This window comes from Nilaparvata lugens, chromosome 10, assembly GCF_014356525.2.
Source record: "Nilaparvata lugens isolate BPH chromosome 10, ASM1435652v1, whole genome shotgun sequence".
NCBI lineage: Eukaryota > Metazoa > Arthropoda > Insecta > Hemiptera > Delphacidae > Nilaparvata > Nilaparvata lugens.
Window position 1 is genome coordinate 38,864,699 of NC_052513.1, and position 144,179 is coordinate 39,008,877.

Genomic DNA, 144,179 nt, shown 5'->3' on the forward strand with positions numbered 1-144,179 from the left:
GGAACTGAATTCCGGGCGAAATCTTTCATCCTGTATAGCTCGCTAATGAAGCGTTTATGGATATATGTTTATAAGAACTTTTTTTCTTATTTTTAGCTCTACTATCACGTATTAAATTATTTTACCATAATTAAGAATCACCCTGTATTTCGAGAGCTGAGTTCGATTTAAGACATTTTAGGCTTAATGTTCATTTTTTGTTGCAACTTTCATGTGGAATCTATATAGGCCTATCCAAGCCATGGTCTTCGGCTATAGAAGCTATGATCTTCGGCTATCACACCTTTCGTGAAACACTCTCTATTTAGTTAGCCTGCGTTTCAAAAGATCCGTTTTGTCTGCGAACTATCTGTCGATGTGTGAAAACTGCCATAGCAATCAATGGTATTCTTTTTCAGCCCGCCTGGACACCCCTGAATGAGACTCTTTGAATTTGAAATTCAACCCAGAATTCATTGAAAACACCGCTTAATAGCACCCTTTGAAATTGAAATTCGTCCCAGAACAATGAGATGTGACGGTTGATTGGGTTTATTGATGCAATGCAAACATATATCAAGTGAGATGGGGTTTGCTCTGGTCTATAAAGATGTAGAGATACAAAGGAAATTATTGAAAACTTGAAGTGGTCGAAAATTGAAGTGAGTTCACTGAGAATCGGCTACTAATTTTTTCTTCTTTTTCTGCCGCCTCTTCATTCTTCTTCTTCATCTTCTTCTTCTTCTCTTCTTCTTCTTCTTCTTCTTCTTCTTCTTCTTCTTCTTCCTCCTCCATTTATGGAATCTGCTTCAGAAAATTCTTTGAACTTATAAGGCATCCTATTCCTTTGTTTATTTCTCTTTATTAGAATTGACACATGTCATAGAAGTTAATCATCTAATTGTTAGAGTATCTTAGAATTCTGTCGGATATCCAGAAAACTGTCACAGGTAATTTTAAAGCTATATTGAGGGCCAAGTCGTTATAGACTAATGGCCAAAAATTGAGTTCACTGAAATACATATATAGTGTGGTTCACGTTATAATATCCTTCCCAGTATATCTCCACCAAAGAGATTGATTGATTGATTGATTGAGTACTATATTTATGTAGATTACAATATATACTGGCTTATACACTTATATACAATAGCTTACAATACAGCAAAATTTACATAATATAGACTAAGAAAATAATTATTGAACTGTATATGATATGAAAAAGCAATTTGTAATATAATAACTATAGATAATAATCATATTGTTATGCATCTACATAAATTGGCGGAGCTTTGGACATATCAATGTCCATTCTTTGGGAAGAATATTAAAAATATCCTCCCCACTAACTCTCTACCAAACTAAAAAGAGAGAGAGAGAATTGAATTGACTACTTGCCTCTATTAAGGACTATAGGTCCTCTCTGTCACACAACTCTTTATACCGGGATTATATTATATTAGAGTTATTTAGTTAAGTATGTTGCAATATTCACTGGCTTATTCACGAATCTACATTGAATGACAGTATTGCTAATAAATTATTCAACGAATTTCACAAAGTATGCCAAATTAAGGAGAATAAAGATTGAATGCAATTTGAGTAGGCCCAACGATAGTATAATTGTATTGTGATGTAACTTCATACATCGACGGTGTTACAACAAATACCTAATTCGTCGATTCTCTGAAAAAGATCTAAAATAATATCTACTGATGATCCCGGGCTGACAAATAATTTTTGAATAGTAGCGCTCATCGAATTTCCATCTAGCTGTTTACCCAGTTGTCAATATTTGCAGTACAGTAGTAGAAGTCTTCGGGGTGATTTACAGTATTTAATTTGGATTTTCGTTTGATAATAATTATTATTAAAATAAAATTCTTCTCATCAACAAACGACCAGGAGAGAGAGTGAGAGAGACTGTAAGTGATTGATTGGTTACTTTATTTATGTAGAATACAATATATAGGCCTACTGGCTTATACATTTATATACAATAGCTTAGTTAATACATAGATGAATTTACATAATATAGACTAAAGCTGCGTTTACACCAAAGTTAATAACACAATGTTAATAATTTAATCCTTATAGATTCTATTAGATTGAACATATCTTATCATACACATGATGAACTTATGTGTATGATAAGTTATGTTCAATCAAATAGAATCTATAAGGATTAAGTTATTAACATTTTATTAATAACTTTGGTGTAAACCCAGCTTTAACTATTGAACTGTATATCCCATACTATTAAACAAGCAACTTCTGTTTTTATGTTTAGATGTTTATATGTTTGTATTTCACCGGATCTCGAAAACGGCTCTAACGATTCTCACGAAATTCAGAACATAGTAGGTTTATAATATAAAGATTCGATTGCACTAGGTCTCATCCCTGAGAAAACTCGCTGATGGGCATTGAAAGGATAATTATTATTCATCCTTGGAAAAACATCTGATAATAATATTATTTTGTCGTCTGTTGGAGATGGAAGTGAGTGAGCGAATTCATGCGTGTGTGGGACTGTGTCAAAATTATGACTCAGCTGTTGTAATCATTCAATCAGGTACTTAAAAGCCGGGTTATTTTCAATCCTGATTAATTCCAGTAGATCCATCTTTTTGAAATGGTCTTCTCTGATTTGATTTGGTTCACGTGAAGTTAATCAGGATTAAAATTTAACTGGCTTTTGTGCAATTGGGCCTTTGTGAATTTTTGCATTCCTCTGGGAATTAATCTCAATTTACTGTTATTAGATGGATGAATGTTATCATAATTTCTTCTTTCGTAATAAATTTCTTATGCTTTTGTACTCCAGAGCGAACGAAGCTCGGTCCCCGATATTGATATGAAAAAAGCGCAATTTGGAATAACTATAGATACTGTAATATCTATAGTGTGATATATTATAGACTGTTGTATAATGTAATATTTATATCTATACTGTGAGTGAGAGAGAGAAACTAAAAAAGATAAGAATAAATCAAGATAGGGTAAAAATAAGTGGACGAGAGTGTCTTACAAGAAATTTAGTTTATGCGTGAGACCCAACTCGGCTTCCAATAATAGAAGTCTTACAAAATATCAGATGAGTATATTGCGTGTGAAACTCACCTGAATAATAGCCAACAGACGATTGGCTTTCGGAAAAGTGCGTGAAAATCGCTGAGAAGTCAAGAAAATCGGTCGGATGGCGTCAGTTGGAGAGATCGCACGTGATTCTCGCATTGGGAAAACTAAAAATGGCGGCAGCTAGTTTTCTCGATTTTCCGGCACGTGAAATTTCCCAGGCGAGTGTGCGTGTTTTAGGAACTAGTGGAAAATTCATTCCTATCAGCTGTAACTGTTATTCTGTAGTGAGACTCACTTGAGACTGTCAGCATAGGTTTAATGGGAAATATTGATGTTATCTATAAGAAATGCTGACAGTTTAAAAAGAATCTGTGTTATCTCCAGTCGACAGTATCTTCCTGGTTTTATCAACAAAGCAGGTTGCAAAGAAAATGAGAACTATAGTCTGTACAAAATAAGTTGAGACGAATTAAAGTCTGTACAAAATAAGTTGAGACGAATTATGGTCTGTACAAAATAAGTTGATACGAATTATAGTCTGTAGAAAATAAGTTGAGACGAATTATAGTATGTACAAAATAAGTTGATACGAATTATAGGCTGTATAAAATAATTTGAGACGAATTAGGCCTTTAGTCTGCACAAGTTTGATTTTCGGGCCTTCAAAATTATTTCTTTAAAATGTGAATATTTATTATTTTAGTAATAATAATGTGAAATATATTCCTAAGTTTGATTTTAAAACATCTAAATTTAAAAATTTACATTGTGAAAATTTTGTGAAGTGAAGAACTACAAGACTTAACGTATTTTGGACCATGTGTAACCTTATATAAATTTGGGAGAGGAATAGCACAAGGCTACCTTATTTTTTCTCTCCCTATAATTTTTATGATGTACTTTTTGTATGAATTAATAAAGAATTAATAATTAATAAAATAGGTTGAGACGAATTATAGTCTGCACAAAATAATTTGAGACGACTGATAATTTGAGCCCTCCATCCGAGGAAATTACAGCGTTGCCAATTTGAGGTTGCCAATCTTTTGACATGATCGGGAACGTGTCACCCCCGAATTTACGAATCATTTCTTCAAAAATTCACGGTCATGACTAGTTGGCACCTTTATTGGTCCAGTAGGTGACAAGTAGTCGGGGTGACAACTTGACGGCAATGGTATATTTTTACGAGGGTACAAGTAGTCGTCTACGGTCACGACAACATACCACCTCAATTCCACACCACAAGAAATCACCATTCCGGCTGGCTCTTCATTTAGAAGTTGGAAAATGAAGCCAAAGGCATGAAGATTCCTAATTTTGTATTTTCAACACCATGTCTTTGTGAGTGAGACTTTTCAACTATGGTGCAATCAAGAATTAGTATACAAACAGTTTTCAACCTACTCGAAAAATTTGTCCTAAAAATAGCAAAGACGACGAATATCTACCGAACCGTGCATTTGACTGGAAAATGTTACTGGACCAAAAGTGCTTAGAACTCAATTCTACATCATACCCAGTAGTAAAAATTGCTTGATCCTCCTCCCCACGCCGCGGGGGTGTAAGTTGTGCCATCTGGTGCTCTGTAGGTGACAAGTAGTCCGGGTGACACCTTGACGCCAGCGTGCAAGGTGTCATGTTGACGTGAGCCATTCCCGTCTACTTGTCTCCTTTCCAAGGAGGTGACAACTAGTCGGGGACACACCCTGACGCGAGGGTGCGAGGTGTCAAGTTGTCGTTTACGGTCATGACTAGCTGGCACCTTCGGTCCAGTAGGTGTCAAGTAGTCGGGGGGACAACTTGACGGCAATGGTATATTTTTACGAGGGTACAAGTAGTCGCCTATGGCGATAATGACCAGGTGTCAGGTAGTCGGGGTGACACCTAGACGGCGACCCACTTGATGTTATGAATCTATAGATGTTCATGGATCAAGAAAGATATCAATTTTTGAGCAGTAGAAGGAAAGAGCAGAAGTAGTATAAGAATGGGGGAAGAAAGATACAGGTAAGTTTAAAATTAAAACAGAGTTATTAATCTCACATATTTATTTTTTTAAAACGCTTCATCTTTTTTATTAGTGTACAATATTTTTTTAATACAATGTTCCCAAGCAATTCCAATATTACTTTGAGTATTTAAAGTTGGCTTTCAATCAGTTCTCAAACAAATTCAACAGATTAGTATAGTGATATTCACTGGAATTGTCAGCATTGTGATACCTCAGCTCATAATTTCAACAATGCTGTCATATCAATTGTTCTCATCATATATCAACGGCCAATACATACAGAGTTGGTGTGAATTATGGAAATGACTTGATATTACCATAGAGAAAAGATAGCATAAAGGTAGGCGCACACAGATCATCATCGGACGGACGGCACGCATCGGACGGATCGGACGATTAGATTTGATGCATCGTATAGGTATGCGCACTCCAATTGAAAACAATGCATCAAATCTAATCGTCCGATGTGTGCCGTCCGTCCGATGACGATCTGTGTGCGCCTACCTTAAGAAGATATCCCATGGTATAGGTCGTTTATGCTCCGAACTTCAAGCCGATTTCTTGGTAACTCATGCAGATTACTGTCGATTATTACTGTGTTGTTGGGTTGAAAGTATAAGAACGGCACAGACTGAGAGACTACCAGCGTCACATAGCTTCTACTACTAGAACTATCGGCTTCAGTTGCTAGTGAAATTTGGAACAAAAACGCCCTATACCATGGTTATCTTCTTATGCTATCTTTTCTCTACGGTAGCACCATAAATGATACAGTATCAACACAATATGATACAGTTTCATCTCAACTCGATACACAGGACCAAAATTGGATACAAAACGTCCAAACTTTGAATGAATTCTAAAAACTATGGGATGTATTCTTATGCTATTTTTTCTCGATGACCATTACTGACAGTTTGCACTTTATGCTATCTTTTCTCTACGGTATCACCATAAATGATACAGTATCACCACAAAATGATACAGTTTCAACTCAATATGATACAGTATCATCTCAAATTGATATACAACACCAAAATTTGATACAAAACTTCCAAACTTTGAATGAATTCTAAAAACCATGGGATGTATTCTTATGCTATTTTTTCTCGATGACCATTACTGACAGTTTGCACTTTATGCTATCTTTTCTCTACGGTATCACCATAAATGATACAGAATCACCACAAAATGATACAGTTTCAACACAATATGATACAGTATCATCTCAAATTGATATACAACACCAAAATTTGATACAAAACTTCCAAACTTTGAATGAATTCTAAAAACCATGGGATGTATTCTTATGCTATTTTTTCTCGATGACCATTACTGACAGTTTGCACTTTATGCTATCTTTTCTCTACGGTATCACCATAAATGATACAGAATCACCACAAAATGATACAGTTTCAACACAATATGATACAGTATCATCTCAAATTGATATACAACACCAAAATTTGATACAAAACTTCCAAAATTTGAATAAATTCTACAAATCAAGGGATATATTCTTATATTTTCTCTATAATATTACTGACATTATGTACTTTGAGGGCCGTTCGCACAGTGACAGTTTAAACTAAATTTCATTTTAAACTGGATTAAAACCCTATCAAGTACCGTCCGTTATTATGTGATTCATTTTGAGTTTAAGCCAACAGCTGATTAATGTGATTAACAAATTAATGTGTATTTAACAAATAATTATGTGTATTTAACAATTAATGTGTATTTAACAAATACAGTTTAAACTTTGACTGTGCAAACGGCCCTAACAGTCATTCAATATATTGTTTGGAAGTGAATTCAGATTTTACAGTCATTCAATTTCCTATTTAGAAGTCTTGGTTTCAGACAACTTGTATAGGATCACAATCGGCCTGAGAGACATGAATTTTGACTTTGCCTTGGAGACGTTCGGTGAGCTCATCTTGGAAATACGTGAGAAATCCACGTTCGCTGTCAGAGTGCGTGGTCATGAGCACGGATGCGTGATTGTGCGTGGCTGCTAGCACATCGTGATGCTGCATTTCTCCCGTGACGTACAGGTCGGCTTTCACACCTGATAATGGTTTCGCTCCCGAGCCGGGAACCACCGCTATGCTGCTGATCTGAGTCTCTGAAACAATTCACAAAAACAATAATCAATAATTATTTCATCTATTTATTTGTATATTCGTTCATTTATTTGTCCCTTTATTCATTCATTAGTTCGTTCGTTTTTCAACCTGGCCTATAGTCAGGTTTACGTTATAATAGCAGTGGAGAAAGATAGGAGAACAACGTTGCCGATCCTCTGCCTTCTCTGGTAGCTGATACAGGTTGATTGAACCTATTATATTAAGCGAGCAATTTCTGTATATCTGTTTATATTTTTATATTCTTATATCTTTATATTTTTATATTTATATATCTGGTTATTTATGTTCAACGAATCTCGAAAACGGCTCTAAAGATTTTCAGGAAATCTGGAACATAGTAGGCTTATGATATAAAAATTCGATTGCACTAGGTCTCATCACTGGGAAGACTCGCTGAAGGACATGAAAAGGATAATTCATCCTTGGAAAAACAGATGATAATTTCGTCGTCTGTCGATAACAGAAGAAGCGTGTGCCTGTGTGGGAGATCAGCTGTGTAATCAATAAGCTTACTGTATTTCGCGAGAAATCTAGAAATGTTAATTGACTCGATCAAAATACTGATTTGTTGACATGAGATGGTATATCATATATCAAGTTAATCATTATTTTACAGTTCAAAGTGATTAGTGAGTGTTATTCAATTTGGTTTGTAAACTCAAATTAGAACGTTTATGTTTTCAAATATTTGGACTGAAAATTTGACCTGAATTCAAGTGTATGGACATAACCTACTTTTTGGAATATTTATAGTGTATAAATCAAAATTCGGGGAAGACAGTTTGGGCTGTGCCTGTTAGTCCTTCCCCAATCATTTTGAAGAATTATTGTGTTCTGTTTATCAATAAATAACGAGTGAAGCTCGGTGCCCCTATATTGTAATATTAACTGTTCATTCTCGTTACAATAATCAAATATATTTTATTAAGCAAGAAATTATATTTTCCAATAATTTCATAATGAATTATCATGATTAAGATGAAATATTTTGTTAATTATTATTTCTACATTGTTAAAAGACGATCTGGCAACAGAGCAAAGCGAGAAGAGATAGCGCTATACGCTTTGTTGAGTGATAGACAAGGATAGCAATACCATTGCTAATCAAACACTGCCATTATAACGTGGACCTCACTATAAATACATTCATAGAATGACGTTTCCACAGATATGTAGGCCTACATTGACGTTCTCATAAGTGGATCCCCATTTACATTGAATCAATATGAGGTCCACGTTATGATTTATAATGTCCTAAATTATTTATCTTGTATGGTGTCACAAAGTGAATTTTTGTGACGGATGGAGAGCCGTCGTCCAGCGTAATTTAGCGAATTTATTCTATTTTAGAATTAGAATAGGGTCGACTGCCGGATATATTTTGTTAGATTTGCAGTTGTGTACATGCACATCATCACCATCGCCGTCAACCCCTTTAAATCATCAGCAGCGGATTCATCTAACAGATATTTCCAGATCTTGTTTACCACTCTGAGCGGCTACCGAGTCGGGTTGGTATCGCTCTTCATGAAATTTCTGGAATAGAAATATTGTTTACCGGCCTGAATAGTGTAGCAATTACTATCATTGTCATCATTTGCTGCACCCTTAGCATCAGGAGCAGCTGAGTCAAAACCCCGTCACATGACCAGTGGCGTGATCGTCTTTTCAGACTCTCATTGGTCAGGAAGCTCTTTCCCCCGGCCTCCTAATTTTCAGCGACCCGGTGCAGCTTCAAGAAGACTGGGAGAAAGCAGTAGTTCGGTGAACGGGTTTGTGTACGGCTGCGTTCCGAGCGGCGCTCCTAATAGTGGTGTACTAGAGGGTTAATATTCTATTCTGTGTTTTAGTGAATGGAATATTGTATTTCGAATTGCCGACTGTATTTGAAGATAGAACTTCCTGGGGGATTTTCTTTCTTGTTGGTTATTTTTCCTAAATTCGTATCACTGGGGGTGAACGAATTCCTTGGTTTTGAAACCTGTAAGGGATCTCAAGTTGTGTTACAAATAGTTGAGTGGGGAATTTAGCTAGGCTCTTATAGCAGATTATTTTTGAGTACTTAATTTATAAGTCTCGACTCTGTCGCTTCACGACGTTTTTAATTATAATACGGGAAGTGAGGATCGGTTCGCTATTCTCCGTATCAGTATCCACGTCGATTCAGGTAATTGTATGTCAGGACTGGTAGTCCGTATATTTTTCCTTCTCTGTAGTAAGGTGGCCTTTAGTTTAAAGAGTAATTTTTCTCCATTGAGTTTTTATTCTTGTAGGGAAATCCCTGTCCTTTTTAAGAATAGTTTTACTCAATTAATTTTTATTCTTGTGGGAAAATCCCTGTTCCTTTTGAGAAAAGTTTTCTCGATTAATTTTTATCCTTGTAGAGAGATTATTATCATTTATGGTAAATTTTCCTTGCTTAGTTTTCATACTATAGAGTGGCCCTGTATTTTAAATTCGCTTAGCAGTTTCTGACTTGCTGCAATTCCAAGTAGGAAATTCCAATCATTTCCTAGAGAACTCAGGTACAGCTTGAGTTCGTCCTTGTCGAAGTTGGTAGACTGCGACGTCCTTTCTCTTTCTTTCTCTTCACTTTCCCTATTCTAAAATCCTTCTAGCTCTCAGGTACAGCTTGAGGACTTCCTCGCCGAAGTTTCTAGACTGCGGCATCCTTTCTCTTTCTTTCTCTTATTCTTCCTGTGTTAAAATCCTTCCTGATCTCAGTTCCAGATTCGAGATCGTCCTAGTCGCGGGTTTTCAGACCCGCGAATCCTTTCTAAAATTCTTAGAAACCTGTCTTCTTTAATAGCAAATATTATTTGCTGGTTTTACCTGTGGAAAATTCACGAATTTTCCCGTGATCTCAGTTGCAAATTAGAGATCGATCTTGTGGTAGTCCTTAGACTGGCAATTACTTGGAAAAGTCTATTGAAATCTTTTCCTGAATTAGGAGTCTCTGACTCGATATTTTCCTTGTGGAAAATCCTGGAAAAATCCTTTCCTACCCTGACAACGACAGACTGTTGTCTTCCCGATATTATTCTACAGACTGTGTCTGTGAAAAATCTTTTCTATCCTCTCATAATAGTCGACATACTGACTATTAATTTAAAAGCGTTTCGGACGATTGAGAGCGATTCCCATACCCTTAAGGGCAGTCACACCTGATAATGGTTTCGCTCCCGAGCCGGGAACCACCGCTATGCTGCTGATCTGAGTCTCTGAAACAATTCACAAAAACAATAATCAATAATTATTTTATCTATTTATTTGTCTATTCGTTCATTTATTTGTCCCTTTATTCATTCATTAGTTCGTTCGTTTTTCAACCTGGCCTATAGTCAGGTTTACGTTATAATAGCAGTGGAGAAAGATAGGAGAACAACGTTGCCGATCCTCTGCCTTCTCTGGTAGCTGATACAGGTTGATTGAACCTATTATATTAAGAGAGCAATTTCTGTATATCTGTTTATATTTTTATATTCTTATATCTTTATATTTTTATATTTATATATCTGGTTATTTATGTTCAACGAATCTCGAAAACGGCTCTAACGATTTTCAGGAAATCTGGAACATAGTAGGCTTATGATATAAAAATTCGATTGCACTAGGTCTCATCTCTGGGAAGACTCGCTGAAGGACATGAAAAGGATAATTCATCCTTGGAAAAACATATGATAATTTCGTCGTCTGTCGATAACAGAAGAAGCGTGTGCCTGTGTGGGAGATCAGCTGTGTAATCAATAAGCTTACCGTATCTCGCGAGAAATCTAGAAATGTTAATTGACTCGATCAAAATAATCTGATTTGTTGACATGAGATGGTATATCATAATATTCAAAGTTAATCATTATTTTACAGTTCAAAGTGATTAGTGAGTGTTATTTTGTTATTCAATTTGGTTTGTAAACAATCTAAATTAGAACGTTAATGTTTTCAAATATTTGGACTGAAAATTTGACCTGAATTCAAGTTTATGGGACATAACCTACTTTTTGGAATATTTATAGTGTATAAATCAGAATTCGGGGAAGAAGCAGTTTTGGGCTGTGCCTGTTAGTCCTTCCCCAATCATTTTGAAGAATTATTGTGTTCTGTTTATCAATAAATAACGAGCGAAGCTCGGTGCCCCTATATTGTAATATTAACTGTTACACTGTTAATGTTAACTGTTAACATTCTCGTTAAAAAAATCAAATATATTTTATTAAGCAAGAAATTATATTTTCCAATAATTTCATAATGAATTATCATGATTAAGATGAAATATTTTGTTAATTATTATTTCTACATTGTTAAAAGACGATCTGGCAACAGAGCAAAGCGAGAAAGAGATAGCGCTATCCGCTTTGTTGAGTGATAGACAAGGATAGCAATACCATTGCTGATCGAACACTGCCATTATAACGTGGACCTCACTATAAAATACATTCATAGAATGACGTTTCCACAGATATGTAGGCCTACATTGACGTTCTAATAAGTGGATCCCCATTTACATTGAAATCAATAGTAAGGTCCACTTTATGATATAATTATAATGTCTTAAATTGTATTTATCTTGTATATCTGACAGGATCAACTCATATCCTGCTGTATGGAGAACCGCATTGCATTGTATTCGCCGCATACAACTTGGGATTCTGTGCCTGATGGTATACATAATTGATATTAATACATAATTAATTTTAATTAATTAATTAAAATTACTTTACATACTATTTAATTTCTACATGATTAAGTAATATTAGATTTTTATTATTTACTTTGTTCTGATTCTTATATCTGAATAGTTTTTTTTAATACTAATATTTTATTCTCCTCCGCTTACTTAAACTTTTCGTGTAAGCCAACTTGTGCCAACTCGTGGCTGGAGCTCAAGGCTTCTTTTTACAGTCACGCCAAAAACTATTGTAATTTAATTATTATTTTATTTGTAGAAATAGACTATTTCTTATATTTGGCAATAAATTCATTATTAATTATTATTCGTTTATAATAACTTGCGTAAGCTAAATTATCTATTCTTATACTAATATTTCATTCACTTATTCTTACTGAAACTTTTCGTATACTGTATTTGTGCTTATATTTTTTATAACTTGAATAAGTTGCATGAAATGTATTGCTGTAGTGAATCTTCCATTTTACTTACATTGTCAATTTGAATGTGAATAGTAGTAGACTGATTTGGGCGTAATGCTTGCAGTATTCCTTGTTCTTGTTATAAATTAATAAATAAGTAGATAAATAAATAAATACATAAATAAATGAATCTATATATACATATATAAAATATGAATGTCTGTTTGTTTGTTTGTTTGTTCCCTATAGACTTGAAAACTACTTGACAGAACGGCATGAAACTTTGGGAATATGTTGTATGAATAAAGGGGATGGTTTCTGACCAGAAATTTTAATGGGGGGGCTAATAATAATTATTTATTGATCCATTTTACAGACCTATGTTTTCGAAACTTTCGGCCGAGCGGCTACCGAAGAACGGAAAGATGATCATGATTCAAGATCATATTGTGATAATATGATTTATCTTCTAAAGTTACCAGCTGTAATAAGCACGTCATGGAAAATGTTGGGAAAAATTATTCACCTCATGAAAGAGTGTTGTTCATATTGCATTCATTAATTACTGAAGAATGACAGAATAATTTACAATTTTTTGAATTTAGCTTAGCTTATATTCATCCTGAAATGGAAGATGGGAAGAATATGAAATTCTGTGTAATTCATCGTACATCGCATATTTCCTGGACCATCTATTCACAATCAACAACTATGAAAGCATTAAATTCATATCTGAAACACTGATTTAAGTTACCTATTTTTTTTAATTAACACTTTACTGATAGATATTACTACCAATTGATTGAGAAGAATATGTTTTCGGAATAATAAATGCTGCATGACTAAGCACATAGGAAGTCCGTATTGTGATGTACATGAAAATATTGATTGTCAGATAAAAATTTCAAGATTCACCAAATAAAGTCAAGTGTGACATGATAAACATTTAAGTTTTGGCGGTACGAAGTTCGCCGGGTAAGCTAGTAAATAAATAAATAAATAGATAGATTCACACAGATTATCTTCTTCATCTGTCCCAATATGTCTGCTTACATATGTTCAATTATTTTTCTCTGCTAACGTCAATGTGCTGCTGTGTGCCTACACCTTAAAATCATGGTTTATGAATAAAATTTATTCCATTTTCAATAATATTCACCTTTAGTAGCTCCCACAGCATAAGCTATCCTAGCATGCTTCACTTCAAGATGAGCTTTCATCATGTCGATGGCTGCCTCAATTGTGATTGGTTGTTTAAGTTCAACCAGCCTTCCCCCTCCCGTACCTGGCTCTGGTAACTGAAATCAATTAATCAATCAATCATCAACTGTATTCAACATAAACACACAATAAAAATTGAAATGTGCCAAACATTCAAGTTATTTAAAGTCATGAGATTTTTCATTTCATTTAATGGTCACAAATCATATCTATTTAATATAATTGGAAAAGGACAACAGGCAGAGACCTTCTCAAATTAATTCTATTATATTAAACAAGCAAATTCTGTATTTATATAAATATTTATTTATATGATTATATGATTACATGATTATATGGTTATTGTTGTCCAACGGATCTCGAAAACGGCTCAAACAATTTTCACGAAATTTGGAACATAGTAGGTTTATGATATAAAAATTCGATCGCACTAGGTCTCATCCCTGGGAAAACTCGCTGAAGGACATGAAAAGGATAATAATTATTCATCCTTGAAAAACAGATGATAATTTCGATGTCTGTCGATAACAGAAGATGCGAATGCATGTGTGGGAGAGAGACAGAATTATGTTCAGCTGTTGAATCAATCAGCTCATCTCACGAGAAATATTATATAGAAATTATAATCGACTTGATCAAAATAATCTGATTTGTTGACATGGCATGGTAAATCATTCCAAATTAGAGTATATCATATTCAAAGTTAATCATTATTTCACAATTTTAAGTGATTAGTGAGTGTTATTTTGATATTCAATTTGGTTTGTAAACCATCTAAATTAGAAATTTTCTGCTTTAAAATGTTTTGACTGAAAATTGGACCTGAATTCAAGTGTATGAAACATAACCTACTTTGTGGACTACCGTATTTATAGTGTATAAGTCGAAATTCGGGGAAGAAACAGTTTTGGTCTGTGCCTGTTGATCCTTCCCCAATCATTTTAAAGAATAGTGTTCTGTTTATCAATAAATAAATAACGAGCGAAGCTCGGTGCCCCGATATTAATAATGATGAATAAAAGTTTTTCAAATAATGAGCGCATAACATTCAAGTTTTTTTAAAGTAATGAAAATTACGGTATTTATTTCATTTAATAATGACAAATCATATTTTCCCCATATGATTGGGAAAGGACAACAGGCTGATAACTCTCTCGAATAATGAATAAAAGTACCCAAAAAATTAGGATACTTTCTACTTTTCTGAAATATGCAAATTATAGCAAGTTACTCATGCTCACTTACTTTACTCTAAATAATATAATAGAATTATGTTTTAATTATTATTAAATAATATAATAGAATTATGTTTTAATTATTATTAAATAATATAATAGAATTGATTTATAATATAATCGGAGGGACTTGGGCTTTCAGATGACTAAATATCAGCGTTGTCAAATTGGGCAGAATTGCGCTATTTACATGCCAGCACATGTTTTACAGACAATGTATTAATAGTATATTTCGCACCTAGGGCTGAAAATGAGACTTTTCCGGCTCGAAATCGGATTTCAAGTCCGAGGCCGTAGGCCGAGGACTAGAAAAGATTGAGAGCCGGAAAAACATTTTTGCCACACTATTTTTCGCCACACAGAAAAATAAACAATATATATATGAGAATAATTGTTCATTAAGCACTTCCGAAAGCAAAAGTGGAAGTTGATGGCTCTAGCAAATCTGAGGTAATCCGAATATCAGGAAATTGTCCAAGTATTTTTATATAACTTAAAAGATTATGTTCAATTATGTGGGAGGTTGAGTTTATTCTTTTTTTTCTTTCAAATGACAATAAGATGATATTATTATAAATGTTTTAATTATTGAATAATAAACACAAATAATGAAAAGTTTTTTGATCAGCTGTCTTAGCACACTTGAAATTTGGCCAATCTGAATGTCAACATCAACAATGCTTGTTGTCATCGACTTGGGAAGTTTAGGTTAGAAGTTCTATCCTACTCTAAAAATCGAATTTGAATAGTTTATAATATATATTTTATCTGCATTCATTCATCCAAATAAAATGATAGTATATTATTGCAGAATACTTCATTCAATTCTAGAAGCATAAACTGATTCCGTTTTATAAATTATTTGTAAAAACGTTCAGCATCATGGATATTGCCCAAGTAGTTCCAAAATTATTCACCATGTTTTGTGATAATCGAAGTACTTTGAGGTTTGAGGTTAGATTCTATTATACTTTGAAAATTGAATTTGAATAGTTTATAATATCTTATTTGTATTTCATTCATCCAAATAAAATGATAGTATCTTATTGCGAAATACTTTATTCAATTCTAGAAGCATAAACTGATTCCGTTTCATAAACTATTTTGTAAACACGTTCACATCAAATCAGAATCAGCTGACTTCAAGGTTATTTTACAGCCCTAGGGCCTTAAAAATTTTACCGGCCTGGTCAGAAAACAATCATTTTCGGCCTCCATATGACGCACGTAAACCAGCTCATTACATCCAAGTGGGGCGAAAAATTATTTACGTAAGTAATAAAATAATAAACCTTACTCTGGATCACTTTCTGACAGACTTATTTCCGGTTGCACAACAACCGGTCAAATTTTAACCGTGATTAATTCCACGAGAACCAATCAAAGAAGCCGTCTTTTCAAAAACGCCTTCTCTGATTGGTTCTCGTGAAACTAATCACGGTTGAAATTTGACCGGCTGTTGTGCAACCGAGCCTGAGATTTGTAGAAAAATCTACATGAATGACGTTTGGCATGACGTTATGGTTCACAAATGAAATGTTACTACAAAATTGTTAAATCTAAATTGTCTAAATTGTTACTACACAAAAATGTAGCCTAAACATTCAATAGTATTTTTTTCATGATATTATACGATATATTATAGGGTTTGATAAAATTTGGTAGGGTTTTACCGGCACTAAGTTGTAGACTTCACATGAACCATCATATAGAGTAGATGCGTAGCTACGAAGGTCCAACAAGGAGCTCTTGGCACATGTTCCTGAAAAGATCCTCATTGATCTGAAACTTAACAAGTGAGTGATTTATTATCTGAAAACTGTAAAAATGTATAAATTACATAGTTTAACAATTATAATACACTCTAAATTTCATGAACAATCTATAAAAAAGTGGGTTACAGAGTATCCCACGAAAGGTGTAGCAGCCGGAGATCATATATTCTACATTAAATTTGCAACGAATAATGTCCAATTTTCTTATATCGACCTTAGTTTTCAAGATGTATAGATTTTTCGATATTATTGAGAAACGTCGATAACTAGAAATTATCAGACGAAATCTAGTTCTAAGCATGTTGTTGGAAAGAGGAAGAAATTCCTAATAAGAGTCATGTAATTTGACCCTTTGTTTTTGAACTTTTTATGAGAGTTCGAACTGTTCGAAATTCGACTTTCAACTTGAAGAATGCACTTTTTCAACCTTTGAGCGCTCATAAAAGTTCAAAAAAGTCAAACAAAGGAACAAATTATTGGAAATTTCTCCCTCTTTCCAACCACATTCTTGTGGGAACCAGAGTTCCCACTTCTGAAAGACTTTCCAGTAGTTTGATAGTTTGATACTCACCCATCTGAATCGAAATTAGTGATTTTAAGCCCAATTTTTTGAAGACTATCGTCAATCTTGGATTCCTCTCCACAAGAAAAACCAGAACAAGAAACTCTCACAGAAAACTTGTGGTCTGCTGGTTTAGCGAAAGATGTATGAGGCTCCAGTACACTCACGGATTTGAATGATGATTTATCTGTAACAATCCACGATTGAAGTTTGGTTACAAACAGCCTCAACATTTTCTCATTTTATGAAAATTGTCATTTTTACGAATTTTACATTTTTCAACTATTTTACTAACTTATTTTTCTAAAGTAAAATAAAAGTATAGGGCCGGTTTCCGAGCTCGGGATTTACCTAAGTTCCAGACTTCAACAGCTGCAGTCAGAAAATTGGCATCCCGAAACGGAGCGTAGTCGTAGTTTTCATGATAATCTTTATTTTCTCATTGCTATAATTGGAAACTTTTTCCTTGACGGAATGAAACATTCCTAAATAATTCAAAATAGCTGAAACTTTAACTATTTTTTCTTCATTTCATTTTGTGTTCGTTTTTCAAAATTTAATTTAAACGTGGACTACGATCGTTTCGGAAAGCCAATTTTCTGATACCAGCTTTTTAAAGTCTAGAACTTAGCTAAATCCCGAGCTCGGAAACCGGCCCTTGGAGCCTTTTGTCAACCTTTTTGGCAGAAAACCGCATGTGAGTTTCTAAGAAATATAAGATTTATTTCTAATTATGCTTATTATTAAAATGATGGCCTCTGTGGCTGATATTAGTTTCAAACCCGCCATTTTTTATACATAACGAGTATCATAGAGTCACGAAATCAAACATCATAATAAATTATTTTCATAATTTGTGTTACACGACTCCGAAGCGGTCAATCGATGATGGTTGGAAATAAAATTGAAAAAAAAAATTAAGCAGGACAATAATTGATCGAAGAGATCTCAAATGAATAACTAGTAAAATCAAACAAACCTGAAGATACTATATTAACCATAGGTAATAGAATGTTCTCAGTAGAAATGATTATTATACATGGTGATAATAACCATCACTATGATCTTATATTCCATTAAAGTTTTTCAATGAAAATACTTTAAAATTATATTAATCTAATTGGAAATCTCTCCCTCTTTCCGAACATATCCTTAGAATTGGATTTGACTTATAGTTATCTAGTTATTGACGCAAAAATATAGAAGAATCTATTTATCTTGAAAACTTAGGTCGATGTAGAAAAATGTTTTCTACAACTGCGCGTAAAGAAAGAATTTACATAGTCTATTCTCCTCGTAAAACAGCTTATTTCTGAGGAGAATCTACTTTTTCGCTCGCTAACCATCCGCGCATGCGCAGTAGATTTTCTTTACGCTTGCTGATCATACGCGCATAAGCAGAAGAGTTTCTTTACGCTCGCTAATCAGCTGATGATAAGCAGCTCGCCAAAAGACAAACGACTCTCGGTCAGATCTTAACCTAAAAAGTCGGTATGTGGTTAAAGTCAATATTGGGTGGGTGTCCAAATATTCACTTCCAAAGGATATTCAAGCTTCAAAAAAGAGCAATCCGCTACCTGGCTGGTCTTGGGTTTAATGATTCGTGTAGGGAGGCTTTTGTGGACTTGAATATACTTACGCTACCGATTCTACAGCCATGATGGATATCAGTGTAGACGAATTATTATAAACTCCACCAGATAAAAGTGATTTAACAGGTTTGTGCAGTTGTAGAAAAAATGTTGTATGTAATTCGCGCGTAATGCTTCTTTATAGCTCTTGCAAAACTATCACGCTCCGCTTCGCGTCGCGTGATAACTGTTTTGCGTGAGCGATAAAGTCGCGCATTACGCTCTTTATTCATAAATAGCTATTACTGGTCATTCTTTGTTGAAAATCTAAAGTATAATCTATGATCTTTGGGTGTTACACCTGTCTTGGGACATCCTGTATATTTTTTTCGTGAGAAACCTTATCTATGTCTTAGTATATCTTGCCCTCCTAGACAATTTAAGACAAGAAAGAGAAGAAATTTTGAAAAAAGAGAATGAAAATATTTCATTTTGGGTTTTATATTTTCATATTTTTTAATGATGATTTGGATTTTAAAATGATGATTACCTCCAAAAGCGCTAGCCAACCAGTCAGTTACTCCATCAGGCACAGAATCCCAAGTGGTATGCGGCGAATACAATGCAATGCGGTTCTCCATACAGCAGGATATGAGTTGATCCTGTCAGATATACAAGATAAATACAATTTAAGACATTAAAGAACAATATATATTATACTACCCGTCAGGCTCGCTTCGCTCGCCATATCCGTCTAGCCAGGGGGCTCCGCCCCCTGGACCCCCGACTGGATCGTCCAAGGATGAGATCAGCAGGCTCGCTTCGCTCGCCTGCATTTTTCATTTGATCATTTTTATCATTATGTTAGGACGATCCAATCGGGGGTCCAGACTAAACGTCTGGCTAAACGGATATGGCGAGCGAAGCGAGCCTGACGACTAGTAGTATAATATTCCCAGGAATAGCTCTGATTGAAGTAGCAGTGCCCAATCAATTTTTCCGCAATAAATGCATTTCAATCTTTAACTTGGTGCCAACCTAACAAAGTCAACTCAACTTAATGCCAACCTGACAAAATTATTAATTTATTTACCAGTTGACAACTGTTTCGAAGAGGTACTCTCTCTAGATTATATTTCTATATTAACATAATTATGGTATGGACATTTTTCAATTATAATTAAGAGAATAAGAAGAATATACATGCTAAAAGACGAACTTTAAACCCTTAAAAATCACCCTTGGAGTTAAAATATTGCGAAAAGATTTCTTAGTGCGCCTCTAAAGAGCCAACTGAACATACCTACCAAATTTGAACGTTTTTGGTCCGGTAGATTTTTACTTTTTAGTTATGCGATTGAGTGAGTCAGTGAGTGAGTGAGTGAGTGAGTGAGTGCCATTTCGGTTTTATATATATAGACTAGTAGGTAACCCGTACTCCGGAAGGGTTCAAATAAAAGCTGAAAACTATCACCTAATAGAAGGCAGTGGCAAGGCTGAGAATCAGCAACGTTTCACTGCCATAATAACGTGGACTTCACTATTGATTTCAATGCAAATAAGGATCAACTTGTGAGAACGTCAATGTAGACCTACAGTGTTAGTGTTATCGATTCTCTGCCTTGCCACTGCCTTCTATAGAGGATAGCTGATACCGGTATATCTGATGTAATATTAACTGTTCGTTCTAGTTAAAATATCAATTATATTTCATTCGTCAAGAAAACACATTTTTCACTTATTTAATAATTAATTTTCATAATAAAGTTCAAAATTGTAGTTAAACATTGTTAAAAACGATCTGGCAACGTTGCAGAGCTATAAAAGGGTAGCGCTATCTGCTTTGTAGAATGATAAACAAGTATAGCAACACCAAAGTTAATCAAATACTGCCATTATAACGTGGACCTCACTATAGCAAGATGATATAAAGTTGATACGTAGATGATAGACAAGGATAGCAACACAAATCTTAATCAAATACTACCATTATAACGTGGACCTCACTATAGGAAGATGATACAAAGTTGATACGTAGATGATACAAGGATGATAGACAAGGATAGCAACACAAATGTTAATCAAATACTGTCATTTCAACGTGGAACTCACTATAGTGTAGTACATGTATATTTTCTGGCTGAAATCATTGAAACACTGAATCATACCTGCCAATTCTTGTTAGTGATTCGTTTCTTGCCGCTGAATATCGGCGGATGGTAGGCGATGATCATGTCTATTTTCTTGTAGAGGCACTCCTGCATGACGGGCCGTGTGAGGTCGTTGGTTAGCAAGATGGCGGACACGGGTCGGGCCGTGTATGGCTCCAGCAGAAGGCCGACATTGTCCCAGGGCTCAGCAAGCGACAGAGGCGCGAAAGCGGTCAGCTGATCGACCACCTGCTGTAGTGGCACACCTGTCGGCTGCTGGGTTTCACACTTTTCGCCGCTCATGTTGGCTGACCTGCGACAAAAAATATTAAAAGATGATTATTTAAAGATGATAATATTAATATCGAGTGACCTGGCTGGCTCAGGTCTGGTGTCAGAGTTTTCAGGTCGCAACTGATCAATTTCAGGGCCTCTGACATGACCTAACGACTGCTTTTTCGGCAGCCGGGACCGACAAAGGTGTCCTTATCTTTATTTAAAGATCAAATCAAATCAAATTTATTGCCTTACAAAAAATGTTCACAAATATATACAGATTACAAAATGTAATATTTTAGATTAAGAAGTATAATTTTTAACATAATAATATACTAATTTGGCGAAACCAGCTAAACCACTGTTTGAGTGCCGGTGACGAGTACCAAAACAGAAAACGATACTATTACTTCCAATAGAAAAACTTTGATTCAACAAGGTAAGCTAAACTATAATAATTATAACTATACAATTCAATCAAGGTGAAAGTGGTTCGCTTCGCTCGCCATATCCGTCTAGCCAGGAGGCTCCGCCCCCTGAACCCCCGACTGGATCGTCCAAGAATGAGATCAGCAGGTTCGCTTCGCTCGCCTGCATTCTTATCATATGTTAGGACGATCCAGTCGGGGGTCCAGACTAAACGTCTGGCTAAACGGATATGGCGAGCGAAGCGAGCCTGACGGCTAGTAATATAATATTCCCAGGAATAGCTCTGATTGAAGTAGCTGTGCCCAATCAATTTTTCCGCGATAAATGTATTTCAATCTTCAACTTGGTGCCAACCTAACAAAGTCAACTCAACTTAATGCCAACCTGACAAAATTATTAATTTATTTACCAGTTAACAACTGTTTCAAAGAGGTACTCTCTCTAGATTATAGTTCTATATTAACATATGGTATGGACATTTTTCAATAAATTATAATTAAGAGAATAAGAAGAATATACATGCTAAAAGACGAACTTTAAACCCTTAAAAACCACCCTTAGAAAACCACCCTTGGCTCTAAAGGGCCAACTGAACATACCTACCAAATTTTAACGTTTTTGATCCGGTAGAATTTTAGTTCTGCGAGTGAGTGAGTGAGTGAGTCAGTCAGTCAGTGAATGAGTGCCATTTCGCACTCATATATATATATATATATATATATATATATATATATATAATATATATATATATATTATATATATATATATATAAGTTTATGGCAATACTAGAGAAAAAAATCAAATTTTGATAATAATAAAGATGAATATTGAAATATGATTATTCATTTTTGACTAAAGATTATTATTTATCTATTACAAACTGTATCTTGAACTAGCAGGTAACCTGTGCTTTGCACTGGGGAAATTTTGTGTTGTAAAATGCAATCCCCTCATGTCCAGGAAACATGAAAAATAGTATAATTATTACTTACGACATATAAAATCCCAGAGGCTACAATGGATTGGGCACCTAGATATTATTTATCTATATTTAGCTGATCTGCCTGTAATAATACGTAGTTTGATTTGTTCTCTAATATTTTCAATTAAATTAATTTTACTTACGTTCGAAGTTGTTAAGTGCTGTTTTACGAAAAATATGAAATAGGGTTTTCCTAGGGAAAACTGAAACAGTTTCGGTTGCCGTATGATTTTCTTTTCGTGAACGATTTGTTAACTTGTCTAGATTTTAACCTCACTCTTTGTGCCGGATGAACATTATTGCATTAACGGTATAGTGACGTGAATTTTGTTACAATCTTGTGCATGTTTGATGAACAACGTCTACATCTGAGCGTGTTGTGATCATATTGCCGGCAAGCAGTCAAGATTCAACAATAAACTTGGTGCGATAAGATAAAAATTAAAGTTTAGCCTCCTATCGGCGCTAGAGCGTTTGATTATCACCTGTTGACATTATCGTTTGTTTACACCGGTATCCTAGCAACGATCTAAGCGCAATTTTTGAATTTCAAAATGAATGAACGCTTAGTGACCCAAATTAGACGCGAAAAAGTTAATAGTGACGAACAGAGATTGGAACTCAGTGATTTAAAAAACGAACTGTGCAACGACTTGGTGATTGATTTCGCTATAAATATAAGAAGTTCACTTGCGAGTATTGCAGATATATCAACGGAAAATGCTGTCGCCGACGTAATACCGCATATTATTGAAGTGCTAAATAAGTTGGACAATGTAATTTCAGACAATAGTGACCTAAGAAAAATGCTCACCGATATATCAGATGAAAATGAATCGATGGCTAGGATTCTGAAAGAAGAGAAGAATAAAAGAAAGGAAAATTTTGAGGACTCTTTAGTGTATGAGGGGTGGGCTGAGAAAGAGAGTAAAATGTTGAAAACTAGTATTGAGGTTCTTGAAATAGAAATTTTGAAAGAGGATCTATTAAACAAAACTGCGATAATTGACGAAATAAATAATCAAAATAATTTAATGGGATGACGAAATGATTTCAATAATCTTAGTATTAAACCATCCTCAAAACGACTTTATTAGGCCTAGAATTACGATCAAATCTAAACCCCTTCACAGAGAGTCGAATGCTATTCCAGTGAATAATAGATTTGCCCTGCTTTCTACGGAGGATTCGTCAGCGGAGGGTTTTTGAACATTGTTGTCATAAATATTTATAGACCACCTATAAATTCCAAACTCTCATTAAATAAATTTTTTGATCGTCTTAGTGGGCTGTTAGAGTTATGCTCCAGAAAATTTCCAAGACACAAACTAATAATATGTGGAGATTTAATATAGATACACTGAAAAACTCACTTTCCTGTTCAAGGCTAAGTGAAGTGCTAAGCTCTTATAATTTAACCCTACATTTTACACATGCAACTAGGATTGCAAAGGACTCTCTGACATGCATAGATAATAAAGCATCCGACTCAGCAATAAACAAACTAATGTGTAAAAATTCAATAATTGAAACTTGTTTGTCCGATCACACAGCACAGTTAGTTCAGTTTCCTTATAATACATTGACGTCTTTTAAATCATTTCAATTAAACTCAAAAAATTCAAAAAAAAATACAAAACTTATAAGAATATTTTCTAAACAGAACATCTCCAAATTCAAGCTTTTCTTGGACCAAGAAGACTGGACAGACCTATATAATATGCTCAATATAACGTCTAATTCTAATACTCTATACAAGTTGTTCATTCGAATAGTACTATCACACTTTGAGGAATCTTTTCCTAAAAGATGAACAAAAAAAAAAGTAGCGCACAAGAGATTAAAGGATGGGTCACACTAGGGATTCGTATATCATGTGCGAGGGCCAGAGAATTGCATAACCAGACTATAAATAATAACAATTTTGAATTTTTGCAATACTTCAAAAATTATAAGAGAGTCCTTAACAGATGTATCAGAGCTGCAAAAATAAAATATAATAGCAACAGAATAAAGAATGCATCTAACAAAACTAAAATGGCCTGGAAGATTGTTCGGGAGGAAACAAATATCAAACAAGATTATAGAGAGCTAACAAAGGTATTTCCCAATAAAAATAAAGATGATATTTTGAATTCTTTCAATGAACATTTTATCAACGTTTGTAGCACACTAAATCTTATTCCGGACATACACAAAGCTCTAAACTATTGTAGAAAATATCCAAAATCAAATAACTTGCTCATATCTTTAGAGCCAGTAGTTACAGAAAAAGAGATAATTGAATTAGTTAAAAAAATAAATTTATCTAAAACACCTGGCTGGGATGAATTTCCTCCATTCCTGCTCAGAATGTGTGTGTTATCATTAGCAAAGCCAATGATGTCTCTGATTAATTCTTCATTTAGAAGTGGAGTGTTTCCGGACTTTCTAAAATATTCAACCGTCATACCAATATTTAAAACGGGCGATGAAAGCGAATTCAGTAATTACAGACCAATTGCTATTTTATCAGCATTTTCTAAAATTTATGAAATGGCAGCTGCTTCCAGATTAATTAAATTTTTGTGACATGAACAACTTACTTCACATGGATCAGTACGGTTTTCGTAAGGGCAGGAATACAACTGGGGCCATTTATGAATTCATATCAAGTCTCTCATTGGCTGTTGATGGATCGCAGTTTGTTGCCGGCATCTTCTGCGATTTATCAAAGGCATTCGAATGTGTGAATCATACTATTTTGTTGGAAAAGCTTCGCTGTTATGGTGTAGTTGGGACAGCCTTCAATTGGTTTAGCTCTTACTTGAATAATAGACAACAATGTGTGAAAGATAAAGAATCACTTAGGTCTTCTTCCTTTTCAAAAATAACGAATGGAGTGCCTCAAGGATCAATACTTGGGCCTCTATTATTCATCATCTATGTAAACGATTTCCCTGAGTCAGTTTCCCAATCAAGACTTATAATGTTTGCTGATGACACGACCGCATTAATATCAGACAAAAATCACAAAACTCTAGCTGGTAACATAAAAAAAGACCTGGAAAACATAACTGATTGGCTCAAAGCAAATGGCCTCTCTCTCAACTACAGTAAAACTTATCAGATGGAATTTAGTTACAGAAGAACCAACTTGAGAAGTTTTCTCCCTCTTTATGATAATGGACTAAAAACAGCTAAATCTTTAAAATTCCTAGGAGTTACAATAGATGAGGGACTAAATTGGAAAGAACATATAAAAAATCTCACGACGAAGTTGAACCGTGCATATTATGTTATTCTCAAGCTATCTCATTCAGTTGATAGAAATACACTCATCACCGTATACTATGCCTATGTCTATTCCCACCTATGCTATGGAAATATTTTCTGGGGAAACCTGACTGACAGCTATAAAATATTTTTAATTCAAAAAAAATCATTAGGGTGGTTTTTGGTTTAAGAGCTAGAGATACATGCAAATCTATTTTTCGGGAATCGAAGATCCTCACTCTGCCTGCCATCTACATATTTCATTTGTTAATATTCATAAAGAGTAATATCCATAAATTTAATTTTTGCACAGACAGACATAACTATTCTACGCGTAATCAGAGCTTGATATTATACCCTATTCACAGACATGCCTCTTACGAAAGAAACCCTTCTTATTCAGGAATAAAATTGTATAATAAGTTACCCGAGGCCATCCGTAAAATTGATTCATTGCCGCTGTTCAAAAAAACTATCAAGTCAATGTTAACTGAGAGAGTCTACTACTCAGTGGCAGAGTTTATTGTTGATAGATTTTGAGGTGAAATTTATTCTATTATTGTGAATAGTTCTATAACTGTGACTTGAAATGTTATTGATTTTATTTTATGATTCTATCATATATGTTATTGTATATTCTTATGTAGCCTACCTATATATTATTATATCTGACAATTTACGTATCAAACGGGAATATTCCCGGACATGATGTTATGTAATGATGAGTAAAAAAAAAAAATTACAAACTGTATCTTGAACTAGCAGGTAACCCGTGCTTTGCACTGGGGAAAATTTTGTGTTGTAAAATGCAATCCCCTCATGTCCAGGAAATATGAAAAATAGCATAATTTATTATTACTTACAACATATAAAATCCCAGAGGCTACAATGGATTGGGCACCTAGATATTATTCATCTATTACAAACTGTATCTTGAACTAGCAGGTAACCCATGCTTTGCACTGGGGAAAATTTTGTGTTTTAAATGCAATCCCCTTATGTCCAGGAAACATAAAAAATAGTATAATTATTACTTATGACATATAAAATTCTAGAGGCTACAATGGATTGGACACCTAGAAAGAATGGTTGAACAGAGAATATCCAAAAATGTATAAGGGTAGATTGGAGGGAGAAGGCAAAGAGGCAGACCAAGGAACCGTTGAAGTGGAGGCAGATATTAGATTGATGAGGGTCAGAGGTTGGAAGCAGAAGTCAGGTGACCGTTCAATATGGAGGCAAATAGTTGAAGAGGCTAAAGTTCAGGCTGAGCTGTAATGCCGAAAGTAGAAGAAGATAATAGTATTACCATAGAGAAACAATAGCATAAGAAGATATCCCATGGTATATGGTGTTTATGTCGTAGCTTTTTGCGTTATCTCAAGCCGATAGTCCACGTATTTCTTTCTCATTAAGCTATGTGACGCTGGCAGTCTCTCATATTGTGCCGTTCATACAATCTCACCCCGCTAAAACAGTAAAATCTACAATAATCGACAGTAATCGGCTTGAGATAACAGTAAAAGTTGCGACATAAACGCCCTATACCATGGGATATCTACTTACGCTATTGTTTTTCTATGATATTACTTACTAGCAGATAACACGTGCTCCGCAAGGATCCAATTGAAAACTTGACGTAATGAAATCTTGAAGAATTGAAAATAAACCTATAACCATACTCGGTAAATTAAGAATCTACAAGCAAAGTTTCAAGTTAATTAGTCCAGTAGTTCAAACGTGATGTTAGTCATCCGTGAATTTCCTATCAAGTTTTCAAGCCAGTTCATAATACTGACTTGTAATCACTTATTCTAATGTGATTTGATTACTCACCGGATTGGAGCGTTTTCAAGTTTCAATTCATTGGAATTTATTGTTAACTGCTACGTTAATCCATCAATTTATATTATTTTTATAAGAAAACTTGAAAGGTTTTTATCAACACTATTTTTGATATTTCAATTGATTATAATGCCGCAACCACATGTTGGCCCAATCGCTCACCCAGCCTGATAACCAAACGTAGGCTAATGAAGACGAGCGCTGGCAAACCACCCATCCACACACTGTCGCTGGTCAACATTGGCCTTCATTGGGCCAAGATGTGGATGCGGCATAACATGGAATTACCATGCATTCTGTGACTTGCTTCTAAAAGAATGTCACTTTACCTGAAGATTATAATAATGAATTAATTGTTCAGATTGAGAAATGAGATGTAATGGAATGAAATCAGATTTAGATAGAGATGTATTGAGAAATATAGATTCGTTTGAAGATAGGGGAAAAGTTAGAACGATAAATTAAACAATAAGTACTTTATTGAATATTTTTATAGTAATATACAACATCTAACAGTCATATTTCAACATTTACAGTGCAGAATATTTCTTTTCCTGTGATCAATAAAACATCATTTACAATAGTGGAAGTTTGTAAGGAAAGAGAACCTAGTTTTGGATTAATAATAGAATTATTCATTTTCTTTCTAAATAAATCAGATTTTTTACAGTAGAAAAATTTGTATTTTATCATGAACTTAATAACAAAACAACTTCCCAACATCACCTACAATAGTGAAGTTTAAAACTTTAAAAATTATAAGCAAGAATATTTATTACACATCTGGAGGAATCTACATTCCATCTATTCATAATTTATTTATACAAAAATTCTAGTTTTCTGGTTGCTCTTACATTCAGCTTCTATGAAGGATCAATATTTGGACAATATTATTTATAACATTCAAATAGTTACTGAAAGTCCTGATAATAGCCTATCTCAGTAGTTCCACTGCTATTCGTTTGTTCCCTTTATTTTGTGTTACATATTCACAAAACTACATTACAACATTTAATTTCCTAACTATCAATTATGTATTACACATGAACACATTAACAGAAAAGCCTTGCGAAAATAAGAACAAAATTTCCATTCAACCAAAGCTAAGAATTAATTATGTTCAAACATCTAGAAGTGTTTCATGAGTGGATGAAACATGAACGTTCTCTTTGAAAGAGATTTATAAGTTTTTTTAAACAAAAATGACAGTTCCGTCCTTTAATTGCGATATATATTCAGTCTCAATAATAATATAAGAGCCACTATTACTTTATAAATAGACATAAAAATCTTAATACCCTTGTTTGAATAATTCTAAAAAGGGTACTGAGATTTTTTATTTCTATTTATATTACAAGTAGACCTAAACAGAAAAGAGACAACTACTACTTTTTATCTTGTAGTGGAATGAATTGGAATTTATAGGTACATTTGAAAAATCATACTTTCCCTTTAGAATGCCACTAATTCATTTTCAACAACTGGCTTGAATAAATTCTTACTTTTTAGGACAAAAAACCGTCAAGATTTGGAAGCAATGGTAATTTATATATCGAAACAATAATACTTCCTTCCTCAAACTACCACAAATATACATGATAACTACTACTTATCCTGACAAAAAACTGTCAAGATCTTCTAGAAATTGAAGTAACAGGCAGTATTTATAAAAATAAAATTCCTAATTCCAAGTGAAGTAGTCCCTTCTTTAACAGAAACAAAGAGATTGGATAACCACATCAATAACATTTGGAAGAAATTTACACTAAAATACAATTGTATATACTTTGATAGTTCAATGATACCCAATAACAACTGATTTTCAAGTCACGAAAAATGGTCAAGGCTTGAAAGAAATTGGCATTTAAAAAGTGATAGTTAACTGTTCAAAGTAAATGATAATTTCCTACTCATGTAGGAAATTAAATATAAATAATAAAAATTATTTCATATTATTTTTATTTATATTATTTAAATATAAATAATACAAATAACACAATACCCAATAGGCTACTAATTTTCATGACACGAAAAATCTTTAAAACTTGAAAGAAAATGGTATGAATACTTTTAAAAAATAATAGTTTCCTCCTTAAACTGCCACAAATTGACCCTAGAATCATCGCCGGCCGACACCAACAGCCCCGGCTGTTTAGGGTTCCAAGCCACCGAGTTGACATCCTGTGTGTGAGCCCTATGCACGGTGCACACCAGCTCAAACTCAGGTTCGTTCTTATCAGAGGCGGGTGTCTCTTTGAAGACCCTGATGGTGTCATCCCCACACGCCGTCGCCAACAACTCCGTCTCATGACACCAGGCGATGTCGTAGACTGCACGGGAGTGGTATCCACTCAGGGTACACACACACTTCCACGTGGGTTCTGAACCCTCGGTGACAACACCTTCAGGGTTGTTGGGGAGGTACTGTTGCCAGATTTTGACGGTTTTATCATCGCTGCAACTGGCCAACCGTGTGCCGGTTTTGTCGAACGCTATGCCCCAGACGGTGGACTCGTGGGAGGTGAGTGTGCCGCAGTTCACCCAGTCGTTGTCGGAGATATCCTCGCGGAACAGTTTGATGGTGTTGTCGTAGCTGCAGGAGGCGAGGATATCCTCGTGCGGATGCCAGATGACCTTCTTCACGTCCTGTGTGTGTGCGTTGATGACAGCGGCACACTCATATTCGTCATCTTCACTCATCTCCCACACCCACACCGATTTGTCTCGACTACAAGTTGCCAACAAGTTCCCCGACTTCGCCCAGCTCACACTCTTCACCTCGTTCTCATGTCCCTCGAGCGTCGCGTTACATTCAAACTCCCCGCTCTTCCGGTCCCAAATCGCGGTGGTGGCGTCGAAACTGGCCGACGCCAAGTAGTTTCCGCAAGGAGACCAGGCCACCTCGCGGATTGTCCGCTGATGACCGTCGGTCAGGACCGTTTTGTTCATCCAGGTGCGTTGGCCGGACGATTTTGTCCACAGTCGGACCGTTTTGTCCTCCCCGCAGGATGCGAATACAGTGCCGGTCGGGTTCCAGCTGACGTTCCAGACGCGTCCGCGGTGTCCGGTCAGACTGTCCACCAGGTCTAGACGTCCGGAGGCCGCCATTTTAACTGGACACACACAACACAACACTTGATCAGTCTTTTATATGAAATCCTCATCACTTAGGACTAAGTTATCACTCATCTTTAAACAGTTCAAAGTAGCATTACAACTGGTTTATTGTTTTTGAAGGGACGGATTCAAGAATCCACACGTCAACCGAAGCTTATTGTGTTCACAAGTAGTATGTTAGACAAACCAATACCTGTGTTCTTTACTAGAACCAGGAGTTTTTCCCTATGCTAACATCCCATTCATTACCTGGTTGCTGGTCACAATCCCGTGTGATATGCTTGGCAGTCTCTTCAGACTGATTAGTCCTCGTGACCTACATGAGTTCCACTCCTGGCCTTCTCTGAAGGTCCTTCCGCTGAGGAAGGAGTGGCCAAGTTGCCTCTAGGGCGCCTGGCCACCCTTGACCCACATTAATTTCTGGAGTTTCACCCATCTCTGATCTCTTGGGTTTTTCTTTTTGCCCCTCCAAAACTGTGCAGGGTCAAAAGCCTCACCTCTCCCAAGAAGTTTTGTCTGAATGGCCACCCTTCTTTGAGCAGTGGTGAGTTGTGGTCTCTCCACCCACAAACTTGTGACCTATGTGAGTTCCACTCCTGTCCTTTTTGTAGGTCCTTCCGCTGAGAGAGGGGCGCCCAGCCACCCTTGACTCAGGTTCTTCACCTACATTTGTGCCTAGAGTCTCACACATCTCTGGTCTCTTGGATTTTTTTTTTGCCCCTCCGAAACTGCCCTGGTGGGGCAGATACCGTGGGTTTTAAGGCAAGGCAACTTTTGGAATTGCCTTGGGGTCTCTTTTAGTCGCCTCCCATGACAAACAGGGATACTGTGGGTGAATTCTGGTTTTCAACACATTCTTGAGTACGATGTTCGACTCAAAGCTCCCCCAACCCGCAGGGACCACAACTGGACTTACACAACACTTATTGGTAATAGTATTATTATTAAACACTTCAATACCAACTCAATTGATCCATGTTCTTCAAAAGCCCCTTCTATTATCTGAACAAGAGAGAGCACTGCTGATAAAGCAGACCTGACCACTAGATTATCAAGACTAAAATATGTTACCTATTAAATTATCTTATATTCCTGCACATATAACAACGTCTTATTAGTAATTTGAGGAGAAGCTATAAAATAGCAGACTAAGTATCCAGAACATCTATATGCAAGATAAAGTGAGTTTAATCTGAAAATGCATGCAGCAACATACCGAGAGCTTAGCTTATCATGAAACACATAAGACGGAAAAATATAATTGCAACAAGTTTTAAAAGTAAAATTTGAATGATACCAATGAAGTGACAAATCATTGAATATTGAAAAATATAAGATAATTCTTACCTTGTAGAAAAAAATAGATAATTACTGGAATAACAATTCAAGTTCCTAATGGTTTTGAGGTTATATCTTGAAAATCTACAAAACGTTGCAACGGCAGCCATTCTGCAATCACAAGAAAAATCAGCTGTTAAGCACAATCCTTTGGAATAGGAATACTTTAATAAAATCAATGATATTGCAATTTGATAATTGCACAAAATCAATTATTTGAAACATACTCTTCATATTTATATTCAAGGATTTCGATAACAATAGTTCTCCAAATAAATACTTTGATACAGGAACTTCGGAATTTGTTGGTATGACTGTTTTAGGTCACATCCCTGTTCTGCTCTTTTCGCCAGCTTGAGTTTTTGTTTCGTAGCACGTTTCGAAGGTAATTATTATATTTTCATTTAAAATTCAATTGTAAATACTTATATTCCGACATCAGTACTATTCTAATTCATATTTTTTTTATTTTCAGCTTATTAATCGAAAGATGGAGAACGACGCTGGAGAATTTGTTGATCTTTACTGCCCAAGGAAATGGTGAGTTAACATAACCTATTTTAACGATCCATGTTTTTAAACTATTATTTAAGTTTTGTATTTCTATCAATTATGTAATGCTTTTGTTTTTATTAATAAATGGATATTTGAAATTCTATTTTTGCATAAACTTAGATTCTTCAAGACTTGTTGCTATAAACAATCACCGTACCTACTCTGTCACATGTTTACTGAATCAACTGCTTATAATGGGTTTTTTATTTGATTTATTACCCATTAAATAATTGCTTGATATAATACCTTCTGCTTCATCACTTAACAAACTTGTAGGATTGTGTGTTAAGAAAAGATAAGATAGCGTTGAAGTTCTATTTTAATACACGTAATTACATTCAACTATTCAGATGGCTGATCTAAGCAGTGACTAATTTCAATAAAAATATAAAATCATCACTCATAAATTTCGAAAACGGCTTCAATGCTAGGGAGCACTTCAGTTTATTCAATTTGAAACCCTTCACATATTTAAAAGCTAACTTTCTAATCTCCTATTATATTTAGTCGCCGGTCTCAGCCACCAGTGTCAAGTGTCCGAGCAAGTTGACAGTTAGGACGTTGGTTTATATAGCACTCATCACACTAGTCACTAGATTCTGACGACCAAACGCCATATTTTCTGGTGTTTTACTGGTGTCTCAGCGTTCTGTACACATTAACGCCAATGGTGGCTCTCTGGCGGCCCACTGGAGGCAGAGAATGGTGCTCCAATGTAGTGTAATCCCTAAGGCCATCTCTTTCTGCCGCACAGTGCATGGTCATGGTGGTGTTGCTATCTACGTTAATAAGGAACTGAATTTCAAAGAGTTAAATCTACAAGCTTTTTGTAGGGAGTTAGTAATTGAAATTACTGGCATAGTTCTGACCCACCATAGTACTATTGTTTTGGTTGTGTACCATACTGGAAATGAACTTGAAGAGTTCCTGAGTCGATTGGATGACTGTCTTGCTTATATAGCAAATTTTAGCATGAAGATTATTGTGGGTGGTGATTTTAATATTCATTTCAATCACAGTCTACCGGCGCAGTACAGACTTGAAAATTTGCTCCGGAGTTTCAACCTATATTTTTGCAATAGACTCCCAACTAGAGGTCCAAATTGCATCGACAATGTTGCAACTAATTTAAGCAGTGGTACTTTTGAAGTCAGTGTCTTAAACTGGGCTACTTTCCGAATTGTTTGAAGTTGGGTAAAACTGTACCTATATACAAAAAGGGAGATGAGAAGGACAAGAATAACTTCCGACCAATTACTGTTACCCCCTTACTCGGAAAAATCTTAGAGGTTGCCATGAAGGATCAGCTAATGGACCATCTTGAGAGGAATAGTTTGCTGTCTGATAGACAACATGGCTTTAGAAAGTCCAAGTCCACACAAACCGCCCTGCTGGCCCTGATCAACGAAGTCATTGATGCATTCGAGAGTGGAGATTCTGTGGCAGTGAGGCTGTGTGACCTATCACGTGCTTTTGACTGTGTGTCTCATGAGCTTCTCCTTGGAAAGTTGAGTCAGTATGGTATAACGGACATTGTTGCTGACACTTTCAAGTCCTATCTTTCTGACAGAAGGCAGATAGTGAATGTTCGGGGTGCATCATCTGGCGAACTGCATGTACGGCATGGGGTACCGCAGGGCTCTGTCCTGGGGCCAGTCCTGTTCATCCTGCATATGAACGATTTGAGAGTCGGCGGAAGTGAGCTGCTGTTTGCGGATGACACAACCCTTGTTGGGAGAGGATCCTCGCCTGCAGCTGCCACCCTTGAGTTGGAGGAGTCCTTTGCTGGTGCAGAACGCTGGTTTCAGGAGAACAAGCTGTTGCTCAACGTCGGCAAGACACAGAATATCATGTGCACTCTGAGAAACCACTTCAATCATTCATTGAATGAACCGGTGAAGCTTCTGGGATTTAACATCGATCCAAAGTTAACATGGAGTGCTCATGTGGATGCTGTATGCAGAAGACTGTCTCGTGTGATCTACCTGTTGAGAAGACTGAGGTGCTTGCTGACTGAGGAACATTTGATTATGGCCTATTATTCACTGTTCCATAGTCACATTATATATGGAATACTGCTGTGGGGACACTCTTCACACTGTGAGAGTATTCTTATGCTGCAGAAGAAGGCAGTTCGGATATTGTCATCCAGTGGTCATCTGGAGCACTGTAGGCCACTCTTCGCCAGACTTGGGATTCTCACAGTTTTTAGCCAGTTCATCTTTGCTTCCCTGGTTGGTATTAGGAATACCAATCTGACAGTGAATTTGAGGGGGTTGCAGAGTGCCTACTCACTTCGAAATGCTCTCGAAGTCAATGTTCCTCGATGTAGGCTAAGTAAGGCTCAGAACTGTTATCCCAATATCGCTATTAAAATGTTTAATATGCTACCTCCATCTGTGCGTCATTTGAGTGACAGTGAGTTTAAGAGGAGACTCAAGTCCTGGCTGCGTGCCAGACCATACTACTCCTTGAGTGAATTTTTTCAGGAGTCTACAGTTGACATTTAGTGGCCATCACCGTGTTTAGCCATCTATGCCATTATGTTTTATTTTTTGACGTGACAGTGTTGTCAAAAACTTTCTGTGTGATATTGTATTTTTGACGTGATGACCAACCCAGCTCATCTGGCTGGTTAATGGTCCTACAAATGAAGATTGAAGATTGAAGATTGAAGATTGAAGATTGAAGATTGAAGATTGAAGATTGAAGATTGAAGATTGAAGATTGAAGATTGAAGATTGAAGATTGAAGATTGAAGATTGAAGATTGAAGATTGAAGATTGAAGATTGAAGATTGAAGATTGAAGATTGAAGATTGAAGATTGAAGATTGAAGATTGAAGATTGAAGATTGAAGATTGAAGATTGAAGATTGAAGATTGAAGATTGAAGATTGAAGATTGAAGATTGAAGATTGAAGATTGAAGATTGAAGATTGAAGATTGAAGATTGAAGATTGAAGATTGAAGATTGAAGATTGAAGATTGAAGATTGAAGATTGAAGATTGAAGATTGAAGATTGAAGATTGAAGATTGAAGATTGAAGATTGAAGATACTAATAATTTTTTTATATTTCAGCTCGGCTAGCAACAGAATCATCCACGCCAAGGACCACGCTTCAATTCAGTTGCACATTGCCGAAGTAGACAAGGAGGGCAGGATGACCGAAAAGACAAAGATGTACGCCATCTGTGGAGCTATCAGGAGAATGGTTTGTACATTTTCAATTCTAAATAATAGTTCTGTCAACTCAGAGATTCATTACAAACATGGAAGATTTATTCGAAATTTCAGTTGACCAACTGAGGCTGTTCAGAGGGACTCTAAGGCTCAACTCTCACTTACGTGACTCAGGTCGAGAAGAGACTCGACTCTAGTCAAGAGAAAGTGTTTTCAAATGGTGACAGTCGCGGAAACTAGAATCAACTGGACTGAGTGTCACCCCATTTGGAAACACATGCTCTCGACTAGAGTCGAGTCTCTTCTCGACCTGAGTCACGTAAGTGTGAGTTGAGCCTTAGTGTTCAGAGTGGAAGGAGTGGCAACTGAGAGGTGCCGGGTTCGATTCCCGGTTTAACACACTTTTTTGGACAGTTCCTCTCAACGGATTTCCTTCTGCTATTTAGCTCTTTGGTCGATATTTGCAGTAGCATAAGTCCTTATTAATTTATATATTTATATTGCTTTCATTAGAGATTCGAATTGATTACTGTCGATATTTGCAGTAGCAGAATTCCTTATCAATTTATATTGCTTTCATTAGATATTCGAATTGATTATTATTGTTATTCATTAGCCTACAAACATGGAGCTATGTCATACTTGTAAAAGAATTCAATAAGTTGAAAGTAACCTAACAAGTTATTCGCAGAGTCAACTGAATATTCAGGTATAATATAAATATAATTCATTATCAAATTCAATGATGACAATGTGCAAGTATTTAGAGTATCTTAAGGTGCGTACAGATTTACGCGCCGCGAACATGAGCGATTCACTTTTAATCAGCTGATGCTAAGCTTTTTATATCTGTATCTTACCGTTTCTGTAAAATTACAGATATAATCAGCTGATTAAAAGTGAATTGCTCATGTTCGCGGCGCGTATATCTGTACGCACCTTTATACTGGGAATGATATTGTCAATCAAATGCAATTAAAATATTGTATTTACTTCTAATTATCATTTGATTATCAATTTATATTTTACTTTTCTTTCTCTCTGTTCTTGTGTCTGTTGAGTTCAGTCCTTTTATCTCTCTCCTCATTCCTTCATTACGTGAAGCGCGGAGGATGTTTCTTCCATTTTCATGTTTCTGGAAATTAAAATCAATGCAATCAATCAAATGCAATTAAAATATTGTATTTACTTTCGATTACCATTTGAGCTTATCAATTTACATTTTTCTTTTCTTTCTTCTTTTTCTCGTCTATTTGAGTTCAGTCCTTTTATTTGTCTCTCTCCTTATTCCTCCATTACGTGAAGCGAGGAAAATGTTTCTTCCATTTTCATGTTTCTGGAAATTGACATTTTTATTGCTTTTCCCCTCTCACTTATCACTTATGTATAAGATAAGATTCTTAATTTCGCATCCAATTTACAACAGGCCAATTTTATGTTGCATCTTCCTTTGATTCTTGTCTCGTTTAATTATCTTACTTGCATGTTTATTCGTACTAATGGTGTGATCACATTGGATGCATTGGTTTTGCATGGCAAAGCGTGCAGAGAAACAAAATCTGAACATCTGGAACGCGTGCGCGTTCAGTATGAGCAGCTACATGTTACAATGGCACTTTTAAATTTTGTTTTTTGGTCTTGTATCCTACCTTCGCCGTTCCAATATGTTCTGAATACATGCATATTTCAACAAGCACAGCCACCTCTTCTTATACACTCTACCTTCGCCACTCATCTGTGTTTTGATTTTGACCCATATTCACTGAAGTCCTGCTTTCCTATAAATTTCTGCTCCTCTGGGTATAAAGTAATAACAAGCATTAGTTCTTATGTGGGTGTTTATGCGTAAAACGTGTGAACACTCTCATAAGAACCATTGGAATTTTTCCCAGCCCTGTAGAGCAAATATCGATAAATAATAATAATAATATCGTGTGACCTGGCTGGCTCAGGTCTGGTGTCAGAGTTTTCAGGTCGCAACTGATCAATTTTCTGGGCCTCTGACATGACCTAACGACTGCTTTTTAGGCAACCGGGACCGACGGCTTAACGTGTCCATCCGAAACACGATAATGAAAGAAAGGGTCGACTAATAATGTGATTTATTCTTATCAGATAATATTCTATTTTGGTGCTTCTTTCATTCATTCCATTTTATTGTTTTTTTATTAATATTTGCTGTTTTTGTTTGTCTAGGGTGAATCAGATGACTGCATAAACAGGCTCGCCAAAAAGGACGGAATTATTGCTAAGTGAGTATTATTCTTAAACTTTGAAATTGAGTGGTAGAGAGAACTTGAAAGTCCTAACTCTTCCAGATAAAGAATTTTCTCATTTCATTCCATTAATCTAGCTATTTTTGGGATCCAAAGGATAAATTTAAACCTTTATTTTTGAAACATAAGTCCATTTCTAAGAATAATTATTAACATTAATTTGCCACCAGTGCTTTGAGAACTATTGTCCCAAGAATTGTTTGATATTAAGGTGCGTACAGATATACGCGCCTCCAACACGCTCCGCGCACGCTCTGCAATCGCTCCGATCATGAACGTTACGAGAGATGTCAGCTCTTCTCGCGTTCCACTCTTGCTCCCCGGTCGATCATCAATCGATCTGCTCGAGTGACGTTCGATTGCTGAGCAGAGCGAAAGTCTGTACGCACCTTTAAAATCACTTAGGCCCGGTTGCACAAAAGCCGTTTAAATTTTAAAACCGTGATTAATTCCACGAGAACCAATCGAGGAAGGCGTTTTTGAAAAGACTGCTTCTCTGATTGGTTTTCGTGGAATTAATTACGGTTAAAATTTAACCGGCTTTTGTGCAACCGGGCCTAGATTTTTGGGGGTTCCACGTTGTAATGGCAGTGGAGAAAGATAAGAGAACAACGTTACCGAACCTTTGTCTTGTCAATGCCTTCTATTGACGGTAGCTGATACAGGTTTATTTAATGTAATATTAACTGTTTATTCTCGTTTAAAATAATCAATTATATTTTATTAAGTGATAAATTATATTTTTCAATAATTTTATAATGAATTAAGATGAAATATTTTGTTAATTCTACATTGTTAAAAGACGATCTGGCAACAGAGCAAAACGAGAAAGAGATAGAGATATCCGCTTTGTTGACTAATAGACAAGGATAGCAATACCATTGCTAATCAAACACTGCCATTATAACGTGTACCTCAATATAGGGTCATTATGTGTTTGCTGCGTTGTTTTAGTGAAGATGATGAATGTTGAAGTATCCATGTGGAAATAAATAATTTGATTAAATAATTTTAAATTAATATTTAGTATGGAAATCACTAGTACCCTCTCTATACTCTTATATCAACACAACCAGTTTCGGCACTCATTCCATTTTCAAGTCAAAATTTTGAGTTTTACCTCTTATTTGAAAATGGCATAATTGTTGAAACTGGTTGTGTTCATATAAAAAGGTATAGAGTGGGTGCTAGTATAATTTCTATAATAATTGAACAGTTCAGGTATAGTAATTTCTATAATAATTGAACAGTTCAAGTAGCTATTTTTATTTAAAATACTTCATCAGAAATGGCTTGAATTCGATAACAGTTTACTGTTATCTGTTACTGTAATCCGATGATTTGAGTATCAACAATTCCAATCAACCAAATATTGTTTTACTTTTACATTTTGTCTGATGTTGTATTATCACTGAAAAAAGAGTTTAAACGCTTTGTTAATAACAGCAAGTTTACTACAAATATGTGGAGGTTTCATGTGAAGAGTGTCATTGTCATAACAGCTTACTTAATGATTATATAACTTGAGTATTATCAAAAATTTCAATTAATCAAATATTGGTTTACTTTTATGTTTTGTCTATGTTGAATTATCACTGAAAAAGACTCGAAACGCTTTGTATATAACAGCAAGTGTATTACAAACTTATGGTGGTTTCACATGAATATTGTCACTGTCATTACATCTATTGAGACTGACAGTGAATTATCTATCAAATTCTGAAATTATTGAGCAGAAACCATATTTTTATCATTGGAATTAATTAAATATTTAAATTGTATATTTTAATCAGGAGTGTCCACCTCTCCTAAACCCAAGGACGGCAACCCCTTCTTGAAATTGGAAACCCACAAAAATGTATTAGTCTTTAGTATTAGTCATTAGTCTAAATGTATTAGTCATTAGTCTAAATGTATTAGTCATTAGTCTAAATGTATTAGTCATTAGTCTAAATGTATTAGTCATTGGTCTTTCTAAACACTGGTGACCTTTTTATATTGACCAACCCCACGAAAGTATTTCAAAGACGAAGTCTGCGTCCAAGCCAAACCTTCGTGACTTGGCAATTTTTCATTCTTACAATTACTAAATTAGATTTTGTTGAATGCTATATTTTACATTTAAAGTAATAATTGTGTTTTTATTTGTTTCAGGAATTTTTAAGTCATGAATGGCGGGTGATTTTTATTAATTAAATAAAAAATTCTCCAATATTTTACGTGTCTTCATTGTGATTTCGTAGATCCCAATAAAAAAGTATAGATAAAAAGTAATCTATTCTATTCCATAGTTTATAGCGGGCCATTTACTATTCAATTTCTTGTTCCAACTTGAAGTCTAAAGCTGCGTACACATATTCGCGCTTCCAACCAGCACCGAGCACGCTCTTCCCTCGTACCGCCCTCGTACCACCATCGAACCACAGTCGCACCGCCCACGCACCCATCATGAACGTTACGGAAGATGTTAGATCTTCTCGCGTTCCCCGGTCGAACCACTGTTGCTCCCCGGTCGATCATCAATCGCTCTGCTGGAGTGACGTTCGGTTGCGGAGCAGAGCGAAAGTCTGTACGCACCTTAATATTCAATATTGGATTCAACCTCGGACCGTGAATTGGGTTTTTGGTGTTGGGTCGAATGTTGCCGTACGAGTTGATCCGACTAAAGACCCAACTTCCCAATGTCCAACCGCCTAGTCAGAGTCGAGATGGTACGTGGGGAGGGGGGATGTTGGACTAACTCGTGGACAACCAATCTGAGAGTGACTGGTGAAAGATGCAATTATTTGGTCCAGTTGCTCAAAAGCCTGTTCAATTTAAATCATAATTAAATGTTACGAGTACCAATCAAAGAAGGTTTTTTCAAGAAGGCTTCTCTGATTGTTTCTAGTGGCATTTAAGGACTCGCCACACCAAGCTCGCCAGTACCGCCGAGGTAGTACCGCTGGTGGTAGTTTTCTCGGCTGAGCACGCCACACCGAAAAACGTCCGCTAGCGGTAGTCTCCGAGTAGTGAGTCTAGTAGTGGGGAGTGAGACGTACTAGTGTGTTGTGTTGCAAGGAGGAGAGGTGCGCATGCGCTACCTCTTCGAATCGCCTGCCATGTATTCAGGTTGAGCGCGCCACACTGAGCTCGCTTTGTCCGCCGTACTACCTCTCAGCGAACTTTTGTTGAATCGCCTAGCAGGCGGTCGTAGGTGGTAGTGCGCCGTACTACCGCCGCGGTAGCGAAGTCGGTGTGGCGCGCTCAACCTGAATACATGGCTAGCGATTTTTAAAACTTCGCTACCGCCGCGGTAGCGAGCTTGGTGTGGCGTGTCCTTTAATCGGGATTAAATAATTAGTTAACGGGCTCTTGTGCAACCGGGTGTGGGTCTTTCTACCGGCCCAAAATGTGGTAGACATCTATAATCAACTAGACTTAGAATTTTCATAAACCTTTGATTCATGGGAAGTTAACTGAAAACTAGTTCCGGTTGTTGAACCCATTAAATTCAAGAATGTGGTTCAGACAATTATGAATAAATTATTACCTACTGTTTCAGTCATCCTAATTTAAGTGTTTGTGTTTTGCAATTGGTACAATAATATAAGACGGCTTCTCTGATTGAAAATTTTTAACCGTGATAAATTCCAGGAGAATCAATCAGAAAAAACGCCTTTTCTGATTGGTTCTCGTGAAACTAATCACGCTTAAAATTTAATAAAAAGCCAGTTAAATTTTAACTGTGATTAATTTCACAAGAACTAATCAGAAAAGACGGCTTCCCTGGATTGGTTCTCGTGGAATTAAAATTTAACCGGCTTTTGTGCAAAGGGGCCTTGGTCTATTATATTTAACAGTGATTAAATAATACAGTTAATTATGACTGAGCATAAGACTGTATCAATTAATGGTAAGTGTTATTGATGAATGTAAAAGAGTTTGGCCCGGTTGCACAAAAGCTGGTTAAATTTTTATCGTAATAAATTTCACGATAACCTATCAAAGAAGGGTTTTTTGAAAAGACGGCTTTTCTAATTGGTTCTCCTGGAATTAATCACGGTTGAAATTTAACGGGCATTTGTGCACAAAAGGCTTCCTCTGATTGGTTCTCGTAAAATGAATCACGATTAAAATTATTAACCGGCTTTTGGGCAACCGGGCCTTTGTCTTTCTTTCATTTCAAACTTCGCGCTTTGGTTTAGACGCTCATGAAATTCATCATTTTTATTGCGATATCAATTAACAATTTGAAGTAATAGAAAAACCTATATTTAATAGAAATATTCTATAAAATATGATTCAATTTCTTCAGGACATTAAAAATACTTTTTTATTCTTGAAGGATATTTTCATTTCCGGCTTCGCCCTAGATCAAGTCAACAGTTCATACAAAGCGGTGGCTTGGTCCTTGGTGTGTGTATGTGTGTGTTTGGTTAAAATTCTCAGTTAGCATTTTCTCAGGTAATATTATTATTTTGTTAAAAATTAACACGTAATTAGTCAATTTATTATTTTAACTCTAATATATTTGTTTGGTAATCTGTCTGAAGCTCATACTTCACTAAAATACGCCTAATTGATATCATTGCTTACCATTGAAACCGGCCCTATTTCGAATTGTGCTTTGTTATTTTTTAAGGCATTTTCTACAAATTAAACTAATTTAATGATCTTTTTACATATTTTTTAAAAGTTTTTAGTCATTGATTGACATTGTTTAATTAATATAATTATGTTTATCGTTCAGGCAAAGTTCAAGTGGTTTAGTCTGTTCCCTCTCCAACATGGCTATCGTTACGTCTAGATGTGAGGTTGTAAATCATTTCTAATGATTTGATTATTTATAACTACTTGAATTTAATTCATCCTTCTGATTAAATGTGATGCAAAATCAAGTTTTTGTACTTGTAATTGCTTATTGTGTCTAGCTAAGTTTTCTACTTGGTGTTTTTTACGGTGTCTAGTCAAGTTTTAAGTCTACTATTTGTTAATTTCACTCAATGTTTGCAATAGGATGGTAACTGAGATGGAGAGCGCCGAACCTCAAATAAAGGAAGAAGACGTTAAAATGGAGGTTAAAACAGAGACCAATGGTGAGGAGGAGAAAAAAGAAGAATCGCCTGAAAAGAAAAATGATAAAAAACCTAAAGTAAACCCGGAAGGGCAGGTTAATCTGTACCGTGTGAAAGTTAGTGGCCTTCCAAGATTCTACTCTACTGATGTAAGTATCCTTTGAAAATATCAACTTTGGTTGCATGTATGATAGTATACTCAAACTTGAAGTTTTTAATTTGGGTACAGTTTCGTATCTGGTTTGAACAAATAAAACAAATCTGTTCAAATAATTTGGGTACAGTTTCGTATCTGGTTTAAACAAATAAAACAAGTCTGTTCAGAGCCTGAAATTTTCTGTTTAAAATGTATTAAGGAAGATTATTGTTTTGCTTTTAAATGGCAATATTTTGTTATTTATTAGAAATACAGTAGGCTATAGAGTTGTTATTGTATAATGGTGCTGAATTAGATTTAAAATGAGCGCTGCTATCCATAGATTGTCAGTTTGGTGTAAGGGTAAGCATTCCTGACCGGCAATTAGGAGGTGTGTTACCATTACATCGGCGGTGTTTCAACAAATAACTGTCGATTCTCTGAAAAGGATATAACATAATATCTACAGATGATTCCCGGGCTGACAAATAATTTTTGAATAATAGCGCTCATTGAATTTCAATCTAGCTGTTTACTCTGTTGTCAATATTTGCAGTAGCAGAAGTCTTCGGGGTGAATTACAGCATTTAATTTAGATTTTTGTTCAATAATAATTAATTTTATTATCAATAATACGTACACCAGATCCGGAACTTTATCCCATGATGGGTTCATCCATTTTTTATAAAATAGAACTTACTCTACTTGCAAAATACTTCAATACAAGCTATAGACTAATGCTTTATGATTGATCATATATAAACCTTTTACTTATTTTCCGGTTAGTAATAATAAGCTGTCTGATAGTAAAGTATAGATAATAATAGTTAATAGATAATAATAATAAAGTAAAGTATAGATAATAATATTATCAAAGTGTAGATAATGAATGATTACTCTTTTAAGTAGTCTCATAATAACAAAATTGCTATTGGGCTCTTGAATGAAAAGTTTTTAATACCCCCATTCATTTTTCGTTTGACTAGGTTGGGGTTCATAACATTCTCAAGCTCAAATTTATCAACCAAAAAAAACTTGACTTGGACAGCTTATTTTTACTTGAAAGATCATTTTTGGTGAATTTAATGTGGTACCTCATTATAGTATCTTATATGTGTGCCTGCTTTTTTGACCGAGCGAAGTGAGGTCTAAGATTCAAGTCGACGGTTTGGCATTTCTCTTAATGTTTATATGTTGCGCATTTACGGCGTAACGCGGTAATAGATTTTCATTAAATTTGACAGGTATGTTCCTTTTTTAATTGCGCGTCAACGTATATACAAGGTTTTTGGAAATTTTGCATTTCAAGGATAATATAAAAGGAAAAAGGAGCCTCCTTCATACGCCAATATTAGAGTAAAAATCAGACTATAGAATTATTCATCATAAATCAGCTGACAAGTGATTACACAGATGTGTGGAGAAACCAGTCTATCGCTGTATTTCCATAAGGTCTATAGTTTCAATCAGGTACTTGTGGATGAGAATACTGCGTGAGGTCTACTGTTCACAGAACTACTAGTATATCTATTAGAACTAACTATTTTTTCTGGCTCCACTTACCAATCCACTTATTTTACCTGTTTCTTCTTCTAGATATTTAATCTGCTTCTACCAGTTATTTTATTGCTCATCTGTAATTGAAAGAATGAGATGTTGATGTTGTCAATACCACTATATTGACAACATCTTTCAATTATGTAGAAGTATCACAACATGTCCAATACAATCAAATTATTTATCTGTGTTTTCTGTTAGCTGTTTGTAATTGTTTCTTTCTATGTCTGCCTTTTTCCAGGATCCCTTATTGAGCGATTTCAAGAAAATGCTTCGCGAAGAACTAAAGCTTGAGTTTATGTACATTCGTTCGCCGAAGAAGGGAAACTCGTGGCTCTACATTACATTCCAAACGCTGGAGGCCCAGAAGAAGGCTCTCAGTGTACTGAGACGGTACACCTGGAAGAATAGGACTATTATTGGAACGGTAAGTTCATGCCAATAATTAGTTAATATTGCTTTATTCAAGTTATCGAAGAAAAGAGTCAAGATCAGCGAGTTAAGGTTTTCAGTGAGTTCTGGTTTTATTACTTATGCTTACTTTAAAACTTTTTTCTGTTCAATTGTGCTCCTGTAATGCGGACGTGACCTTGTTATCAAGATCATTTGCATACAGTGTTTTATCTCCTTCATTGTATTTTTCATTTCTATGATTATGTATGTATATTTCAATTTTTATTTTATTTATAATTGGAAATATTTTCTAGTGATTTTGTATTTTGGCGAAATAAAGTTTCTATCTTTTCAATTTGAATTCAATTGAAACAGAGCATCAATATAAAAAGCTTGACATTACATTTGGATGTTCTAACCTCTCATTTAGTAGAATGGGTTGAAACAGCTCATGTATTAAGAAACATTTTTATTAATAGACATGATATTAACTTTGAATTTTTGACTTTTGACAGCTGGTTGTTGCCGACCTACGAAAGAGGAAGACAGACGATCAAAGCAACGGAACTCTGGAAAAGAAGGCCAAATACGATATTCCCATTGAAGAACAAATGCTCATGTCGACAATACCTTATCACAGTGTGTCCTATGAAGAGCAGGTAAGCTAAAACACTGTATATACTCAGATGGATTAGTATTCGATTAAACGACTTCATATTATTTATTTAGTATTTATCCATTCCTCGTAAATTACAAAATACAGCATTATAATACACACTACACTAATGAAATTATTCTACAAAAAATCAGGAACTACTTTTCCAAAAGAGCAAGCTCAAGCTTGGGGAAGGAGATAGCCGAACTTCGGCAAGCTAATAGCAACTAAGAATCATTAAACATTATAAAGATTAAAGACATATAATCATGAACAAAATTACTAAGTATCAGATAATATATAAAAGCTAATAGCAACTAAGAATCAGTGAACATTATAAAGATGAAAAACATAATAATCATGAACAAAATTAATGAATATCAGATAATATATAAGATTTTCAATACATAGTAAGTTGAGTATAAGAACATAAATAATTATAAGAATAAGACAGAAAGAATGCAAAAAATCATTACCTACTTACTCCTTGGTGCTACAGCTCATTTAGAGCGTTGACCTCATTCGAAACGCCTCTCCATTCGTCTATCGGCAGCCTTACGTCTCCATCCCCTGACACCCAGCTTCCTAATGTGTCGTCCTCCACATCCTCCAGCCAACGCTTTCTCGGACGTCCCCTCAGCCTTCTCCCTCCTGGGTTGTTTCTGGAGACCTTTTTTACAACTCTTGAGTCACTCATCGTCTCAACGTGCCCCAGCCAACTGTAACACCTCACTTTTATCTCGTCGACAATTTTACATTTCTGGTACAGATCACGCAGCTCTTGATTTGTTCGTATTCACCATTAACTTGGCCAAATATCCTTCTCAAAACCTTTCGCTTACAAATATTTAATAGATCTTTATCCTTCTTTGTTAAAACCAATGTCTCTGCTCCATAAACACAACTGGCTTTATTATTGTTCCATATATTTGAATTTTTACACAATTACATATACTGAGCCAAATATCGTTCTCAAAACCTTTCGCTCCCAAATATTTAATAGATCTTTATCATTCTTTGTTGAAACCCATGTCTCTGCTCCATACAACACAACTGGCTTATGATTGTTCCATATATTTGTATTTTACTTTCCTGGACAGGGTTTTGGATCTCAGATATTGGGTCAGAACATAATAGCATCTGTTTGCGGCAGCTAGTTTTGCTTTTATGTCAGTCTCAACATTATTGTCGTCTGTTATGACAGAGCCCGAGGTATTTGAAATTGCTCAACCTTTCAAAACGATAATTGTCAAGTTCAGTGCTCTGCTGCTTTTCAAATTTTTAGTTTTGCCTTCGTTTATTGAGAGCCCGAGGTGTGCCGATCTTTCATTGAGTTGCCTGAATGCTTCCTCTAATGTGTGTCTATTCATTCCTTACATTCAGGACCGCGTCACCCGCATATGCCATATGTTTTAGCATTCTATTCATTTTCGAACCTCCTGGGTTCAGTGCTGGGTTCCTCCTGGAACAAATCTAATTTCCATTAAGAAAAAACTATTTTCTGTTCAATTGTGCTCCTGTAATGCGGACGTGACCTTGTTATCAAGATCATTTGCATACAGTGTTTTATCTCCTTCATTGTATTTTTCATTTCTATGATTATGTATGTATATTTCAATTTTTATTTTATTTATAATTGGAAATATTTTCTAGTGATTTTGTATTTTGGCGAAATAAAGTTTCTATCTTTTCAATTTGAATTCAATTGAAACAGAGCATCAATATAAAAAGCTTGACATTACATTTGGATGTTCTAACCTCTCATTTAGTAGAATGGGTTGAAACAGCTCATGTATTAAGAAACATTTTTATTAATAGACATGATATTAACTTTGAATTTTTGACTTTTGACAGCTGGTTGTTGCCGACCTACGAAAGAGGAAGACAGACGATCAAAGCAACGGAACTCTGGAAAAGAAGGCCAAATACGATATTCCCATTGAAGAACAAATGCTCATGTCGACAATACCTTATCACAGTGTGTCCTATGAAGAGCAGGTAAGCTAAAACACTGTATATACTCAGATGGATTAGTATTCGATTAAACGACTTCATATTATTTATTTAGTATTTATCCATTCCTCGTAAATTACAAAATACAGCATTATAATACACACTACACTAATGAAATTATTCTACAAAAAATCAGGAACTACTTTTCCAAAAGAGCAAGCTCAAGCTTGGGGAAGGAGATAGCCGAACTTCGGCAAGCTAATAGCAACTAAGAATCATTAAACATTATAAAGATTAAAGACATAATAATCATGAACAAAATTACTAAGTATCAGATAATATATAAAAGCTAATAGCAACTAAGAATCAGTGAACATTATAAAGATGAAAAACATAATAATCATGAACAAAATTAATGAATATCAGATAATATATAAGATTTTCAATACAATAGTAAGTTGAGTATAAGAACATAAATAATTATAAGAATAAGACAGAAAGAATGCAAAAAATCATTACCTACTTACTCCTTGGTGCTACAGCTCATTTAGAGCGTTGACCTCATTCGAAACGCCTCTCCATTCGTCTATCGGCAGCCTTACGTCTCCATCCCCTGACACCCAGCTTCCTAATGTGTCGTCCTCCACATCCTCCAGCCAACGCTTTCTCGGACGTCCCCTCAGCCTTCTCCCTCCTGGGTTGTTTCTGGAGACCTTTTTTACAACTCTTGAGTCACTCATCGTCTCAACGTGCCCCAGCCAACTGTAACACCTCACTTTTATCTCGTCGACAATTTTACATTTCTGGTACAGATCACGCAGCTCTTGATTTGTTCGTATTCACCATTAACTTGGCCAAATATCCTTCTCAAAACCTTTCGCTTACAAATATTTAATAGATCTTTATCCTTCTTTGTTAAAACCAATGTCTCTGCTCCATAAAACACAACTGGCTTTATTATTGTTCCATATATTTGAATTTTTACACAATTACATATACTGAGCCAAATATCGTTCTCAAAACCTTTCGCTCCCAAATATTTAATAGATCTTTATCATTCTTTGTTGAAACCCATGTCTCTGCTCCATACAACACAACTGGCTTATGATTGTTCCATATATTTGTATTTTACTTTCCTGGACAGGGTTTTGGATCTCAGATATTGGGTCAGAACATAATAGCATCTGTTTGCGGCAGCTAGTTTTGCTTTTATGTCAGTCTCAACATTATTGTCGTCTGTTATGACAGAGCCCGAGGTATTTGAAATTGCTCAACCTTTCAAAACGATAATTGTCAAGTTCAGTGCTCTGCTGCTTTTCAAATTTTTAGTTTTGCCTTCGTTTATTGAGAGCCCGAGGTGTGCCGATCTTTCATTGAGTTGCCTGAATGCTTCCTCTAATGTGTGTCTATTCATTCCTTACATTCAGGACCGCGTCACCCGCATATGCCATATGTTTTAGCATTCTATTCATTTTCGAACCTCCTGGGTTCAGTGCTGGGTTCCTCCTGGAACAAATCTAATTTCCATTAAGAAAAAACTATTTAATCTTGAAGAACGATATGAAACTCGTAATCTAAATTTGGGAGAGGAATATTAAGGCTGTGCAAAGGCTAAAAATAAACTTTCTACTGGTAATAATACTGGTGATATTTTTCAAAGTTTTTCTATTTGTATATCATCAAAAAGTTTTTATTATCAAATGAAAAAGTTTTCTCAGAAAAACACATTTTTCCCGATCATTACTTTTTGAGATAAGCGCCTAAAGTTTACATTTTTGGGACAGAACATTTCAAATTCGGTAAGAGATAAACCCATGAGATTCAGAGGATAAACTCTTCATGGTATTGTTGATTGAATAAAACAAAAACTTTCTGAAAATATCAATTTTTAAGATAGTTATTCAATTTACTAAAAATGAACAAAAATAACTTTCAGTTTGATTTATTTTTGGTCATTTATGATAAATTGAATGAATAACTTTCTCAAAAATGTATATTTTCAAAAAAATTGTTTTATTCAATCAACAATACCATGAAGAATTTATCCTCAAAATCTCAATGATTTATATCTCTTATAAAAAATGAGAAAAGTTTTTCATTTTGATAGCTTATAGCTTTGACAAATCGAAAAACTTGAAAAAATATCATTAGTTGAAAGTTTAAGTTTAGCCTTTGCACAGCCTTGAAGGGTTCGCCTGTTTTGCTCTCCCCAATATCATGATAAGTAATTGTGCACTAATGAATAAATAAAATGAATTTGATGGTAGGAAAACAAAGTATGATAGGAATGTGTGTTTGGGTTTCAGTTGTCGAAAAAGAACGAGGAGACAGTGAGTCTGCTGAAGTGGCTGACGACTCTGATCGAGAAGCGCAACCATCTGCTGTCGGGCTACTTTGACAAGGAGGCTGCGCAGAACAGCGACAAACTGCCGCTCAAGTTGGATCCAGTGAGGAAGTCACCTGTCGTCGACGGATATCGCAACAAATGCGAGTTCCGTATCGGTATGTTCACCCTATTCATTCAAATTGAGTAGAATTAGTATCCAAACTTAGTAGCCCGTTGTTAAAGGATATCTCAATGAGTGCGAGCTTATTTATTCATTTAATAATTCATAAATAACTGTATACTAATTTCAGAAAATTGTAACAGGTTCAAATCCAAATTGAATGTTCCGCATCGGTACGTCCATGCCTTAGACCAGATATAGAATAGACACGCTGGAAAGTCAAACCTCTGAAGCCAACATGTATGACTTCATACTGGGGCATTCCACGTTATAATAATGGCAGACGCTGCAGACGTGCAAAACGTTGCAGAGTCTCTTAAATTGACTCCATTTTGCCACTGAGTGTACACAGCTGTTACTCAATTCATCCCATTAAATTTAATCTAATATTAGTCTCCATTTCCTTGATAAGACAATGAATTCCATGTAATATTAATTAAATTCATCAACGAAATATATTTTTTCGTAATTTGATTCAAAACTTTGCTTTGGGATCAGATTTTTATGTTCATACATAGTATGTGAAATGGCGGCTAATTTAAAAGGCTGTAATACACCAATCTGAACTTCAAAACAACAGAAATAAAGTTGCTCGGTGGGTATTCTATTTCAAATTCTCTTGAAAATAATAGCAAAAAAGGAATCTTATTTATAATAAGATAATTTGAATGAAAGTAATTTTGATATAACCTTTCAATATATAATTTCTAGAAAGTCGCCTTTGTAAAATAATAAATAGTATCTATACAAAACAAACCACAATGTAAACAAACTCTCCAGAAAAGTTTTTCTATCCGATGCTGACGTCACGATGGGGCGATATGGCAGTAGAGATGTTGGCTTCATCGACTTTCAGTGTGAATATACAATGGGCCGTGTCTATTCTATATCTGGTCTAAGGTTCACGCTATTCATTCAAATTGATTAGAAGTGAACATAACATACTTTGGACATTTTTCTTGACTAAAGTGAGACCCACGTTATAATGGTAGTGGAGAAAGATGTCTTTCTCCATTGCCATTATAACGTGGACCTCACAGTAGATGTGAATCAAGTTGTCCGGTACATCTGATGTAATATTAATTTTTTATTCTTGTTAACTTCATCTCAAATATATTTTATTCGGCGAGAAAATATATATTCTCCCATGATTTAATAATGAATCCTCATAATGAGAAAACATTCTGGTTGGTAGATCATTATGTCTTTATAGTCATCAAACGATTTGGCCAAAGTGCGGAGGTAGAAAATAGATATATTAGATTAATGTCCGAACCTTGTTGTGATAAAATAATTTAAAAGGGTACTAAGATTTATATTTTATTTTTCTTAAAAGCAGCCCTAAAGAAAAAATAGATCTATTAGCTTTGTCCTATGACATACACAGATAGCAATCCAATGTCAATCAAGTACTAACTTATAACGTGAATTTCACTTATTATCATTTGTAAATTTCTAGTGAATTGGTGAAAAATAAATAAATTTGATTTGATAAATTTGATTTGATTTGTATAAAAAATATCCGTACGAAAACGTACTTATTATTACGGCTGTTTTGCGAACAGTTTACAATTGAGGAATTGAGTAGCAATGTAATTGAGTGGTGTGTTGGGAAAAGTGTTGATTTTATTTGAGAAAATGTGAATTTTTCAAATTACAATTTTCAAATTGCAAAAATGTACTATTTCATGTTTTTGACGTGAAATATACAGGCTGTTCTGAAAAAATCTTCCACTCTGTATAACTTGGTAATCAAGCATTTTCAGACCTATGTTAATTAGAACTTAAGGCCCGGAAGGGAGTAAAATTTTTAGTCTATCGCACGAACCAGTGTAGGGCTAAAAACAGTACAGTTTTCTGAGTGAGAAGTGAGAATATACAAAGCCATCAACCCTCCACACAAGTCTGCAGTTGACCGTAACCAATTGATTGTTGAAATGCCTGCCTATTGTCTGATGAATGACTGTCTGTCTAGTCTTCAGTGTGTTTGTGAAAAAATCTTTAGTAGCCTGGAGCTCCTAGAATTCTCATAGCGGCCAAAATTTAGTCTTCATTCTTGAAGCTTGTAAATGATTTTCACTAGAAATCATATTTCGACTATAAGCAACATTAAATAGTGTGAAAGTATAAACATATCCAGCTGAAACCTCAATACACTGATAATTCTAATCATTTCAGTTCAAACCTTATATTTGGATACAATACAATTAATGTATTTATTGAATATAAGACTTTCTGAACAGATTATTGCAAATTATATTATATTTATTTTCACACTTTTTACATTGTATATATGCAATGATAAATAAATAACTATTTTGATTGATTGAATAATGAACAAAGTTTGAAATTATATTTATTTTACGCAGTGTGGCAAATTCCTACATTGATTTGGAAACATTGACCAATAAGAAAAACAAAGGTTGACAATTGGTAAGGTTCTGAATAGTATATAACTATACCTTATCATGGAATATCATCGAATATATATTCGAACTTATGAAAATTCGTATGCAGAAAGATTTAATACATTTTCCCATGAGTTACATTTCCATGTAATACATGGTATTTCCATCAATTAATTTATTGGTGGAAATATATGCAATGGAAAAAGGTATTTATAGCCTGATATAATAACAAAGAATTATAATACTAGTGAACTATTGTATTACACCACTGTATGTGATAACATTGATTTGTTATTGAAGTGAATTAAAATGCTTATTGAAATCAATAAAAATCAGTGTAAGGTAATACATCTAATGAAAAGAGAATTTCAGAAGGAAAATAGATAATTTCTGTTCTATATTAAAAACTTTACAAATATTGATTTCACATAATTATTATAACATCAACCTATAATAAAGATTATGATGAGAAATAATGTTTATTCATATTATCAAAATGGAATTGGTAATAAAAATCATGGTTTTCATTTATGACCCCTATTTCCCCATTCTTTTCAACCCTCCAAAATGTTACTTTCTTATTTCTAATAGCATCGTCTGGTTCTCTCGCAGATGATGGACACTTTATTTCCACTGTAGCATCACTATTTATAAGACCGTCAGGACTCGCTCCAAGAAAACAATGCTCATTGTCAATGAAGAGACCACATTTTTCAATAGTGACCCCTAGATGAGTAGCCACTTCCTTTCTTGTTGCTCGTATTCGAAACACTAATGATTTCCTATTCCTAGTCGACAAGGCGACAGAAGACAGTCGAAGTCACTTGAAAGACAAAATTCCTCAACTAGCTTACAAAGTTTTGTGAATGAACAATAGTGTTTTTCTACTCCCTTGCTCACACACTCACACAAACTCACTCCCGCTCTCACTCACTCTCTCTCTCTCTCAGTAGGTCGTTTCTACTAATCAGTCTATTTTGGGTGAAAGTAGTGATGTAAAATGCCTGGGCATTTATAAGTCGGGGCAAATGCCTGATATAAATGCCCGGGCAAATGCCCAAAACCCATAAATGCCCAGGCATTTATCTCTTTTAAAGACAAATTAATAATGTTTTAGCCATTGTATGTACATAGATGCATTATATATATTTATATATAATAACACAAATGAAAACAGTAAAATATAAATTGAAAAACAATAAGAAACTTACATTTTGTGAGCTGGAAACAGCTTTCACAGTTTCATAGGATCACAGTTTTGGTTGACAAAAGCTTGCACAGTGGCCGAAATATTCCAGCTCACAAAATGTAAGTTTCTTAGTGTTTTTACACTATATTTTACTGTATTTATTTGTGTTATTATTGACTGATAGTGACTTTTGTGCTTTTTTATATATTTTTATATATGTACTTTTTTTAGTAGTTTATGCAACGGTTGTATAATGAGAGCCTTTAAACCACGAGTGAGATGTAAGTTAGAGCACGAGCAAGCGTAGCGCAGCGAGTGCTCTAAATATCTCACGAGTGGTTTAAAGGCCTAATACAACCGTTGCATACACTATTTTATCTACAAAAATACAATCAAAGATCCCAGCACAATGGCTGCTCAGACCCCCCCTCGACTATCAACCGCACTCAATACTCACTGTTCACACCATATGAAACTCCTACAGCAGTCTGCAGTCCTAACTCAATCCTTCAAATGTTTTATTCAAGCTAGATATACACCATTGCCATTAAGTGTTATTGACAATTGCACAGGATAATTAAATTATTATTAACAATACTTTGGTATTGTTTTTTTAACATTTTTTATCAAACATATTATAGGCCTACACATCAACAAATTAAGGCATATTCATAGAAATTAAAGTACCCTTTGCTTTTAGAATTATTTTATTTAAGCACTTAATTTTAAATGCCCTCAGAACAACTGCAAATTAAGGCATTTTTATTTCATCCAAAAAATGTACGTTTAATTAATAGTTTATATTATGTTTTAGAAGCTCTAGTAACAATAAAAAATAGTAAAAAGTAAAAAAAGACACTTTTCCATAAATGCCCACATTTTGGGCATTTAAAACTGCTTTGGGCAAATGCCCATTTATAAATGTCCTGCCCACTGGGCATTTGCCCAACCCACATCACTAGGTGAAAGGTATAGAAATACAAATTTGTTATCCTGCTACCAGCCCTTCTGAGTAGAAAAGGAAGGTGATATCCCTCCTCTCATACCCTCTCTCTTCTCTCTAGTGCTACCCTCCCTCGGAGAACGCCGGAACTACCATGCAGGCCGGCTAAATGCAGTTTTTGCAGGCATTTATAAATTTATTTTTTAACAATTTCCAAAAATAAAATCTTCGTGTTTCAAACATTGGAATCACAAAGAAAATGTTGAACTTCATTGAGCAATTTTCAATTTTATTATCCATTAAAAAACAACTTAGTAATCATCATTATTGTTTTCACCAAATGGACGATTTTCTTATGGGAATTTAACAGTTATTTTTCACAAATAAAAACTTGACCACTTATCATATTGAGTTGATTTTAACATCAAATGAAAGCCTCTATAAAACTGCGTGATTTGAATATAACCATTTCTCGAAAGCACTACTATGAGGCTTGTAATCGATTGATACGTTTTTCACCCTATGTTAAACTGGGCGCTCAGCGGCCGGCTGCCAGAATTATATCCTTCCTCCCCTTAAAATTGTCAAATAATGAATAACTTTGAAAATTATTATATACTCCAGTTTAGATTGTATCATGTCATGTCAACAAATCAGATTATTTTAATCAAGTCGCTTTGAAAATTTCTCGCTGATTGATTACACAGCTGAAAAATTTCTGTCTCTCTCCCACACACGCATCTTCTGTTTCAAAAGACGACAAAATTATCATCATCTGTTTTTCCAAGGATGAATAATTGTTATCCTTTTCATGTCTTTCAACGAGTTTTCCTAGGGATGAGACCTAGTGCAATCGTATCATAAACCTACTATATTACAAATTTCGTGAAAATCGTTTGAGCCGGTTTCGAGATCTGTTGAACGAACATAAATAACCATATAACCAGTTATAAAAATATAAACAGATATACAGAAATTGCTCGCTTAATATAATAGGATGTCTGGCATTTATGTCTGGTTAAACTCCTTGGTATAATGTTGGATTCCAAGCTAACTTGGACAAGTCACATTGCTTGGGTGTGTGGACGACTCAGCAGGTTGGTGTTTCTGTCAAGACGTCTGAAAAATCTTGTTCCTCATCAGTATTTGAAGATTTCATACTTTGGGTTTTTCCAGAGTGTAATGATGTACGGGTTTATTCTCTGGGGTGGGGCAGCTAATGTGGGAAGAATTCTATTACTCCAAAAAATTACTGAGAATAATGACTGGTTCAGACTACTATGCGCATTGTCGTCCTCTTTTTAAATCACAACATATTATGACAGTGTTCACTTTGTATGTTATGCTTCTTCTGATAAAAGTAAAAAATGAGTTGCATACTTTGAAGTGTAGATCAGAAATGCATAGGCACGACACTAAACAGAGTAATTATTTGGATGTTCCCTATGTAAGATTGAGAAAGTTGCAGTGTCAATCTGACGTTCTATCAATAAGAGCTTTCAATAGATTACCGTTGTGTTCCAGGAATCTGTGTATATCTGTTTTCAAAACAAAAGTGAAAAGGATGCTTTTAGAGAACCCACTGTACAGTGTTGGAGAGTTCTTTGATCTCCCTTGTGATATTGTAAATAATTTCTTCCAAGCTGACTGATATATTTATATAATTACGAGAATTGTTATGTTATAATTATTGATTGATGTTTATAGGTATGTTGTAACCTGTATTTTTTTATATTGAGATGTTTATATGTGACATGGCCCACTGTACTATTTTAAGTATTTATCGGCTAATAAATATATTTCTATTTCATTAAAGAATTTCTCTAGAATCCTGAAAGTTGACACAACCTAGAATTGAATTCAAGTCAAGTTGCTCGTTGTCGATGGATACATGTACGTGTTAATTTCAGGGGGTATATAATATCATTGTGATGTTTTTATTGCAGGCAAGAACAGTGAGACGGGAGCGTACACGGTGGGATATCGCGTGGATAACCAGGAGGACGGCACCCTAGGTGTTGCCCCGCCTGACTCCCTGCGACATCTGCCCAAGCCTATGATTGACATTGTCAAGGTAATTTCATTGCCAACAAATTCGTTATAATAAATCTATTCATAATATAAAATAATTGATAAAATATAAAATAATTGATAAAATATATAATAATTGAATTCTCCAGACTTTTGAACTTTTCTTGACTCTACCTGCATCTTACTCCCAAATCTAACATCTAATATTAGATTTCTGTCAAATTCCTGTTAGGAATCATTTCAGGGAGCTATAGTGAGGTCCACGTTATAATGACAGTATTTGATCAACTCTGGTTTTGCTATCCTTGTCTATCATTCGACAAAGCCGGCGGTACTATCCTTTTCTAGGTCCACAACGATGCCAGTTATGTTTTTGACAGTGTTGAAATATAATTAATTAATGAAGAGAATCGGCATCGCTATTCTTCTATCTTTATCCACTGCCATTATAACGTGGATCTCACTATAGGCATTATCACCGTTCCCTCTCTTTACATTTATGAGGGGACTATGTATTTCAGGAGAAATGAGGCTTTGGCTAGAAATGGTGATTCACACAGGTATCAAACCAGAAATGGAGGAGACTTCTTCCATGTACCATAGGACTGCTCTTTTTGAAAAGAAGCCAACACGAAAATGAGTCTTAATTTTTTTAGAAAGCTTCATGATGATATGAAAAACGAAGAATATTTCAATTTAATCGAAAGAAAGTTAAAAGAGTTATTGATGGAAGGGTCAAACTCCCGGCCCGGGCAAGATATTTATTTCGGGCCACTCCCGTGTTTCGGATGGACACGTTGAGCCGTCGGTCCCGGCTGCCTAAAAAAGCAGTCGTTAGGTCATGTCAGAGGCCCTGAAATTGATCAGTTGCGACCTGAAAACTCTGACACCAGACCTGAGACAGCCAGGTCACTCGATATTATTATTATGGAAGGTGTATTTTATAGGCTATCACACAGGAGTATATGCCATGTCAGAGGCCCTGAAATTGATCAGACGCGACCTGAAAACTGTGACACCAGACCTGAACCAGCCAAGTAACTCTATATTATTATTAACTAACATCTAATTTTTCCTCATAAAAATGTGAATGTGTTGCAGACATTCGAGCTGTTCGTCGACGAATGGGAGAAGCCGGCTCACAGCGCGAGCAACGTCCACGTGTCGCTGAAACTGCTGACTGTGCGAATCAACAAGACCGAGGAGATCATGCTGGTCATCACTGCCATGCTCAATGAGGCCGCAAAAATACGCAAAGAGGCCAAGAAGGAGGATGGAGCCGAAGGAGATAAGGTACAACAAAAATATACTAATCAAGATTTAACTGTTCATTCTTGTTTGAAATAATCAATTATATTTTAAACTAGCAATTATATTTCATACTTGATAAACTGGACCTACTGAGATTTTAAAAACCGGCCTATATAACAATCCTCAGTAAATTAAGAGTCTATTTATGCAAAATTTCAAGTTAATCAGTTGAGTAGTTCAGACGTGATGATGCGTCATTCGTGAATTTCCTATCCCGTACGTGTATAAGTCAGTTCCTTCAGAGTTCCATCAGTTCAATCAGAGTATGTATGTATATTTCTCGGTTTTATTTGTTCATTTTAATATTGGAAAATTAGATGTGAATAGGGACCATCATGTTCATGTCACAAGAAATGGGAATAGCTGCTGGCCGTCGCTGGTCTGACAAAAATCGGAGCGATAACCAATGAAGGCGAGCGCTGGCAAACCAGCCACCCACACTCAAAGTTGAAACAAGTACATTCGTCGAGTTCAAAGCCAAATTTCAAACGGTTTGAACGCTCATAAAAAGTTCAAAAACGTCAAACAAATGAACAAATTATATAGATCTTCTTGGAAATTCCTTCCACTTTCCAACCATATCTTTAGAATTAGATTTCGTCTGATAGCTTACTATTTATTGAGGTTTTTCAAAGATATCGAATTATCGATATTTCTCGAAAACTATTATGTTACTGGTAATTTTCTGTTCCAAATTTCATATGAAGGTGCGTACAGATATACGCGCCGCGAACCTGAGCAATTCACTTTTAATCAGCTGATGCCAAGCTTTTTATATCTGTATCTTACCGTTTCTGTAAAAATACAGATATAATCAGCTGATTAAAAGTGAATTGCTCAGGTTCGCGGCGCGTATATCTGTACGCACCTTCATATGAAATTTGGAACAGAAAATTACCAGTAACATAATAGTTTTCGAGAAATATCGATAATTCGATATCTTTGAAAAACCTCAATAAATAGTAAGCTATCAGTCGAAATCTAATTCTAAAGATATGGTTATAAACCATATCTAAAGATATGGTTATATACAGATAAAAAGCTTGGCATCAGCTGATTAAAAGTGAATTGAGTATCAGCGATACTTTTAATCAGCTGATTATATCTGTATTTTTACAGAAACGTTAAGATACAGATATAAAAAGCTTGGCATCAGCTGATTAAAAGTGAATTGCTCATGTTCGCAGCGCGTAAATCTGTACGCAACTTTAGAAATCTATAGTCTTTGGCTGTTACCTGTCGTGGGACACTCTGTATATTGACATGATTTTAAAATATCGTAAAATCCATGTATCTCGAAAACTAAGGTCGATATAATATCGAAAATATTACTGGTAATTTTCTGTTGCAAATTTCATATAAGAAATCTCTATAGTCTTCGGCTGCTACACCTTTTATGGAACTCTGTATATTATATTGACTGTACCAATGATGACACTGTCTATAATGCAAACTTAATCTTTTACAATAAAGAATATTCATTTATTTATTTCTTTAAGGAGGAGGATGTGTTTGAGGTGAAACCGGAGGCCCTGGAGAGTCTGAAGGTCATGAAGAAAGCGGTCATCGAGTTTTTCACCAAGGGACGCGGCGTCAATACTAAGGTGGTGTCGCTGTATCTCTTTCTCGAAAAGGATAAGTGAGTATTTTATTTAGTTATTATTCATTTAGTAAGAAAAAGACTCGACTCAAATCTGACATCTCCAGTCGCGGATATCACTGTTTCTGACCTTTCGATTTGACTTATACAGGGTGACTCAAATAGGACTTTACAACTTTGAAAATTCATATAAATCTTATTAAACAAGGTACAGAGCAAGGTTTTGGTGTTGTTTTAAAGGTGTTGTTTTTTTACCTTAAACTAAAGATTTTCTATGTGACTTCCGTTGGTTATCCTGCAGACATCCCATTGATAGTCGATTTCTTCCCAGACTCGCACTGGTATTTCAGGTGTAACTTGCTCAACAGCAGCGAAAATCCTTGCTCTAAGTTCAGGTAGAGTGGCTGGCAAAGGAGTTACATACACCATATCTTTTATGAAACCCCACAAGAAAAAAATCCAGCGGTGTTAGTCTGGGGAACGAGGAGGCCATGCAATAGGCGCATTACGGCCAATCCACTGATTTGGAAAGCGGTCATTAAGAAAATCCCAGACATCAGTCAGATAGTTTAGTGGTGACCATCTTGCATAACGAAAACATTTCGTTCTCGGTCATCCTTATCGATCTGTGGTATCAACAATTTTGCAACATATCATGGTACACTATGCCGATTTTCAAACCAAAACACACAGCTAGCACGCTCAGGCCAAGTGATGGCTGCCATCTTCGACGTAACTGCCGCTAGCGCTTGTGCGACGCTACCAGGCATTAGCGGACTACGCGAGTCAAAACTTGGAGTGTTTTCCTTTAAAACAACACAAAACCCAGCTCTGTACCTTGTTTAATAAGATTTTTATAAATTTTTAAAGTTGTTAACTCCTTTTTTAATAACCCGGTATTAAATTGTGCAATGGAATGGGAAATTTTACTACTTTTTTCGACAAGTTCGAAAAAATTCTCGTGTATATTCACTTCAAATCCTAAGTTCACGCAAATAAAACTTGATGCCGTGAAACTTGACGAGCTGAACGGCTCAACTTTTCTGTAAGTTGTGTGATTCTGAATGATTGAATGATTGAACTTCCCATTCATTCAAGTTTCTCAGGAAATGTTCAAAATAGACATTTGATGAACTGATAACTTGATGAACTTCTAGTAGTGTAGTTTGAGTTTAATATACTAAAATTCTCTTTAAACGGCTTTCTGTAGCTCCAAGCCTTTTCATATCGATCTTGAAGAAATACCAATAACATAGACTATTATACTCTTTTCTCTATTATACTATTTTCATTACGTTTTTACAGAAATACAAATAACTATCTTGAGGCGGACTCACTCATATCAGTATCCGAGTCAGTTACCGGTACAGTGAAAATATAATCTCGATGCATTCTAATGGGACTATTCCTATTCAGTTGGAGCGAGCAAGTATGAATCATCACATTAGAATTAATGGGGATAAATTTCTCACTGTATCGGCCACTGATACTGATATTGAGCGAGTGTGAATAGTCCCATTGGAACGTATGGGAATAAATTCCACAGTACCGAACAATGATTCTGCCTTGATTTACTTTCTGGGCCATCTCTATATAGTCGACCTTTGGCCGCACCAACAAAAATCCTCCAGGTGGATCAATCTTGAGCATTTCTTCTGTAGCTCCAATCCTTTCTATATCGATCTTAGAGAAATACTAATAACATTAGACTTACACAGACATTAGGCTCATGTGAAGATCATTTCTGAATAAAAGCACTGTTGGCTCACGACACTTCCCTGATGAATTCAATCCTGATGAGTTATGAATCACAATCATAATTAGATCTATAGTGAGATCCACGTTATTATGGCAGTGTTTGATTAGCAATGGTATTGCTATCCTTGTTTGTCATTCAACATAGCTGATAGCACTATCTCTTTCTCGCTTTGCTCTGTTGCCAGATCGTCTTTCAACAATGTAGAATTAATAATCAATTAACAAAATATTTTATCTTAATCATGTAAATTCATTATGAAATTATTAAAAAATAGAATAAATTTTTCTTGAAATTGTGTCCACACCTTTTGATTCACAGTACATATCTTTGGAAATTGACGTTTTTCATTTGAAAATAAGGTAGAATGTTCCATATAAAATGAATTCAATAGTTTAAATATAATATAAATAGTTTCAATACTGGAACCATTTTATTTTCTCATGAGTTATTTCATTTTTCTCTCTTACAGAATTTATTTTATATAGAACATTCTACTTTATTTTCAACTGAAAATCGTCAATTTCCATAGATATGTTCTGTAAAAAATATAAGTTAATTTATTGCTTAATAAAGTATAATTGATTATTTTAAATAAGAATGAACAGTTAATATTGCATCAATAAACCTGTATCTGCTACCGTCTTTAGAAGGCATTGACAAGACAGAGGTTCGGCAACGTTGCTGTCTTATCTTTCTCCACTGCCATTATAACGTGGACCTCACTATAGGATTAAGATTTTTCAAGGATCATTTTCTATTTGTTTTAATTTCAACTGTTATTTGCTTGAGTTTTTTATTATTCAAAAAGATTATTCCTATGTAAGAGTTTCTTGTAAGAATATGTAGAACTGACATATTGTAAATCATATTGTTTTTTATGAGGTTTAAAGAACTTTTTGAATTAATTATTATTCTCTACTATTTTCAGTTTATTTTAACAGAATTACAAATAACTATATCACATTGGTTTCAGTAATTTTTGCACTGATTTTGTCGTTTTTCTTGCAGGCAATCGGGTGGCGAACACAAGAAACTAGTGCCCTGTGAGGAGGACCACATCTGGGGTGCCAAGTTCCTGGAGGAGGAAGTGCTTGGGCTGAAGCTGGAGGTGACACCCGAGTTCTACTTCCAGTGCAACACACACAGCGCAGAGGTGCTGTACGAGGCGGTCGCCGAGCTGGCCAGTGTCAACCAGGACACCACGGTGCTCGACCTCTGCTGTGGGTCGGGTGGCATGGGCATGGTACTCGCCAAGGTGGGTGCACCACTGTCACCATTAACAAGGTCTACAAAATACAGGTCATGACACAATCCCATGATGCATTGCAAAATCGCCATTTTATGGGGCTCTAGTTCACCAATTCTTTAATTTATCAGCTGCTATCATTATAGATTGAACATCAAGATGTGTTATTTTGTTATATTGTTCAAGTGATATTGCTTGGCTTTGAATTGTAAAATAAATTCTTCCCACAGAATAATAATATTTTGATTCCAACTAGGAACTGAATTGTTGATTTTTAGATTGGGAACTTCTAACTCTTTTTGAGGTTTGCCTTTTATCCCAATGCCTTACGAATCATAACAAGTTACAAGAAATAAGAACAATTTTTAATAATAAAAAATGAATTATTGAACCATTTATTATTGAAATTTGATTAATAAAAAATGTAAAACCTGAATTTACATATTATCTGAACCAGAATATTGTTTTTAAAAAGCGTAATGCATGATTTTGGTATGAGCAGATTGGAATATTTCAAATGTACAGCCATAATGACCCCACATAATGACCGCTCCATAAGGGACACGTGTGTCATGGACCTGTATTTATAGACCTTGCCATTACTTGTCAATATAGTAATCTGGAGGAAACGGTAATTGTGAAGGCAATGTTTCAACTAATTTAACCAGTGTCTATTTTTTAGCGGCAAAGCTGCTAAGGCCAATACCTCCGTAAACAAAGTCGTAGTGCATTCGTGTGACGTCAGCACAGGTAGGGCTCCTACACCAATAAAAACAATAGCTGATATAGATCAGATGAAATCAACGAATTTTTAATGGTGTAAGAGCCCTCCGAATTTCAATACAGCCTTGACTCTTATAAAACGTCTTAAGCTATGATAGTATTATGCAACATTATTTTCATAAACGGAGGAACAAAAGACGTAGATATCAAGTTCACCCTATGGTCGCCCAAAGATCATCTCAAGGGTAATTCAGGGCCATACATCATTGCTTGGGGATGAAGGTGGATTCTTTAATTACTTTAAAATGTCCATCAGAAGTTTTAATGAGTTATCTGCAAAATTACAAGAAAACTTGAAAAGTTAAAATATATTTCGAGCTCCTGTATCACCATTGGGAAGACTTGTAGTCACTTTAAGCTACAGACCAAATAAATGTACTATAAAGATAATAATAATATTAGGCTAATATATTATTTTTCTAATACAAAAGTTAGAAATAATTGAAGAAATGTATAGAAAAATAATCTATCAATTGAATTCATTCATTTATGTTATTCAATTCAATATCAGCTGATTGTCGGGCAGAGGTGTCAGCGCAGTGGTTATGGTGCGATCGGGCTACTGAACAGTACAGCTCTGAAAGCTTCTATTTGCTTCAATAGAGCTTCAGTCGACCGATGTAACGGATGCGTACGAGCTCGACCGGTGGTCTTCGTACGCAATGTAAAACGCATGGTCCTGACCGTGCGCATGCGTGCCGTCAGTCCTGCTCTGTACGGATACATGGAATATCTATGGAAAAGACAAGCGCGACTGACGTACGCACTGACGGTCGGTCGAGCTCTGTAACCGGCCTAACTACGCGGCTCTAGTCCTCGTTAAGGAATTGTGCATTTAGACATTGAGTTGATGGAATGTGTCAAAGTACTGTTTTTAGCACCTGTTGCCTTGTACTGTTTCTAGCAAGCGAAGGAGGTGTTGGGCATTGAGCTGATGGACGCGAACGTAGAGGGCGCCAAGCGACTGTCGCTGAAGAACGGACTCGACAACTGTGAGTTTGTGCAGGGAAAGATAGACGACGTCTACCCGCAGCTCGAGGAGAAGTTGAAGGGCAAAAAGGTCGTCTCCATCTTGGATCCTCCCCGTGCTGGAATCAGTGAGTCACTGTTCATTTTTATTTCAACTTCCCATGTAGTTTGCCCATTGTCCGTTAGCTATTATCTCTTGGAAAGTAATTATCAAGTAATTAATCTTTCTGATGAAAAGTAGGGTTTGTCATTTTTACAAAAAAACTTATTAAATAGCATTTTTAAATGCTAACTGAAACTATTTATAAGTAAACGACTTGGAATTTTCATACCACTGATCTATTAGAACAATTTTGAGATACTAGTTTTGGTTGGTACACGATTATCAATCTCCAATAAACGGTGTTTTGATTTTGTTTACATAGCACTCCTTCGTTTCGCCTAACAGACTGTAGTTAGGCCCAATACGCACTGAAGTGACAAGGCGGTGACGAGGCGCTGACTTTAAACTCCCGTAATAAATAATTTGTTTCGCCATGTCACTTGGACCATATGTTTATATGGGAGTGGTGTGGAAGAGGCAAAAAGTCAGTGCCACACCACCGCCACGTCATCACCACGTCACTCTAGTGTGAATTTGGCCTTATTTTGATAAATTATGTTAAATGATTATGCATTTTTTCATAAATGACGACAGAATGAATTTAGATATTATATTAAATGCAAACATACATTTAGATAGTGAAAATCTGAAGATATTATATAGTCACTTAAAAACGGAAATTCCTTGAATTTTTCATTTTTGTAACTAGTTTCTGAAAAATTGTAACTCAGTGCTCATTAAATACAGAGAGCTCCGAATAATTTCATTCTAAATTTTGTCATGTAACAAAAAGGCGAGTATGGTTTTTGTTGTTTGATGACTTGATTTGGCAGAAATTGCATAAAATTGTAAAATGAACCGCCAACCGAGATTTTTGGGGCATTCTGTAAAAAGATCCAGGGTTAGATGGTCAGTTATTTGTATTCAAATCATCCGATACTCTAGAATCATAAAAATTGATACTGAACATAAAATAAAAAATAAGCTCGAAAAATTGAGCTTATTCAGAAGTTTCTCTTCCAAAAAGTACCTGGTGACTGGACTAATATGACAAATACAATGAATGAAATGAATGAATAATTTTATTTACCAAAAAAAGTACAAAAAGCTTTACAAAAAAATAAGTTGCCATTTTTGATTGTTTGTTTGATTGTTCAAGTGCTACTAAAACTTAATTTTAGAAGGTAATTTTAATTTATGTAATTAGAAATAATAACGAAATGATATCCTTATTCATGATATTATAAATAATAATTATTAATTGAAGATTTAATTTATGCTCACATGCATGAGTACAGTAGGTGAGGCAAAAACACCGGCAGAAGGAAGATTCCTTGTGCGCCAGTGTGAGTCGTAAAATCAGCTTAATCAGAGTAATATATAAACTTGAATTTAGCTTATATAGTGTTCAAACTTGTTATTTATAATATGAAATTGATTATTATATAAAAGGCAACTCTTGGAAATAATTCAAGTTCAGCCATGTCTCTATGGCTCTTTTCTGTGTTTATTATTTTAGAAATTATTAAGTGGAGATTCACTTTCTAGTATATTTATGAATTCACTGCTAATGTTGTAGAGTTGCCTTCTAAGAATAGTGGAGTTGATATTATATATTTCATATTTCATCGTCATATAGTTCCTTTCATCGTCTTGTAATGGTAACTGGTTTTGTACGTTTAGGCCAATCGATGATCGTGAACCTGCGCAAACTGACGGAGGCCGACCGACTGATCTACGTGTGCAGCAACCACAAACTGCCGCTGAAGAACATCCTGGACCTGGCCACCGTCGAACAAGAGCCGTTCAACAAGACTCAGCCGTTCGTGCCGACTCGGGTGATTCCGGTCGATGTGTCGCCGCACACTCTGCGATGCGAACTGGTGGTGCTGTGTGAGCGGCTGGACATGACCAAGCTGCCGAAGCCGACGCGCATCATCAAGAAGGCACAGCCGGCCGGACATAGCATGGGGGGTGCCGGCTATCGGTGAGTTGGAACTTATAGTCAATAATGAAGTAATCAGGAGTTCGTCAGAAGAGGTAGAGTCAGTTCAGAGTCATTAGAAGTTAGTCAGAGAGATTGGAGTCACTTTAGAGTCATTAGAGGTTAGTCAGAGAAGTTGGAGTCAGTTCAGACACAGAATAGGTACAGAATGGAAACTGTCAATAAAACGCCTATCTAACCAATGCTTTTTACATGGCGCAAATACTGCACATCACCTGACCTTGGGAAGTTCCAATCCTGGTCTTCTGATTGGCTCATGGCAGTGGACGTGATCAATTGATCCGGATCATTAAAGTGATCCGAACCTACCATCAATACTATTAAAATGCGGCGCTTCCTAACAAGATGGCGGATTTTTGCGACAGGGTACTAGCCAAGTTTCCATACTGTATGTATACTGTGGTTCAGAGTCATTAGGAGTTAGTCAGAGAGTTTAGTCAGTTCAGAGTCCTTGGAAGTTAGTCAGAGAAGTTGGAGTCAGTTCAGAGTCATTAGAAGTTAGTCAGAGAGATTAGAGTCAGTTCAGAGTCATTAGAAGTTAGTCAGAGAGTTTAGAGCCAGTTCATAGTCACTAGAAGTTAGTCATTAGAAGTCAGTCATCAATTAGTTTTTAATCAGAGAGGTTAGATTCAGTTTTGAGTCACTAGAAGTTAGTCAGAAAAATTAAAGTCATTAGAAGTCAGTCATCAATTAGTTTGGTAATAGCTACAGTAGGGTGTCAGTTCGTCAAGCTCTCAATTCATTAAGTATTCTATTTTGACCGGAACACACTCAAGATGAAGTTATAGGCTAGGCACATACCAGCACAGACAAGACAAGACAAATCATGATCAGACACGTTCAGTCACAATACTTCACATAGTTGCTTATGAAGACATGTCTAATTGCAATGACTAATCGGTGTGTGTTACTTCATAAGCAACTATGTGAAGTAATTTGACTAAACGTGTCTGATCATGTCTTGTCCTGTCTCGACTAACTGGTGTGTGCCTAGCCTAAGTCATCAATGAGTTTGGTAATAGCCATGGGTGGGTGTCAGGTCAGTTCGTCGAGTTCTCAGTTCATCAAGTATTCTATTTTTTGACCGGAACACACTTTAATTAAAGTATAAGAAGTGTGGTCACTAAAGGATATATGCATAATTAACATGTGTGTACTCACATCACAGCGAAAGGCTTCGAGCAAAATGTTTTGAGGTTAGGTTTTTGTATCCTAGATTTTTTATTGTTTATTTTTTCTTTGCTCCGGTTGTTTATTTTATGTTGGAAGCCTCTCGCTGATTACAAAACATGTGTTGTGTGTTCATGATAAACATGCATGTACACACATGCTCATCGTGCATATTTCAATATTCATGTATTTTATTTTGTTGCAGGATGCGAAAACGCCCGACCTACGGAGGAGGCGGTCCTCAATGGGGTCCCGGAGGCCGCGGAGCATTCAGGGGCAGCAGCTGGGGACCCAAGATGCGCGGTGGATTCGGGGGCCGTGGAGGCGGATTGCCCCTCGGGGTTCGCGGCAAAGGGGGTCCCATCGGCAGGGGAGGTCTCAGGGGCGGTCCCAAGGGGGGCATGAAGAAGATGGGTGGTCCACCGCCGCCCCTTATGGGTGGCTACTACCCGAAGCCCAAGTCCAACTTCGGAGGACCGCCCCCTGTGTCGGCTAGGGACTCTCTATACCCGCCTCCACTCAGGGATGCTCTGTACAGTTCGTCCCGCTACGGAAACGGGGGTGGCTTTGGAGGCGGCGGTGGTGGAGGTGGTATGGATTACATGCGTCGCAACCAGGAACCTGCCCTCTACAACCGTCGTATGGGAGGCGGTAATTACGGGGGCAACAGCAGGAGTGCCCCGCCAATGAACCATCATCACAACACCAACTATGCCAACGACAACTTCTTCGGGAGTAGTGCGTTCGAGCCCTATGACTACGAGACTCGCTACTCCAACTTCAGGCGCGACTTCGAGGATGCCATCAACTCGTACCCGCAGTGGGGGGGTGGCGACCGCAGGGGGGTCAACGGCCGCAATGTGTCCAACATGAGGAGTAGGAATTCGGGCGGCTGGGGCGGTGGTGGTAGCAGGGGGGGTACTTGGCGTTGAGGAGTGAAAGCGCTGAAGGGGAGGGGTTGTTGCGGAACACTTGTTTTGAGTTGCATCATTTGCTGCCTTTAATTTGAGTCCTGTAGGGGGGGGGATTGGTTGATTCAAAGTGAGTAAATTATGAAATTTCTGTTTCCTGTAACATTGGAAATAGAGAATGTATCTACAAATTCAATTTGTAATAATCCTATAGAAAAGATTGACAAATCTTTTGTCTTTATTACACAAAGATTGACAAGAAATTATGAAGATTGACAAATCTTTTCATAATTGATTGGGAATCGAAATATAAAATGGTTTTACAAATTCAACTTGTTATAATGTATCTTATGGCAAAGTTTGTCAAATCTGCTCTGATTTGATTGGGAATGAATCAACCAATGAGGGATGGTCAAGAGCTTCAAACTTATCGTACAATTTAAACTGGATCTAAATCGAGTGAAAATTGATATAGTTGAGGAATATGTGTGAATAATTGTGATTCCAGATTTCGATTATGGATCTAATATCTGGAATCAGTGAAAGAATTATTCCTTGTCTATCTCGATTTTCACAGAGTTTAGGTTTGGTTCATAAGTTGAATCGGACGATAAGCTTGAGCGATAAAAATTGAAACTAATTGGGAATGTTTAGTTACAGAAATTTTGAAACTATGGAGACTTTTCCCATCCTTGTGTTGAGATTTTTTGAGGAAGACCTATTTCCTGTTGCGTGTTAAACCGATCCTTAAACAATGTTTTAGCCAGGCAAACTAGTTTTATGTCTCAGATTTCTGATCAATATATGATTGTTTAACTGGCCTTTTAACAATGTTATTTATCCCGCAATTCAAACCAAATGTTCAGTAATAAGACCCTCCTCTTGGAATGGGGGTGTTTCTAGGTGTAAATCACCCCTATCAATAGAGCCTGTGAGTAAGGGTTGTTCTAGCCCTTCAAATAAACTCAATCATTCATACATCGTTTCAACTAGCTATACAAACTTCCTATCTAGCCTAAGATCGTTTTCAAAATGAACGGTGTTAGTTTTACAACATGTTAGGACCCTTTTTGCTGCTGAAATTCAGTTTAAAATCGAAAATTTAATGGTTTTGAAAATGTGTAAGTTGGAATTTAGAAGATTAGTGGAAAATGTGTAAATTGGTTTCATTGATATTTCCGGTGATTCTGACCCGACTTAGAATTAATTTGTTGTACTCTATTGCTGGTAACAAATATATTCATTGATATTTTACGAGATTGACTATGCAGGCATAGTTTATTAAATTTTAGCTGGTCTATTTTAAAATTTTAGAAGTTTGACATGCGGGTACTTGAAAATTCCCCCTTTTGAAATTTTAGGTGTGAAAATATTGTTTTAGTTGATAAATGTATGAAAATTTCATAAATTAGTTTGAAACTTATAGGACTATATTGATGTCATCAGTAACTATGTAGATTAGGATGTTTATGGTTTCAGTAATCATTTTGCAATTATTGACTGAACTTTGATAGTCTCTTATATTTTTTGCTTACATTGTGAATATTGGTTTTGATAGCCATTCTATATAGTCTCTAATATTGTTTGCTTACATTTTGAATATTGGTTTTGATAACCATTCTAAAGATGATTGACAAATGCGTTTCAAAATAGAAAGTTCTATTCAGTAGGAAACTTAATAACTTAGTGATTAACTATGATTTAATACTATCAACAGTTGTTGGTATAATAGATTGATGTTGCAAACTCCATAAAATGAGTTGTAGAAGAATTAATTGGGCTAGAAAATTGTCTTACCCTTCTAGTGGTCAATAATAATGAATTAAACCTCTGTAAGGCTTTGAATTTGAGTTAATCTAATCACCAATTGTTGAAAAGAATTGTCAGTGTATGCCTAAATACATGTTGTGTTATTCAATAATTTTTATAATTACATTCATGCAGATTCTAGAACCTCATGTAATCAGAAGTTACTTGAAAAAGATCATAGTTGGCAATCTGATAACAAATCATAATTATTTATAATAAAATTATTATGTAGTTGTTCATATTTATAATCAGTATACAGTATCACACAATACCTGTTATTATTAACAATTTATTCTTATGCTCAGTTGTTAATTGTTTGCATCCCAAATGATAATTATTCTATCATATTTGAAAAAATGATCTCAAATAAATTATGCCGCTTTGATATTATTAATATTATATCACAATAACCTTGATTGAAAACCCACTACATTATTACCATGTTTGTTCATTTTAATGATGAACTTATGATGTAAAATTATATTTTATTGATAATTTTATCCATCATGCATTAATCATCATATTTGAACAGAGTATGATATTAATCACATAATTAACATGGTTCATTGCATTTTTCAGTCAAAATTTGTTTGGAAAAACGTTCTATCTAATGTATCCTATTATTTACTTTTTAACTTATCGAATTTTATATTTCCATCAACTTTTGATTGATGAAAAAATTACTCATTTTAATTTTTGTTTCAATTTTCAAGAAATCACATTCTAATGAAGCAGCAAAAAGGTTGATAAAAGTTATCGATAAAATTGCCAATGACGAAGTAAGAACTATCAATTTATTAAAATAAGTACTTTATTTGTGAGTAAATTTATCATAGGAGAACTAGTGTGTAGAACCAGCTAAATTTGCTAATAATATTCTATCGTGATAAATAACGAATAAACTACTGTCATTTATAATATAATCATAATTTTTATTGGTGTATTTCATTGTGTATTTAGCTTGAAGGTTTTTAATTAATGATAAGTAATCTATTGTAAAAATATTGTAATTTTTTAATATAATCAAGAGTTAAGTATTTTCTTCTTTGTTTATTTAATGATAGTTTTGGGTTTTTATTTTTTCGCTAGTTCTAGGATAGTTTGGTTATTCTATTAGTTACACAAATCATGTCTACTGTTTCTAGATGTAGCATGGTTTGCTGTAGATGTTCTATCTAATCGTGCTTTGAAGCTGACGATGTGTGAACATCTATATTGGATTTAGTTTTTCACTCTTGATATTTTTCGTATAATTATGAACTTATAAATTAACACTTACATTGGTCTATCTTGTGCACTGTTATTACTACATATTATACAAGAACATGCTTGTGTTCAAAGTAATTGTGTTTAGAGCTATTAGGAGCTAGAGATTTGTAGCTACAAATGAGGCTCCTTACGTTTTTAAAATAATGATTGAAATTGTTCGGCTGCATGCTAGCAATAATATCATTCATGGCTTGATGTAATAGTGCAGGTGTTCTAATAAATTACTATTAAAATCACAACTGAATTGTTTACTATTGAAATTATCCGATGTTGAATTCATTCATCCTTTCAGTAGCTTTTGGCGCTCAAAAGGAGGATGTGCCAATTTCATTGATGAATTTTCGTCATGGGCATCAACCCATCAACATTCATCAATATTGATGACCTGATGGTTCAACTGCATCGGAGGTTTCATGCAGATTTGAAGGCTGCCTTAGTAGTAACCTTTTGTCAAGGGTGATACCCACGTGAGTCCTTGACTTGTGCGTGGGTAAAAGTATATAGTTGTTAAAATCTTTAAACCGTATTCAACTTTTATAGAACTCATTATTGTCTTGATTGGACATTCTGACCAACCTTTTGTCAAGGGTGATACCCACGTGAATCCTTGACTTGTGCGTGGGTAAAAGTATATAGTTGTTAAAATCTTTAAACCGTATTCAACTTTTATAGAACTTATTATTGTCTTGATTGGACATTCTGAACTCCTGTTCGGAAAATAATATTTTATCTATATGACATGTAATGAACTTTTAATTTATATGAAATTGACTTCAATAGACGTTGCGACTTCAAGTCCTTCCTACCATTCAATTTTGTACATAAAGTTAAAAGTTTGAGTAAAACTTACTTTCTCAAGATTTCTAAATTGGTATGAGAGTAATTGTATATAAAAAATCCAGGCTAGAAGATATCCTTTATTGCGTGTAGTTTTTTCAATATATATTATTTAACTGTGATGTCTAAGCCAACTGCATACAATAGAAAAATCTAATACGAAACACCACCTAATAATAATCAGTTTATTTCCGTATCAAGCAAGATTACAAGATTGAAACCGTCAGTTTTTCTTAATCTCTAACATTTTTTTAAAGAAACATATACACTACCTATACAGTACAAAGAAAAAGGGAGTTGAAATCTCTGTGGTAATTTGCTAACTTACTTTTGACAGGTTTTTACTGACAATTAGTTCAAAACTTAAACTATTTTTAAAAAATAAAGCGTGCTTTAAGATTTATTTTATTGTTTTATTAGTTCAAAAGTCAAGTATGCCTGGGAGCCTAGGTATTGTTTGAAAAATTGGTAGACTTCCAGCACTCGCAAATGAAAGTTAATAAAGTAAGAAGATAGTTTGAATTTTGCGCTGAAGCAGCATGTCCACTGGGGAATCAGTGAGAGAAATTATTTTTCCCACATATTGAGATGTTGGAAGCACTAGCTCAACTTTGGTTGCAAGGATTTCTGATCGAGGAAATTTCAATAGAGCTTTTGTTAATTAAATTTTAAATATTTTTCATTATTCTATTCACGACGAATAATTTATTTTTTCTATTTATTATTCACTTGAAAGTATATCGTCTGCCAAATCTGAAATCTTTCAGATGATATAACAGCTGTTTCTTCCTGCAAGGCTGCAAGCCCTTGGACTTGACTACAGACACAGACGCTGCAAGCTCCAGCTCTACATGCACATTGCGACTGTCATTATCCTATACAGTATTCAGTAAATCAATACTTCGCCCTTTAAATACAATATTTGGATTACCTGCTTTTAAAAATTATTTCAAAATTGAAATTGTGCAAAATTGAATCTGGTGGGATGCATGAAGACGAGAGGTAAGTTGCTTTTGCACCCAATTCGAGGTTCTTTCTGCAAAAATGGTTTGTTTATAGCTGCAGATTACTTTTGAATCTTTTAAAATCTGCAATATCTCAAATAGTACTGTTTTAAAATTTTTCCCAAGTTAATTGCCTGCACTATCTATTAGTATTGTTTGATCTAATATGAGGTACAGCACGGTTCATTTATCTTTACAAATCAAATATTCTTTAAATTGTAGTCAAATGAGTTCTGTAATTTTGTACCTTATGAAGACCTTTATTCTTGTTTTGTTTTATTCCTTCTGTTTTCAATTGATGAAATTAACTTCATACTTTGGTAGAAAATCTAAAACACCCACTACAAAACAAGAAAAATAGAGGTTAATTAACCCAATAGTTTAGCATTATATTTAATTTATATTTTTGAGAATATTGCAAAATATTTATGGAAAGTCTTCAGACTTATTTTCTAAAATTTCATGTTTTTTGTTGGTGTTTTAATGATTGTTGTGATATTTAGAATCCAGCCCATTTAGCATCTACCCACATTGATTCATAAGCCGAATATTTATGCATCTACCCAACCTACACAAACACATAACCTGCTAGATACAGGAATTCGGTTAGTGTTTTTCATGAAAAAATGTTGTTCATGAAACAACCAAGTAAATTCATGTTGTCTCATGGTGTTTTTAATAATTGTTGTGATATTTGGAATCCAGCCCCTTTAGCATCTACCCACATTGATTCATAAGCTGAATATGCATTTACCCAACCTACACAAACACATAATCTGCTAGATACGAAAATTTGTAGTTCGTGTACCGTATTTTTTTATAAAATTTGTATAGCCACTTTATATGAGGAATTTATTTTATTGATAAGTTAGTATAAGAACTACTTGATAATCCCTTTTTTTATTCACCTATCTATTTTTTCACTTTTTTTACAGGGTGGTTGAAGAGCTTGAAGCGCTCAAAGCTATACTCATGGACGAAATAATCATAAAAACTGATGACAGGTATAACACTTACAACATATTGTTCTGCATTGTAATATTTATATTTGGTATTTAATTAAATATTGCTTCAGTTACTTGAATGTTAAGAGAATAATATAACTCATTTGCTTGTTACTTTACTCTTTAGTAGACTTTCAAGGCTGTACAAATGATATTGTCTCAGAAATCTGCAAAAGCATCATTCAGAATGAGGCAGCCATTCCAAGAGAAATTACTACTGGATGAATCCATAGAGTAGCATAGAAATTCATTACCCATAATAAAGTTACAAAACAGCACGGGTAGTAACGTTTGTGCCTTTCTATATTCGACCCTTGTTTTTTAATTAGTATAATTCGCGTGTAATTGTATTTTAGAATTCCCCAAATTATTTTTCTTAGATATTCATTATTGGTACATTTCTTTATTGATCCAATTATTACTTTGTAACTTAGAACGAGAATATTTTTTTTCTCTCCCTTATGAGTGGGAAACCATTTGACATGTCGAATGTCGTACACCGTTGGAGCTATGCTCATTCAATGCGGTATAGTGCGAGAAATAATAACAAACAATTGATTAAAATGTAAAATACGTTTTGTTCAAATGATAATAGACTTATTATGTTGCATTATCTGCAGAGGCTACGCAGTCGGTCTGGGGAGACAGACGTGCTGCCGTACATTATTCAGTTTTTGACTTATTATGTTGTATCGTCTGCAGAGGCTACGCAGTCGGTCTGGGGAGACAGACGTGCTGCGGTAAATAATTAGTTTTTGACTTATGTTGTATTGCCGTACATTGTTCAATTTTCGACTTACTAGTAGTTCAATTGTGCACAATTCATGAAATGCAAATTATTCAGTTTTTGACTTATTATTCTGTATCGTCTGCAGAGGCTACGCAGTCGGTCTGGAGACAGACGTGCTGCCGTACACGGCACTGGACGTTGACCAGCAGTTTGTGCGCATCACTCTGGACATCATTCTGCCGACCGGATATCCGGACCGATCGCCCGCGGTCAGTCTGCGAAATCCGCGCGGTCTCGACGACTCTACGCTCGATGCGCTCAAACAGCAGATCACCGACAAGTGCAACGAGTACCTCGGCCAGCCTGTCATATTCGAGATTATCGAGGTGAGATGATTTTAAAAGAATTTGCTTCATTCATCTGCAATTTTTCAAATCTAATTCAATTTATCATTAGTGAGTCCCCGGGAAGGAGCACCAAGCCAAGCTAAATGTGTCGTTTTTCAGACGGGTCGACAGGATGCTTTCCGATTGAATTAACGTTCGGGAATCAGCTGATAATCCGCCTATCGGAGAGCTCCTGTCCCGCCGTCAGAAAAATTCCTCGTATGGCTTGGCCCTTGAATACATGCATTACATTCAACACACTCAAACTTGAAGTTTACACCTGATTTGTAATTTCTTATAATGCTGGATTACGGTAGTACTTCAATTTTTGTCCTATGTTATCTTGTTATCTTCAAAGAAGTTGGAGGAGTGAGTCAATTTGTTTGGCCTTCCAACTCAATTTGTATTATAATAGTTCACAGAATATGTGTTGGAAATGATAGTTATAGTCAAACATATGTCCACAAAAGCTTAGGGTGGTGACGAACCACAAAGTCTACGTAGGAACTCGCCACGTTCGGTGGGATTCAGTGATATTGACTTCATTGGTTGGATAGTCAATATTATTGAAGAAACTGTTTGTTGATTTTTTGATAGCAAATAAATGAATTTAAATTTATGTGAAGCATTTAAGGCATATTTTGGTGTTGTATATCAAGTTGAGATGATACTTTATCATATTGTGTTGATACTGTATCATTTTTTGGTGTTACCACAGAGTAAAGAGAGCATAAGACGATATCCCATGGTATATAGTAAGGTCCACGTTATAATGGCAGTGTTTAATTAGCAATGGTATTGCTATCCTTGTCTTCCATTCAAGCAGATACCGCTATCTCTTTCTCGATTTGTTCTGTTGCCAGACGTCTTTAAACAATGTAGAATTAATGATTAATTAACAAAATATTTCATGTAAATTATTAAAAAAAAATAATTTATTGCTTAATTGACCGAAGCGAAGCTGAGGTCTTAGTTTCGATTCGATCGGCTTTTGTCTGTTTGTACCGCAGTTACCTAAATTGCCTACTGCATATTCCATTTTTCTGTCAGTTGACCGATTTATTATAATTGATTGTTAGAAAATTTTTTGTAATATTGTAAATATGGGGACGATATTATGAAAGTACCTCCTTGAGCGACATTTATAAGTCCGGTGTCCCTGGAAACAATGTCTTTAGCACTTTCAAAGGAGAAAATAATAGATGTCATGGATAAATCTTCACAATATACTGTACTTTCTTGATGGCCCTTCTCATTAGTTTGAAAGTTGTAGGCTATTCATGAGCGAGGTCTACTGTTCGCAGAACTACTAGTAAAATATAATTGATTATTTTAAACGGGAATGAACAGTTAATATTACATCAATAAAACCTGTATCTGCTACAGTCTATAGAAGGCATTGACAAGACAGAGGTTCGGCAACGTTTTTCTCCTATCTTTCTCCACTGCCATTATAACGTGGACCTCACTATTGAACATTTATGTTCCAATTTTCACTGTCAACTCAAGCCGATAGTATACGTAGTTCTTTCTCGTGAAGCTGTTTGACGCTGGTAGTCTCTCGAATACTGTGCCGGTCTTAAGCCCGGTCCAGACGCTTAAGTTTAGCTTCAGTCTTTTGCTGAAGCAAAAGTCGGAGCATGTAAGTCGTTGCGTCTGGACGGTAAAACGGATGGGTCTTAGATTACGTCCTAAAGACTCCAGTCATGGAGTATAAGACAAGTCATGTTATTACATAATAATTCTAACACTAAGTAGTTCAACCTAGTTTAGGTTTGAAAGGAATTCTTGTACACTATAAAAAGCTCTATCAACTAAATATTTTTTAATTTGTTTTTTGAAAATCTTCAAATCATCATTACTTTTCAAGATTTGAGGTAGCTTGTTATAAAATTTCCTACCAATATAATCTGGTTTTTGTTCAAATAACCTACTATTGTGACCCATTATATGATAATCTGCTCTGTTTCGCGTATTATACTCATGAACATCTGAATTCTGGATCACACCACTCGTTTTCACATGCATTACAACTTCATATACATACAAAGATGGCACAGTTAATAGACCAAGCTTTTTAAATAAAGGCCTACAAGAGTCTAACCTATTCACTTTCTCTATACATCTGAGTGCCTTCTTTTGAATCTTAAACACCCTGTCCATATTTTGTTGAGATGAATTACCCCATACTAAAATAGCATACCTAATATGAGATAGTATAAGTCCATGGTAAGCAGTTAACAGTAGTTTTTTATCATTCAGCCTAGCAAGCTGCCGCAGGACAAATACCCCAGATGATATCTTATTACATATCCTCTCAATGTAAGGATGCCATGTTAATTTCCTGTCCAATAAAATTCCCAAGAATGCTACTTTTTCTTCTTGGTCTAATTCATTTTCCTCTACAAACACATTTATTTCTCTATCCTCTACTGAATTATATTTACTTTTGAATTGTAGGAATTGACATTTCTTACTATTTATTGTTAATTGCCTTTGCTTCAAGAATTGGACAATTGACTGTACTCCAGTAAAAGCATTTATTTCTAGACTATCTAATAAATAATTGTTAAAGATAAGCGATGTGTCATCAGCAAACAACAGAGCTCTGTGATCTTTTAACTCTTTTGGTAATTGGTTCACATACAACAGAAACAGTAAGGGACCCAGAATTGAGCCTTGAGGTACTCCAGCCTGGACCTCCAGTTTTTGAGATTTAATTTTTACTATTTCATTCCCATCCACCTTGGTAAGCTCAACACACTGGTTTCTACCTATGAGATATGATTCAAACCATTTTAGTTCTATACCATTCACACCTACAGTTTTTAGTATTTCCAATAATATTCTATGGTTCACACAATCAAAAGCTTTGGATAAATCAAGAAATATTGCGGCTGCCTTCTCACCTGAATCTATTATATCTATTAGTCTTTCAACAAGGGATACTATTGCAGTCTTAGTAGATTTCCCTTTCTGGAACCCATGCTGTTCATCACATATGAAATTAATTTCTTCCAGGTGCATCAATAGCCTATTTAAAACTACTCTTTCAAAAATTTTACTTATTACATTTAGAATACTAATGGGTCTATAATTTTCAACTCTTTCAGAATCACCACTCTTGAAAATTGGCAAAATTTTTCCTTGTTTCAGATCATCAGGGAAAATACCCTGCTCTAGTGAAGTATTAAGGAGATGCAATAAAGGGTCCAGTAATTCATTTTCACATTCTTTTAAAATTTTGCTTGAGACCCCATCCAATCCTACTGTTTTTTTGTTATTCAAATTTTTTATTATTCTTGACAACTCATCTCTTGATAATGGATGAAATTTAAATACCTTTTCAATTGGCTCAGCATTTAATGTAGTTGTATTACAAGTATTAGTGTTCAGTGACTTTTGGAGATTATATGCAACCTGTTGATAATACTTATTGAAAAAGTTACAAATGTCTATACTATCATCCATATAATTTCCATGTTCATCGATTATCCTAGGGACATTAGTAACTGTATCTTTTTGAGCTGCTCTCCTATTTCTATTAATTACCTCCCAAACAGCAGAGTTAAAATTGGTACTAGTTGTTAATATTTCAGCTGTTTTCTTACACTTAGCTTTCCTCACTTCTTTGCATAGTTTTTCTTTAGACATTTGTATTTGACTTCACTCGGAACATCCCTCACTAATTTAAATTCCTCATAGGCTTCCCTAACAATATTTCTTTGAGTAAGAATATCTTCAGTTATCCATTCATCTACTTTGTCCAATTTACTTTTTACTTTGACTTTTTTTATTGGACAGCATACACTAATGTGAAATCTTAGAGTATCAATGAATTGCTTATATTTGTAATTTAGGTTACAACTGTTATAAACACTACTCCAATTTTCTTGAAGCAGTTCCTGCTTCAAACAATTTATATTTCCTAGCTCATATTGCTGAATTTCTTTCACAAAAGTTTTTTTCTGCTTGGATTCTGGCCCTGCAACTTAACATCTAAAATTTGATAGTTATGATCTGATAGATCTGAGCTACCTAACCTGACATTACAACCTTCTATATTTGTGAGGATATTATCAATAATTGTCTGTGAAGTTCGAGTTACTCTTGTATATTCGTGGACCTTAATTTCTAAATTATTCATATTAATAATATCTCTAATATCCTCTGTCATTTTATCCTGCCTGGCAAAATCGGTATTGAAATCTCCTACTACTATAACATTTGTGAAACGAGCGGTTGTAATTTCCAAAAGTGTGTGGAGCAGCTCACAAAATTTTCGCCAGTCTCCATTTGGTGACCTATAGATACCTAACACTGCTACCTCAAATCGATCATCAATTTTTAACCTTAGTCCCGTCACCTCTAAATCCATCTCAACAGAAAATCTCTTAACAAAATCCAGTTCATAAGTTTGGGTATGTTTAGCATTGCTAGTGAATATACATACACCACCACTTCTATGAGCTATTCTACAAAATTCTGATCTCAGTGAATAGCCTGGAATCCTAACTTGATTTATTTCCTTTATTTTTAAGCCATGCTCTGTGAAAATAACAATGTCAGGATCCTCCTGTTTAAGAAATACTTCTAATCTGTCAATTTTGTTGCGAAGATACTGAATATTTTGATGATAAATACTAAAAACCTTACCATCTTGTGCTACTCTATCTCTAGCATTTGTAGCTATTTCCCTTTCCCTGTTTTGAGCCAATTTACTAAAAAATCGTTATTTGTTTTTTTGACTGTTTTTAAACCAGAGGATTGCAAACGGCTTTCAATCAGCTCTGCCAATCTATTACAAAATATTACTTTGCCAGATCGATTTAGATGCAACCCATGATTAGTGAAGTTATGTCTTTTCAGCCTTTCATTTAGAAAACAAATCCCCAGTTGTTTAGAATTCTTATTTTTTAGGCTGTTGATTGTATTATGGATTGATTTGTTTGTCGAATTGATTGCTTCATTTACTCTGGCCTATCAAACCTATTAGGAATAGTACTTATTATTAAGTTTGTTTTTTTGCTGAGTGGCACAATTTCCTTGATTTTTTCTGTTACTTGAGGAAGATGATTCAAGTTAGGTTCATTTATATTATTTGAGCCACCCAGTACGATTAGATAGTCATTTTCATCAAAGTCTTTAGTTTGTTCCCTAGCTGACTCTACAACTGCATTAATTGATGCACTTGGCTTGAAAAAACATTGGACATCAAATTTATTTTTCAATCTTTTATCAAGGAGATCACTGCAATCACGTCCATGACTGGACGTCAGTAGCAGAACTCTCCCTTTCCTATCTTTATTTCCCTCAGCTATATTTTTGGTTGCTGTCTTCAAAACCTCACTGTACGTTTTATTTCGACCATTTTCAGAGCATTTCCCATCATTTAGGTTAGATTCTATTTTTTTTACTGTTTAAGCTTAAGTCGTCAAACTTGAAATGTATCGGCCGGGAATCTTTTTCCATCAAACCGTCCGTCTTTTGTCTATCCAACAAAACCTAAATCGCGTAAAAATGGAGATAGAGAAATTGTGATTTCAGATTCGGATTAAGCGCCCTCAAATTAATAAATGCCTCGCGAGTACTTGAAAATAAGCAAGTTTTTTTATCTATTGTATATAACGCCATTTAACCATTTTTTTCTTTCTTGATTCTCATGATACTCTCAGAATTTGATGTTGATATTATGATTTACTATCATGATATATTTAACGCCATTTAACCCCTTTTTTTCTTTTTGATTCTCATGATACTCTCAAAATTTGATGTTGGTATTATAATATATTAAGATGTACTATATTGTTGATAAGAATACTATCTTCAATCCATTTACAATCACTGTGTCTCGAGGTATGACATGTAATCAAAGCCATTTAGCAATTAACAGTAATATTTTTGTCATTATGTTGTTAAACATAGCATTATCCAGTTTAATCAGTGAAAAAATACCATATAATTATTACTCATTTACCGGATATATGGTAGATGTTGATGACGAACTGAGCTTGTGAGCACAAAAATAGGAAAACGGACGACATAAAACGGATGCGTGTGGACGCAATTTTACATCCGTCTTTTGCTTGAACCAAACGATCCGTCTTTTGCTTGAGAAAAACACTGATGGTAAACTTGAGCGTCTAAACCCGGCTTTCAATTCAATTCAATTTATTTGCCATATATGCAAGATTTATACAATTACAAATTCACATAATAATTGGGTACATCATACAGAAATTCAGAATATACTCTATTCTAGAAATAATAAAAATAAATTAGATATAACATAACTGAAATCCCAGTTGTACTCATTTTACCGGCAATAATTACACTCTCACCCCAACAAAACAGTTATAATAGACAGTAATCAGCTTGAGTTAACAAGAAATCTGTTTGAAATCTGTAAAATAAGGGTCGATGTCAAACGAGGTAAACGACAGAAGAGTCCTGCGACAGTCGAGACCGGCGACATTCGAGGCCAGCGACGGTAGAGGACTCCTGAAAAAGTGGCCTCAAATGTCGCCTGCGTTAGGCGACAGTTGAGGCCACTCTAATTTTTGTACAGCCCCGACAGTCGAGACCTACGACGGGAGAGGACTCCTGAAAAAGTGGCCTCAAATGTCGCCTGCGTTAGGCGACAGTTGAGGCCACTCTAATTTTTGTACAGCCCCGACAGTCGAGACCTACGACGGGAGAGGACTCCTGAAAAAGTGGCCTCAAATGTCGCCTGCGTTAGGCGACAGTTGAGGCCACTCTAATTTTCGTACACTCCCGACAGTCGAGGCCTACGACCGTAGAGGACTGTTTTACAGTCCTCTACGGTCGTAGGCCTCGAATGTCGTCGGTCTCGACTGTCGCGCCCCCTAAAATAAAATCGATGGGATATCTACTTATGCTATCTTTTCTTCATGAACATACATTGTTGAATTCTTTTCTTAATTCGAATATCTACTTATGTTATCTTTCCTCTATGAGCATACATTGTTCAATTCTTTTTTTAATTCCTCCGAATATGAATTGTAATGTGGACAGGTTGCAAAGGAGAACCTAACAGCGAGCAACGTGCCGTGCTGCGAGTGCTGCATCTGCCTGTATGGCTTCAGAGATGGCGACCAGTTCACCAAGACCCAGTGCTATCACTACCTGCACACCTACTGTCTGCACAAGCACCTCGACGCCTCTCTCGCCGCCTTCCACGACCAGCAGGCGTCGCTGCCGCTCTGGCAACGCACTCAGCGATTTCAGGTCAGTCAGTCAATTATTAAGCCGGGTTCACACTGAACAAATGTCCAACAAACATGTTTTTGTTGAGGGCCTCAGGGACAACAATTTAAAAAGTTTGGACAATCATTGTTTGTCAAACAAATAATTACTGTTTTTCCAAACATTTTCTCCCCATTTACAAATCATTTGTTAAGGTGCGTACAGACTTTCGCTCTGCTCCGCAACCGAACGTCACTCCAGCAGAGCGATTGATGATCGACCGGGGAGCAACAATGGTTCGACCGGGGAACGCGAGAAGATCTAACATCTGGTTCATGATGGGTGCGTGGGCGGCGGGACTGTAGTTCGATGGAGGAACGAGGGCGGTACGAGGGAGGAGCGTGCTCGGTGCGGGTTGGAAGAGCGTATATGTGTACGTAGCTTTTGGTAACGCGTCCACACTGGCCATATGGGCAAACATTGTTTCTCAAACATAATAAAATTTGCCAAACTGTTCCGACAAACAATATCGGGGCACCGAGCTTCGCTCGTTATTTTTATTTATTGATAAACAGAACACAATTCTCTAAAATGATCGTGTTTATATTTTACAGCTGGCTGTACGTCAGCTTATGAATTTCGGGGATGCGATATTTTGATTTTTCACATACTCACTCGCTCACTCACTTTTTTACTATCCACAGCTGTTTCAACCAAGGATGAATTATCCTTTTAATGTCAGTTTTCCCAGGGATGAGACCTAGTGCAATCGAATTTTTATACCATAAAAACCTACTATGTTCCAAATTTCGTGTAAATCATTAGAGCCGTTTTCGAGATCCGTTGAACATAAATAACTAGATATTAAAATATATAGATATTGTTCGCTGAATATAATAGGATGTTTGCCGAACATTTACAGTATGGACCCGGCTTTACAGTCATTTTATCACTCATTCATTTAATTTAATGGGTTGACATGAAAATAAATTCATTATATGAGAGTGTTCATACAGGATACTAATGCTGTTGTAAGCATTAGATGTTGCCATCGCTCAAACTACTTAGTTTTGCTGGTAACGCCAATGATAATATTATAATCGATTTTTAAATGGAAAATATTTTAATTTTAAGTTTTTGTAATGTATTGTATATGAAAATTTTTATATTTTTCACATTTGTAAAGTTTGTTTAATGATTTTGGCAATAAATATTTCTTTCTTTCTTTAAAAAAAAGTTATGAGAGCGTTCATACAGGTAATTACATTGCAACATAAGGAAGCGTTCAAAAGAATTCCGTTGGAACTTATGGGAACGTTCATACAGGTAATTTCATTGCAACATAATTATATGTGCGTAATATTCATCGACAATACTAATCATGTGTTGTAAACAACCACTAACAAAAGTTAATTTCCTACAAGACAACCCGTCAACTGGTCAGCCCGATTTGAAAGCAGAGAGAGGTCGAGACAAAATACTATGTTACTTTCAGTTATTCATTGAATGCAATTGATGACAGTTGATTAGTAATCACTTGACCGTTGATCAATCATGAATAGTTCTACAGTCTGATTTTTACAGTAATATTGGTCTATGGAGGGAATTCTTTTTCTCTTTTATCATCATTTAAATGCAACATTTCAAAAATCCTTTTATATATGTCTACACGCAATTGAAAAAGGGACGCACCTGTCAAATGAAAAATTATTGCAGCGTGTCACCGTAAATGCGGAACCATATATTCTTGTTTTTTCATTGTATAAACATTAATGGCCGGTTTCCGAGCTCGGAATTTAGCTAAGTTCTAGACTTTGAACAGCTGGAGTCAGAAAATTTGCGGGGCGTAGTCGCAGTCAACGTTTAAATTGAATTTCGAAAAACTAGACAATTGAACACAAAATAAAATGAAGACAAAATAGTGTAAAGTTTAAGCTATTTGAATTATTTAATAATGTTTCATTAGTCACGGAAAAAAGTATCCAATTATAGAAAAGCGAAAATAAAGATTATCATAAAAACTGCGATTACGCCCAGTTATGGAAAGCCAATTTTCTGACTCCAGCTGTTTGAATTCTAGAACTTAGCTAAATCCCGAGCTCGGAAACCGGCCCTTCATGTTTATACGATAAAAAAATCGAGAATTTATATGTATTTATGCATGATATATGTTCCGCATTAATGGCGAAGTCTAGAACTTAGCTAAATCCCGAACTCGGAAACCGGCCTTAAACCTAGCTCCGCAGTGCAGGCTGGATGCTTGTCTGACTCGGACTAGACGCTGATACAGCAAATAATAGCAGCGTTGATGGGAATGCGAGCGGCCGCAGTAATATCTTTCACCCAGCAATGGTCGGCGTAGTTCCGCCTAGCGGACAGACGAAAGATCAATCCAGTCGGTTATTTGATCCCTCCAGCCAGGCTCAGCCAAGCAGCCGAGACAATAGAACAATGGAGTGGCGATCTTATTCGCGTTCATCAGCAGTTTTCATTCTCACAATTATTTTTATTTTTGTGTGTCAATAATAACTCCAGTCACCAGTAAAAAGTTTCCAGAAACGTGGTGTACTACCATATTAATGATTTTTCATGATGATTTTTAATTATCTAAAACATTGTTGACATTCTGAGCCTTCAGGCTAAACTTGGGGTCGCTGAGAACGAATCTGCAATCAGAATTTCTCTATCACGAAAAATAACGAAAAAAACCCAGCTGTTGATCTTCCGGCAACCGTTAACAGTCATCCTGCAATGCGGCCGAAACACTTCCAAGCCAGACACCCATCTCAAATGACAACAACGCCAAGCTGTGAGAAACCATCCTGCACTGCGACGCTAGGTCAAGAGAAATGTAAAACCCTTTACATCTTGGACCTCTCTCTCTCTCGGTCAGTTATTTTTGTTAAAAATTTTATTCGGTTCTCGTGATTGTATTCTATTATGTTGTGTTACAGGCAGTATGCCCAGTATGCAGAGCGCCGATAACCTATGCAGCGGGAGACCTGTCGGGGGCGGCTCCGCCCCAGGAGGTGGAGGAGGCACCGCGCAAGTTCGAGCCGACCGCCGAGTTGCGCCGCCTCCAGAAGGACATGGCCGCCCTCTACCTGCGACAGAAGCAGCAGGGGGGCATCATAGTCGAGCAGGACAACACCATCACTCTTGTCACTGTAAGTAATTGCATAGAATAAAATATGGCATAAGAAGATGATATAGATCTTGTATCTTCCAAGTTCCACTGTGACTGAAGCCGATTGCTGTGAAATTAAAATTATTTATTTTTGCCTGACATTTTACAATCGTCTTGAAATAATAAGTTGTCAATTATTGACCGAGCAAAGTGAGGTCTAAGATTCAAGTCGACGGTTTGGCATTTCTCTTAATGTTTAAATGTTTATATGTTGCGCATTTACGGCGAAACGCGGTAATAGATTTTCATGAAATTTGACAGGTATGTTCCTTTTTAAATTGCGCGTCGACGTATATACAAGGTTTTTGGAAATTTTGCATTATAAGGATAATATAAAAGGAAAAAGGAGCCTTCTTCATACGCCAATATTAGAGTAAAAACCAGACTATAAAATTATTCATCATAAATCAGCTGTCTAGTGGACTATAATACTACCTGTTCAAAAACATCGAACATTTTGAAAATGTATCTTTCCATCAACGTTAGTAGGACAGTTGACTATAATACTACCCGTTCAAAACATCGAACATCTTGAAAATGTATCTTTCCATCAACGTTGTAGACAGTTGCAGCCAGACTGATAACCACGCTCACACTCACATCCAGTACGATAGGACAGAAAGCACTATGTTAATTTAGGCTTTTCTAGACATTTTAAATTGATAGATTATTTATTAATTTTTGAGAAAACATAACAACAGGTCAATGTAACTTACTGAGCGCGAGGTCTACTGTTCACTGAACTACTAGTTAGGCCCGCCGCAAAGTAGACCCAAGCTAATCCACGCCGTGGGATGTTTTGTAAACCATTGGTATAGTAAACGCAAATTAGAGAGGCGGGTGATGGTGGCTCCATCTATGAGTGGAATTGTTTGGTTTACAAAACAGCCCACGGCCTGGTTGGAGTGGCGTGGATTGGCGTGGGTCCACTTTGCGGCGGGCCTTACTGTTTTGGTCAGGTGAGAGTGTAAGTACGGCACCACAGTATGATAGACTACCAGCGTCACATGACTCACCAAAATAACTACTAGAACTATCGACTTCATAAGTAAACAGTTACATTTGGAACATGAACGCTCTATACCATGGGAAATAATAGCAGCGTTGATGGGAATGCGAGCGGCCGCAGTAATATCTTTCACCCAGCAATGGTCGGCGTAGTTCCGCCTAGCGGACAGACGAAAGATCAATCCAGTCGGTTATTTGATCCCTCCAGCCAGGCTCAGCCAAGCAGCCGAGACAATAGAACAATGGAGTGGCGATCTTATTCGCGTTCATCAGCAGTTTTCATTCTCACAATTATTTTTATTTTGTGTGTCAATAATAACTCCAGTCACCAGTAAAAAGTTTCCAGAAACGTGGTGTACTACCATATTAATGATTTTTCATGATGATTTTTAATTATCTAAAACATTGTTGACATTCTGAGCCTTCAGGCTAAACTTGGGGTCGCTGAGAACGAATCTGCAATCAGAATTTCTCTATCACGAAAAATAACGAAAAAACCCAGCTGTTGATCTTCCGGCAACCGTTAACAGTCATCCTGCAATGCGGCCGAAACACTTCCAAGCCAGACACCCATCTCAAATGACAACAACGCCAAGCTGTGAGAAACCATCCTGCACTGCGACGCTAGGTCAAGAGAAATGTAAACCCTTTACATCTTGGACCTCTCTCTCTCTCGGTCAGTTATTTTTGTTAAAAATTTTATTCGTTCTCGTGATTGTATTCTATTATGTTGTGTTACAGGCAGTATGCCCAGTATGCAGAGCGCCGATAACCTATGCAGCGGGAGACCTGTCGGGGGCGGCTCCGCCCCAGGAGGTGGAGGAGGCACCGCGCAAGTTCGAGCCGACCGCCGAGTTGCGCCGCCTCCAGAAGACATGGCCGCCCTCTACCTGCGACAGAAGCAGCAGGGGGGCATCATAGTCGAGCAGGACAACACCATCACTCTTGTCACTGTAAGTAATTGCATAGAATAAAATATGGCATAAGAAGATGATATAGATCTTGTATCTTCCAAGTTCCACTGTGACTGAAGCCGATTGCTGTGAAATTAAAATTATTTATTTTTGCCTGACATTTACAATCGTCTTGAAATAATAGTTGTCAATTATTGACCGAGCAAAGTGAGGTCTAAGATTCAAGTCGACGGTTTGGCATTTCTCTTAATGTTTAAATGTTTATATGTTGCGCATTTACGGCGAAACGCGGTAATAGATTTTCATGAAATTTGACAGGTATGTTCCTTTTTAAATTGCGCGTCGACGTATATACAAGGTTTTTGGAAATTTTGCATTATAAGGATAATATAAAAGGAAAAAGGAGCCTTCTTCATACGCCAATATTAGAGTAAAAACCAGACTATAAAATTATTCATCATAAATCAGCTGTCTAGTGGACTATAATACTACCTGTTCAAAAACATCGAACATTTTGAAAATGTATCTTTCCATCAACGTTAGTAAACAGTTGACTATAATACTACCCGTTCAACCACATCGAACATCTTGAAAATGTAACTTTCCATCAACGTTGTAGACAGTTGCAGCCAGACCTAATAACCGCGCTCACACTCACATTCCGGGACTACTCGTCACGGTACGATAGGACAGAAAGCACTATGTTTATTTAGGATTTTTTCTAGACATTTTAAATTGATAAATTATTTATTATTTTTTGAGAAAACATAACAACAGGTCAATGTAACTTACTGAGCGTGAGGTCTACTGTTCACTGAACTACTAGTTAGGCCCGCCGCAAAGTAGACCCAAGCTAATCCACGCCGTGGGATGTTTTGTAAACCATTGGTATAGTAAACGCAAATTAGAGAGGCGGGTGATGGTGGAATTCCTTCCTCTTAGTCTGCCTCTTCTCTTAGTCTGCCTCTCCTCAAAGCCCTATCCAATGCTTCCTCTCTCCTCCAACCACTCTCCCGCAAGTCAGCCGCTATTCTATCTCCCCACCTCATCCTAGGTCTACCTCGTCATCTCACACCATCCAAAATCAAATCCTGCACTCTTCGTCCAACATAATCCTCCTTCCGTCGCTGTACATGCCCAAACCACCTCATCCTTGTCTCCTGCATTTTCTTCCCCAGTGGTCCAACTTTTACAGTGCCTCTGATCAATTTCTTATTTTATCTCTTCTTGTAACCCCACACATCCATCTTAACATTCTCATCTGTCACTTAAATCTTTCGTTCCTGTTTCTTTGAAATGGGTCATGTTTCTGTTCCATACAGCATAGCTGGCCTCACAACTGATCTATACACTTTTCCCTTCATTTGACAATTCACTCTCTTATCACAAAGAACACCACTCATTTTTCTCCAGTTCATCCATCCACAATTTATTCTATGAAAAGAGAATTATTTCTACATCAAGCCCTCCATCTCTCTGTACACTTGAATCCAGTTACTTAAAACTTGCAACTGGTTGGAGTTGGTTTCCTTCAAGCTGTAAGGGTAGCCCATCATCTCAACTTGATATACAACAGCAAAATTTAATACTTAACTTCCAATCTTTGAATGAATTCTACAAGCCATGGGATATTTTCTTATGCTATCTTTTCTCTATGGTAGTAGGGTCTCAGTTGGTCAAGATCTCAGTTCAAGTGCCAATTTTTGAACGAGTATTAATAGTGATTATTAAGTAGTTGTCAGTTTTCATGCTCGACGATTACTTCTGATTGATTCCATCAATCAACTTCAAATTTTCAACACATATTATTTGAAAAACTATCAACTAAAACTTTACAACACATATTCTCTCAACCACTTGTACAGGTCGAGTTCATTGGCCAACAAATTTGACTCACTCCTTTGTCCTTTTTAAGGATGTAATAGGATAACATTGAAAGTGTAAAAGATAAAAATCGTAGTGATTTATCATCCGCCTGATTTCTCTTTTTATTTTGTGTTTTGAGAGTCATCACATAGACTGTCTGTTCTTTAAGCTGAATTTCCACACACCAGTGACAGTAAAAGCCACCAGTACAGTGAGGGTATTATTCCTATAAGTTCAAATGGGACTATTCATGACTTTTCAGGCTGTGCTGAGTGGGAACAATCCAATCAGAACTATATAGTGAGGTCCATGTTATAATGGCAGTGTACGATTGACAATACTGTTGCTGTCCTTTTCTATCATACAACAAAACAGATAGCGCTATCTCTCTCTAGCTTTGCAATGTTGTCAGTTTGCCAGAATATTTTATTTTTACTTTTGACAGCGACTGTACAAAAGTAAACAATTCAATATCAGTCGCCATTCTTTTCTTCATTCTATCAAAATACTTGAGTTCACAAGTCCTATAATTGATTTAAAATGTATTTTTGAAACAATGAAATAATTTTTAGACATTACCTTATGAGAAACACAAATTAAAATACCTGAAATGACATTTTAAAAGTTGATAACTAACCATCCTAGACTTCATCCATGCTTCAGTTAGCCTACACGTATAGGTGAGACCTACTCGTACCGGTATAAATAATATTGAAAAGTTATTTCAGAACTATTTTCATTGAAATTACTTATTTTAAATAGGATTTATATTTTTAAAAGAAATTGGAATACAATACCTACCAATAACTCATTTCTGTTGTTTTGAATTCAGATTGTTGTATCACAGTTTTTTAAATTATCCGCCATTTCAGGTTTGAATAAAAATAAAAATCTAATCTCAGTTATGAAAGCAAATTTTCTGACTCCAGCTGTTTGAATTCTAGAACTTAGCTAAATCCCGAGCTCGGAAACCGGCCTTAAGAGAAATGTAAAACCGTTTACATCTTTGACCTCTCTTCTCTCGGTCAGCTATTTTTGTTAACAAAAAATAGCTCTCTTGATTCTCTTGATTGTATTCTATTATGTTGTGTTACAGGCAGTATGCCCAGTATGCAGAGCGCCGATAACCTATGCAGCGGGAGACCTGTCGGGGGCGGCTCCGCCCCAGGAGGTGGAGGAGGCACCGCGCAAGTTCGAGCCGACCGCCGAGTTGCGCCGCCTCCAGAAGGACATGGCCGCCCTCTACCTGCGACAGAAGCAGCAGGGGGGCATCATAGTCGAGCAGGACAACACCATCACTCTTGTCACTGTAAGTAATTGCATAGAATAAATATGGCATAAGAAGATGATATAGATCTTGTTTCTTCCAAATTCCACTGTAACTGAAGCCGATTGCTGTGAAATTAAAATTATTTATTTTTGCCTGACATTTTACAATCGTCTTGAAATAATAAGTTGTCAATTATTGACCGAGCGAAGTGAGGTCTAAGATTCAAGTCGACGGTTTGGCATTTCTCTTAATGTTTAAATGTTTATATGTTGCGCATTTACGGCGAAACGCGGTAATAGATTTTCATGAAATTTGACAGGTATGTTCCTTTTTAAATTGCGCGTCGACGTATATACAAAGTTTTTGGAAATTTTGCATTTCAAGGATAATATAAAAGGAAAAATGAGCCTTCTTCATACGCCAATATTAGAGTAAAAATCAGACTATAGAATTATTCATCATAAGATTGTTGTATCACAGTTTTTTAAATTAGCCGCCATTTCAGGTTTGAATAAAAATAAAAATCTAATCTCAGTTATGAAAGCAAATTTTCGAATCAAATTATGGAAAAAATTTTTCTTGATTAAATTGATTATTTAATCAAGGAAATTATAATTATTATTAGATCAAATTTAATGGGATGAATTGAGTAACAGCTGTGTACACTCAGTGGCAAAATGGAGAGACTTGGCAACGTTTTTCTCCTATCTTTTTTCACTTCCATTATAACGTGGACCTCACTATAGGAAATTATATTTTTCACTGTGCCGACCACTTTCACTGTCACTGATATATATGGGAATCCAGCATCATGATTCCCGTTTAACCGATGCTCACTGTTCAAAGTGAATATCTCTATAGAATTCTCTACTCTGTACTTTCCTAAAGATATCATTATTCCTATCGTGATATTTAGATGAAACTAATATACATTCCTAATATACCTAATATACCGGGTGTAATATTAATATTCACCCTAATATTCCTAATATACCGGGTGTTTCAAAAAGAATGACCCAATTTTAAACAGTTATGTTTATTTTAAAAAATGGTGTACACAAAAGAATTTTACTTTAGATTACTGACAAAAGTATCAAGTTTATGATGATGTATTATAAGTGTTGTATGTTCCCTCCCTTTGAGGCTCGGACAACATTATTTAAACAGTAGCCAAATTCATCCCAGACTGTTCGCAAGATATCTGTCTTCTCGGACTGTAGCTACTGCATCAGTTATCCTGATTTTTGGCTCCTCAATATCAAGTGCTAAGGAAGGAACAACGTTGAAGATCGTGTTTATGTTCCTCTTTTAGCACTTGATATTGAAGAGCTAAAAACTAGGATAACTGATGCAGTAGCTACAGTCCGAGAAGACATCTTGCGAACAGTCTGAAATGAATTTGGCTACGATCTAGATGTCGTCCAAGCCTCAAAATACGGGCACATAAAACATCATCATAAACTTGATACTTTTGTGAGTAATTGATGTAAAATTGGTTTGTGTACACCATTTTTTTAAATAAATATAACTGTTTAAAATTGGGTCATTCTTTTTTAAAAACCCGGTGCCTATTATGAAGCATTCCTAAAATATTATACAATAATGGCGACTGTTAGCATCATGAATTGTTGAAGACGTTTTCTGAATGTTTTGTGCAGTTTTTGCACACATGAGCACTTTTAATGTTAGCCTGATATTGATATATCCTCAAAAAGACTAAGGAGTGAGACAGTGAGACAATTTACTCGTGGCTGGAGCTCAAGGCTTCTTTTTCCAGTTACGCCAAAAACTATTTTATATTTGACCAAGCGAAGTGAGGTCTAAGATTCAAGTCGACGGTTTTGAATTTCTCTTTATGTTTATATGTTTGTTTATATTTATGTTGCGCATTCACAGCGAAACGCAGCAATAGATTTTCATGAAATTTGACAGGTATGTTCCTTTTTGAATTTCGCGTCGACGTATACATACGGTTTTTTGAAATTTTGCATTTTAAGGATAATACAAAAGGAAAAGGAGTCTCCTTTGAACGCCAATATTACCGTAAAAATCAGACTTGAGAATTATTCATCATAAATCAGATGTCTAGTGGACTATAATACTACCCGTTCAAAAACATCGAACATCTTGAAAATGTATCTTTCCATCAACGTTAGTAGACAGTTGTCTACTAACTTTGTCTTTCCATAAGCTGAGGCCATGATTCTCGTTTGGAGCTTGGAGTTATTAATAGAAAAAAATTTTCTACATTTTTCTTTTTCAATCTGATGATTAAAATTGCAAAAAATATTATTGAAAAGAAATTGATTTCTAAAATCATGAAAAGTGAGAAATGAAGTTTGTAGAAAATCAGCATTATGGTAGTTTATTTTGTTAATTTCAACACACCTATTTTTCGCCAACACGACGACACAGTATGTTCTCTGATGGGTTGATTGGATTGGTGTATCTACGGCAGCCAGACCTGATAACAGCGCTCACACATTCCGCGACGACACGTCACTGTACGATAGGACAGGTTTTTTCTAGACATTTTAAATTGATAAATTATTTATTAATTTTTGAGAAAACATAACAGGTCAATGTAAATTACTGAGCGCGAGGTCTACTGTTCACAGAACTACTAGTAATGATTATTTTTTATTTGACATTATTTCGTTGGCTAACGAACTTAATCTGTGTAATGGTTCAAAGAGTATGCATTGAAAATTTGATGATAGCATTCTAAAGTTATCGTCGAACAAACCCACAAACGGATGTCTCGAGGCTCTAATCATCATTAAGGGCGAGACCATATGAGACGTTTTCCATGCGTCAACCCAATCAGCCAATCGGAGATCTTCCTACCCTGCAGACTTTGAAAACGCCTGGAAAACGACTAACTATGGTTAATGTGTAACCTTATCTAAATTTGGGAGAGGAATAGCACAAGGTTACCTTATTATTTCTTTCCTCATCGTTTTGATGATGTACTTATTGTATGAATCAATATGGTCTAGCTCTAAGAATCCCCTACGCTCGTTCAGTTAACAATCTCATTTTAATAGAAAACTAAAAAAAATTGAGAGTAGAAAACTAAAAAAATTGACCAAATATTTTATTATTTTCAGGATTCCAGCCAAAACGCAGCAGCTAACAGATGACACAAATCCGGCACAAGCCTCATGTTACCAAACGAAACCAACATCACATGATGCACAAGATGCAGTTTCTATGCAACTCCTGGTTGCATTTTCGGTGCAGTTTCAAAGCATTGCACTTCTACGTGTTGCAATTATCGTTATAAATGTCGTCAAGATCCAACTAATATTCCTAATCAGTGTGCTTACAACCTCTATCCCAAACCCTGTGCTTACAATGAAAATCCTCAACCATGTGCTTACAATTTCTATGTAAATCCTAAACCCTGTGCAGATGTATCAACTATTCCTAAACCCTGTGCTCACAAATATTCATATGTAAATCCTAAACCCTGTGCAGTTCTATCAACTACTCCTAAACCCTGTGCTTACAATTTGTATGTGAATCCCAAACCCTGTGCTTATAAATATGTCTATGTAAATCTTAAACCCTGTGCAGATCTATCAACTATTCATAAACTCGGTACTTACAATTTCTATTGTGAGATTCCTTTCATACTGTCAGAGTCGAATGAATGGAAATCATCTATGTTACCTTCAAGGAATCCTGACAGTATGAAGCAAATCTCTTTATATGAGGGCCATAGATTCTTTCCTAATATTATATTCTACAGTAATTATTATTGCCATATTATATCAATATGTTTTTCGTTAATTTACTTTCATCAGGTATTAAACAAAAATGAGCAATTCAAGAACTCTGTCACACTATTCAAATTATTGTCACCAATTTCGAACTTATTATCGTACATTTTTATGATTTTTGTATTTACTATAATAATTGATGTAAAAAGTGTTATTTTTAGGTGTCGTCGCTTCGAAACTATTCCAATGATAAATGTTGTACTAAATGTTGCCATGTCAAATTACAAATATGTTCTCTAGCAGGATACCGTGGTTTTTATTGAGTAGCAAGCCATTTAACTATTCTTAGTGCCGGTCGCACAAAAGCCGGTTAAATTCTAATCGTGATTAATTCCACGAGAACCAATCAGAGAAGCCTTCTTTTTGAAAGAGACTTCTCTTGTGGAATAAATCACGATTAACATTTAACTGGCTTTTGTGCAATCTAGCCTTAGTTTTTGAAGCTTTTTGAACCTAAACGAACAATGTCGGAGCCAAATTATTCGTCTCTTGCTATTTTTTAACTTCCTGTTACACTTTTATAAAATACAAATGAGCTCAGTAGTCACATAAATCATGAGAAATTTGAATTTCCCGCTCAAATAGTATAAATAATAAGAAATTTGTATTTCCCGCTCAAATAGTATAAATCATGAGAAATTTGAATTTCCCGCTAATCATGAGAAATTTGAATTTCCCGCTAATCATGAGAAATTTGAATTTCCCGCTAATCATGAGAAATTTGAATTTCCCGCTCAAATAGTAGCTCATTTGCATATTAGAAATGACCAGATTTCTACCAGGGCAACAGAAACATGCAAGAGGTACACAAACTAGTAGTGTTGCGGGTTGCCTATGCTTGCATTGGAAGGCGTTGAAAAAACCCTGCTACCTCTTCAAGTGTTCTGACTCCCTGGTACAGAATTAAAACCAACTGTTATACTACCAGGGCAACAGAAACATGCGAGAGGTACCGACTGATTTGAGCGGGAAATTCAAATTTCTCAGGATTTTTGTGACTACTGAGCTCATTTTGTATTGGATGAGAATTAGAACAGCACAGCAGAAAAAAGCAACAGGTAACACTATACAGAGTGAGTTATGCAGCTCCAAAAAAAATTGAAAATTTTCAACTGGCCCTATCTCCTGAACGGTAGCCTAAGGAATTTATCAAATCCGATTCCAGATTCGTGTTTCTCGCATCAAGAATAAGTATGTAGAGTTTCAGCGATTTCAATTTTTCACAAAAATATGAGAATGTCCATGGTCTAAAAGTAAAATCTGCAAATTTTCAACTGGCCTTATCTCCTGAACGGTGAGGAATTTTTCAAATCCGATTCCAGATTCGTGTTTCTTGCATCAAGGAGCATAAGTATGCAATGTTTAGAGTTTTTTAATTTTCACAAAAAAAATGAGATAATCAATGGATATCACACAGTAAAATGAAAAGAATCTCAGATTTGGCTGGAATTTGCACTATAGATAGTGCTTATCCTGAAAATGTCAGAACCAAATTTGGCACCCCCAGCAGGGTGAGTTATGCAGCTGCAAAAAAAATCTGCAAATTTTCAACTGGCCTCATCCTGAGAAATGTCAGAGCCAAATTTTGCACCCCCAGCTTTGTTACCTTAAGGCCAGTTACCTCTTGCTATTTTTTAACTTCCTGTTACACTTTTATAAAATACAAATGAGCTCAGTAGTCACATAAATCATGAGAAATTTGAATTTCCCGCTCAAATAGTATAAATAATAAGAAATTTGTATTTCCCGCTCAAATAGTATGAATCATGAGAAATTGAATTTCCCGCTAATCATGAGAAATTTGAATTTCCCGCTCAAATAGTATAAATCATGAGAAATTTGAATTTCCCGCTAATCATGAGAAATTTGAATTTCCCGCTCAAATAGTAGCTCATTTGCATATTAGAAATGACCAGATTTCTACCAGGGCAACAGAAACATGCAAGAGGTACACAAACTAGATTAGTGTTGCGGGTTGCCTATGCTTGCATTGGAAGGCGTTGAAAAAACCCTGCTACCTCTTCAAGTGTTCTGACTCCCTGGTACAGAATTAAAACCAACTGTGATAACTACCAGGGCAACAGAAACATGCAAGAGGTACCGACTGATTTGAGCGGGAAATTCAAATTTCTCAGGATTTTTGTTACTACTGAGCTCATTTTGTATTGGATGAGAATTAGAACAGCACAGCAGAAAAAAGCAACAGGTAACAGGTGAGTTATGCAGCTGCAAAAAAATTTGCAAATTTTCAACTGGCCCTATCTCCTGAACGGTAGCCTAAGGAATTTTTCAAATCCGATTCCAGATTCGTGTTTCTCGCATCAAGAATAAGTATGTAGAGTTTCAGCGATTTCAATTTTTCACAAAAATATGAGAATGTCCATGGTCTAAAAGTAAAATCTGCAAATTTTCAACTGGCCTTATCTCCTGAACGGTGAGGAATTTTTCAAATCCGATTCCAGATTCGTGTTTCTTGCATCAAGGAGCATAAGTATGCAATGTTTAGAGTTTTTTAATTTTCACAAAAAAATGAACTAACAACCATAGTGCAAAACAGTGAAATGAAAAGTATCTCAGATGTGGCTGACAAAGAACTAATAACAACCATCGTGCAAAACAGTGAAATGAAAAGTATCTCAGATGTGGCTGAAATTTGCACCATAGATAGTGCTTATCCTGAGAAATGTCAGAACCAAATTATTTGGCACCCCCAGCTACTATACAGGGTGAGTTATGCAGCTGCAAAAAAAATGCAAATTTTCAACTGGCCTTATCTCCTGAACGGTAAGGAATTTTTCAAACCTGATTCCAGATTCGTGTTTCTCGCACCAAGGGGCATGAGTATGCAGAGTTACAGCGATTTTTATTTTTCACAAAAAAAATGAGAATTTCCATGGACTAAGCTGGGTTTACACCAAAGTTATAAACAAAATGTTAATAACTTAATCCTTATAGATTCTATTAGATTGAACGGTACTTGACAAACACATATGTTCATCATGTGTATGATAAGATATGTTCAATCTAATAGAATCTATAAGGATTAAATTATTAACATTTTGTTATCAACTTTCGTGTAAACCCAGCTTTAATCATTCAGCATTTTTTTGCAAAAATAGCCACATCTCCTGATCACATGTTGTGTGTATTTTCAATTTTATCATATGCCTGAGTTTATTTCAAGATATATCTTTTGGTACCAAATCCGATAATCCGTTCAGGATCCTTAAAAATTCATGAAATTTTGTTTCTCAAAGTATCTCAGATTTGATTGATATTGACACCATTGATAGTGCTTGACCTGAGAAATGTCGGAGCCAAATTGGCATCTCTAGCTACTATACGGAGTGAGTTATGCAGCTGCAAAAATAAAATATCCATATCTCCTGAACAACATTCGTGTATTTTCAATGTTATTATAAATGTTCGAGTTTGTCTCTTCAAGATCATCATTTGATACCAAGCATATTCAACCATCCAATCAGATTTCTGAAAAATTTGTGGACTATACCTTCGCCATGGGTTTTGAGTTTAATTTTCAATAAATTATTGAGACTCAAATTGGGATCTGTATTAGTATACTAAGCACACAACACGAATATGCTGACATATTTTGTTATTTCCTATACCTCTATGTGATATCCGCATTTAAAGATTTGCGTCTCAAATACTATATACACCGTGATTCAAAAAGAATACCACAACTTTGAAAATAGAGAGTAAAGCACTATCTGTTATCTATTTGAGGAAGCTCTGAAGTTGTTTAGTTCCTTATCTAGTCCCATTGGCACTCATCTGTCCGTGCCTATTTGAATGAAAACTATCCGAGGCAATGGATCGGCCGCCAAGCAGCTCGAGACAGAGAACTTCATCACTGGCCTCCAAGAAGCCCTGACCTCACCCCCTGAGAGTTTTTTCTATGGGGGTACGTTAAAGATAAGGTGTATCGACCGCCTCTACCAGCTAACATTGAGGAGCTAAAACAAGAAATAGCAGCAGCTATACAAACTGTTACGCCCGATATGCCACTGAGGGTGTGGAACGAGTTCGAGTGTCGTATTGATATCAATCGAGTTTCTGGAGGGGATCACATTGAACATTTGTGAACTTGTTTTGTAGTGGGGAAAAACTTAATTTAATACTCTTCATTTTGATTTATAACCCAAGTTTCTATTAATTATGTTTCCTTGATTAAATACAGATTTTCAAAGTTGTGGTATTCTTTTTGAATCACTCTATATTATGTCATGAACGGATTCGAATTTCGCAAATCCAATCACTGAGATTTTTTCCTTTCCTCAAGGTCATCATCATCATGGAGTAAAGAAAGCATAAGAAGTTATCCCATGGTGTAGGGCGTTTATGTTCCAAATTTCACTGTTAACTCAAGCCGATAGTCCATGTTGGTATTTTTTGTGAATCGATGTGACGCTGGTAGGCTCTCATACTGTGCTGTCCATATTCTCATCCGGCCCACACATTGATAATAGACAATGATAATTGACTTGAAAAAACAGAGAAATTTTGGACCTAAACACCCTGTACCATGGGATCATGCTACATGTTATCTCTATGCTATTACCTACAGATTGGTGGCTCGTTGGAGTAAGTGATAACGCGCTGGTTTGATGATAATCAAGAGAACCCGAGTTCGAATCTCGACCGGTGCAAAAGTTTTTGACATCACAATCACATAGATACGGCCACCCCGTCTTTAGGAGGAGACGTTACGTCGGTCCCGACTACCTAATAGCATAGAGGAACAATAGCATAAGTAGATATCCCATGGTATTGGGCGTTTATGTCGCAACTTTTACTGTTATCTCAAGCCGCTAGTTCATGTAATTATTTCCCGTGAAGCTGTGTGACACTGGTAGTCTCTCATATTGTGCCGTTCATACACTATCACTCCAAGAAAGAAAACAGTAAATTCGACAATAATCAACAGTAATCGGCTTGAGATAACAGTAAAAGTTGCGACATAAACGCCCTATACCATGGGATATCTACTTATATGCTATTGTTTCTCTATGCTATTATGTAGTCATCTCTCATTATCATCCCTCTCACTCATTACCCACGCACAAGCCTAAAAGCTTATGTGGGTATTACCCTCAGTATTATTATTCATTTATTATTACCCAAGTCTGACGTATCCTGGTACTCATGGATAAAATGTGGAACAATATCAATAAAAATAATGACTCAATACATTTACTTCAAAGTGCCAGCTTTAGCAAATCATTGATATTGTTCATAAGGAATTTGAAACAGTTTGGATCTAAAACCCTTTACAAACCTAGCGTAGCGTAGTTACAAATACGTCTTCGGAAGATGTAGCCGACGTATCTCCTAATATTAATCAATCTGTCCATTTCACACCAGCGTAGCGTTGATTTGACTTGGGAGATACGACGCATTTCTATAACGAGATTCCGTTATGATGGCAGTATTTGATTAACATTTGTGTTGCTATCCTTGTCTGATTGTGTGAACCATAGAATATTATTGGAAATACTAAAAACTGTAGGTGTGAATGGTATAGAACTAAAATGGTTTGAATCATATCTCATAGGTAGAAACCAGTGTGTTGAGCTTACCAAGGTGGATGGGAATGAAATAGTAAAAATTAAATCTCAAAAACTGGAGGTCCAGGCTGGAGTACCTCAAGGCTCAATTCTGGGTCCCTTACTGTTTCTGTTGTATGTGAACCAATTACCAAAAGAGTTAAAAGATCACAGAGCTCTGTTGTTTGCTGATAACACATCGCTTATCTTTAACAATTATTTATTAGATAGTCTAGAAATAAATGCTGGAGTACAGTCAATTGCCCAATTCTTGAAGCAAAGGCAATTAACAATAAATAGTAAGAAATGTAAATTCCTACAATTCAAAAGTAAATATAATTCAGTAGAGGATAGAGAAATAAATGTGTTTGTAGAGGAAAATGAATTAGACCAAGAAGAGAAAGTAGCATTCTTGGGAATTTTATTGGATAGGAAATTAACATGGCATCCTTACATTGAGAGGATATGTAATAAGATATCATCTGGGGTATTTGTCCTGCGGCAGCTTGCTAGGCTGAATGATAAAAAACTACTGTTAACTGCTTACCATGGACTTATACTATCTCATATTAGGTATGCTATTTTAGTATGGGGTAATTCATCTCAACAAAATATGGACAGGGTGTTTAAGATTCAAAAGAAGGCACTCAGATGTATAGAGAAAGTGAATAGGTTAGACTCTTGTAGGCCTTTATTTAAAAAGCTTGGTCTATTAACTGTGCCATCTTTGTATGTATATGAAGTTGTAATGCATGTGAAAACGAGTGGTGTGATCCAGAATTCAGATGTTCATGAGTATAATACGCGAAACAGAGCAGATTATCATATAATGGGTCACAATAGTAGGTTATTTGAACAAAAACCAGATTATATTGGTAGGAAATTTTATAACAAGCTACCTCAAATCTTGAAAAGTAATGATGATTTTCAAAAAACAAATTAAAAAAATATTTAGTTGATAGAGCTTTTTATAGTGTACAAGAATTCCTTTCAAACCTAAACTCGGTTGAACTACTTAGTGTTAGAATTATTATGTAATAACATGACTTGTCTTATACTCCATGACTGGAGTCTTTAGGACGTAATCTTAAAAAAAAAAAAACAAAAAAAAACTCTAAATTCGATAAAGCAGATAGCGCTATTCCTTTCTTGCTCTCCATCGTCGCCAAATCGTTGTACAACAATGTAGAAAAATAAAAAAATATTTCATCGACAAAAAGATTGTTCATTCAAACAAGAATGAACAGTTAAATATTCACCGGTATCAGCTATCCTATATAGAAGGCAGTGCCAAGGCATAGAATCGGCAACGCTGCTCTCCTATCCTCCACTGCAATTACATAGTGGACCTCACCTCACTAAAGCTGCGGTAAGCTAGGTATGTAAAGGCCTCTAAGTTTGAATGCATCAGTTTGGACCTTAGACCAGTTATAATAGAATAGACATGCCCCATTGTATATTCATACTCAAAGTCGATGAAGCCAACATCTACTGCCATATTGCCCCATCGTGACGTCAGCATTATATAATGGGCTATATAAGGTCTTAATTATATATATTTTAGTTCTTTAATAATTTGTTTCCATCTGAAATAGACACAATCTGCTATGGAAAACAATGTAAACAAACAAATTTTCTCTACGATGCTGACGTCACGATGGGGCGATATGGCAGTAGATGTTGGCTTCATCGACTTCCAGTATGGGGCGTGTCTATTCTATAACTGTTCTAAGGTTAGGATAAGCGGATCGTTGATCTCTCTCAAGACGGGTAACTGGTTTCGATGGAGAACAAACTACATACAGTCAAACAACGACATGCAGTCAATTAATGGTTCGTTGCTTAAGATTAATTGAAAATAACGATTTTTTGACTGCATGTCGTTATTTAAAACATCAAAATAGTGTGTCAATACATCGCAGTTGAGAATCAAGAGCTATCACAATTGATAGCATTCATTTTAAATATACTTACAATTGTTTGAATAAAAATATTCCATTTTAAATTATTAGCTTAAGATTTAGAAACAGTTAAGTCTCTACCTACTGGTGAACAAGTGTTTCACTTATGCCAGTAGTTCTTCACCTCCAGCCGTATTTTACAGATAGTTGATATAGATATTTAGAATAATAATTATTGTTTTTTTTCTGATTGTCACATCGTTGTACTGTTTTCTGTGTTTTGGTGAAATAAATTGAATTGAAGAGACATTCTTTGAAGTAGAGGAAGAAAAACATGTAGAAATTGTTGTAAGAGAACCGTAAACAGGTAACGTACCTTTTGATCACTCTGATGGAAAACGAACTGGAGGAAGAAAAATACGAGAAAATTGTTGTAAAAGTTTTATTTAAACGTCAAAGAACTTACATCTATGGCTTAGGATCGTTTTTGGCCTTGATTTCGCGATAGGCCTGTCGTGCCGTTGCCCTTTTCACCTGTTTGGCTGTCTTCAGGTTGTGCTTCTTGGCGAACCTCTGGTTCTTCAAGAATTTCGGGTCCATCTGCACAAAACATCAAACAAATAAATTAGAATTCATCGAAAATAGAATATCAATTGTACACCCTACTATAGTCCGAGAGATATTACTCTTAACATGAAGATGGGAAACCAGTTTGTACCATGGATGGAGTAGTACCATAGCCACCTCTAATACAAGGCCCCGGCCTACGATATTGCAACGTCGCAGTGTAGACCTAGAATCTAATACATGATTGGTGAAAAAGATTTAAAAAAATACCAGCTGATCTTTGCCACCAATCATATATTAGATTCTAGGCCTACACTGCTACGTTGCAATATCATAGGCCGGGGCCTTGTATTAGAGGTGGCTATGGTAATACGAATACTGCACCATGGAGGAGTACGCATACTGCATACTGCGCACAATCATACTGCTCACAATTGGATGCTGACACAAAAGTAGGGAGAATGCTGTTAGGTAGTCGCAATGATTAGTGAAGGACAGAGTATCAGGCCTCTCTGTGCCGGTTGCACAAAAGCCTGTTAAATTTTAACCGTGAATAATTCCACAAGAACCAATCAGAGAAACCGTCTTTAAAAAGACGCTTCCTCTGATTGTTTCTCGTGAAATTAATGACGGTTAAAATCTAACCGGCTTTTGTGCAACCGGGCTTTGAAAAGTAAAGTTGAATGTAGCCTACTCATTTATTGCATGATTTATTATAGTTTGAGTAAAATAAGTTGAGACTTGGCCCTCCATCCGAAGAAATTACAGGGTTGCCAAATCTTGTAAAATTGCAACTTTCTCAAATTTCCAATTCAACGTCAAAATTGGAAATTTGAGAAAGTTGCAATTTTACACGATTTGGCAACCCTGTAATTTCTTCGGATGGAGGGCCAAGTCTCAACTTATTTTACACAAACTATAGCATATTTAAACGTGAATATCTTCGAAACGGTTTGAAATATCGATGTGCGATTCTGCCACTCATTTTCTCTTGAAATTCTGTATCAAATTCAAATATTTACCACAGAAAAATTGGGTCGGTATCAAAATTGCGGATCCAAGATGGCGAATCGGGATTTTAAGCCACAGAAAAGTAGTTTTTCAATTCATATATGATCCCCAATGAAGCCTATTGTCAAATTATCCTTGTAACTGAAATGTTATGCTTCTTCCATACATATGCCTCACTCTGTATATTTCAGTTTTAGTTGTTACTTGGTTATTTCAGTTTTATTTTCAGTTCGTCTATATTAGTCTGTTTTATTTTTAATCGTTTTGATACTAAAATTCGACACTATCGATATCATTCATTCAATAGTACCATAAAGAAACAATAGCGTAAGTAGATATCCCATGGTATAGGGCGTTTATGTAGCAACTTTTACTGTTACCTCAAGCCGATTACTGTGGATTTTTACTGTTTTGACCAGGTAAGAGTGTATGAACGGCACAATATGAGAGACTACCAGCGTCATAAAGCTTCACAGGAAAGAACTACGTGGACTATCAGCTTGAGATAACAGTAAAAGTTGCGACATAAACGCCCTATACCATGGGATATCTACTTAAGCTATTGTTTCTCTGTGATAGTAGGCCTACATACATAATCCATCAATCCAGAATTACTATCTTCTAATCTTTATCTGTCTTCTAGAAAGCCATGAAAAAAGGGAAATTCTCGTCTTATAAACAATATTGACTTGAATCGATTCACAAAATTAGTGTAGATGGTAATGACATTCCTTACTGTAGCTCAGTTAAAAATTTAGGCATTATTATGAATAATACTCTTGACTGGTCAGAACAAGTGAACAAAACTTGTAAAAAGTATTCTCAGCCATGCATGCATTGAAGAAAATGCACGATATTCTCCCTAGAAACATTAAATTATTATTGGTTCAATCTCTCATCTTCCCACATTTAATGTATTGTAATTCTGTTCTTAACGATATGCAAGTCACTCTGAATGATAAACTACAGCGTTGCCAAAATTATTGTCTATGTTTCGTCTACTCTCTCCAACGCCATGATCATATCACCCCAGCCCACATTGCTAGTTCAAAATTGAAGCTTCCCAATCAAAGGTTTTTTCGAATAGTTAAGCTTGTTAGAGATATCTTGAAATACGGTAATCCGAACTATTTTAAAGATGATTTCAAATTTGTCTCTGAAGGTAGGAGGATAGATGCTTCACATACTAGAACCGGAGAAAGTACTTTAAGGATACCCAATCATCGAACTACTATTTTCACAAAATCCTTCTTAGTCAGTGCCTGTCGTGCATGGAATGCACTTCCTATTTCTATCAGGTCCATCGAGAGCCGAGCGAGCTTCATCCTGACTTTAAAAAAACATCTTTTGGAACAAATGACTGAAACTGTCCGGCCCTAGAACGATCACATGACAACCATCCCCCACCCATCCCACAAATACAAACCTTTAAACCTGTTTAGAACGAATTGTATATATATATATATATATATATATTATATAAACTCATGTTATTTCAATTATCCACTGCATACTGCTGTATATTACTGAAAGTTGATTACCCTGATCTACTTTCAGCCTACTTCATTTTATTAATCAATTATTTGATCTTATCTACCTATATAATTATTCTACTTTATCAATTTCTGTTTTTTTTCTCTTAAATATTCATATTGATTAAAACTTTTACAATATTTCCATTAATAAATAAATCCTTAGTTTAAATATGAAATTAACGTTTTGGTAGAGTTAGTGGGGAGGATATTTTTAATATTCTTTCCAAAGAATGGACATTGATATGTCCAAAGCTCCGCCAATTTATGTAGATGCATAACAATATATTATTATCTATATATTATTACAAATTGCTTTTTCATATCATATACAGTTCAATAATTATTTTCTTAGTCTATATCATGTAAATTCATCTATAATTTTGCTGTATTGTAAGCTATTGTATATAAGTGTATAAGCCAGTATATATTGTAATCTACATAAATAAAGTACTCAATCAATCAATCAATAAATCAAACTCCAATAAGCCTAGTTTAATAGTTGTTCACTTTATAACTAAGGGCCGGTTTCCAAACTCGGGATTTAGCCAAGTTCTAGACTTTAAACAGCTGGAGTCATAAAATTGCCTTTCCGAAACGGGGCTTAGTCGTAGATCGTAGTCATTGTCACGTTTGAATTGAATTTCGAAAAACTAGAAAATTGAACACAAAATAAAATAGAGAGAAAATTGTGTAAAGTTTCAGCTATTTCGAATTATTTAGGAATGTTTAATTTTGTCAAGGAAAAACGTTTGCAATTATAAAAATGAGAAAATAAAACTGCGACCACGCCCCGTTTTGGAAAGCCAATATTATGACTCCAGCTGTTTAAAGTCTAGAACTTAGCTAAATCGCGACCCAAATAGTAAAAAATATAAGTTACTTACTCCCATGGAAGATTCATGACGATGCTTCTTGGGCTTCTTTATCTTATTCCTGTGATCCTTGCGATCTGAAAATGAATTGAGGATAATTAGTTTTACTTGAATTCTACTACACAGATGAATGACAATTGAAAATGTCTTTCAAATATTTGATTCATTGATTATATGCTATTAGGGCGGAGTTAGGACTCTTAGTCCTACCATACTCTTGTTTTAACAAGACTTTTTACATAAAAAATAATAAAAATTAAAATGAAAGAGAATCTTATTTAACTAATACCCACAAATTGTAAAAAAAATCTTTAAATCTCACTTAGGCTCAACTCACACTTACGCGACTCATGTCAAGAGACTCGACTCTAGTCGAGAGCATGTGTTTCCAAATGGTGTCACCACTCGATTCTAGTCTCGCCGCGATGTCACCATTTGAAAACACATGCTATCGACTAATCTTTATCTGTCTTCTAGAAAGCCATGAAAAAAGGGAAATCTCTCAGGCTATATATTCAGTGCTATAGTGAGGTCCAAGTGGAAAAGATAGAATGGCAGAGTTGCCAATTTTCTGTTAGATTTCGCCCGGAATTCAGTTCCTCTGGTGAAATACACACATGCCGAATTGTTTGATAGTTTGCTGTATCTTCCAAACTCCAATAAGCCTAGTTTAATAGTTGTTCACTTTATAACTAAGGGCCGGTTTCCAAACTCGGGATTTAGCCAAGTTCTAGACTTTAAACAGCTGGAGTCATAAAATTGCCTTTCCGAAACGGGGCTTAGTCGTAGATCGTAGTCATTGTCACGTTTGAATTGAATTTCGAAAAACTAGAAAATTGAACACAAAATAAAATAGAGAGAAAATTGTGTAAAGTTTCAGCTATTTCGAATTATTTAGGAATGTTTAATTTTGGCAAGGAAAAACGTAAGCAATTATAGAAATGAGAAAATAAAACTGCGACCACGCCCCGTTTTGGAAAGCCAATTTTATGACTCCAGCTGTTTGAAGTCTAGAACTTGGCTAAATCGCGACCCAAATAGTAAAAAATATAGTTACTTACTCCCATGGAAGATTCATGACGATGCTTCTTGGGCTTCTTTATCTTATTCCTGTGATCCTTGCGATCTGAAAATGAATTGAGGATAATTAGTTTTACTTGAATTGTACTACACAGATGAATGACAATTGAAAATGTCTTTCAAATATTTGATTTATTGATTACATGCTATTAGGGCGGAGTTAGGACTCTTAGTCCTACCATACTCTTGTTTTAACAAACGACCCTTTACATAAAAAATAATAAAAATTTAAATGAAAGAGAATCTTATTTAACTAGCCTAATACAAATTGTAAAAAAATCTTTAAATCTCACTTAGGCTCAACTCACACTTACGCGACTCATGTCAAGAGACTCGACTCTAGTCGAGAGCATGTGTTTCCAAATGGTGTCACCACTCGATTCTAGTCTCGCCGCGATGTCACCATTTGAAAACACATGCTATCGACTAGAGTCGAGTCTCTTCTCGACCTAAGTCGCGTGTGAGTTGACCTAATAAACCATAAAAAAATTAAATCAAAAGTTTACACCTATAAGAAATAAAGTTCTTATCAAGTGGCAATTAATTCTAGATTTCTATTGAGTTACCTATTGAATAAATTGAATAAACCAAGGAACATTTACTACAACTTTCAGTGTTTCCCACACTAAGTGAAAAAAATGTTAAAAACTGTGATTTATACAAGATGAAGACAAAATGAAAATTTGTAAAAACGGAACATTGTTGGAAATTTTCTCAGTGTTTCCCAGACTGAGTGGACAATAAACATGTTGAAAACAATTGGATTATATCCATAAGTTTACAACAAAATGTTGAAAACAATTGGTTTATTTTCATAAGTTTACCTACAACAAAATGTTAAACTATTGCGTAATGTGTACAAATGACGACAAGCGCCAGAGTTAGTTGGTTTGCCAGCGCTCGCCTTCACTGGCCTTTGCTCAGATTTTTATCGATTGAAGGCAGCCAAGCCAAGGCGAGTGGACAGCCGAGCATCAAAAAATGATCTTTGGTTTCCTTGTCAAATTCCACATAAGATTGGACTATTTTAAAACCTATGGTAGTCATGAGCAAATTAAAAAACAACAATGTAATACGTTTTTAAACTCGTCTTGACTTCTCCTATCACCTATGTAGATCTCAATGCTGTATTCAGTAGCCCATAAATTCAAGTACTCTTCAAAACTATTATTAGTGGTGAAAATAAGCAAAGTTAAATAATGAAAAATAAAAACTTACTCTGATTGTGATTGGTGTGATTCTTTGACTTTGCCATGGCTCAAGTTAGGCACTTATTCCTGAAAATACAAATAACAAAAATGATATTAACCATAGGCTACATAGTAAAAATAAGGTAAAATCAAATAATATAATAGCTTACGTGTTTTGTCAACTTTGAGGTTAGATTCAGAACATAGGTAAAGACTGGTATAAACTACTAATCAGGAATAAAATTTATTTGTTATCTTTCATTGTCATTACTTCAAAAATATCCAACTTAAGATTATTTTAATTGATATATTTAAAGAATCACAAAACAGAAATCCAAGCTAATGCTAACCTACAAAGTAACCTTGATTTCCTGGAATTTTATAACAATTGAAAGAAAACTAAAGAAATTTGTTTCAAGATTATCACTTATTTCAGAATATAGTATTTTACAGTATATGATAAAAAAATATTACTCTAATAAGAGGATTATAATAGATGAAATATGTACTTACAACTTACAACGGATTGAATTCGTGCTAAATTGCTCCAATAGGTTATGCTGGAAAGAAGCTAAACGGAAGCGGATATACAAGACAGTCAAGTAAAAATGAATAATTATAATTATTGTAGAAAATAAGATTGACCCAAATTATTCATTCATAATTTACAAAACTTCATCTTTATTATCAATGTTATATTCAAAATTTTTCTATTCCATTATTAAAAGAACTTGAAATTTACTTTTAACCAATATAGCATTTTTGGACTTCATGTTGGCTATCCTGCTTAGAGTAAAAGCGGCTCATTTCAAAACTGTATTCAACTATTTAAGTTTGCTTTTTCAAGTAAAATTCTTATCTTGATTTTGAAATTAAATTTAGTCTCTTTCCCTCTGGACTTTTCCCGTCCACTTCCAATTATTGTAATAAAATAATAAAAACTGTGATTTATACAAGATGAAGACAAAATGAAAATTTGTAAAAACGGAACATTGTTGGAAATTTTCTCAGTGTTTCCCAGACTGAGTGGACAATAAACATGTTGAAAACAATTGGATTATATCCATAAGTTTACAACAAAATGTTGAAAACAATTGGTTTATTTTCATAAGTTTACCTACAACAAAATGTTAAACTATTGCGTAATGTGTACAAATGACGACAAGCGCCAGAGTTAGTTGGTTTGCCAGCGCTCGCCTTCACTGGCCTTTGCTCAGATTTTTATCGATTGAAGGCAGCCAAGCCAAGGCGAGTGGACAGCCGAGCATCAAAAAATGATCTTTGGTTTCCTTGTCAAATTCCACATAAGATTGGACTATTTTAAAACCTATGGTAGTCATGAGCAAATTAAAAAACAACAATGTAATACGTTTTTAAACTCGTCTTGACTTCTCCTATCACCTATGTAGATCTCAATGCTGTATTCAGTAGCCCATAAATTCAAGTACTCTTCAAAACTATTATTAGTGGTGAAAATAAGCAAAGTTAAATAATGAAAAATAAAAACTTACTCTGATTGTGATTGGTGTGATTCTTTGACTTTGCCATGGCTCAAGTTAGGCACTTATTCCTGAAAATACAAATAACAAAAATGATATTAACCATAGGCTACATAGTAAAAATAAGGTAAAATCAAATAATATAATAGCTTACGTGTTTTGTCAACTTTGAGGTTAGATTCAGAACATAGGTAAAGACTGGTATAAACTACTAATCAGGAATAAAATTTATTTGTTATCTTTCATTGTCATTACTTCAAAAATATCCAACTTAAGATTATTTTAATTGATATATTTAAAGAATCACAAAACAGAAATCCAAGCTAATGCTAACCTACAAAGTAACCTTGATTTCCTGGAATTTTATAACAATTGAAAGAAAACTAAAGAAATTTGTTTCAAGATTATCACTTATTTCAGAATATAGTATTTTACAGTATATGATAAAAAAATATTACTCTAATAAGAGGATTATAATAGATGAAATATGTACTTACAACTTACAACGGATTGAATTCGTGCTAAATTGCTCCAATAGGTTATGCTGGAAAGAAGCTGAACGGAAGCGGATATACATATACAAGACAGTCAAGTAAAAATGAATAATTATAATTATTGTAGAAAATAAGATTGACCCAAATTATTCATTCATAATTTACAAAACTTCATCTTTATTATCAATGTTATATTCAAAATTTTTCTATTCCATTATTAAAAGAACTTGAAATTTACTTTTAACCAATATAGCATTTTTGGACTTCATGTTGGCTATCCTGCTTAGAGTAAAAGAGGCTCATTTCAAAACTGTATTCAACTATTTAAGTTTGCTTTTTCAAGTAAAATTCTTATCTTGATTTTGAATTTGAAATTAAATTTAGTCTCTTTCCCTCTGGACTTTTCCCGTCCACTTCCAATTATTGTAATAAAATAATAAAGAAGATTTGAACAATAAACTAAATTTATTTGACAATCTGCACTAAACTTTTCTCACTGAATGAATAAATTGGATTAGTATACATTTTATTGCAACCATGTTAAACGTTCAGACAATTTTCCAATCAATACTGTACATTAATATTGAACGTTTATTACTGCTGAAAATTCATATGGATATAATACAATTCTTAAGAGATTATTTGAGACTGTATTATTCTAAAGTCATAAATATAAATTTATAACTTTTGAGTTCAATTTAATAGACCTAGACTTAAGGGTCTCCAGACTTAAGGGACTCATGCTCGCTCTCAAGAACCGATGTGAGGATGGTGATGCTGACAGCTCTGCTAGATATAGAAACTTTAAACAATTCTACAAGAGGAGGATCGAGCTGGCTAAGAGGTTGGCAACTGAGCGACAGATCGAGGATGCACCTAACCAATGCAAAGCTGCCTGGGATGTGATAAATACAAACAGATCCATGCCACGGAAAAAGATCGACTTTGCAAGCCCGGATGATTTTAATGGCTTCTTTGTGGGTTCGGTTCAGGATATAGTGGATTCCCTGCCTGATACTGCCATTGATCCAATTGATCTGTTGGAAGGAAGAATCCAGCCGGGACAGGAGCATCTCTCCTTCTTTCGCCCCACCACACCAGCTGCCTTGAGGAGGATCATACGCTCTTTCAAACCCTCAAAAAGTCCAGATGTGTTTGGCATGTCTGTGAGCATGCTTCGAGAGGTTGTTGATGCCATTGCAGTTCCTCTCTCTGCATCTGTCAATGAGTGCTTGAGGTCTGGAAATTTTCCTGATTTCTTGAAAACATCAAGAACTGTCCCAGTCTTCAAGAAGGGTGATCGTGAGAACCTTCGTAGCTTCAGGCCAATCTCCATTACTCCTGTCTTTGGCAAGGTGATTGAGGCAGTGATAAAGCCTCAGCTGGAGGCCTTTTTCGAGGAGAATGGCCTGTTCTCCAACATGCAGTTTGGTTTCCGAGTTGGGAGATCAACAGTGGGTGCAGTCGACCATGTGGCTGAGCGGATTGATGCTGCCTTCGAGGATGGTGAGTCTCTTGCTCTTGCTCTTTGTGATCTGAGCCGAGCCTTTGACTGCGTGGACCATGGCATTCTTCTTAGAAAGCTGAGCTTTTATGGTCTTAGAGACTCTGCCCTTTCCATCTTGGGCTCTTACCTTTCTGGAAGGACTCAGCTTGTCTCCCTCAGTGGTGCTGACTCCCGGACACTTCCGGTAACTTTTGGTGTTCCTCAGGGATCGGTGCTGGGGCCTACACTGTTTCTTGTCATGATAAATGACCTCGACGACCACGGTTCCTCTCTGATGTTCGCGGATGATGCATCTCTACTGTCATCGGGTGCTGAGCTTGAGCGGGTTTTGGAGGCATCTGCGGAGCATCTTCAGTCTGCCACTTCATGGTTCCTGGCTAATCGATTCCAGCTGAATGAGGACAAGACCCAAAGGATCATCTGCAGCTTGTCACGTGAGCCGCGTGACCCTCAGAATCCAGTGAAGCTGCTGGGTTTTGTCTTGGACAGCAAACTCAGCTGGAACAATCATATACAGCAGGTAACCAGTCGACTCTCCCGCATTTGCTTTCTGCTGCTCAAGATGAGGGGCCTGGTGACTGAGAAGTACCTGATAATGATGTATCATGCGCTCTTCCATTGCCACATTACCTATGGCTTGCTTCTGTGGGGTCATTCGGCGGGGGCTGCTGATGTGCTGAGACTGCAAAAGAGGGCTATAAGAATTATAACAGGCAGCGATCATCTTGCCCACTGCAAGCCCATCTTTGCTCGCCTTGGTGTACTGACTGTCTTCAGCCATTACATCCTCCTGTGCTTGGTGTATGTCAAGAAGATACAGCATACTCTAGCTGCCCGTAGTGACATCCACCGCCACAACACCAGGCGCAGTGAGCTGTTGGATATCCCCAGGAGACGCCTCCACCGATCACAGGCCAGTTACAGGATTTCAGCCCTGAAATTCTACAACAAGCTGCCTAATAGTGTGAAGCAATTGGATGAGGCCGCCTTCAGGAAAACCGTCCGGAAGCTACTGTGTGCAAAGGCATACTACAGTGTGAACGAATTTATGAGTGATGATTTGAATTTTTATTGAGAGCGTGAGCACTGGATCACTGCCATCTGATCTGAACTGTTACAGTTTTTTTTCATGTGTTTGTACGTGTTTTGATTTTTTGACGCCATCGATCCCACAATTGTGGGTAATGGATGAAGCTGAAGGTATTAAGGTATTAAGGTATTAATATTGAGGCCAAGGTAATCTAACTAATGTTAGTTGAAATCTAAACACATTAAGATACCGGGCTGGGTCACAAAGCTGTCAAGAGAACTTTCCTTTTTAAACCCTTTTCTCTGATTGGTTCTTGTCAAGTATAATCAACAATTAATAAGTATTAGTTAATAACTATTGGCTCTTGTCAAAAATCAACAGCTTCTATGCAACCGAACAAGTCATGAGACGTTCATTACACTAGGGACACCAGACTTTTGTTATCCGTCACCATAGCTTGGTATCGTAATGTAAACAATACTATCTATATATAAAAGTGAAATGGCACTCACTCACTGACTGACTGACTCACTCACTCGCAGAACTAAAAATCTACCGGACCAAAAACGTTCAAATTTGGTAGGTATGTTCAGTTGGCCCTTTAGAGGCGCACTAAGAAATCTTTTGGCAATATTTTAACTCTAAGGGTTGTTTTTAAGGGTTTAAAGTTTGTCTTTTAGCATGTATATTCTTCTTCTCCCAATCTCTTAATTATAATTGAAATTTCCATATCATATGTTACTATAGAACTATAATCTAGATAGAGTACCTCTTCGAAACAGTTAACTGGCAACTAAATTAATAATTTCGTCAGGTTGGCATTAAGTTGAGTTGACTTTGTTAGGTTGGCATCAAGTTGAAGATTTAAATGCATTTATCGCGGAGAAATTGATTAGGCACTGCTACTTCAATCCTGGGAATATTATATTACTAGCCGTCAGGCTCGCTTCGCTCGCCATATCCGTTTAGCCAGACGTTTAGTCTGGACTCCCGACTGGATTGTCTTAACATATGATAAAAACGCCCAAATGAAAAATGCAGGCTAGCGAAGCGAGCCTGCTGATCTCATTCTTGGACGATCCAGTCGGGGGTCCAGGGGGCGGAGCCCCCTGGCTAGACGGATATGGCGAGCTAAGCGAGCCTGACGGCTAGTACTATATACATGTTAGCGTCTCACTTGGTTGTAAATTTAGCAAACGCTGAAACTAAAATACCATTGGTGTCTCAACATGCTTTACATATGGAATAAGGACACCACTAGTAGATCTATGGCTTTGGCACAGAATATCTCTTCTGGTGCCCCAATTTATAGCTAACCAGCCTGGTGTCTTTATATAATGCGGGCCGAAAAAGCTGAAGATATTATTACTCTTATAATATGGAACATAGGACTAAATATCCCAAAGTTCTAAAAATATTTTACATAGTATCGAGTCAATAGATTCATGGTTTAGGTTTATATATTATGGAATAAATAGTAATACAATATATTGTGTTCTTCGAGTAAACTATATTTTTTTGTACAAAAATTAGATTAAACTATACTTGTAAGTAGAACAAGGAACATAATATCAAAATTATATTTTCATTATACAACATTTCTGTTATACATTGGTAACAATTTGAACAAGATTTATTCTTTATACAATGTACAAAATTATATATAATATTTTTATTTATTCTATACGGTATTGAATGATATGAACACCAATATAATTATTATGACTAAATACTTCTTACTTGCTAAAATAATAATTTGGACAGTCTTACATTTATTTACAAGAAATATTCAATTTATAGGCTAGCTCAACTAGCAACTCAAAAAAATCAATGAATCAATCAGAAAAATTCAAGATGAACTGTAGATATTTCAAGATGATCCATTAATTATTTACGAAATGTATTCATCTAAAATATAACATTTTCCAGCAATTAAATAGAGAGAGCAACCAAAAAGAACTCAACGATTGTGAAGATGAAAACATAATGAAAATGAGCTTGGTTGTTATTTATTAAAGTTTTTCAGTTTATCATATTGATAGTTTGACACCATGTTCTGGCGAAACAATTGGTCAATATCAAACAAACCATTAAGTTGCTAATTTTATCAATAATTAATTATGCTTATCCCAAATGCCGAACTATTAGCGAGAATAATGGTAATGTTAAACATTATTTTGAACACGAACTCCTCCAATATTGATTATTTATACAAATCTAGACTGACAAATTTAATTAAAAAAATATAAATTGGAATAGAATTGGTTAAATTGAAATTGAATTTTTCTACAAACGGATAGGCAGCTTTTTTAATTATAATAATAGGTAATAATACACATGTATTAAACATCAATGTTTGATGAATATAGCTGATATATGCAAATTTAAATCCAAATACCTAATTATTCAATAACATCAAGTTTTTAACTATCTTTACAACTTGTGGACGCTTTCATAGAAAGCCCATAAATTGTACGTGTATTAGGTATAGATGTGATTGTTTGATTGGTAATATCATTAGGCCTATTGGATGTTATAATTTATAAGGAACGAATACTGTACTTTAAAAGTCAATATCAAATAAAGAAATAAATACTTGCAACTTGCATTTTGTAGAAAAATTAATTACAGTTCTTAAGTCTTCAATCTTCATTATTTGATGATCTACTCTCACTGGAACTTGGTTTATTTTCAGAGGAAAGTTATAATTTTGAAGAAATAAAAACTGTTAAATTCAATATCAAATAAAGAAATAAATTCTTGCAGCTTGCGGAAAAATATTCAGTCTTCAATCTTCATTATTTGATTTATTCTCGCTGGAACTTGGCTTACTTTCAGAGGTAGTGTTACTGGTTGATGCTTTTTGAATCACAGATGTGATTCTTGCCCTACTAGTATTACTTGCAGATGTGAGATTACTAGTTGAAATTGAATTACTGGCAGTAGCTTGGTTACTATTTGAAGGTATGTTGTTTGAAGTTGCATTACTACTTGTAGTTCTACCAGTTGAAGGAGGATTGATTACTGATGTAGCTCTACTAGTTGAAGCTATACTGCTAGTATTACTAGCAGTTGTGGATTTACTAGTTGCATTACTTGTATTTAAAGAGTTATCAGTAGCAAATGTTGATCTACTAGTGGAAGGAAATTTACTGGAAGAAGTCGTCATCCTACTAGCAGGTGTCTGCTTAGTAGTTGGTACAGCATTACTTGAATATGTGGAAGGATCAAAAGTTATAGTTTTTGGCATAGTAGTTTGAATTGCACTACTTGAAACCATCGTCCTACTAGCTGGAACTGCATTACTTGAGGATGTGCTACTTGAAGTCATCGTCCTACTAGCTGGAATCGCATTAATTGAAGATGTGCTACTTGAAGGCATCGTCCTACTAGCTGGAATCGCATTAATTGAAGATGTGCTACTTGAAGGCATCGTCCTACTAGCTGGAAATGCATTACTTGAAGATGTGCTACTTGAAGGCATCATTCTACTAGCTGGAATCGCATTACTTGAAGATGTGCTACTTGATGTCATCGTCCTACTAGCTGGAATCGCATTACTTGAAGATGTGCTACTTGAAGTCATCGTTCTACTAGCTGGAATTGCAGAGTTACTGGTTAAGTATGCATTATTTGCATTTGCATTCCTAATAGTTGAAGGGAAATTAGTCGAAGTTGTTGGCCTTCTAGCAGTCATCCTATTAGCTTGCATTGTGCCACCTGCATACGTGTTACTTAGAGCAACAGGCCACTTGGTGGAATCAGCAGTGTAAGGCTTAGTAGCTGCATTATTAGCGAATCTGCCTGCTGATTGATACATGCTGTTTGGTATCTGATGCTTGTTCCCCTGATTGTTGGAAGATGCGGGATTTGTTGGAAGGGCTTTAGATGTAACGCCAGTCTATAAAAAATACAAACAAACCGTTTAAATGCATAACTAAAAACAAAAAGGATATGATAATTCATCTGCATGATTTGTTGGAAGTGATCCAGCTGTACCGCCAGTCTATAAAGAATACAAACTGATTGACCGAGCGAAGTGAGGTCTAAGATTCAAGTCGACGGTTTGGCATTTCTCTTAATGTTTAAATGTTTGAATGTTTATAATATGTTGCGCATTTACGGCGAAACGCGGTAATAGATTTTCATGAAATTTGACAGGTATATTCCTTTTTTAATTGCGCGTCGACGTATATACAAGGTTTTCGGAAATTTTGCATTTCAAGAATAATATAAAAGGAAAAAGGAGCCTCCTTCATACGCCAATATTAGAGTAAAAATCTGGTGTGGCGCACTCACACAACTTTCCTTGCTGTTATGAGAATTGATCACCTGACGCTAGTGTTCACGCGCATCTCAAGTCTACTTATAAACGAAGATCTGAGTCAGCTGGTGACAGTACAATAACGCTGGAGACATACGAGGTCTGCTATCTCTTCATAGTGAATCATTTAATAGAATCAACAGTTGCCAGCAGTTTGCAATTGGATAATCACATTTTCTCGAATTTCGAGCTTATTTTCAATTTTAGTTGAAAATGTTACTGAACTTTAATTGTAGAGATTTTCATGCTCAATCTTTTCCACTTGAATTTTTTGTTTAAATTGTATCTGAAGTCTGTTAATTGGTAATCTAAAATCAAACTTTGCATAGATGGGGCGGAGCTCCTGAAATTTTTACAGATATAGGATTTGTGGCAGTTGATAGAGCTTATCGATGACTATTCTAGGTATAAATTAAATCAAAATCGTTGGAGCCGTTTTCGAGAAAATCACGAAAACCCCTGTTTTTGACAACATTTTCTCCATTTTAGCCGCCATCTTGAATTGCATTTGATCGAAATTGTTCGTGTCGGATCCTTATATTGTAAGGACCTTAAGTTCCAAATTTTAAGTCATTGGGAGATGAGATATCGTGTACACAGACGCACATACACTCATACACACACACACACACACACACACATACAGACCAATACCCAAAAACCACTTTTTTGGACTCAGGGGGCCTTGAAACTTATAGAAATTTAGAAATTGGGGTACTTTTTTACTAAATTTTTACTCTAATATTGGCGTATGAAGGAGCCTCCTTCATACGCCAATATTAGAGTAAAAATCAGACTATAGGATTATTCATTATAAATCAGCTGACAAGTGATTACACAGATGTGTGGAGAAGCCAGTCAATTGCTGTATTTCCATAAGATCTATAGTTTCAATCAGGTACTCTCGTGGATGATAATACTGCATCATGTCTACTGTTCACAGAACTACTAGTAGTTTAAATGCACAACTAGTTACTAGGCAGCTGAAATCATGTGTCAGCGCACTTGTATGTCTGTGTGATAGCTTCCAAATAGCCTCAGCTGATTTTATGAATAAATGAAAAACTGTTGAATTGAATGCAATGAATTCTTCAGATGACTAAATTATAAATCACAACAAATATTTGTCTTATGCAATGTTATTAGTTATATCCTGAAAAAGCATGAAGGAGTGAAGAGTCAATTTTGTTGTCCAACCAACTTGATTTGTGGAGAGGTTCGAAGAATACTGATGTTTAAATTTGAAGCTGATTGATGAATGTTTCCTAAAGTTATTGTAGAACATACAAACAGACGGACAAAGACTTTGGCCTTGAGTGAGTCAAAAGTGAGAACTCGCTGTCACTCGTTCAATAATGAATAATGTGTATATTTATATTATATTATATTCATATTATATTGTATATGAATAAATACAAAAAATTCTCACAAGGCAATCAATTTGTTTACGCCTCCATTCTTCAACAAATTTCAATACAACTCTGTTAAGATGCTCAGGAGTAAGAGCGTCCTTATACTGAAATAATAAGATAAATTGAAATAATTCTCTACATATAAATTTACACAAAATTTTTCTTAAGATTCGAAACAGAAGTCAATAAATCTAGAGGAATGCCCTTATACGTCCTTATATTGTAAACTAACAAAAGTATATTGCAATATTTCTCAACATTTAGATTTTCAACAAATTTTGCTCAAGACTTGAAGCATACGTCAATAAATCTAGAGGAATATGCTATTTCAATTATGGCAGTTAACATCAGAATATTTTTATTTGTAAATTTAAATTATAATAATTTTATGAAGGTTAGGTTCAGGCTCATAAGTCAATATTAGTAATCGTGATAAAAAACCTACACGTTTTTCATTGTTTTCGGCTTTTCTATCAACCTATCAAAGATGTTTAATTATAATGATAAAGTTTACATCAGTTACTCAGTCTTCGAGTAAAGATTATTTATGACTAGTACTACTTGGGACAAATAAATTGAACTGATGTATTTAGGGACAGAAGAAGTTTTGAGGTAGCCCCAGTTTTTTATTCAAATTTTGTAATATTTATTACTCTTAGGCTCAACTCAAACTTACGCGAATCAGGTCGAGAAGAGACTCGACTCTAGTCGAGAGCATGTATTTCCAAATGGTGACACTTGGACCGACCAGTCGATTCTAGTCTCCGCGACGTCACCATTTGAAAACACATGCTCTCGACTAGAGTCGAGTCTCTTCTCGACCTGATTCGCGTAAGTTTGAGTTGAGCCTTAATAATGAATGAGAAAATGTATGCAAGAATAAATAAATGATTTAATACACTACTAAAGGAATAAGTGAATGGATAAATAAATGATAGAATGAATAATTTTAAACGTATTCAATGTATATAATGAGAAATTACATTGAAATCAAGTTTCAACACTATAATAACTACTTTGAGGCTATACTATCAGGTAACCCGTGCTTTGCACTGGGGAAAATATTGATTCAAGATTCGTTTTATTAACCATCAGGCTACAATATTAAAGCATTAGGCAAGTCATAATATATACATTTTAAAAGTAGGCTATACACAATTGAGCAGAAAATCATACCTGATAAAGCACATCTATATTACATTCAATTCAGGTATTCAGATATTCCTCAAGTGAGTAAAAGGCATTATTCTTCAGATAACTGTACATAACTTTCTTAAATTTGTTTGGAGGCAGATTCCTGGTTGTTTGAGGCAGTTTATTATACAATATACACTGTTGGAAAGTATGGCTTCTCATAGTTTTAGTAAGTCTTATTTGTGGTGCTACAATGTTTCTACTGTTCCTGGTATTATATGCATGGAAGTCTTCATGAATGGAAAATTTTTCTGAGTTTTCCTTGACGTAAATTAAATTGGAATAAATGAAGAGAGATGGAAGGGATAGTATACCCAAATTAGGGAAATGTGGCCTGCATGAATCTCTCTGTGTTAGTCCTAGGATAGCTCTAAGAGCTTTTTTTGCCATAGGAACACTGTTTTTGAATGGACGGTATTACCCCATAGACGCACACCATAACTCGAATGTGAGTGGAAGAGCCCAAAATAGGTCAATATGAGTGTATCTAAATTCACGCTATTTCTCAATAGATTATTCGAGATGCTCAATATGTGTGTCCCAGTTCAGCTTGTAGTCCATATGAAGTCCAAGAAGTTTGACCGGTTTAATCAGACTCAGCTTGTCTTTGAGGGAGAAAAACAATATCTCAGTTTTATCTTCATTCAATTTCAGTCCATTGGCCACCTACCAAATCCTGGCCGTAGACAGAGCATTGTCGAGTTTATTCTATACTCTTTCTATCAATGGGTCTGTAGCAACAATAGTCGTGTCATCAGCATAATAATACACTTAAATATGAGTTGTAAATGCAAACCCATATATGTCAAAAAATATATTATTTTGTCAAAATTACGTGGATAATTTCCTTCTGAATTGAAAAAACCCATAAAAAATATGAATTGATCGGTCTCGAACCCGCAACCTTTCATTCATTTGAATGTCAACACTGACATAATTATATTCCTATATACATTAATTCAAATTGTTCCAAAATAATTTCATTCATTCGAAATCAAATTACTAATCATAGGTTGGGTTCTTGTTGTTGCGTAAACTTTAATCACAAATTGACTACATTTGTTTTAATTATTAAATTGAAATTTATTAACTTAAAGAGATGGAAATAAGCCTACATCCATCCTCGGTGAGTTTAGAATCTTTTAGTAAAACTGCAAGTTTATCAGTTCATTAGTTCATAAGTGATGATGCGTGAATCGTGTATTTCCTATCCCATACATGAATAAGACTATTTATTTATTTATTGGAGCAAACGATAGCTTACTATAGTCGGAAAAGAAAAAAAACAGGCTATTGCCCAAAACTTCTTCAATTTCCTAATTTTGTCTTAAATATTATGTAGATTATGTCCATTTCAATTTATACTATAAGACTATAGGATTATTCATTATAAATCAGCTGACAAGTGATTACACAGATGTGTGGAGAAGCCAGTCAATTGCTGTATTTCCATAAGATCTATAGTTTCAATCAGGTACTCTCGTGGATGAGAATACTGCATCATGTCTACTGTTCACAGAACTACTAGTAGTTTAAATGCACAACTAGTTACTAGGCAGCTGAAATCATGTGTCAGCGCAGTTGTATGTCTGTGTGATAGCTTCCAAATAGCCTCAGCTGATTTTATGAATAAATGAAAAACTGTTGAATTGCATGCAATGAATTCTTCAGATGACTAAATTATAAATCACAACAAATATTTGTCTTATGCAATGTTATTAGTTATATCCTGAAAAAGCATGAAGGAGTGAAGAGTCAATTTTGTTGTCCAACCAACTTGATTTGTGAAGAGGTTCGAAGAATACTGATGTTTAAAATTTGAAGCTGATTGATGAATGTTTCCTAAAGTTATTGTAGAACATACAAACAGACGGACAAAGACTTTGGCCTTGAGTGAGTCAAAAGTGAGAACTCGCTGTCACTCGTTCAATAATGAATAATGTGGCGTGACTCTGTAATGGGCACTAATGTTTGATATGAATAAATAAAGGAAATATAATTTATTCATATTATATTGTATATGAATAAAGATAAAAAATACTCACAAGGAGATCAATTTGTCTACGCCTCCAATCTTCAACAGATTTCAATACCACTCTGTTAAGTTGCTCAGGAGAAAGAGCGTCCTTAAACTGAAATAATAAGATAAATTGAAATAATTCTTGCATATAAATTTACACAAAATTTTTCTTAAGATTCGAAACAGAAGTCAATAAATCTAGAGGAATGCCCTTATACGTTCTTATATTGTAAACTAACAAAAGTATATTGCAATATTTCTCAACATTTAGATTTTCAACAGATTTTGCTCAAGACTTGAAGCATACGTCAATAAATCTAGAGGAATATGCTATTTCAATTATAGCAGTTAACATCAGAATATTTTTATTTGTAATTTTAAATTATAATAATTTTATGAAGGTTAGGTTCAGACTCATAAGTCAATATTATTAATCGTGATAAAAAACCTACACGTTTTTCATTGTTTTCGGCTTTTCTATCAACCTATCGAAGATGTTTAATTATAATGATAAAGTTTACATCAGTTATTCAGTCTTCGAGTAAAGATTATTTATGACTAATACTACTTTGGACAAATAAATTGAACTGATGTATTTAGGGACAGAAAAAGTTTTGAGGTAGCGCCAGTTTTTTATTCAAATTTTGTAATATTTATTACTCTTAGGCTCAACTCAAACTTACGCGAATCAGGTCGAGAAGTGACTCGACTCTAGTCGAGAGCATGTGTTTCCAAATGGTGACACTTAGACCGACCAGTCGATTCTAGTCTCCGCGACGTCACCATTTGAAAACACATGCTCTCGACTTGAGTCGCGTAAGTGTGAGTTGAGCCTTAATAATGAATGAGAAAATGTATGCAAGAATAAATAAATGATTTAATACACTACTAAAGGAATAAGTGAAAGGATAAATAAATGATAGAATGAATAAATGTATAAATTGACAAATGAATTAATTCGAATAATTTTAAACGTATTCAATGTATATAATGAGAGTAGAAAGATATCTAGAAATATATGAACACTCAACGCATAGCTACTGGTCGAATTACATTATTGCATAAAGTATTTAATAAAAGGATGACATTCTATACGGAGATGAATTATTTATTTTTTAGGAATAACTGGATGAATATTTGGAATCAGAACTTATTGTGATATGGGATAGACCATAAAAAATTGATCCTTTTAAATCGGATTCATATTCTCTCCTCTTCGATCTATATTTTCAGTGTAGAGTTGGAGAAACAATTGTTATATATTAGTGTCACAAAACATCAAAAACAATAATGTATTACTGCATCAAGGGAAGTCAATAAAGGTTTCTGCTGCAAATATAACTAAAGATTATGTAATACGTACAAACACATTCATTCATATTTCCAACAAAAAATTTTTTTTTGTTTCTTTGTTACTACAACTACAATTACTATAAAACATTCAAAAACAACAAATAAAAATATATGTGCAAGCAACAATCAAGTTTCAACACTATAATAACTAATTTGAGGCTATACTATCAGGTAACCCGTGCTTTGCACTGGGGAAAATATTGATTCAAGATTCGTTTTATTAACCATCAGGCTACAATTATAGCATTAGGCAAGCCATAATATATACATTTTAAAAGTAGGCTAATCATATCTGATAAAGCACATATATATTACATTCAATTCAGGTATTCAGATATTCCTCTAAAGGCATTATTCTTCAGATAACTGTATATAACTTTCTTAAATTTGTTTGGAGGCAGATTCCTGGTTGTTTGAGGCAGTTTATTATACAATATACACTGTTGGAAAGTATGGCTTCTCATAGTTTTAGGAAGTCTTATTTGTGGTGCTACAATGTTTCTACTGTTCCTGGTATTATATGCATGGAAGTCTTCATGAATGGAACATTTTTCTGAGTTTTCCTTGACGTAAATTAAATTAGAATAAATGAAGAGAGATGGAAGGGATAGTATACTCAAATTAGGGAAATGTGGCCTGCATGAATCTCTCTGTGTTAGTCCTAGGATAGCTCTAAGAGCTTTTTTTGACATAGGAACACTGTTTTTGAATGGACGGAATCACCCCATAGACGCACACCATAACTCAAATATGAGTGGAAGAGCCCAAAATAGGTCAATATGAGTGTATCTAAATTCACGCAATTTCTCAGTTTTCTCAATAAATAGATTATTGGAGATGCTCAATATGTGTGTCCCAGTTCAGCTTGTAGTCCATATGAAGTCCAAGAAGTTTGACCGGTTTAATCAGACTCAGCTTGTCTTTGAGGGAGAAAAACAATATCTCAGTTTTATCTTCATTCAATTTCAGTCCATTGGCCACATACCAAGTCCTGGCCGTAGACAGAGCATTGTCGAGTTTATTCTGTACTCTTTCTATCAATGGGTCTGTAGCAACAATAGTCGTTTCATCAGCATAATAATACACTTGAATATGTGTTGTAAATGCAAACCATATGTCCAAAAATATATTATTTTGTCAAAATTACGTGGATAATTTCCTTCTGAATTGAAAAATCCCATAAAAAATATGAATTGATCGGTCTCGAGCCCGCAACCTTTAATTCATTTGAATGTCAACACTGACATAATTATATTCCTATATTCATTCATTATAATTGTTCCACAATAATTTAATTTGTCATGATTCAAATTACTAATCATAAATTGGAATCTTGTTGTTGCGTAAACTTTGAATCACAAATTGACTACATTTGTTTTAATTATTAAATTGAAATTAAAAATTTAAAGAAATGGAAATAAGCCTACATCCATCCTTGTTGAGTTAGGAATCTTTTAGTAAAACTGCAATTTTATCAGTTCATTAGTTCATAAGTGATGATACGTGAATCGAGTATTTCCTATCCCATACATGAATAAGACAATTCCTATAAATACAAAGAAAATAAAAATCTCAGTACCCTTTTTTTTAAATATTTTATCACAACATGTTTCGGTCATTTATGCCATTTTCAAGTGATATCATTGAGGGCATAAATGACCGAAACATGTTGTGATAAAATATTTTTAAAAAAGGGTACTGAGATTTTTATTTTTTTTTTTGTATTTATATTACAAGTAGCCCTATACAGGAAAGAGATAAAGACAATTCCTTTCTTTATTTATTTATTAGAGCAAACAATAGCCTACTATAGTCGGAAAAGAAAAAACAGGCTACTGCCTAAAACTTCTTAAATTTCCTCATTTTCTCTTGAATACTATGTAGATTATGTCCATTTCCATTTATACTTATAAGAATTTATTAATAAGACTATACGTGAAAACTATGAAATATTTACACACTGACTAAAGCATGTTTTCGTTTGCAACAGTCTTGGCTGTTTTGCAACAGTCAAGACCATGCTTCACTCAGTAAAAGTAAATTAAATTCGTATGGCTATTAGTTGATGAAGAATCCCTTGCGGGAAGGTCCCACCTCGACTGAATATATCATTCAAGCCGTCATTTGGTCTTACGACTGTCATACTTCAGCCAGGACCAACAGTTAACGTTCCGATCTGATAACATGGGAGTGATACGGCTTTAAAAACTTTTGTTTGTAACCGGGTTTGAACCCGGGACCTCAAATCAGTAAAGGCCGGTTTCCGAGCTCAGGATTTAGCCAAGTTCTAGACTTTAAACAGCTGGAGTCAGAAAATTGGCTTTCCGAAACGGTGCGTAGTCGTAGTTTTTATGATAATCTTTAATTTGTCATTTTATAATTGGAAACGTTTTTCCTTGACGAAATGAAACATTCCTAAATAATTCATAATAGCTGAAACTTTCGAAATTTAATTTAAACGTGGACTGTGACTACGCCCTCGACTTTGGAAAGCCAATTTTCTGACTCCAGCTGTTTAAAGTCTAGAACTTGGCTAAATTCCGAGCTCGGAAACCGGCCCTAAGGCCCGCCGCAAAGTAGACCCACGCTAATCCACGAAAAGCAACCCACGCCATGGGATGTTTTGTAAACCATTGCTATAAAATTATTCATAATCAATCAGCTGACAAGTGGATTATTCATTGCATGTATTACACAGATGTCTGGAAAAGCCTAGCAATGTTTTACAAAACACCCCACGGCGTGGGTTGCTTTTCGTGGGTCTACATTGCCGCGGGCCTAAGTGTTTTCACATATAGCCTTCCAGCTGTTATTATGGTGCTAAAAAATATTGATATAACAGTTTGTAAGTCAGTGAGTAAATACTTTATAGTTATAGTTTTTCACATAAATATACACGATGTCCCACGAAGAGGTTTACAAGTTTAATTTCATATTACGTGCCCATTCATGCCCCGAACTTTTCTAAATTTTACACAGTTTACAAAGTAGGTTCTAAAAATATATAAATATATTCTGGGAAAATGTCAGCTCCCTAGCCTTCGTAGAAACAAAATGGCGGCAGTAGTTTTTCAATGAAGCAAATTGGTAAAATTTTCAATATGCCGCCATTTTGTTCCCAATGATTTTCCCAAAATATTTTTAGAACCTACTTTGTAAACTGAGTAAAATTTAGAAAAGTTCGGTGCATGGATGGGCACGTAATATGAAATATTAAACTTGTAAAACTCTTCGTGGGACACCGTGCAGTCTTCGAACTGTTATTATAGTATTAAAAATTGATGTAACATCGCAGTGCATAATGGTGATTCAACAAACAATCTCTGACACCCGCATTAAAAAGAAATAAATAAAAAAATCGCCTAACCACAAAGTGACTACTATTGTAAAGAATCCTCACCTTTTTTCTCAAAATATTTGTCATAATTTGCACATCATGTTCTGGGATTACCTGCAATGATAAAATATCAATCGATGGGTCCAAACTTATAATAATAGCCGGGGACACAACTGTTCATGCAGTGTTCCGATCCCACTCCGATCCGATCCCGGATGACAACAGCCTAGAATGGTACATGTGATCTGTACTATCACCACTACTTTCTCAGCCAACACAAATATCGGACATGAGTGGGATCGGAACACTGCATGACAGGTGAGGTCCCGGCTAAAAACGGCGAGGTAAAATACAGAGCGTTTCAAAATGTTCCTCGAGGTTACGAAAATTCATTACAAATAAACTATTCCACTTACAATAATATAGTTATTAACTGTAGTAATGTGATAACTGCAGTTAATAATTAGTTTTTGAACTATTTTTGATTACACTACAGATTACTAAAACACTATTATTAAAAAAATCTGGTGTGGCACACTCACACAACTTTCCTTGCCGATATGAAAATTGATCACCTAACGCTAGTGTTCACGCGCATCTAATATTCAAAGATCTGAACCAGCTGGTGACAGGACAATAAAGCTGGAGACACACGAGGTCTGCTATCTCTTCATAGTGAATGATTTAATAGAATCAACAGTTGCCAACAGTTTGCAATTACATTTTGAATAATCACATTTTCTTGAATTTCGAGCTTATTTTCAATTTTAGGTCAAAATGTTACTGAACATTAATTGTAGAGATTTTCATGCTCAATCTTTTCCACTTGAAATTGTTTGTTTAAAATTGTATCTGAAGCCTGATAATTGGGAATCTAAATTCAAACTTTGCATAGATGGGGCGGAGCTCCTGGAATTTTTACAGATGTGGGACTTGTGGCAGTTGATAGAGATTATTAATGACTATTTCAGGTATAAATTTGATCAAAATCGTTGGAGCCGTTTTCGAGAAAATCGCAAAAACCCATTTTTTGACGACATTTTCGCCATTTTAGCCGCCATCTTGAATTGCATTTGATCGAAATTGTTCGCGTCGGATCCTTATATTGTGAGGACCTTAAGTGCCAAATTTCAAGTCATTCAGTTAATTGGGAGATGAGATATCGTGTACACAGACCAATACCTAAAAACCACTTCTTTGGATTCAGGGGACCTTGAAACGTATAGAAATTTAGAAATTGGGGTACCTTAATTTTTTTCGGCAATCAATACTTTCCTTACCTATGAATAGGGCAAGGAAAGTAAAAAATTAGACTGAAGAGTCTTCAAAAATAGTTTAAAAACGAATATTCAAACTTAACTCAAACTCAAAGTGAAATTAACTTTAAACTGTCAGCATTGGTTGAATGGGAAACAATGATGTTATTTATGAGGATTGCTGCCAATTTGAATGATTTCGTCAAAATCCCCACTTCCCAATAAATTTCTGCTCTGGTGGCCAGGAAAAATACAACGGCTTCTTATGGTATAGTGAGGTCCACGTTATAATGGCAGTGGAGAAAGATACGAGAACAACGTTGCAGATCCTCTGTCTTGTCAATGCCTTCTATAGACGGTAGCTGATACAGGTTTATTGAAGTAATATTAACTGTTCATTCTCGTTTAAAAAGATCAATTATACTTTAATTAAGCAAGTATAATTATTTTATTAAGTAATTTTATTATAATTATTTAAGTAATTTCTTATTAAGCAAGAAATTATATTTTTCAATTAATTGATTATGAATTTACATAATTAAGATACAATATTTGTTAATTATTAATTCTATATTGTTAAAAGACGATCTGGCAACAGAGCAAAGCGAGGAAGAGATATCGCTATCGGCTTTGTTGAATGACAGACAAGGATAGCGATACCATTGCTAATCAAACACTGCCATTTTAACGTGGACCTCACTATAGTGTTCATAAATAGCAAACTTCAAATGTGTGTGTACACACCATAAGGAACAATGTTATTTTTTATGCCCAGCAGGGCTTAAAGCTGGATTTCCACATAAATATCAGAGACAGTGAAAATATAATTCCTACGAGTTCTTATTGGACTATCCCCACTCAGTCCAGCCGACCTAGTATACAAAAGCATAGAGAAACAATAGCGTAAGTAGATATCCCATGGTATAGGGCGTTTATGTCGCAACTTTTACTGTTATCCCAAGCCGATAGTTCACGTAGTTCTTTCCCATGCAGCTGTGTGACGCTGGTAGTCTCTAAAATTGTGCCGTTCCCACACTCTCACCCCAACAAAGTAGTAAAAATTGACAATAATCGACAGTAATCGGCTTGAGATAACAGTAAAAGTTGCGACATAAATTCCCTATACCATGGGATATCTACTTACGCTATTGTTTCTCTATGACAAAAAAAATATGATGATTTTTCAAATTCATAAAACAAAATGGCGGCCATTTGAAATGTTGTTTCTTAAATAACTCAAAAACCGTTGGTTGAAAAAAATACAAGAATAACTTTTTTTAGTAATTTTAGTTACCTATTGATTGGCACCAGATTTCTTACGATCAAACCAATATTAATTGAGATATGGCAGCTTTAGTGGTTGGTAACCCACCTTTAGATGGTTATGTAACGTTATTTTATTGTTTGATATGATTTAAAGCTTTAGTGATAGGTGACCACTGAAAGTTTGTTGCAGTGCAAACCAAGGCATGCTGATAGAGTCACCTCAATGATTTAACAATCTCTATTTTCAATTCATGTAGTAAGCGATTTAAAGTAATATCAAACAATAAAATAGCGTTTCATAACCATCTAAAGGTGGGTTACCAACCAACCACTAAAGCTGCCATATCTCAGTTAATATTGGCTCAATCTTAAGAAATCTGGTACCAATCTATAGGTAATTAAATTTACTATAAATTTTATTCTTGTATTTTTCAAACCAACGGTTTCTGAGTTGTTAAAGAAACAACATTTTGAATGCCCGCCATTTTGTTTCATGAATTTGAAAAATTATAATAATTTTTTTGTAGCTTTGTCTAGTTGTTATAAATGATTGTGCAAAGTTTCAATTTCGTATGTTCAACCATTATTTAGAAAAAAATAAGTAAAAAAAGCAAAATGGCCGCTGAGTGAGTAACTGAAGACTTCCGGACAATTTAAATATGATATATAGATATGTTTTTTACCCAGGGACAATATGCCCTAGAATATTGGTAGGGATCTCGTAAATACCATGTAGATATGCATGTGAGTGTGATATAGATATATGAATGTGATTATTTAGACTTAAGACCTCAAAACAGTGATTTCCAATCAACTTCTCATCTAATGGGCAGAGAATTGGAGTTTTCACACATAATTATGCAGTGTTCACATCAAAATGTGTGTGAACACTACCATAAGATCTAATGAAATTATCTTCAGATACAGTTTTTGGTCAGATACAGGGGGTCTGTATAATAAGTAACCGGACTGACCTCAGGAAATTTTTTATTGGCAAAATATGTACAATTTTTCTAAGATATCTTCAAAGTAGTCCCTATTGGAGTCGATAACACGCTGATACCGGATTTTCCAATCCCTGAACGCTCCCTGGAAGTCGTCACCCTCTATGCTGTCTAGAACCCTCGTCGTAGCACGTTGAACGTTTTCCAGAGTCCCGAACCGCGTCCCCTTAAGTTGTCTCTTGATCTTGGGGAACAAAAAGAAGTCCGGTGGTGCCATATCCGGGCTGTAAGGAGGATGCAAACGTTACCCTCGACTATTTGGCCAACAGCTCGGTGACGAGGAGGCAGGTGCGACGGAGCATTGTCGTGATGGAGGATCCCCGAATCGGCAATCTCCGGACGGACTCGATGAACCCGGGCGGTTAGTCGACGGAGCAACTCTCTGTAGTACTGTTCGTTTACAGTTTGTCCGGGTGGCACTAACTCTTTGTGAACGGCCAGTACCACAGAGAGGTGCTCCGTCGACTAACCGCCCGGGTTCATCGAGTCCGTCCAGAGATTGCTGATTCGTGGATCCTCCATCACGACAATGCTCCGTCGCACACCTGCCTCCTCGTCACCGAGCTGTTGGCCAAATAGTCGAGGGTAACGTTACCACATCCTCCTTACAGCCCGGATATGGCACCACAGGACTTCTTTTTGTTCCCCAAGATCAAGAGACAACTTAAGGGGACGCGGTTCGGGACTCTGGAAAACGTTCAACGTGCTACGACGAGGGCTCTAGACAGCATAGAGGGTGACGACTTCCAGGGAGCGTTCAGGGATTGGAAAATCCAGTATCAGCGTGTTATCGACTCCAATAGGGACTACTTTGAAGATATCTAATTAAAAATTGTACATATTTTGCCAATAAAAAATGTCCTGAGGCTAGTCCGGTTACTTATTATACAGACCCTGTATAGTGATATTTATCCACAATGAAACACTAGAATATTGTCTAAATATAGCATGAATTTATGTTCTGCTGAGCAGGAAAAGAAACCCACAATATCTCAAGGAAATGTTCACACATTTACATGTGAACACTACCATAAGAATTAATGAAATTCCTGTTGAAAGTTTCGGTCAAAAGCGTTTGATAAGCAAAGCAAAGAATGAGTTAGGTTATGGTTGCTCAATGTTAGTAAATCAGCAATTTAAATTTAAAAAGACTTGAAAATCGTGAAATTACCTGATCGACCAACATTGCAACGGCGTCAGGCGGAACTGATGAAGACTGGATACGATCAACTGAAAAAAATCCCAAAATTAATTTTTTGGCCGTGTATTTCAAAACTAATAGATAAATTACAATGAAGATACAAATAGAAAACATAGAGTAGAATAATTCCAAAGTAGCTATTCCCAAAATTCAGTTGAATAATCGAGTGCTTCCGTAGTTCAATTTCTGTAAAATTATTCAGTAAATGATAGGTCAGTCTACTGATACATCAGATCTGTCTTTAGAAGCCTATCTATTAGAAGCCTTTCTTGTATGAGTTTCAAAAAAACTGTTAAATTTATCCTGCATCAAAAATGCATTTATACAGTGGCTGATTTTTATGAAATTGATTTTCGTATGTATGAATTGTGAAAATGGTTTTGTAAATTACTTTATATTGTAAAATTGTAACTTATTGTTTTTATGCTTGGAATTTTGTATAATATTTATATGACGATTGACCATACATTTTGTTAAATGTCTTATGTCAATGAAGAAATTTCTATTTCTATTTATTGAATCCTAGTATTAGCAATTGCTTTATTTAAATAGCTTTTATTCAATCCACCCATTAAAATATGTTTCTGCAATTGAATGATATGATGCCCATTCAAGTAATAAATAGTACTAAAAACAGGTCATTTTAGGTAAACTATTATTTAAAGTTTTTTTTCTCTGTTCTCAATGTTATCCACCTTGGAAGCCTTCATGATAGAAGAAGAGGATTGAGGCTTTCGTCAGGGTACGTTTATGTCGGAGCTGCGATTAGTGATAAAAGCTGCGATTCTAGCAACGCGTAGATAATACCAACGTGCTTTCTAATAGGCCTGTTTATGTCTGAGCTGCGATGAAAATCGATCTTGGGTCCTGACCATCGATAAGAGCATCGATAATGGCTCGGTCCATTTTCGAAGCTAGTATCGAGGCTAGTATCGAGCTGTAGACTACAAAGTACAAACATGGACCAATATTTTTTCATGATTTGGGTTGATTTATATGTGGAGTTTCGTAAGCAAGTGACATTTTCTTTACTTTATTAAACTATTTCTTATTCAATTACAAAATTCTATCTCATTGTCAATGATAATAATGAAACATAATATAGACCTTGATGTATGCATTTCAAGAATAAATTAAATTGTTTCTATTTTATTAAAGAATATAACTTTCTTGTATAAACCTACTTATCTTGATGTTAGCATTAATCGCTCCTCTGCCATGATAGGACTTATGTGATAATTATTCCAGTCCTTTTGGAGATTATTGGAAACTCTCGTCAAAATGTGGTCGAAAGTTTCTATTTACATTCTCATATAGTCAAAAAAAAATTTTGGATGCTGTCTTAAATCTTTATACAAATGATGATACTCCCCAAATACATTCCTCTCCACATTGAAAGGATGTGCATAATATTCACGTTCTCTACAACCTTTACTGTATTCGATGCAAAAATAAAAACTTCATCAGAATCACTCATTATAGCATACACAAATTGGTTTTTCAAAACATGAACTCACGAATCAAGCTTTAAGCACGACTTTCGGCATGAACATTCGATAGAAGCTGAGCGCTACTCCCTACTAGCATCGCTTCTCTCATCGTTGCTAGGATCGTTTATCACAGCTCCGACATAAACGTACCCTTTTTTCACATATCGTTGCCCAAGTCTAGTTACACACACATCGATTTTTGAATGTAATTTTTTGCCGCTTTTATGAATTCTATTAGATTAAACTTACCTTGACAAATATGATGTGATCATGTGTTTGTCAAGTTCCATTCAATCTGGTAGAATTTACAAGGACAGTTAGAAATAGAATGTCCAAATAATCGATGAGTGTGTATCTAGACTAACATGAATTGTTAAAACAAATTGGGGCTATATGCACTATCTCAATTCAAACTGAGATCATCAGCTGTTGGTTTAAACTCTGAATGTAACACTTTATGATGAATGCGGCCATATCTTCATGTAGACTAAGGTAACTGTCACTTCATATCATCATGTAAACTAAGATAACGGTAACTTTATATTGATTGATTATTGATTCATACAATAGTCCAGTCAAAGAAATGTTATAGAGGGAAATGTTTGGAAAAGAATGTTTGTCCCCGCAGTTCTGTTTAGGGTAGTAAGGAGGTAAACATATCAAAAGTCCCCACCCCTACCACCTGTGCTAAGGGGTTGAGAGTGGTTCAAAGGAACCATTTGTTGGTTTCTCGCATATAACTCGAAAACTATGTATCTTACGGACATATTTGTTATATACAAAATTGAAGCTTACATAATTTCCTACAATATTTATTTCACAACTTTTTCTATATCTTCTCTAATTTTCGAGATATCCACTCTTGAAGGTGTGACATTTTTGAAAAAACACGTTTGCCTCCAATTTTTTTTTCAATGCTTGCTATTATAACCTAAAATCGATGGGAAAAATCCATGCTGATTATGAGATTATAGAGCATTGAATTCTTTTCAATTTGATGTAAAATTTATCGATCTAAAATCGATGGGGAAAATCCATGCTGATTATGAACTTATAGAGCATTGAATTCTTTTCAATTTGATGTATAATTTCACACTTTTATGAATTTCTTAGGGGTGGGGACTTTTGATATGTTTACCTCCTTACTACCTAAACAGAGCTGCGGGGTCAACAATTGTCTTCCAAACATTTCCCTCTATCCCATTTTTTGAGCATTCATTGCCTGGACTACAAGTACATCATCAAAAATGATAGGGAGTGAAAGAATAAGGTAGCCTTGAGCTATTCCTCTCCCAGATTTATAAAGGTTATACGTAGTCCGAAATAGGTTAAGTCTTGTAGTTGTTCTCTTCACAGAATTTTCAGTTCTTAATTATTTTCACAAAGTAGATTTTTATATCCTCATGTAACTGTGGGTTGTTTCTAATGTCTAATGGGACAGTTTAGGGCATGAGCCTGTTGTGCCTTTACTCATGTCAAGGCACACAATGTACACAATGTGATAAATAAATTAATTAATCAATAAACTTATAATATTAGCATTAGACATAAATGGTGGTGCATACGGGTCTAAGAAAACAAAATTATTTGAATGCAACAATAGAATCTTAAGTAACAAGGATGGGAAGAGGCCTTTTGCAAGCGAGAATGATGTTTCTAGTCGAGGCGTTAGCCGAAACTAGAGTTTCATTCGAGCACTGCAAAAGACATTCACGTCTAAGTAACTTACACTATTTTTTGTCATAATAATATAGAAAAGAATAATTGTGAAACAGAAAACATTACCTGCTTGTGCTGACATTACTACATGCATTCTATAAACATAACCTAGTTTACAAGTTTCGAATCAGGAATTTCTTGATTGTAGTTGATAAAATTTCCACCTGGAGCGCTAGAAGGCGGTTTTCGTACCAGTTTTGCCGTTCCCAATTCGGAATAGGAAACATACTCGACTGTAAAGAAAACATATGATTTTATTACAGTATAGTATACTGTAATGAGAATCATATGTTTATTTGTTCTACAATCAGCTGTTTACCGGCTTGATTTCATGGATGTAAAACAGCTGAAATTGAATGACTGTGACAAAAGAAAATATTACAACTACTCACGATTCTGGGCGTTCTTCTTCTCATTCTTGTAATCTTCCCAGGCAGCTTTCTGTTCCTCTTCGTCTAACTCCTCCTCTTCTACGTGACTGAGCAACGAGTCGTGCATGAACACTTTGTAAATCAGCGAACTGTGTTCTTCGAGCATGTCACACAGCAATCGATCCTGGAACCAACAACAACTCATTAAATAATAGATTATTGACTAGAGAGCCCCCACGGCAATATCCTATCCTACACTATTAAACGATAAAATATCGGGGCACCGAGCTTCGCTCGTTATTTTTATTTATTGATAAACAGAACACAATTCTCTAAAATGATCGTGTTTATATTTCACAGCTGGCTATACGTCAGCTTATGAATTTCGGAAAAGAAGACAAGGGAGGCCACGCAATCGATGGAGTGATGAAGTGGAGGATGATCTCCGGAGAATGGGAGTTGTGGCATGGAGACGAAAGGCATGTGACCGTGATGTGTGGAGGGCTCTAGTGCGAGAGGCTAAAGCTCACATCGAGCTGTAATGCCAGAAGAAGAAGATGAATTTCGGGGATGCGATATTTTGATTTTCCACAGAATCACTCGCTCACTTTTTCCTATGAGACGACGGAAGTCTCAGCTGTTTCAGCCAAGGATGAATTATCCTTTTAATGTCGCTCAACGAGTTTTCCCAAGGATGGGACCTAGTGAAATCGAATTTTTACATAATAAACCTACTATGTTCCAAATTACGTGAAAATCGATAGAGCCGTTTTCGAGATCCGTTGAACATAAATAACCAAATATAAAAATACAGAAATTGCTAGCTTAATATAATAGGATTTTTGTTTGTATGTTTTTATTTATGTTTGTATGTCACCGGATCTAGAAACTGGCTCCAACGATTCTCACGAAATTTGGAACATAGTAGGTTCATGATATAAAAAATCGATTGCACTTGGTCTGATCCCTGGGAAAACTCGCTGAAGGGCATGAAAAGGATGATAATTATTCATCCTTGGAAGAACAGCTGATCATTTCGTCGTCTGTCGAGTCGATAATGGAAGTGAGTGAGCGAGTGCATGTGTGTGGGACTGAGACAAAATTATGACTCAGCTGTTGAACTATTGCAATAGTTCAATCAGGTACTTAGTGCCTGTTCCACAAACGCCGGTTGAATTCTAATCCTGATTAATTCCAGAACCAATCAGAGAAGCCGTGTTTTTAAAATGATCTTCTCTGATTTAGTTCACGTGAGGTTATTCAGGATTAAAATTTAACCGGCTTTTGTGCAACCGGGGGCCTCTGTGAGAGAGATTTCTGCATTCCACTGGGAATTAATCTCAAACCACTGTGATAGATAGAACCTTTCTGTATAAACTACGAATATATTATAATTTCTACTTTTGTAATAAATGCTAATATGTTTGTTTGTCTTTTCGGTCTCAAAATGTTATAGTTTTTTCAAAGTTTGGAATTTTTTAATTAATTGTGATTGATTTAATTTAATTTTGAAGTATTTTTAATTTAAAAATAATCTTTGTGTGTTTCGAATTGTAAATTAAGTGTGTAATAGGAGAATGTTAAGTGACACATAACCTAGCTACATTTGGACTGTTGTATAAATTAGAATTGGAACCGTTTTGGGCTTATAAGCCTGTCGTACTCTTCTGTAAGTTGTGTAATTCTGAATGATTGAATAAATAAATAAATAAATAAAATGCTCTGTGCTTTTGTACCCCCCCCCCCGATATTAGTGCTATTATTCGAAGTGTTTCGATATTTGTAATCCAGTAGTTTATTCATTGTTAATATCGGGGCACCGAGCTCCGCTCGTTATTTTTATTTATTGATAAACAGAACACAATTCTCTAAAATGATCGTGTTTATATTTTACAGCTGGCTATACGTCAGCTAATGAATTTCGGGGATTCGATATTTTTATTTTCCACAGAATCACTCGCTCACTTTTTCCTATTCACAGACGACGGAAGTCTCAGCTGTTTCAGCCAAGGATGAATTATCCTTTTAATGTCATTCAACGAGTTTTCCCTATGATGGGACTTAGTGAAATCGAATTTTTACATCATAAACCTACTATGTTCCAAATTTCGTGAAAATCGTTAGAGCCGTTTTCGAGATCCGTTGAACATAAATAACCACATAACCAGATATAATAATATAAACAGACATAAAAAAATTGCTCGCTCAATATAATAGGATTTGTTGTTTATTTCATGTAAGAAGCTGCTGTCGAACAGCTGTTTTTTGTTCAAAGCCTCTCGCTGATGACAAAACATGTGTGTGCATGATAAGCATGCACGTACACACATGTTTATCATGCATGTCCTGCCGTTAGTGGCCAGTCTATCAAGCATGTTATTATGAATAACATATGCATGTTATTAAGGAATGGTTCTGCTTCCAGTTGAAAGTGATAGTAGAAAATTATTGATTACATTCCACAATCACAATATCAAATCTATGATTAGGAGAGTAACAACAGGATAAACCCAATTCTGTTTCTCTCCCTAAGGGCCGTTTGCACAGTCACAGTTCAATAGTAAATTTCGCACCTAGGGCCGAAAATGAGATTTTTCCGGCTCGAAATCGGTTTTCAAGTCCGAGGCCGTAGGCCGAGGACTAGAAAAAATTGAGAGCCGGAAAAACATTTTTGCCCATGGTGAGAACGTTATTTTTCGCCACACAGAAAAATAAACAATATAAATATGAGAATAATTGTTTATTAGGCACTTCCGAAAGCAAAACAGGAAGGTCATAGCTCTAGCAAATCTGAGGTAATCTGAATATCAGGAAATTGTCCAAGTATTTTTATTTTTTATTTTGATTTGTCTAAATAACCTAAAAGATTATGTTCAATTATGTAAGAGGTTGAGTTTATACTTTTTATTCTTCCAAATGACAATAAGATGATTAGATATTATTATAAATGTTTTGATTCTTGAATAATAAACACAGATAGTAAAAAGTTTTTTGATCAGCTGTTTTAGCACACTTGAAATTTGGCCAATTTGAATGTCAACGTCAACAATGCTTGTTGTTGTTGACTTCGGAAGTTTAGGTTAGAAGTTCTATCCTACTCTGAAAATCAAATTTGAATAGTTTATGATATATATCTTATCTGTACTTTATTCATCCAAATAAATGATAGTATCTTATTGCAGAATACTTATTCAATTCTAGAAGCATAAACTGATTCCGTTTCATAAACCATTTTGTAAACACGTTCACATCAAATCAGAATCAGCTGACTTCAAGGTTATTCTACAGCCCTAGGGCCGTAAAACTTTTACCGGCCTGGTCAGAAAACAATCATTTTCGGCCTCCATATGACGCACGAAACCCAGCTCATTACATCCAAGTGGGGCGAAAACTAAATTTCATCTTAATCTGGATTAAATCTATATCAAGTTTCATTTATTGAAATGTGATTCAGTTTGAGTTTAAGCCAACAGCTGATTGAATTCATTTTAAGCTTTCACTGTGCAAACGGCCCTAGTCTTGATAAAAATACGTCATGAAAACACATTTTTGATGAAAATGAGGCTATGAAAACACATTTATGAACTCTGTATGTTAGGTTTTGATGATGTTCTCCTACCTTTGGCACGATGGGGATAGGCCTGTCGTCCGGATCGGCTGGCGTGAACTTGTACAACTCCTGAAGGTCGCTCTCCGAGTAGTGCCGGTTCACCTGCTGTTCGTCGACCACCCTGATCGACAGCGACAGTTTCGAGATTTGTCGGTCGTAGATCTTCTCCTCCATCGTACCCTGTCAACATTCACAGACACCTTGCATCACAAATGATTCTCTTTCGAAAAGCTGCAAATGTTTCTCACAAAAGCTGCAATTGATTCCCTCTAAAGCTGCACGTTGTTTGCTTGGGAACACTTTAGGGTAACCGTCCACTGGAACCGTATTCAACCGACCCGTTCGGCCGTTGGATCGGACGAATCTGCCGGCCGTTAATTCTGCCGAATATGGTCGTTCATTGGAACAACCGTTTACATCAGTCTAGTTACCAATTATTGAATTGACTACTATCATATCCACCAAAATTTTACAAAACTATGATTATATTGAGATTCTGAAATTAAATAAACAAATATCCACTAAATTAGTTATTCATTACAATAATCTTACCTTCAACAAATATCCACTAAACTAGTTATTCATTACTAGCTTACCCGGCGAACTTCGTACCGCCAAAAAGTCAATGTATCTCATGATTGTCACACTTGACTTTATTTGGTGAATCATGAAATTTATATATTTACAATCAATATTTTCATTTACATCTCAATACGGACTTCCTATGTGCTTAAAACTACCGTTTTAATACCAGTAAACAATTTTATTACAGAGTGATGTTTATTACAGCTGGTAAGTTTAGATGCTAAATTATATTATCACAACATGATCTTGAATCATGATGATCTTCCCGTTCTACGTTAGCCGCTCGGCCGACAACTTCGAAAACATAGGTATGTAAAATGGATTAATATAAAATTATTATTAGCCCCCCCCTATTAAAATTTCTGGTCAGAAACCATCCCCAATATTCACACAACATATTCCCAAAGTGTCATGCCGTTCTCTCAAGTAGTTTTCGAGTCTATAGGGAACAAACTAACACACAAACAGACATTCATTTTTATATATAGAGAAGATTAAGCAAACTTTGTTCACAGATTCCTTTGAACATCACGACGATGATATCTTTTGTCTCACACATCCCACAATGGAACATGCTCTTGAACCAAACTTATAAACTTTTCATTCTCCATAGTTACAACTTTATAAAATGGAACAACTTCAAAAAACGAAAACAAACAAGACTGTGAAACAATTTTAGGTTAGGAACACTTTGTTGTCTCAGCTCGACATGTTAGTTCGGCCGGAAAATCCCATTCAATTCGGATCGGAAAATTGATCGGCCGGAGACGGCCGTGCACGAACGTATGAACCTGTTGGGACCAATGGACGAGCATCTATTCCTTTCGGTCGAGTTCTATTCTGATCGTTCGGTCAAGTTCGGTAGTTTTCGGCCGATGCTAGTTCGGACGAAAACGGTTCTAGTGGACGGCCCACCTTAGGGTGTGATCACATTGGATACACCGTCCAATGAACCGTTCACATCTGCAAGTGCACGCTAGGTTATGCATGAACAAGCGTGCAAATGAGAAACAATTAATGTTCAATGTTCTCAGCTACTTGAAATGTTTTACAGTGTGAAAATAAAGGCATCTATCTACCTGTGATCACATTGAATGTGCACGCTTGTTTTCGTATGACCCAGCGTGCAGATGAGAAACAAAATCTGGAAAGAGCAATTGGTACACTCATACCGACGCTTGCACTTGCTGTTTGCGTTCAGTGTGAGCAGCTACATGCAAGTCACAACGTGTTTCAATGGCACTTTCCAGATTTTGTTTTTCGGCTCATGATGTGACTTGCACTTGCACATACACACATTCAATGTGATCACACCATTACTACGAGTGCGCCACTACTAACGATATTAAAATCGATAAAGTATACTATCTTGATTGATGAATGATGTATGTACTATAGAATGAATCATATAGATAGTGTCGAATTTTAGAATCGATACTATAGCAAATGAAACTGGATCTAATATTATAGACCAACTGAAAATAAAACTGAAATAACTAGTAACCACTAAAACTGAAAAATATAGAGTGAATATACAGAATGACTGTCAATGATTAATTAGTAGAAGTACCTGAGCAATGAATCGATATATGTAGCAAGGCTTGTCCTGTCCGAAACGGAAAACACGAAATATGCTTTGGATGTCGTTGGACGGATTCCAAGAGGCGTCGAACAGAACGACGCGATTGGCGGCTGTCAAATTGATGCCCAGGCCACCCGCTCTTGTCGAGATCAGGAATACACGCGATCTGAAAACAATACAGTAGTATATTAAAACTATACTTTATCTGTATAAAAGTATACAAAAGTAGTGACGCTGCCGGGAAGAATCGGTCTAAATGGTAAGCATTATCATAGAGAAAAGATAGATAAGATAAAATAATATTTTTATTCACCACAGTACACTATACAGTTGAATAACGTCAGGTCTTAATAAGTAACAATAATAAGTCTTAATAAGTTCACAATAAAAAAGCACACATTGAAGACAGTTATGAAGACTAGAGTACTTACAAACTACGCTACCTTCTACCACCAAAATCCTTCACACTGTAGTAGGCTTTTGAAACAAGGGATAGCAGGAGATATCTCATTGTTTGTAGAATTCAAAGTTTGGAAGTTTTGTATCAATTTGATATGATATTGTGTCAATACTGTATCATCTGTGTCGATACTGTATCATGTGTGGTGATTTTGGTGTTATGAATCAAGTTGATATGATATTGTGTTGATACTGAATCATTTTGTGTCGATACTGTATCATTTTGTGGTGGTACTACTGGTACTGTAACATTTTGAGGTTATTTTTTTAGATCACGTCTTAGGGACCCCAGTCAATATACCATATAATATGCATAAGTAATATATATACACATATGGTTTGAATATAAATCGCAGTATGTACCTATGTAAAAAGGCTGTCCAGTTTATTTATAACAGAAAATACTGTGTATTCATACACACAGAATGTCAAGACTTTGAAACAAACCCAGATATTCAGATGAAAAGAAACTCTTGTATACTATAAAATGTTCCATCGACTAGAAACATTTTTAGTTGATTCTTGAATATTTTTATACTTTCCTGATTTTTCAATGTATTTGGTAGTTTATTATAAAATATCCTACCAATATAGCTAGGCTTTTTCTCAAAAAGTCTGCTATTATGGCTTTATTTATGATACTGTATAATTTGTGGTGATATCATAGAGAAAGGTAGAACAAGATGGTATAGGGTGTTTATGTTCCTAATTTCACCGTTAATTCAAGCCGTTAGTCCACGTAGTTCTTTTTCGTAAAGCTATGTGACGCTCTCATACTATGCCGATCTTATACTCCATCGTACCCTGTCAACATTCACAGACACCTTGCATCACAAATGATTCTCTTTCGAAAAGCTGCAAATGTTTCTCACAAAAGCTGCAATTGATTCCCTCTAAAGCTGCACGTTGTTTGCTTGGGAACACTTTAGGGTAACCGTCCACTGGAACCGTATTCAACCGACCCGTTCGGCCGTTGGATCGGACGAATCTGCCGGCCGTTAATTCTGCCGAATATGGTCGTTCATTGGAACAACCGTTTACATCAGTCTAGTTACCAATTATTGAATTGACTACTATCATATCCACCAAAATTTTACAAAAACTATGATTATATTGAGATTCTGAAAATTAAATAAACAAATATCCACTAAATTAGTTATTCATTACAATAATCTTACCTTCAACAAATATCCACTAAACTAGTTATTCATTACTAGCTTACCCGGCGAACTTCGTACCGCCAAAAAGTCAATGTATCTCATGATTGTCACACTTGACTTTATTTGGTGAATCATGAAATTTATATATTTACAATCAATATTTTCATTTACATCTCAATACGGACTTCCTATGTGCTTAAAACTACCGTTTTAATACCAGTAAACAATTTTATTACAGAGTGATGTGTTTATTACAGCTGGTAAGTTTAGATGCTAAATTATATTATCACAACATGATCTTGAATCATGATGATCTTCCCGTTCTACGTTAGCCGCTCGGCCGACAATTTCGAAAACATAGGTATGTAAAATGGATTAATATAAAATTATTATTAGCCCCCCCTATTAAAATTTCTGGTCAGAAACCATCCCCAATATTCACACAACATATTCCCAAAGTGTCATGCCGTTCTCTCAAGTAGTTTTCGAGTCTATAGGGAACAAACTAACACACAAACAGACATTCATTTTTATATATAGAGAAGATTAAGCAAACTTTGTTCACAGATTCCTTTGAACATCACGACGATGATATCTTTTGTCTCACACATCCCACAATGGAACATGCTCTTGAACCAAACTTATAAACTTTTCATTCTCCATAGTTACAACTTTATAAAATGGAACAACTTCAAAAAACGAAAACAAACAAGACTGTGAAACAATTTTAGGTTAGGAACACTTTGTTGTCTCAGCTCGACATGTTAGTTCGGCCGGAAAATCCCATTCAATTCGGATCGGAAAATTGATTGGCCGTAAACGGCCGTGCATGGCCGTATGAACCTGTTGCAATGGACGAGCACCTATTCCTTTCTTTGTTGGGGGATCGTTCGGTCGAGTTCGGTAGTTTTCGGCCGATGCTAGTTCGGACGAAAACGGTTCTAGTGGACGGCCCACCTTAGGGTGTGATCACATTGGATACAACGTCCAATGAACCGTCCACATGTGCAAGTGTACGCTTGGTTATGCATGAACAAGCGTGCAAATGAGAAACAATTAATGTTTAATGTTCTCAGTGAACATTTTCTACTTACAGTGTGAAAATAAAGGCCTATCTACCTGTGATCACATTGAATGTGCACGCTTGTTTTCGTATGACCAAAAGCGTGCAGATGAGAAACAAAATGTGGAAAGAGCAATAGGAACACCCACACTGACGGTTGAATACTCACACTGAATACTCGCACTTGCTGATTGCAATCGGTGTGAGCAGCTACATGCAAGTAAAAACATGTTTCAATGGCACTTTCCAGATTTTGTTTTTTGGCTCATGATGTGACTTGCACTTGCACATACACACATTCAATGTGATCACACCATTACTATGAGTGTACCACTACTAACTAATCAATAAAGGTTACTATCTGGATGTTGATGAATGATGTATCTTCTATAGAATGAATCATATAGATAGTGTCGAATTTTAGAATCGATACTATAGAAAATGAAACTGGAACTAATATAGACTGAAAAATAAACT

At 35.5% G+C, this 144,179-nt stretch overlaps 6 protein-coding genes across 22 annotated transcripts in view; 3 read left to right on the top strand and 3 right to left on the bottom strand.

The window, feature by feature from the left end:
* Nucleotides 1-5,093: 5,093 nt before the first annotated feature.
* On the bottom strand, nt 5,094-32,227 carry LOC111045682 (probable cytosolic iron-sulfur protein assembly protein Ciao1). 3 transcript variants are annotated; one of them, XM_022331131.2, is made up of 7 exons: nt 32,078-32,227; nt 20,845-21,139; nt 19,227-19,338; nt 17,115-17,292; nt 16,442-16,550; nt 13,472-13,610; nt 5,094-7,202 (listed from the first exon to the last, which is right to left on the bottom strand). In XM_022331131.2, exons 1-7 carry the CDS (start codon nt 32,176-32,178, stop codon nt 6,934-6,936), a joined length of 1,203 nt encoding a protein of 400 aa, XP_022186823.2. In that variant the 5' UTR covers nt 32,179-32,227; the 3' UTR covers nt 5,094-6,933. The 3 variants fall into 3 exon arrangements, with proteins under 3 accessions (XP_022186823.2, XP_022186824.2, XP_039292759.1); XM_022331132.2 differs by lacking the exon at nt 32,078-32,227 and adding an exon at nt 22,657-22,901; XM_039436825.1 differs by lacking the exons at nt 5,094-7,202; nt 13,472-13,610; nt 16,442-16,550; ... (1 more) ...; nt 19,227-19,338; nt 20,845-21,139 and adding an exon at nt 28,075-30,726 and having other exon boundaries at nt 32,078-32,213.
* LOC111045684 (40S ribosomal protein S21) lies at nt 32,155-40,296 on the top strand. Its single transcript, XM_039436827.1, has 5 exons — nt 32,155-32,453; nt 32,544-32,608; nt 35,705-35,837; nt 38,003-38,058; nt 40,237-40,296. Exons 2-5 carry the CDS (start codon nt 32,559-32,561, stop codon nt 40,244-40,246), a joined length of 249 nt encoding a protein of 82 aa, XP_039292761.1. The 5' UTR covers nt 32,155-32,453; nt 32,544-32,558; the 3' UTR covers nt 40,247-40,296.
* A 2,102-nt stretch (nt 40,297-42,398) lies between these two features.
* LOC111045679 (tRNA (uracil(54)-C(5))-methyltransferase homolog) lies at nt 42,399-72,085 on the top strand. 2 transcript variants are annotated; one of them, XM_039436823.1, is made up of 12 exons: nt 42,399-42,528; nt 43,081-43,288; nt 45,074-45,259; nt 45,741-45,884; nt 50,140-50,335; nt 56,827-56,954; nt 58,013-58,204; nt 59,722-59,861; nt 62,590-62,836; nt 64,515-64,707; nt 66,366-66,669; nt 68,063-72,085. In XM_039436823.1, the coding sequence occupies exons 2-12, from the start codon at nt 43,082-43,084 to the stop codon at nt 68,787-68,789; spliced, it is 2,664 nt and encodes an 887-aa protein (XP_039292757.1). In that variant the 5' UTR covers nt 42,399-42,528; nt 43,081; the 3' UTR covers nt 68,790-72,085. The 2 variants fall into 2 exon arrangements, with proteins under 2 accessions (XP_039292757.1, XP_039292758.1); XM_039436824.1 differs by lacking the exon at nt 42,399-42,528 and adding an exon at nt 42,860-42,878.
* A 1,068-nt stretch (nt 72,086-73,153) lies between these two features.
* Nucleotides 73,154-95,288, top strand: LOC111045685 (E3 ubiquitin-protein ligase RNF25). The gene is made up of 8 exons (XM_039436016.1): nt 73,154-73,685; nt 74,623-74,691; nt 75,567-75,807; nt 82,843-83,055; nt 85,968-86,184; nt 87,950-88,165; nt 91,041-91,297; nt 94,369-95,288. Exons 1-8 carry the CDS (start codon nt 73,669-73,671, stop codon nt 94,399-94,401), a joined length of 1,263 nt encoding a protein of 420 aa, XP_039291950.1. The 5' UTR covers nt 73,154-73,668; the 3' UTR covers nt 94,402-95,288.
* Nucleotides 95,289-102,938: 7,650 nt separating this feature from the next.
* LOC111045675 (60S ribosomal protein L29-1) lies at nt 102,939-110,989 on the bottom strand. 11 transcript variants are annotated; one of them, XM_039436831.1, is made up of 4 exons: nt 110,763-110,989; nt 110,278-110,336; nt 106,509-106,573; nt 102,939-103,111 (listed from the first exon to the last, which is right to left on the bottom strand). In XM_039436831.1, the coding sequence occupies exons 2-4, from the start codon at nt 110,312-110,314 to the stop codon at nt 102,980-102,982; spliced, it is 234 nt and encodes a 77-aa protein (XP_039292765.1). In that variant the 5' UTR covers nt 110,315-110,336; nt 110,763-110,989; the 3' UTR covers nt 102,939-102,979. The 11 variants fall into 11 exon arrangements, with proteins under 11 accessions (XP_039292765.1, XP_039292768.1, XP_039292766.1 ...); XM_039436834.1 differs by lacking the exon at nt 106,509-106,573 and adding an exon at nt 107,558-107,622 and having other exon boundaries at nt 110,763-110,868; XM_039436832.1 differs by having other exon boundaries at nt 110,770-110,852.
* A 4,090-nt stretch (nt 110,990-115,079) lies between these two features.
* The window catches only part of LOC111045686 (transcriptional regulator ATRX homolog), an 89,910-nt gene continuing 60,810 nt past the window's right edge, over nt 115,080-144,179 (bottom strand). For 2 of the 4 annotated variants that reach the window (XM_039436837.1, XM_039436840.1), the window contains 6 exons: nt 138,863-139,033; nt 135,265-135,427; nt 131,634-131,692; nt 127,000-127,050; nt 122,272-122,358; nt 115,080-117,197 (listed from right to left, as the gene is read on the bottom strand). In XM_039436837.1, coding sequence (XP_039292771.1) covers nt 116,085-117,197; nt 122,272-122,358; nt 127,000-127,050; nt 131,634-131,692; nt 135,265-135,427; nt 138,863-139,033 — 1,644 coding nt within the window. In that variant the 3' untranslated portion in view covers nt 115,080-116,084. Of the gene's footprint in view, nt 117,198-122,271; nt 122,359-126,999; nt 127,051-131,633; nt 131,693-135,264; nt 135,428-138,862; nt 139,034-141,008; nt 141,187-144,179 lie in introns of all 4 variants that reach the window. The other 2 variants (XM_039436838.1, XM_039436839.1) reach the window with 2 other exon arrangements.

What these genes read in the sequence shown, in the direction of transcription:
- LOC111045682 (XM_022331131.2), bottom strand. Translation starts at nt 32,178, where the DNA reads ATGGCTGCCGTTGCAACGTTTTGTAGATTTTCAAGATATAACCTCAAA. An exon ending in TCACTAACAAGAATTGGCAG is followed by an intron (nt 19,339 to 20,844) that starts GTATGATTCAGT and finishes TATATCTGACAG; the next exon opens with GATCAACTCATATCCTGCTG. An exon ending in GTTGGCTAGCGCTTTTGGAG is followed by an intron (nt 17,293 to 19,226) that starts GTAATCATCATT and finishes GGATTGTTACAG; the next exon opens with ATAAATCATCATTCAAATCC.
- LOC111045684 (XM_039436827.1), top strand. Translation starts at nt 32,559, where the DNA reads ATGGAGAACGACGCTGGAGAATTTGTTGATCTTTACTGCCCAAGGAAA. An exon ending in CTTTACTGCCCAAGGAAATG is followed by an intron (nt 32,609 to 35,704) that starts GTGAGTTAACAT and finishes TTTATATTTCAG; the next exon opens with CTCGGCTAGCAACAGAATCA. An exon ending in GTGGAGCTATCAGGAGAATG is followed by an intron (nt 35,838 to 38,002) that starts GTTTGTACATTT and finishes TTGTTTGTCTAG; the next exon opens with GGTGAATCAGATGACTGCAT.
- LOC111045679 (XM_039436823.1), top strand. Translation starts at nt 43,082, where the DNA reads ATGGTAACTGAGATGGAGAGCGCCGAACCTCAAATAAAGGAAGAAGAC. An exon ending in TGGGCATGGTACTCGCCAAG is followed by an intron (nt 62,837 to 64,514) that starts GTGGGTGCACCA and finishes TACTGTTTCTAG; the next exon opens with CAAGCGAAGGAGGTGTTGGG. An exon ending in TCCTCCCCGTGCTGGAATCA is followed by an intron (nt 64,708 to 66,365) that starts GTGAGTCACTGT and finishes TTGTACGTTTAG; the next exon opens with GCCAATCGATGATCGTGAAC.
- LOC111045685 (XM_039436016.1), top strand. An exon ending in CATCACTCTTGTCACTGTAA is followed by an intron (nt 86,185 to 87,949) that starts GTAATTGCATAG and finishes GTTGTGTTACAG; the next exon opens with GCAGTATGCCCAGTATGCAG. An exon ending in ACACCATCACTCTTGTCACT is followed by an intron (nt 91,298 to 94,368) that starts GTAAGTAATTGC and finishes TATTATTTTCAG; the next exon opens with GATTCCAGCCAAAACGCAGC.
- LOC111045675 (XM_039436831.1), bottom strand. Translation starts at nt 110,314, where the DNA reads ATGGCAAAGTCAAAGAATCACACCAATCACAATCAGA. An exon ending in TCACACCAATCACAATCAGA is followed by an intron (nt 106,574 to 110,277) that starts GTAAGTTTTTAT and finishes ATTCATTTTCAG; the next exon opens with ATCGCAAGGATCACAGGAAT. An exon ending in GTCATGAATCTTCCATGGGA is followed by an intron (nt 103,112 to 106,508) that starts GTAAGTAACTTA and finishes TGTTTTGTGCAG; the next exon opens with ATGGACCCGAAATTCTTGAA.